Here is a 125,441-nt window from a genome sequence, read left to right on the forward strand (position 1 = left end):
ATGTATTTATAACCGTTACTCTACCCTGTATTGATAAATGTCTCATTTTCCAAAAATTCAATAATTTTGAAATAGATTGCACTTTGCAATCCCAATTTAAACAGTTTTGTCTTTGCCAATCCATATACCTAAAAGCTGAAGAACCCCATCACACTCTTTAATATTCCAAGCATCTATTTCTTGTTTCGATATCTTTCCGGTACCCAATGCCACAATTTCAGATTTATCTTTGTTCAATTGTGCCCCAGATGCTTGTTCATACAAATTTAAAACTCCAAAGGCCTCATTTACTGAATTTTTGTCAGACAATATCAATGTTGTATCATCTGCATGTGAAAATATTTTCTCCTCACCAGATGTATTGGGAATTTGTATACCATGAATTCTATCATTCCTTTTAATCATAATATTCAAGGGTTCAGCACCTAACACATATAACAAGGCTGATATAGGACACCCTTGTTTTACAGAGTTCTTTAATCGAATATACTTGGACAAAAAACCATTGAATTTGACAGTGCTGAAAATGTCAGTATAAAATATCTTTATCCATGAAATGAATTTCTCCCCAAATCCAAATTTCTGCAGTACAGAAAATAAGTAGTCATGTCCAACTCTGTCAAATGCCTTTTCTTGATTAAGTTTCAGCAAATAACATTCCAAATCATCATTTCTACTAATTCTATAATATCTCTGATACTTACTGTAGTATCAGAAATATTTTTACCAATAATACAACAACTCTGATTTGGTGATATAATCTTTGGTAATACAAATTTAAATCTGTTGGCCATTACTCTTGCTAAAATTTTATAATCAACATTTAACGAAGTTATAGGTCTAAAGTTTTTCAAGTCAGACCTGTCACCTCTATTCTTATAAATCAGGTTAATCATTCCATACCTCATAGATCTTGACAAAATTTTATTTTCTCCAATACAGTCATAAATATATTTCAATACAGGTTTCAACTCACTAAAAAAGTATAAATAAAATTCTACAGTAAGCCCATCAGGGCCAGGTGTTTTACCCTTTTTCGTGCCTTTTATAGAGGTTTCAATTTCATCACTAGTAATTTCACAATCACAGTTTTCGATATCACAATTTTCAAGCTAACGTTAACACAGTCTAACATTTCCTCTATTGCCTCATGATCAGTTTGAACAAAAGAAAAAAGTTTCTCATAAAAATTGTGTACAACATCTAACATTGCAGCAGAATCATTGACAATAACACCATCACAATTATTTAAACTACACATCATATTTCTGTTTTGTCTATGTTTCTCTAAACTTAAAAAATAAGCTGTATTCTTATCACTTTCAATTGAATACTGACATTTTGAACTAATAATAGCACCATTACATTTGTGTTTTTCTAAACTTTCTCATTCATCTTTCAATTCTAAATATTTGACATGATCAATTGATATACCACAAGCTGAGTTCACAGACATTTCTTGCAGCTTATTTTGTAACCTAAAATACTCTCTTTTTAATTCTTTTTGTTTCTCTTTTCCATATATTTGGCTGATTTTCTTTACTCTATATTTCAAATTATCGCACCAAATAAGTGGATTTGACAAATAAAAATCAAAACCAATTTCATCGAGTAAAATTTGTCTAATCTTTTCAACATAAACATCATCATTTAATAAGGTTTCATTAAAAAGCCAAACACCAGGTCCTTTTTCAACTTCAGAGAAATCAAGTTTCATATTTACAATGCTATGATCACTAAAGCATGTGTCGCTATAAAAATATTTCTTATACATGATTTTAAATTACTAGATACCAAAATATAATCAATCCTACTTTGTGTTAAAAAAAACCTTGAACCACCTGTTTTCTAGAAAACATTTTGACATTCATATTTCTATTTCTCCATACATCAACTAAACATTTATCATTCATCAAATTAGTTAAACATTTTACAGATTTATCTGCACAAAACGTAGTTTGTCCACTACTATCTAAAGAACAGAACGCAGTATTGAAATCTCCTGCAACTATAATATATTCATCTCCATATATTTTGTCTTTACAATCATTATAAAAGTACATTTATCACTGATACTATTAGGAGCATACACATTGATTATATCAACATTTTTATCTTCAACTTTACCTTGAATATGCAATAATCTTCCACATATACTATCACAAACTTTAAAAACATTTCTCAATCTTTTACTTAAAAGAATAGCCACACCTTTTCTATTACAGTTACTATAAGTAGAAAAAATATCACCACCCAATACACTTTTGTCATTCTGTATTATTTGATATAAATCATCATTCCAGAATGTTTCTTGTAAACATACAACATCATATTTCCTTTCATTACACAATGCAAAAATGCACTCTCTTTTGCTTTTGTCACAAAGACCATTACAATTAAGGCTTATAAAATTAAAAGAAGCCATCGCAAAACAAAAATGTAAAATAGCAAACATATAACACTCCATTGTTCCTTATTTCATCTTTGTATGTATACTCGATAACCTTGCTGCTTTCAGATTAGGCTTTATATTAATCTTACTACGCCTCTTGACACCCAAGGCATTTTTTTTTTCTTAGCTACAAGAGTAAAATCATTTTCACTTGCCTCTTGACTACTATCAGTCATCAGGAAAGTATCCATTTCAAAGTCGTCTAAAGTGTCACATGAACTTTGACTGACTTCCCCCTGTTAATTTGTTCTAGAGGGGAGACAGAAGCTTCTTTATTCAAAATAGAACCTAATTTACAATCATTTTCTGAAACATTTTCTTTTGGCATAACACATTTACTTTTAGATTTAACATATTCAACATTGTTAACATTAAGTTCAATATCAACATTACTTTCTTCTTTTTCTGTCTTGTTTCTTTCTTGGTCACCATAAACCATACTATCATCTTGTCCAACTTCCCCAGACATTTCAACATCACCATCTACCATCTTAGCTTCATAATCATTGTCCAAAACGGCACCATTCACATCACCATTACCATCACCCTCATCACTGCAATGGCTAGCAACGACACTTGGAATAACATCTTAATCAATATTCTCATCATCTTCAGTGATATGACTAGCAACGCCATTATCACTACAAGCCGAAGACTCACCACCACGCTCAACAGTGGAATGACTCGCAACATCATTCTTTCCGCTACCACTGACATCATTTACATCACCAAGATGAGCATTAACAGTTCTATTACTCTCACCATTGGTATGGTCATCATCCATTATTCTGCTACATGGCCATACATTGTCATCTCGTGTAAATGTTCCTTGAAATTCAGCAAAAGAATTGTCTACGTGTGTTTTCTTTACAGTACCACACTTACAGCTAACTTTCTTATGCAAACACTTAGAGCACTTATTCTTAAGGCATTTCTTGCTGACATGACCTTGCTCTCCACATTCAAAACAATTGAATTCAGGACAGTCCTTATACATGTGGTCAGGACTAAAGCAACCATTACAAACTTTTACCTGGTGATTATGAATCACGCGGTAATATGCAGTCTCTTTCTCATTGACTGAAAACTTCATTGAATATCGGATTGACTTCGTATTCGGGGGAAGTTTGGCTTTGAAAATTCTTGTTCTATCATAAATATTATTCGTTCATTTCATCTGATGCTTCGTAATAACAGAAGCAATTTCAACACCAATTTTATTAAATCTATCCACAATTTCCTCATCAGTCATATACATACTCAAATTAAGTATCGAAACTAATCTAAAGCTAGATTCCAATTCACTCACTTTGCATTTTTTTCCATCCATAGTCAGATCACCGAGTACTGGTTCCATCATCTGCCTTTCTCGAAATACAATTTCATAGCCGTAACCAGTTTTTGGCACACATGCAATTACACTTCCTATACCATATTTCGATTCAATGTCATATATCAACAAATCAGGCTCTACTTTTCCAAAACCCTCCAGAGCATAAGCAATTAACACAGTTTTCTCCTTAGAAAATTTGCTATCATAATTAGCCGACTTTCCATTGGACCTGTCTGGTCCACTCCCGTCAAAGTTAGCCATTGGTTTTTAGTAAGATCTCCAAATAAAAATCAAACACACCCTTCCTCCCCCTTTTCCTGCAACGAAATCGCAGGAAAAGGGGCAACCAAACAATTGTTTCTAAGCGAACTGTAGTCACATTTAATCAATAATCAAACAGCAATTTTCAGAAAATGTTTATGAACACAGATAAGACGATGAACTCAGCAAACAAAGAAAAACCTCCGGACGACACAATATTGAAGACACAAAAAAAAAACCCAACCCCGACTGGCGCTCTCACCAACTGAGCTATGGAGCCGTCGACAATAATGAGTAGGAAATTACCGTATTTATAGGTAGTCTTGTTCAGCCAAAAAAAAGGAGAAGTATAGTAATATGAAAATGGAATACAACAAAAACAACCTTTAATCATATACACCAAGTTTCCAATATTACAAGTTCAGATTCACAAAATGAACACACAATACTTTTATGTCTGCCTTTGTGTATAGATCTACACTGTTGTATAGTATTGATGCATTGATTTTAATAGAAAAGGTGATATGTGCATATACATACATGTACTTGTTTTGAAGATATCTACATATCAGAAAGATCACCGAATCATTTCAAAGAAAAAATAGTAGCATATAGATGTTCTTTATACGTCATTGACGTCGCATTTAATAACTTGTTCCACAAGTTGATGATTTCTTATGCTTTATTTGGAACAAATGTAAAGTTTATTTGCTAGAACCTGCTAGTTGTAGCCTATTAAGCGTCAAAATAGAGAAAAAACAGACGTGAACAATGATCTCAACTGTCAAAAAGGCTCCAGTGAGATTCAAACTCGCGACCTCCAGTTTACTAGACTGGCGCTCTTTTTTTTATCTTTATTAAAATAAGTCATCATCATGTTCACAAATAAAAACACCATAACAAATGTCTTTCACAGATACAATACCAGCTAAAATAAAATCCTTGTAAACAATTGCTTCTATTATTCTAGGATTCTAGGATTATCAAAAAGAGTCTGGTCATAAATGTTCTCAATTCTTAAATCAAAATGTATCTTATCTTTTAAAAACTACATAGCTTGAAACATTTCTTGATACACAACAGGAATATGACGCAACTCACAATTAGGTACTTTCATATACAATATATTCATCTCTATTCCCATTTCATACATCTTGGAAGCAAAATATCTAAAAGTATGTTTCCACAACACATTATAATGTTCATCTATTAACCTACCTAAAAACTTTAATCCAAAAGCAAACATTTTACAATTCATATCAGATAATTGTAAACCACCATTATCTTTCGACTCAAGAATACTCTTATATGTGTCTTTTGATTCCAGATAAAATTGACACATAATCTCGTCACCTCTTTTTTAACCCAATCAGGTAAAGGTATCACAAACAAAGCATACCAAAATTTTGACATCATTAATGAATTTACAACAGTAACTTTATCTTGTATTGTTAAAAGTCTTTGTGACCACATGTACAATAAACGCTTCAATTTGTCAATTTTGATTTCCAATTCATTTCTTCACAAAGCTTCTTATCATTAAAATAAAAACACCGAAAAGCTGAATTATATTTTCACAATTTTTTAAACCATACTCAGTTTTATCTACATCAGATAGCAAGTCTATTAATTTTTTGCACCACTTACTCTACCATACAATTCAAATGCATCAAAAGTTGCACATATAGATTTCTTATTACAAACAGACAAGGTACTACTGTAGTATCATCAGCATGTTGATATATTAATCCAGATTTATCACTTTTTGGAATACTTATACCTTGAATATCATTATTCTGTACAATTCTACTATTTAAAGGTTCAGCAGCGAGTACATACAACAGAGCACTAATCGGACATCCTTGTCGTATTCCATTTTTCACATAAAAATATTGTGATAGAAATCCATTACATTTTACAGAAGTACTTATTCCTTTATAAAATACTTCTATCCACTTTACAAACCTATCACCAAAACCAAATTTCTTTAAAACTTGTAATAAATAAAAATGACTAACTCTATCAAAGGCTTTTTCCGGATCAATTTTAACAATGTAACCTTCAAGTTCATCTTGTTCCACAAGTTCAATGATATCTCTCACATTTGCTATATTATTACTAATATCTCGTCCTAAAATACAACATGTTTGATCTTCAGATATAATTTTAGGTAAAATATGCTTAAATCTATTAGCCATCACTCTTGCTAATATCTTATAATCTACCTGCAGTAGAGATATAGGCCTATAATTTTTTATACATTTTTTGTCACCTTTGATTTTGTAAAAAACACTTAGAACACCACATTTCATGGATCTACACAATTCACCTTCTTGTTCAATGGCTTTGTATAACTGTAACAAAATATCTTTCAACTCATCGTAAAAAGTACAATAAAACTCTACAGTCAGTCCATCTGATCCTGGACTTTTATTTTTTGACATTTCTAAAATAGCCTTATGAATTTCGTCAGGAAATATATCAGCATCACAAGACAAACAATCATCATTTTCAACTTTTTTATCTACACATGCTAAAAATTCATCAATTCTATCTATATCAATATTAACAGAAGAGTATAAATTGCTATACAAATCATATTGCAATTGTAAAATGCTATCAGTATCTGACACAATTTTATTGTCAAGAGTTAACAACTCCTTAATTGAACACTTTTCTTGTTTATACTTCTCTAAATTTAAAAAGTATTTAGTATTCTTGTCAGATTCAACTACCCATATAGCTTTAGATCTGAGAATAGCACCTTTACATTTTTCACTCTCATACTCTGATAGTTCAAATTTAATACTCTCAAGTTTTGTTACATCAATAACTTTACCATTGGCAGCCCTATTACATATATTATCTATAATATTTTGTAATCTATAATACTCTCTTTTCTTTTCTCTAGCTAATTTAGATGACAATATCTGAGAAAATTTCTTTATCTTATATTTCAAATTATCCCACCATATTACAATATCTCTAGTATACAATTCATTTTCTTTTTCATTATCAATCATTTCTCTAATTTTTGTAACATATTCATCCTAACATATTCATCATTAAATAACAGAGTATTGTTCAAAATCCATAGTCCAGGACCTCTTTCAACATTATTACAATTTGAATTCATAATTACAAAACTATGATCACTCAGTGATGTAACATTGTAGTAAACATTTTGTACAAAAGAAGACAACCCTCTACTGATTAAAAAAATAATCTATTCTACTTTGTTATAGTTCACCATTTGATACTCTTTTCCAAGAAAACAATCTTGAATACATATTTCGAGCCCTCCATACGTCATATAAATGACTACTTTCTATAATTTGGCAAAATTTTCTACATGGTTCATCAACAAGATGCTTTGTTTTACTGTCTCTATCAGGATTAGAAAGAGGAGTATTAAAATCACCACCAACAATATTATTTTCTAAAGAATCAATGTAAGTTTGCACATACTGAAAAAACTTAACACGTTCTGCATTAATGTTTGGTGCATATACAGAAATTAAATTAAACATAATATTATTTTCTGTATATTTTACATGTATAAATCTACCTTCAATATCTTTATGAACAAATGTTACTCTATTTTTGTAATAATTACTAACAAGTATGGCTACATATTGTCTACTGTTATGCCCATTACTATAATATATATCACCATTAAACAAGTGTTTAACACCATTTATATAATCATCACTGCAAAAAGTTTCTTGTAAAAATACAATACCAAATCTTCTATCATCAATAACACTTACTAGTCTTTCAAAATTATGTATGGATTTCAACCCATTACAATTAAAAGAACATATAAGTACCATTACAAAAGCACATAGTTTATATATAATCTTATCCATCATCTTAAAGTTCAGTTTTTTCATTAGATTTTCTACAATGTTTCCCATTAAGATTGGGAGTCACTTTAATTCTACCCCTTCTTTCTAATTACTTTTCTTTTTTTTTCCCTCTTTTTCTTTAAGTCTTTACTACTCAAAGAAAATTGATCATTAGTATCAGGAGTACTCTGTGATTCCTCATCAGAGCATCCCGAATATAAAATATCAGATGCACTCTCTGCGGTGACTTCTTCGTCACCAACTAAGATGCTTGCTGCCTCAGCACTATCTACAAAATTAGCAATCTGGTCTAAAAAATCTGTCTCACCAGAAAAAATATCTTCATCTTGTATTTTAATTTTTTTACCATCCTTTCCCTCTTTACATAGCCGTGATGCCTTATTCTTAGAACTGTCAGAGTCATCTTCATCATTCACATCCCTTTCCTCACTACTATAATCGTTTTCACTAGATAAAGCATCCAGTTTTCTCTTTCTGTTATCATCACCAACTTCCATTTGTTCATCTTTGTCATCAACACCAGACTCTGAAAAACCTCATTACTCAAATGAGACTCTTCAATCACTGCTTCTTTCACCAGAGTAGTATCCACTTCATCATTAGTGGACACCTCGGGATTAAAGTTTTCAACTTCACCATCTTTTTTGTGAACTCGTACTATCACACAAACAAGGATGACTATTGCAGTCTTGGCAAGGACAAACACAAGGTTCACTTCTACAAAGTGAACACAAATTACTTCTAAAATTGCACTGGCATGGATCAGTTTCACAAACATAACAAGCGCATGTACATGTAATTTGTCCACACACTGAATATTTGCAATTGCAAAAGAATAAACCACAATCGTTGCAGCCACCCGCTGGCGGGGGATACGGATTTCTACGCAAAAAAACCCATTTACACAAACGGACAATTTTGGAACACGCTTACATCTGTCACATTTGTCAGCCTTGCAATCCTTAAGTATATGTCCTCTATTGCCACAGCCATTGCACTCAATGTATGGGCATTCTTTGCGCATATGGTCAGGTGAAAAACACTCTGAATACACTTAAGCTTGATTGTTATGTTTCACTCGGAAATATCGAGTGGTAGAACCTACTCTAAACGGCATTGTCCATGGTAATGCAGAGATTCCCTGTGAAAATTTGCATTTCACAATTCTAGTGCCATCGGCAACTTGTGTTACAAGGACTGTTTTTCTATAAACTGGAGACACTACGGAAGTTCCTTTACTACTTAACTTCATTGTAATGGCATCATCCTCGATAAATGCAGGGAGTTTCATAAATAAAACTATAACAATATCAGAAAATAATAGGTTCACACGGTATCTGCGACCTGCTATATCAATACCATCAGCTAGTTTAAAAGCGTCCTCTTGTGTATTCATCGTAATACCATAGCATTCGGAATCATTTTTCACCACTGCTAATACAGTATTGATTCCAGTAACATTCTCAATAGACTCTATTATAATCCTCTCACCGCGTATATTAGTATCTATTCCTTCAATGCGGAACGTACACTCTTAGAGATATCTCCTATTTTCATGAACATAAGTTCCCTTCCTTCCAAAAGAATTATTCCCATTCTTCCTTCCGGAATTCATTCCAACTCCAGAACTTCCCGGTGCGCTGGTCCGAGAATCGTTCATTTGGCTTTCAGACATATTGTGAAAAACAAATCAAACACACCACAAACCCCCCTTTTTCCTGCGCGTAAAAGTGTTCGTGTACAAATAACAATAAATATGAGTTCTTTTCATCAATAATTACTATCAAAAACAGTTCATCAATTCAAAATTTGGCGTTATACTCACCAAAACATCAAATCATCGGGAGTTCCAGGAATGTAAACAAACATATGGTACATCCAAAGACCGACACCAGGCTCCAGCGAGATTCGAACTCGCAACCTCCAGTTTACTAGACTGGCGCTCTTTTTTTATCTTGATAAAATTTTATTCAAATAAATACATTCATAAAAGAAATATTGGGTTAGTCTCCCATTAATTTATAATCACAGTGTTGGTTAGAATTGTAACAATTGTTAACAATCAGATCTCAGTTAAAACTCAATATGTACTTCATCATTACTTATCTTTAATACAGGATTTTTGTTTAAATAATACTTTTCAAATAAATACATGCACTTCTTCTGTTTATAATACAAGTATGCATAATTCATATGTTTTTGCAGGACATTTTTAAATGATGGCACTATGTCTATCAATTTATCTTCCTTCATAGAGATATTTCTTCTCTTTACAACACAAAATCTAGCACATAAAACTGTATTTACAAAGTATAAGTTTATATTTTTATCCTTCTTGACTAGACCAAAGTAACATATATAATTGAAATCTAGAGTATTGACAAAGCTTGTAGAACTATTACACAGAATGTTATGTAAGAAATCTTTAAAAAAAAAAAAAAGTCAATGAACTGAGTCAAACTTCTACACACAATAATCAAGTGCTCCAAGTCTTCATGTACATCTTTGCAAACTGGACACATAGAATCAACAGTAATATGGCATCTCATCAGTCTCTCCTTAGTGAAGAAAACTCTATGGAGAATTTTGAATGATGACTCAATCTAATCACTTTGTAAAAATGAAAAGTTCAAAACGTTTTGTACTTTTTGAACATCAAAATCTGAAAGTATTTCACACCAGTATTTTAAAGAATTAGTTTCTCTTGTTAATGTCTTTAACAGTATATCATAAAATAATCCTGTTGTATTAGGTAAAGCATACTTTCTACCATTAACACTGTAAATTATATTTAAAACAGTTGCTTTACAAGTGTTTGCATTTTCTTCAACTAAAATTATATAATCTTGTGAAATACATTGCTTAATACATTTCACTACTTTAATAATTTTATTAACGGAAACATCAGGGAACTTTTGAGATACAATATCTTGAATATAAATGTCCTTCATAAAACCTTTCTTGCATTCATAAGCTAAGTCCTTAATCTTGATAATACCTGCTTCTATATATGTTCTCAGATACATGCAGCCCCGTGCAGGTCCGGGTGTTAAAAGAATAGGCCTGCAGCAGCACTAAGCTTGTCGTAAAAGGCGACTAAATAGTGCTCAGAATCCTAGCCGGGGGCTAGGGCGCTCTGCCCACAGAGCAACTGGGATGTGTGCCCCAGGTGGTGGAATGGGGTACCCCTGGCGTGTTACATGCTGGGGTTGTCAGGCTATAATACGGAAGACCTGACCGCAAAGCATAGTGGTGCACCGTGTTGGGAAAGATGCCACGTTCCTCGCACGTTAAAGAACCCTACTGTGGTATTCTCCCGGAGTAGGAACCATAGGGCTCTGCCATAGGAGGCTAAATTGCCCGACCCTACCCATCTCTCCCTATTTCCAGTGGCAATCAAAATTTGTCGACCCCATTGTCCTTTTGTCCCATCCCTTTTTCTTTTCATCATCTTTTCATGTTCATTTTATCGTCAATTTCATGTTCATCGTCTGAATATAGCTGAAATATTGCTGCTCGGACGTTAAACCCCAACAAACAAACAAACAAGCAGATACATGCATAACATACTATCACCATTCACAATCATTGGATTACAGAAGAGGGGACTATCAAAAACGTTAGTCAGATTAATTTCTATTTTCATACAATGACGTATCTTCCCCAATGCATACAAAATACATTTATAAAAATCAGGCAAACATCCTAATTGTCGATGAGTAAAATCACAAAATAATATTTCAACACTTCATTTCTTGTACTTCAGAAAAGAATAAAGACATGTAATTTTCCAAATAGCATTATAATCCAAATCTAATAGCCTACTTAAAAACTTTAGTCTAAAAGCATACATTTTATGAGAGTTCTTTAATTGAAAATACTTGGACAAAAAAAATTGCATTCGACCGTGCTGAAAATGTCATTATAATATATCTTTATCCATGAAATGAATTTCTCCCCAAATTCAAAATTCTGCAACACAGAAAATAAGTAGTCATGTCCAACTCTGTCAAATGCCTTTTCCTGATCAAGTTTCAGCAAATAACATTCCAAATCATCCATTTCTACTAATTCTATAATATCTCTGATACCTACAGTAGTATCAGAAATATCTTTACCAATAATACAACTCTATTGGTTTGGTGATATAATCTTTGGCAATACAAATTTAAATCTGTTGGCCATTACTCTTGCTAAAATTTTATAATCAACATTTAACAAAGTTATAGGTCTTTAAGTTTTTGCAGGTCAGACTTGTCACTTCTATTTTTATAAACCAGGTTAATCATTCAATATCTCATAGATCTTGGCAAAATTTTATTTTTTCCAGTACAGTCATTAATATATTTCAATACAGGTTTCAACTCACTAAAAAAGTATATATAAAATTCTACAGTAAGCCCATCAGGGCCAGGTGTTTTACCCTTTTCCATGCCTTTTATAGAGGTTTCAATTTCATCACTAGTAATTTCACAATCACAGTTTACAATATCGCAATCTTCAACACTAACGTAATAACACAGTCTAACATTTCCTCTATTGCCTCATGATCAGTTTGAACAGAAGAAAAAAGTTTCTAATAAAAATTGTGTACAACATCTAACATTTCAGCAGAATCATTGACAACGATGCCATCACAATTTTTAAAACTACATATAATATTTCTGTTTTGTCTATGTTTCTCATTTGTGTTTTTCTAAACTTTCTAATTCATCTTTCAATTCTAAATATTTTAAATGATCAATTGATGCACCATAAGCTGACATCACAGACATTTCTTGCAGTTTATTTTGTAACCAAAAATACTCTCTATTTAATATGTTTTGCTTCTCTTTTCCATATATTTGGCTTACTTTCTTTACTCTATATTTCAAATTATCCCACCAAATAAGTGGGTTTGACATATAAAAATTAGAACCTATTTTATCATGTAAAATCGGTCTAATTTTTTCGACATTAACATCATCGTTTAATAAGGTTTCAATAAAAAGCCAAACTCCAGGCCCCTTTTCAAGTTTTATATTTACAATGCTATGATCACTAAAGCACGTGTCACTATAAAACTATTTCTTATACATGGTTTTAAATTACTAGATACCAAAATATAATCAATCCTACTTTGTGTTAGAAAACCTTGAACTACCTGTTTTCTGGAAAACATTTTGACATTTATATTTATATTCCTCCATACATCAAATAAAATTTTAGAGATCTATCAGCACAAAAATAGTTTTCCACTTCTATCTAAAGGACAGAACGCAGTATTGAAATCTCCTGCAACTATAATATACTCATCTCCATATATTTTGTTTATACAATCATTAAAAAAGGTACATTTATCACTGGTACTATTAGGAGCGTACACGTTGATTATATCAACATTTTTATCTTGAACTTTACCTTGAATATGCAATAATCTTCCACATATACTATCACAAACGTTAAAAACATTTCTCATTTTTTTGTACTTTTTGTATCGCGCTAAAACTCTGACAAATAGGCTTCTGGAACAGGGTTATGTTGCTACAAGATTGAAGTCATCACTACAGAAGTTTTATGGTCGTCATCATGAACTCGTGAATCGTTATGGTGTATCCATCAGCACCATGAAAACTGATTTATTCAACGGGTCATAGTTTTCCTTTTCTCGTTTGTCTACCCCGGACTTGACTTTTTATGAGCAACTCGGCGGGTGTTTCTAGAAAAGCAGTGGACGCTTACCCTACCGGTGCAACTGGTCCATGCTCCCAGTTTTTAGTGGAGTCCGAGTAGCTCATTTACTTTTGTTACTTTGTATGTATGATTTTAGTTACTTTATGTTCTTTGTTGTGTATGTCTGTTTTCCATGTCTGGTCTTCGTCCCTGGATTACATTCTTTTGATTATCGCTATAACCTTGGTTCCCTTGATTACTCTTTTACTTCAAAGAATAGCCACACCTTGTCTATTACAGTTACTATTACTAACAAAAATATCACCACCCCATACACTTATGTCATTCTGTATATTTTTAAATCATCATTCCAGAATGTTTATCGTAAACATACAACATCATATTACCTTTCATTATACAGTGCTCTTTTGTTTTTGTCACAAAGACCATTACAATTATAGCTTATAAAATGCAAAAAAGCCATCACAAAACAAAAATTTAAAATAACAAACATATAACACTCCATTGTTCCTTATTTCAATTTTTTATGTAAATTCGACAACATCGCTGCTTTCAGATTAGGCTTTATATTCATCTCACTACGCCTCTTGACACCCAAGGCATTTTTTTTCTTAGCTATAAGAGTAAAATCGTCTTCACTTTCCCCACTAACTACTATCAGTCATCAGGAAAATGTCCATTTCAAAGTCGTCTAAAATGTCACATGAACTTTAACTGACTTTCCCCTGGTTGTTAATTTGTTCCAGAGGGGAGACAGAGGTTTCTATATTCAAATTAGAACCTAATTTACAATTACTTTCTGAAACATTTTCTTTTGGCACAACACATTTACTTTTAGATTTAACATAATCAACATTGTTAACGTTAAGTTCAATATCAACATTACTTTCTTCTTTATCTGTTTTGTTTCTTTCTTGGTCACCATTAACCATACCATTATCTTGCCCAGACACTTCATCATCATCACCATTTACCATCTCAGCTTCATAATCATTGTCCAAAACGACACCATTCACATCACTATTACCATCGCCCTCATCACTGCAATGGCTAGCAACACCACTTGGAATAACATCTAAATCAATATTCTCATCATCTTCAGTGATACGACTAGCAACACCAGTATCACTACAAGTCGAAGACTCACCACCACGCTCAACAGTGGAATGACTCGCAACATCATTCTTTCCGCTATTACTGACATAATTTACATCAATAGGATGAGCAGTAACAATTCTATTACTCTCACCATTGGTATGGTCATCATCCATTATTCTGCTACTTTTGGATTAGTTTCATAGCTATTTTAAAGATAGGAAACAACGGGAAATCATAAAGACTTTCTCGTCAGATCTTTTGCAATACGTCGCCCGGAATACCACAAGGCTCAGTATTAGAATCCCTTTTATTCATATCTATTTAAATGACATTGCAGATAGTCTCTTTTTTTTTATTTTGTAGGATTTTTGCTGATGATACATCTTTCGGCTTTTCAAGTAACAACGTAACAGAAATTTTTAAAAAATGTTATTGATCGAGATCTTTTATCGTTGGACAAATGGTCAAAAATGTGGTTAATAGACTTTAACGCAAATAAGACAGAACATATGATGTTTACAAAAGCCGATATTCCAAATATAAATTTCAGTCTGAACGGAAAAAGACATTCCGCTTAACAAAACTCATAAACATTTGGGAATTACTTTTAGTGACGACACAAAGTGGAACGATCACATAGGAAATCTAGTACCTCGATTAGAAAAAAAACATCTTAGTATTCTTTGGAAATTAAAATTTAAACTTTCTCGGAACCACTTAGCAAAATCTGTTCCAAGGTATATCCGACCTTTATTTGAATATGCTTCAGAAGTCTGGGATAACACTCAAAGGCTAGAAGCTTTACATCTCGAAGCTAGTAAAATGACTGATTTACCGATAATCTCCAATTCGGAACAAGTATATCGCAAAACTGGATGGAAAAAACTAGAAGATCCACAAAAATGTAAGAAATTAAATTTATTTTCTGAAATATATAATAAAATGGCTGAAGATTATTTACAAGATCTAAAGCCACCGACGATTTAATCTATTACAGTATATCGGTTTCGGAATAGTGAAGATATCATTGTTCCTTTTTGTAAGTTGTCGATGACTCGTGAATCTTTTTTTTCATCAACAACAGTCGAGTGAAATAAACTAGACAGAGAATTAAGAGAGATTGAGACACCCAAAAAATTTAGATCGCGTTTACTGAACACCAGTGATAAATTAACTGCTCCTGAACATTTTTGCTACGGCCAAAGATATTTAAATATATTGATAACTTCACTTCGTTATTCTTCATCCTTTTTAAACTTTTAATTATATAGAGTTAATATTATACTAAGTTCGTCCTGCCAGTGTGGTCATACCAGGGGCGGATGCAGGATTTCAGATTAGGGGGCGCACAATTACAATGTTTTTGAGGTTAAATTTTTGAAATATTCTTCTAGAGTGGGTGCAAAGTAGATATCTTTTGTGGTAAAATTAGCGAGAAATTAAAGTTTCAACCTAAAACCGCCTAAATCCACCCCTGAGTCTGAATCTGCCCTTGCATACCTACTTGACTACTCACCATTACTTTCATATGCCCTCTTTATAACATTGCAAGAACCAAACTATAGAACGACCTACAGTAAGTTCTTGAATTTTGCAATATAGATCTACATCTTTGTTGGTCTTCCACAAAATCTATCAGAAAAAAAAACAATATCATGTTGTGTGACCGTGTAAATTCCTTCGTTAAATGCACAAAAAGATTCCTTATTTGTTAAGCTGAATCAGTACACATCACATCACATCACATCACCTTATGTTATATTTCTACTGTCTCGTCTTAACTTTGTAAAATATAAATAACACTAGTGAATTCGTATGCCTATACTTTATTGTAATTATTATTACTTCATAAGTATGTCATTTTACTTTTAATTGCAAAATTTCGTTGTTGTATTGCCCCGCTGAATATTTAAACGGGTAGATGTGAAAATAAAAATGTTGATCACAGAATGTGAATTATATGTAGTAATTTAATTAAAGATGAAAAACATGCATTTTTAGGTTACAGACCACCAATTCAACCAATGAGCATTTGGAACGTACGCAAAAATAGTCCTACGCAGAAATTACCCCTGTTCCTCATAGTGCCGTGAAAAAAGTTCTCATCTTATTTAAAAAATTTAAACAGTTTCTGAAAGGAAAAACATTTCTGTACATTTTATAGGTGATTTTGCTTCTTGTGATGTGAAGCCTAATCTCCATAATGATTTTTAAATATACTCCTATCTTGTGAAAACACTGGGATTTCCCATGCTATTTATAGACCCTTCACTTCCGGTGACCAGTACTGCACTGCAAGTCTGCTAACCCCACATGCCATTCTGAGGATTGTGAGCTGACATATGTAGAATCATGCTGATATATAGTCCTCTGCAGGTTAAAGTTAAGGTAAAGTCCAGAGAAGCCATTGAATATTGTGAAATTAGCATAGAAGCCTATGGAAAGTGGAATTAGTGGTTTTTAGCCTATTATGGTGTCCATTCTATGCAGACATACGTTGCAAACTGTTTACTGAAACTTTAAAATATGTTGACAATTTAAATGTTTTATCTGATGCTGAAAAATTTATTATTATATAGATAGCAGTGTTTTATCAAATGTTCCAGGGTAATAAATTTCAATAATTCACTCTGTGAAATAAATTCTGTAATTTCACTCTCTGGCTTTTTCCCGCCAAAACGTTACGACTTTGATATCAATCCGCCAATCATAGAATATAAAATTCATGTTGAAAATATCGGTAAATTAATATGATGAAAATCTACATAATAAATAGGATAATCACCTGGTTTTCGTGAATAACCAAAATTTGATCACTCGTGCCATGAACGCATGAAGATTTAACTCGTGATCGGAACAAGTTCCGCACACTCTGAAAATCTACTAATTAATTTTATATGGCTTATCAAAAATTAACTATCTGATTGAACTGAATATTTACTTTTACATGCCCTACCTCGATAATTATATAATATTGAAAAAAAAAAGATTAATTTTAAAAAAATTTCCCCCGCATAAAAATGGTAGGTGGCTTAGTACTTTAAACCGTATACAAAAGACTATTGTCTGTTGAATAACTAGTTTCGGGTCAGATGAAGTAAAAATGATTTGCTTTTCTCATACGGACTACTCGACATTTTCACTGCATGGAACGCATTTTGCTATATACATGTACTTAGAAATCGACAAAAGAGTATTCATAACTACACGCTGCCAAGATAATTGGCAGTTGCTTTGTATCGCAAATTTCCCGTTCACCTATGCTGCATAATTTGTAACTGTTGATTTTACGTGGACAAACGTCTGTCACAACATTTCCAATATCTTTGTTTTAATGTCCATCAGGCGCGTAGCTGAGGCCAAATTGAAGTGTAGGCAAAATTGCGGCAGGGGGTCTGGGGCCGCTTCAGGCCCCCAGCAGGTCCAGGGGACAAACCCACCCCCCACCCCCCCCCCTCGAAGCTACGCGGAGATAGCGTTTTAGAGCATCACTTATGCCTCTCCTGGATGTATTTTTTCTAAAAAAAAAAACCCAAAAAAATTGGCAAAATTAAGTGCAGGCAACAGCTTTGTTGCCTAACGGCAGGTACGCGCCTGTCCATGGTCAATGTTAAGAACTTTCTGATTATTGTTGTGCATATTTCATAAACGAAATAGGACATATTCAGGTCATTCTTTACAGTTTACCTTTTCTTTACGTGTGTGGATATTCGTAGATTTTGGGGAGGTCAGTTCTCTCTTTTGGTCTTAAATCGTTCCGTCATTAAAGACTGATACAACTCTGAGTTTCGATTCAGACACAGCGTTAGAATAAGACCAGAATCAAAGCGGCCCATTATTCCTAAACGGTTCAATCACAACCCTGAAAATCAATGCCATTCTCCTTTTTATGGTATTTCAGAGATCCATTCATTTGGAATATGCTATTGTCCTGAATTAATGAAAATGCTGATTTCTTTTTCCTTATTTCTAAACGGTTCAGTCTCTAATCCGAAAGTCATACACAAATATTCAAAGGTACTGTCAGGTGGTAGTATTTACCCTGCAGATTTCAGAGCTTATTAATGTTTGCATCATGTTTAGGAGCATATAGAATTCATTTTCCTTGTGTTGATTTTTGTGTTATTTTAGAATTACAAATTATAATTTGTGCTTAATTTTTTCAGGGTTACAAACAAGATAACAACAATATATATATAAACTATGCAGAATAAATAAATATGACAACAATCAGCTTTTTTGCCAGATCTATTCAAAATAATATTAACATTAACAATTCAAAAACAAATCAAAAGTGTGTTAACAACCAAAAGTTAATTTACTGGTGTCAATAGACATTGTGCTACCCGTGATTCATGAAATCTATAATTCATGAACATACAATCAAAATACACACATCATATCCATTCATACTTTTTGAAAACAAAATGTATCAATTTGTCAAAGTCTTCATACCTATATAGACTTTGGGAAGAATGGTATAAAATTGGACTTAACACCAACAGACCTTATAATTTGAATTTTATGTACATCTAAGTACAGTCCCCTATAGAAATCAAACAAATATAAAAAGGATGATGGCACATGATAGTTTCCAAATGGTAATTCAATTGATTAGAATAATAGCAAACAACAATCAGAAATACCACTAGTTAAACTTCTTCATTCCTTGATTTGCACATGGTACAACTTTTTTTGCCTTCTATTTTGATACTTTTGGATTTGGAAACTTTTTGTATACAATTTATTATGGGATTTAGATCTTCCTTTATATTTGGTTTTAATGCTGTTGATGAGATTTTACTCCTTGAAAAACATGTATAGCATATCAAAATTTGCAATTTTATATGATTGGTACCTTTATATTCAAAAACCAATTTAATTTGTAGTGCTTTTTTTGCAAATTCATATTCCCTTTATCTCCCTTTTAAAAATTGTGCTGTAAAAAATATCTAAAAAGAGCTTAAAAGTATTAGACTAAAGAGGACAGCATTCAGTATAACAAAAAAAATAAGCAAATATCTGCAATGATTAATGTGTTTTCTTCATAGGCTCTCTCCATCTACAACAACAAAATTTACAATTTTACTTTCACAAATTTTAAGACCTTTCATAAGTTATTCTCCCTACTCATAATGCATTCTATATAAAAATATATCTGAAAGAAAATCACCAATATCTGAAAACTTCGATTTTCTGAAAAGAAACATTAAAAATAAATACATAAACACATAATAATTGGGAATAAATTCCTACCATGTCCCACACAGTTTTTATTATTTTTTTTATGGAATAGTATTTAAAATTAAAAAGAGTCAGTCGTGAAAAAGATAAATATTTTTGTGGAACTTTTTGTTGTGAGAATATATTCAACATCCATTTAAAACACTCAAAATGGTGTGATGAAAAGAGTAACTTTGGACTGAATAACTAAAACAATTTAAATTGGAGTTTAATAACACCAATTTGAAACATACCTGTATATTTTATTTACCAAATTGCATTTGAAATATAAAGAGTTAAGGTATTATGTCAGGGGTGTATTTAACATGCATTACAGCAATAAAAAGTTCTGTAAAAATAAACCAGCATACCACTGCTTCTGTTGGATCTGCCAAATGTGTTTGTTTGGTAATTGTTCAGTGTGCTACTATAGAGAACTTTAAACTCACAAATACATCTTAAATTACAATGTCTTCAAGCTGTGAATAGATTCCTTTTTTCATGGTTCATTTCAAAAACTTCTGAGACATGACATGGTCTGTTATAGTAAACAGTTTGATAATGCAAAATTCCATGCAAAATTAATGAAATTCACAACCACAAACTAACATAAATATTAAAATATATAACTTTAAATACTGAAAAACAAATTACATCAACTAAAAATAAGGTAGACCATTCTTAAAATATGGCATTTAAATAAACATTTGAATTAAAAAAGTATAAAAATACATGTCCATATTTTATCACAGTTCTGCTAACACTATATTACTTCTTGAGAAAAAAAAACAAAGAACTAACCTCATTTGCTGCCACTTGCAAGTTATAATACTGTTTTTTGTGAATCAAACATCAACCAATTATTCATGTATCATAAGGTCCTGGAGAAACATATCAACTTAAACTATACCATCTTAAAAAAAAATCTCAAATTAAAAAATGACAAGTAATAAGATTATATATAAAGAAAAACAATGTTTCATTGACAGTAGTAAATAATTCTACAGAAAAAACCTAAAGTTTAAAAAGCTTGGGCACCTTGATAATAAATTGCTTGCAAAGCAAGGTTCTATATCTAAATCACATAAATAAATCTTATCTGCAACACACTGATGCAGACTTATCAGTGATAAAAGTTTAATATTCCACTTAACACATACATATTAAAAAACAGTCAAATATAAGCATCTAAAACAATGAACTTTCCATAAAACATCTTGAACACATTAATTAGCCTTCTGTCATATACTTTAACTAAAAAGGAGATGTAAAAAAGTCACCAAATTTCAAATTAAACAAAGGGATGGCAAATTCTAAATCTAGTGTTTCATGTAACAAACAATATGGATGAAGGAATATGTGTAAAGGTGTGTAAAGAGGATCACGGCCAAAAAATATCAATGATGTTGTAATAACATAAAAATTGTTCAAAACAAAACAAAAATATGTAATCTTTTGTGGCTTTAGCTCATTGTAATGACGTCACATTGGTGCCAAAGCTATCAGTCATTTGACAGAAAAAAAAGGCTGAGAATGATCAATTTAAAGTTAATTTGACAGATTTACATCCACACCCAAGAAACAACTTTATATTTTCACATTTGATAAACTGAATAATAATGAATGTACTCAGTAAATATTAAGTTGTTTTTTGAATGTGAACACCATTTCTTTGACAGAAATATAACCAGAGTATGAACAAAAACTTAAAAATAAACAGTTTCTGAATTTCTGTAACTTCAAGCCATTTTTTCATCCTTTCAACATGTCCAAAGGAAGATTTTTCAAAAATCCTTATGTATTTATGTTTTCTATTAATTTGATACTCTGTATTAACAATTGACAATTTCAACACTTGCAGATTAATTTTCTGTTGTGTTTTAGCCTGTAAGAAAGCATAATACCCCATTCTCCTTTCAGATCAGTTAAGTGAAATGATTTAATTGATCCTGGATAATACCACATTCCTTAAAATATGACCCCAAAGTAAAAAAAGAACACACAAATATTAATGAATCCATTTACATATCTAATTTGTCTCACAAGACAGATTAAATTATAAGTATTGTAGTCTTTAGCACATCTGTAATGTGTAAAAAAAACACAATAATTATCTTCATTTGACTGGCTCTAGACAAGTAGGCAGATCATTGACAATTATCATTGTGAATATATGTCTGGTTCTATTTGGACTAGCAGCCAAAACACTAGCAATATCATGGTTATGAATTTATGCTATGGCTTGTCTTGTGCAGTGGTATCAGATCCTTTTGGTTTTTGATTCTTTAAATACCCCCTCCTGAAATAAAACAAGATGCATTTACAAAGCAGTAAAATTGTTGAAACTTACTAGACAAAAAAGTAATTCAGAATCACATCATATCATTAAATATACAGACTCTCAAAATTGCAAAGTCACACTGGGCAAATACCAGTATATCCAGTTCTATTCAATTACATTGTACATAGATTAATAATGTTTTGCAACTCCAGATCGTTTGACACTAGTACAGCTTGATTAGTTCATGATGCTTAGAAACAGACTATTAAAAGATATAGAAAAGATAGATTTCTATTCAATATAAATACATGTATTACAAAAACCCTACAAAACATAGATTGCAAATATTTAAAAAGTTCATGTGGTTGATGAATACACATGTTCTATTGCTTATGTGTTAACTTGTGACAGTATTTAAATTAAGCAATTTATTTATCATTAATTAGAAATACTGTGAGCTAGCTCACAAAGAAAATATCCCTACTTCAAATGCAGTTGAATGTATAACTAGTATATTCCCTTTGCAGTCCCCTGACAGTAACAGTATTCCTTCAAGCACATCTACATATGATGCCAAACATTCCAATAAAAATTAATTCATCAAAATCACTTAAATGGTTTAGGAGTTGTGCTTACAAGGTTTTAACATGTAAAACTATTAAGTTGGATTATCACCCTTTGGAGTCCCTCAACAGTAACTATATTCCTTCATGCACATCTAGATATGTTGCAAAACGATCCTATAAAATTTCACCAAAATCCCTTGAATGGTTTAGGAGGAGTTGTGCTTACAAGGTTTTAAGAGTAATAAAGGGAACTACGATTCTAGCGGAAATCAAAAGAATTTGACCAGGGACAGACATGTAAAACCCTTAACTTGGTTTAGCTCCTCTTGGAGGTCCAAAACAGTAACTATATTCCTTCATGCAAGTCTACATGTTTTAAAACCTTTCTGTAATGTTTCATCAAAATACTTACAGCCATTTAAGAGGAATTGGTCTTACAAGAATTGTAGACAGACATACAGACAGACAGGGTGTTTCCTAAATCCTCCCAAAAACTTTGCACTTTCCTATTAAATTTCATCAAAATCCCTTCAGCTGTTTAGGAGAAGTTGCCCTTACAGGGGTTTAGCATGTAAAACCCTTAATTTGCATTATCTCCCTTTCATGTCCTCTAACAGTAATCATATTACTTCATGCACTTCTCATAAAATTTCATCAAATTCCCTAAAATGGTTTAGGAGGAGTTGTGCTTACAAGGTTTTTCCATGTAAAATATTTAATTTGGATTATCTCCCTTTGGTGTTTAATTGTATTCCTTCATGCACATGTACATATGACATCCAACCTTCCTATGAATTTCATCAAAATCCCTAGAGTGGTTTAGGAGATAGATGGACAGACAAAGGGAGGGACAGACAGACAAACAGATGGGGTGATTCCAATATACCCCCAAACTTTTTTGCAGGGGGTGTAATTTGATCACACATGAAGCAGTCATTTCCAATTTTTATACATGTAAAATTGTAATATTACAATAAATACAATTAATATTAGCAGCTGTATTTCAAGAATGCCTTGTTAATGCATATTATCTCTCCTTTCATTACACTTTAAATCATGATTTATCATGCTGTATAGTACACTATAACTCTGACCCTTATTTAACAACATAAAACATTTCTTTCCAGCATAATTTCTTTGAGCATAGCAAATGCTACACCAAAAAAAAAAATGAGGAATACAAAAAAGAAACTGGTACATAAAACAAGAAGCCTTTAAATCACCTGGAGTCTAGGTGGACCCATATGTCAAGTTAATTGCACAGCCTGGACAGAAAAAATGTTTTCATTTACTTCTTCGTGGAAATTATCAAATAATCGTCAACAAAAATACAGACTTTGAAGCATATCCATAAAAATAATAATACCATCAATTTAAACTTTCATTCTACCTGTTCTTTTAAGATGTAAGCAATAAAGTAGCAAAAACATTCATATTTAGCCTCTGAAGGTCAATAACTCATAAGAGTTTCCAACTTTTGTTGAGCTTTTCAACCTGATGACGTGTTATTTTATTTTTGCTGTTCGATTATGGTTTTGAAAATCCCCTACTTGATTTTGGTAACATTTACCTTGAGTTCTATAAAAGAAGATGGCAACCATGATGTACACTTGTTTATTGTTATTGAAAAAAATATTTTATCCCAGGTGAGCTTCAAAGAATAATTGACAAATATAACTCTGCACATCTACAGCAGCCAGAATCTAACACTGACAATATTGAGTGAACTCTGGAGCTCTGATGAGCTATTTTTGATTTATACAATTCAGTAATACATGTATACTACAAACTCAATGAATGCAATCAAACAAGTGCCTTGATGCTAAAGTTTACAGTTGTGCAATGAAAACAGTGAGATATACCTGGTAAATGATCAGGGTCATCTCCTCTGTTTCTGAGGTAACCTCGTCTGAAAACCCAATTATGTAAGTATGCTACTTATATTATACTACAGCTAAAACTTGTGTATCAATCCATCAACTCAATATCAAGCAATACAGGTTCACTCCAGTACTCAAGCTGACTGGCATGACAGTTGGGCTGATATGAAGTATTCCATATCATAATTTTTTTTATTGTATACTGACAGGTACAGGAATATAATGGAAGTGAATGACAATTTATACAAAATCCCCACTACTATGCAAATGAAGGGCTTTTAAGTTAAGATATAGGTGTGACTTTACAAACTCCTTGGTTAATCTTTATTCTTACAAATCTGATCTTGTAAAAATTCATCATATGTAACAAAAATAAATGTATGGATGCCACACAATGATATAAGTATACTTAACTATGAATGAATGCCCTTATTAAACATTTCTAAAGAAACAATATATATGACATGATTTAAAAACTAAAATCAAAACACTAATGATTCATTATCTGTTAAAGCTGATGACCATATTGAAGAGTTTTTTGTAAATACACCTGTAGACTGCTTTTTAAGAAAAAAAATAAACAGAACTATTTAAGAAAATTGAATAAGGCAGATAACTATACTTACAATAATGCATTAGCCTGCTGAAGCTCTTCTAACTTTTGTTCTGTTTTCTGCATCCATTCTGCATATTTTTCTCCCCAGGACTTTTGTAACTTATAAAAAATAAAGAAAATCATACAGGAGAGATCACATAACAACCTGACATAAAAAAAACAATGCATTCTAAAATGATATCCTTAAAAGGCTTTGAGACCACAAGCACTATGGCTAGGGGTAAAATAATGCAACAGAAATGGTCAGCCTATGGTAAAACAATGATAAATAGTGTTTGTTATACATGTAGTTTCCATTCTTCAAGAGCATATGGTAAAGTGATTATGAACAGACGTTAAATAATATTTTGGAAATATATTCTTGCAACAACACAATACTTGAAAACTAAAACTACCTGAATTTTAAGTTTTTCTTCGTTATCACACCATGTAGCTTCCTTTATACTGAGATCATTGACAAGGGAAGTAACTCTTTCCTTCAGATCATCATTTTCTACTACTAAAGCAGCATTATCTGCCTGCAACTCGGAAATATTCTTCCTTAAACTCTCTATAATAATGTCATGGTCACAAGCATACTCCTGGAAAAAAATATAATAGAGAAGTGTAAGTAATTACATGTTTCAGAGCCTACAATAACATAAAAACAATCTTAGAATAAAAAGAATTGTGGAAACATTGTTTCATATACATGTTTTTTCAAGAAAAACATGGAATGGAAAAGACTGGGACAATAGAACTTACACGACTTTTCAAAAGCACAATAGGTTTAAGATATATATATAGAAGGGTTTGAAAAATTCCCAATGATGTTAGAACTGTCAAATTTGCGAAGCAAATTTTTGTCGTTTCCTCCGCGGGACTCGAACTCATACTACTGTGTATATAGCCTAGCTGGCCAAGTGGTCTAGGGCGCTGGACTTAGTGCAGGCGGTGTTGCCATAGATGTCACAGCGGTACAAGTTCGAGTCCCGCGGAGGAAACGACAAAAATTTGCTTCACAAATTTGACAGTTCTAACATCGTTGGGAATTTTCCAGACCCTTCTATAAGTTTACGTTATCTTCCCTGTATCAATTTGATCCGATGGAGCAGTGTAGAGAATAGAGTTGTCACATTTTGAGACATTGTATATATATATATGTGGGGGTTCAATTAATTTATAAGTAAATTAGTGATTATTGTCATATAAACAAGTAGCCATGGTAACATACTGAAAAAAAATATTACTCAGTTTTAGGGCAAATCAGGGGTGCTAGAGTTCTTCATGAGCTGTTTTAGCATGGTGGGCCACCATGGTTAAAATATTCTCCTCTATGGTTGAAAAATCACTAAATTGTCATATGACCTTCCTGATCAGCCAATCAAAATTCATCAGTCATGATTTTGACAGCAATATGCAAAGAGAAAAAACCTGAGGATCCTAAAAAGGTCACTCAACAAAAAGTAGAATGGAGTGTTGTTGGATCATACATGCAATGACTGAAAGGAAAAATTGTATTAAGATTTTAATTTCTAAAATTCATGCTAAATAAGGTATTTTGAAAATCAGCCAGCTGATGCTAAGGAGAGAACCTAATATGGCAGGGGACTGAAACATTCTGGATACCTTTCTTCATTTAAATTACACTTGTTTACCATCACTCATACACTCCTTGAAACATTTACATTTCCCATTTTAGCATTTGTTCATGATACAAGGGTTCATTTAAACTAACAATACAAGCATTCATTTTAATACACTAGAGAAACATTTGGATTTTTTTGTACATTCATTATTTTCTTTATTCATCTGTTATTTTTATATTTTCTGCTATCATTTTTTTTTTGTATTTCATCAATATTATTTTCTATTTTTTCTTTCTTCATATAATATCATTATTTTTCATTGATGTGAGTGTTTATTATCATGCATTTGGTCAGCGTTGAGCATGAATTTATGTATCATGCATGCGGGAAACCTAAACGTGCCAATGTATAAATGTGAAACTACATTTAATCAATATATGCACCAAATTTCAACTTTTCATTTTGAGATTTACAAAAATAAAGTGGGTAAACTTGGTGTGTGAAACAAAGTGCCTAATTGTAACTGTATAGTACACGCTAAGAATGTTTGGAAAGACATCATGAACTTCACTATATAATCCCTAGTTGCCAAGCAGGGACTTATACAGTCTCCCAAAAAAAGGATATATCAGTGTTACTACTGATCACATGGATTTAAATAAAAAAAAAATTTAAAATACATGTTCATTGAAACCTGTATAATCAGACCACTTTTTTGACTGTAGAGTTTGGTTTTAATAGACAGGTATTTAGTTTTCCTAGGTTAGAAATACTTTTATTCTGATATGAAGAGATTTCAAAAGGTGTCTTGTTAAGACAGGTTTTGGGATAATTCAGTATTTGGTTTAGACAGATGTCACTGTATTTACAGAAACTAAATCTTTCTTCATTTGCTCCATTTCTTCAGCAAATCTTCTTCTTAGTTCTTCTATTTCTTTGTTTTTCTCCTCTAATTCTCTAGACTTTACTCCATTATCAGATTTCTTTGTCTCTGTAATTCTACTGTCCCTTTAAATGATAAACATAAACAGTATTGAACTGGTGATTGGTTTAAGTGTACATTATGCAATTGGAGAAACCCTAACAATACTATAATGTCACCTTTAAAATTTCTTTTACCCAGGTCCTGGACTTTTAATCCTTCTACTTATTTGTAAACTTTGATTTCGGCATGTTTGAAACTTGGAAAAGTCCTGGACCTTTCACTCATGAAAGTAAATTTGAATCACTGAGATATCTGTAAACTCAAGAAAGAAAATTTAAATCCCTGAGATATCTGTAACCTGTAAATACTGTTGAGGGACTTGTGTATGGTCATGTAGACCAATTTCCTTTGTTTTTGTAACTAGATCCAAACATAAAATCTTTCTTTTTTAGCCCACCTGGCCGAAGGCCACGTGAGCTATTGTCATAACTTGGCATTCATCGTCGTCCATTGTCATTGTTGTCTATGTTAACAATTTTTCAAAACTCTTCTCCTTTGACACTACTTAACCAATTGGAACCAAACTTGGTAGGAATGTTCCTTGGGTATCCTGCATAGAACTATTGCAGGGATTTTTGATCCGTTGATAAACATGGCCTCCATTACTAAAAATAGAACATAGGTGACTGACAGTACTTTTTCGCATATATCTCCAAAACCGTTAGGTTTAGCCAAATTCTTACACGGGGTAAAAATGTTCAGCATTATGAGATCTGCATGTATCTGTGGTCAAGTTTTCATTTTTGTTCAACATGATAAGATCTGCATGTATCTGTAGTCAAGATTTCATTTTAATCTGTTATGCCATGTTGGAGTTATTGCCTTTTTAGACGTTTTTTGCTATTTTTAATGTTATTTCTTTAAAAAATCTGCTCCTACAGCAATACTAGACCAATTAGAACCAAATTTATCATGCATGTTCCTTGGGTATCCTGCATAGAACTGATGTGGGGATTTTTGATCCATCAAAAAAAAAAACATGGCCACCATTACTAAAAATAGAACAAAGGGGTCAGACAGTAGTTTTTCACATATCTCCAAAACCGCTTGGTTTAGCCAAATTCTGTCATAGGATAAAAGTGTTTCAGCGTGATGAGATCTATCTGTAGTAAGATTTTCATTTAAATCTGTTAAGCAATGTTGGAGTAATTGCCCTTTTTTGACATTTTATTGCTTTTTTTAATGTTATTACTTTCAAAAATCTTCTCCTCTGACACTACTTGACCAACTGGAATCAAACTTGGTATGAGTGTTACTTGGGGTATCCTGATGTGGGATTTATAAGTCCTACCAAAGTCAAAATTTTTGGACAACTCCTTGTTAAATTTATTGCCCTTAAATGACAAACTTCAACCACGTGAGTGATTCAGGCTCCTGGGAGCCTCTTGTTTACTTGTGGAAAGACCAGGAATTACAAGTTTGATACACATCTTAATGCATACAATGTAGCCTTTTTTTTTCAGAAATTAAATATTTTTTGTTTTAGCAACTTCATATTTTCAAGAGTCTTTGATTTCCACTACATTGAAGAAAACAGCCTTACATGTACATGTATATCCCATTACAAGATTTATCTTTATTATTTTGTGTCAGTAAATTTGCTTGCCTAAATGGATCACTAAAACATTTTTCCTGAAGAAAGTCTCTCAATTTGTCAAAAAGAATCCCCCATTGAATTCAAAGTAACGATAAGGGAGTGTGAAAATTACCCATCTTCTAACAATATGTTTCCAAATCTTGCTTTCCCCTATATGATAAATAATTTTAATTACAAAACGACAGGCTCTACAGAGCCAAAATCACTCACCTGTCTCAATAAGAGACATCCTATTTTTGTAAAAGTGGCCATTTTTTTCTTGGATAAAAGTTCCTAACACTCATACATAAGGAACAATTATATCAATTTTCATTAAAATTCTGTCCAGTAACTTCTGGGGATATTTTTTTTAATCAAAATAGCAAAAAGATGTCAAAAAAGGGCAAAGCTCAAACATGGCTAAACAGATTTACATGAAAATTAGACAACATTTACCCTTCGTCAGAATTTGATAATACGTAGCAGTTTTGGAGGTATATGCGACAAACTTCTGTCTGACCCTTTTGTTCTATTTTTAGTAACCACGGCTATGTTTTTCTATGGATAAAAAACCCCACATCATTTCTATGCAGAACACTTTAAGGAACATTCATACCAAGTTTGGTTCTAATTGGTCAAGTAGTGTCAGTGGAGAAGAGTCTTGAAAAATTGGTAATGATGACAGACAAACACACTGATGACAGACACCAAGTAATGGCAATAGCTCACATGGCTCTATAGGCCAGGCGAGCAAACTAAGCTTACTACTAATATGCTGTAGGTATGCTTATAAAAGAAAGCACTCTGAGGTTCAACCTTTCTTGAATTCTCAATTTAACCTTTTTTATAGCTCCAGCTTCATGTATCCTTTTAAATTTTAGTGGGTTTGATTCATAGTATGTACAAATTCCAAAAATAAAACAGTTCTCCATGGATGGTGGGAATATTCTACACATAACCTTTGACGTAAACATATGCACATCAAGCTGACACAACTATATGCATAAATTCCAAAAATTATTTCCTTTCTTACCTTAAAAAAGCTATGCTTCTGTTTGAATATTACAATCATAGCTAGTATATTTTTATGGAAAAATAGCACCCCTGAATTATTGATAAAATCTGAAGAACTAAAGAACTCAGAATGTGAAAAATTATCAGGAGTCCAAATTGATCAGACACTGAGCTGGTCAAAACAAGTAGACATCGTATGCTAAAAAATTTCAAGTAAACTTTATCTTCTGTCTAGGATTAAAAAGGATCTAGAACTTAGAAACAAGGAAACTGTTTTACTCAGGATATATTCTCCCATTAATTGACTAGTGCTGTTCTATTTGGGGCAATTGTACAAAAGAAAATTTATGTGTACTTAGACTACAAAAGAGGGAAGCTAGGCTTATACTTGATGCAGAATTCTGTGCCCCATCTAATCCCTTCTTTAATTCTTTAGGTTGGCTAACTGTTGAGAATAGAATTATAAATCACGAGTGCCTACTGATGTTTAAATGTTTAAATGGATTAGCTTCATCTCCTTTAGCAGATGAAATAAAATTTGTTCCTGAATTTAATCAATACCATTAAAAAATGTCACAAACAATGCTATTTTTTTATTCATAAACCTAAGACAGAACTATTCAGACATACTTTTGTTTACTCTGACCCATCTCATTGGAATACCCTCCCACATGAAATAAGAAGTATAAAAGGAATAAGTCTTTTTAAGCAGCACTTGTTTTGTGGCATTGAAATTAACCTTGTATTTTTGTTTTTGTGTGAGGGCTTCAGGGACGATTAGTTGTAAACTAACTGTGTTACCCTTTTGAAATGAAATATTGTTATATCATTATTATAATTATTCTTGAACAACCAGTGGAACAGCTGAGAAAGATGTGTAAGTACATGCAACTTTTCCCTTTTTCCATGATTATTGTATGAACCAGGTATGAAGAAGGAAAAAAATGAAAGGAATGCAACAGACACAAGTGTATATTTTCTATTGTAAATATTAGCACTAATCTAATTAAGTTTATTGATCCTGATAAGTGTCAATATCTTATTATCTTGCTGATAACTTTACTATTGAGGCTGATCCTGCCAATGACCGAACCTCATCTGGTTTCACAGAAAAATATCACTGGAATGTTATTTTCACTTACACACATTGCTGTTGAGATCACTTTGTGTTTGCTATTATTCTTAGTTTCCAAAATTTTAAAAATGTATATATTATTTCAACTGAAATAGGATAAGGTTTTATCAAGAAAGACCAAAAATATCACTGGGTGTTGAGTGAATAAAGCAAAAATAGCTCTTTTGTCCGTATGAAAGATGACAGTCTGGATAAAACATCAATAAGTTATTACCAAATGTAATCTATTAAATGTAGTAAATTATATTTTATCTGCTTCTATAAGACGTACAAAGAAATTAATATGCAAAATACTTAAAATTCCCTTCAGAAACATTAGCTAGATACCTGCTATAAAGCTGAGTCTACAAATGGGCATAACATCAGGAAATTATTGGTGTTAATGTCATTCTTGTGACCAAGCCCCCTTCTTGTTTAATAGCCATAAAAGGACCACCATCCTGTTTCCTTGATGATCAAGTTTCACAATATTCCTGAGTTAATGTTGAGACTGTGGGGTCATATGTACCGGTAATGAATGTGTGAATAAATTTGACTGCGATAACTTTTACCTTTTCCCAAATGGAAGGCCAACTTCTAATACTTTCTGTTCCCTTTTAACCATTGTTGTATTTTTGGCTTTCCTCAGTTCGTCAAGTCTCTTTTTTAATCCAGAAACTTCATCTTCTAACTGAAAAGATAAAAAAGTAAAGATTTCATTAGACTAATATATATAACTTGATATCATACCATCAAAATCATAACACATTAAAAACTGCAAGTTTATAATTAAGGAATAAGCCTATTTAGAGTAAAATACTGACCTACCTACACAATATGAAAATATCTGAGAAAATAAAGGCAATATTCAAGTTTAGACTGACAAGGCAACTCATCTAATATCATAATATCATACTTCGAAACATTCTGTCCAAAAGAATATTGTTTTAAAGCATGTAACAATCAAGCTTGGAATTAATTTTGTAATACATATATATACGTGTACATGTATATTCATATATATAAACATGTATATCATATCAACCAATGATGACAATTCAGTTTTTAAATCTAAATTTGTCTATTTTAGATGCCAGTACCAGAACCTAGGCCAACTTAAATCTTTAATCATCAGCATGATCAATGAAAAGGAACACATTTCTCAATTATAAAATATCCACACATATATAATGCTTTTTTGTATGTTTAAAAGGAATTACACTGTGTTAACTTTTATTTAAGAATTAAATTTTTCATTTTCAATGTTTCATCAGCATATAAAAGCTTTGACCATAGCACAATATCAATAAAACAAACTTTTTGATGTTTCAAGAGTGTGCAAAAGCATTGTACATGTATATAACTGAGTACCTCTTTAATCCTAACTTTGTATATAAGTATTAACTCTTAAATCATAACTTTGTACATAATTATCTACCTCTTTAATCCTAACTTTGTATATAACTATCTACCTCTTTAATCCTAACTTTGTATACAATTATCTACCTCTTTAATCCTAACTTTGTATGTAACTGAGTACCTCTTTAATCCTTACTTTGTATATAACAATCTACCTTTTTAATCCAAACTTTGTATACAACTATCTATCTCCTAAATCCTAACTTTGTGTATAACTATATTTGTATCTACCTCTTAAATCCTTAATTTGTATATTACTATCTACCTCTTTTATCCCAACTTTGTATATAACTATCTACCTCTTTACTCCTAACTTTGTATATAACTGAGTACCTCTTTAATCTTAACTTTGTATATAACTATCTACCTCTTTAATCCAAAATTTGTATATAACTATCTACTTCTTAAATCCTAACTTTGTATGTAACTGAGTACCTCTTAAATCCTTACTTTGTATATAACAATCTACCTTTTTAATCCTTACTTTGTAAATAACAATCTACCTTTTTAATCCAAACTTTGTATATAACTATCTACCTCTTAAATCCTAACTTTGTGTACAGCTATCTACCTCTTTAATCCTAACTTTGTATGTAACTGAGTACCTCTTCAATCCTAATTTTGTATATAACTATAAACCTCTTCAATTCTAACTTTGTGTACAACTATCTACCTCTTAAATCCTAACTTTGTATATAACTATCTACCTCTTAAATCCTAACTTTGTATATAACTATCTACCTCTTTAATCCTAACTTTGTATATAACTATCTACCTCTTTAATTCTAACTTTGTATACATCTATCTACCTCTTAAATCCTAACTTTGTATATAACTATCTACCTCTTAAATCCTAACTTTGTATATAACTAATTACCTCTTTAATCCTAAGTTTCATTACCACCTCATTCTGTCTGCTATCTTTGTCATTTGCCTTTTTGGATGACATGTCTGTTACAAAGTGTTTATTCCTAAAACAAACAAGTATTCTGCGAGTATTGCAAAACAATACAGTAGTCCCTTACTGGCTGTTTACATGTGTATATCACCGACCAAAATTCCAACTTGGATCATCACGTATAAATGATAAACTGAGGAAATTACCGTGATTTTGAACCAAAGGGATATGGACAAAGACAAGAAAGATGTTCAAATCCATTTAAAAGATGCAGGTTTGCAATGTTTTATGCAAAGACAATTGGACAGAATAGGTTTCAAATAACGGTTGACTGATTTGTCAAAAAAACAACTCAATATCTTCAGTCTATAGAAAAAAAGCATGTAAAACTGAAATTTTGGTCTAGGGCGTAAAACTGAAAGTTGGCAAATTTGGAAAAAATCAGCAAAGCGTAACGAAATGTAAACTTTATCTGTAACTCATCAAGGTAGACTCACATACCAAAATTCAGCTCAATATCTTCAGGTGTTTAGAAAAAAAGGTGCGGAAAACTTAAATTTTGGTAAATTCAAGGGCCATAACTCGAACAAAATTCAGCAAAGCAGAATGTAACCTACACTTGATCAGTAACTGATCTGAGTAGATTCACATACCAAATATCAGCTCAATTTCTGTAAGCGTTTAGAAAAAAAGTGTGGAAAACTTGAATTTTGGTAAATTTTTCCAAGGTCAAGGGCCATAACTCAAACAAAGTGCTGATAGCACTGGAGGTTTTTGATTCTTGTTAAACTTGTAGCTTGAACACAATTTCAAAGAATAAATGATGTAAACGAAAAACGGTGATATATAATTTAGGACTGTTTTCCCTAACACATGTAACTGAATGTCAATCTATACTCCAGATTTCTGAAGTATGAACTAATCAATACTTAAACAGAATCCAACTTCAGATAATTTACAAATTTTGTTGAATCTCACCTTTTCTCCTAATTTTTAAACCAGTCCAAAAGTCAGTTTATAGCATTTACATTCAATAACTATATTAACAGTGTATTAACCCTACACTGTGATTAATACTTAAATAAAACTTTTTATCAATTTGAATTTTCCCGCCAATTTTACTTGGTTAAAATCACTGCTATTCACTTCATGATTATTAATTGGTAAAATAATAATGATAGAATGGAGATTTTTACTGATTAATGTGTTAAATAGAACATGCTCAACACATTTAATACATCTTGACACTTTACTGCAAGAACCAAATTCCCTAGTGAAAATTTATTACTAAATGCATGTATCTTACATGGCCAAAAAAAGTCCCAAAAATCTTCAGTTGATTTGAAGACTAGATCTTAATTTTATTTGCAGAAATATTTGAATATTATTGAGCTGAATAATGGCCAGAAACACATTTACTGGTTATAAAAAGGTATTGAATGATATTAAAGGAATTATATTTGGACTATATTTTTGAGTAGTGTTCAGAAATAGTAGGGAAGTTCCAGTGATGAACCGGCAACATTGGGTATTTTGATCCTGAAGGATCAAAAACCCAAAAATCAGTGGAATTTATCAAAATGTACACTTGATCTGTAACTCATAAGGGTAGACTCATAAACCAAAAATCAGCTAAATATCAGCAAGCATTTAGAAAAAAAGTGCCGAAAAAAATTAAGTTTCTGTTAATTTTTCAAAGTTCAAGGCCCATAACTAATACAAAAATCAGCTAAGCGGAATGAAACCTAAACTTGATCTGTAACTCATCAAGGTTGACTACATGCCAAAAATCAGCTCAATGTCTGCAAGCTTTTAGAAAAAAAGAGTGGAAAACTACAATTTTTTTCCAAACTGACAGATGGATGGAAAGTAGTTAGGGGATTAATTAAGCATGGGTAAATGAAATAAACGTACCTATGTTTGGGAGGTTTTGTGTTACTTTTTGTTTCAACATATACGACTAAAAAAACCATAAAATCCTGGACAACTTTTATTGTTCTTGCCAAACAACATTTACATTTAATCACTTTGATGGGTCAAAACTGATTTTTATGCAGATTTTAAAAACACTATTACTTGAGTCAAAAGTTACATTGCACATAAAAAAAATACATACAGAGTAAATGTTTAAGTCTGACTTCATGTAAGTCTGATTTAGCATGAGATACATTCTCTCTGTGTCTGCATTACTGACAATATAGCCAGCAAATGTATGCTTATATCCACAAAAAAGAACAACTGTAATTTCTCATAGAATGTCTTTATTTTGCTGCATGGGACCACAATGTTTAAGTTCCACAAGTACATGGGAGGTCCTCTATATGTGAGGTTTGACCTTCCATAATTTCCTTTTGCAAGAAAAGTCTCCTGTTATTTTAGGTGACAAGTGATCATAACTGAGCCATTTCGTAATTTTGAGAACAATATATGAAATAAAAAATATAATTTCCTTCAATTTATTGTATCCATCAATATCATTTTCAAGCATGTTATAGTTGGTACACTTCATGACAATTCTTTAAAAACATGCTTTCATTAATACATTTTTAGCTATATGAATAGAATTCCACTTTCCCGTCACCTGGGGGAAGTGAAATTTTGGTGAGGAAAGTTGTTTATTATACTTGAATTTTTTAAAGGATTTCTTCATTTCGGAAAGCAGGCACTGAAAGTGGGAAGTTTCCTGTGGAAACCCACAAATTTTGAAAAATCCAAGAACACTGATACATGTACATGTATGTGTGAATGGAGAATGTATCACACAAGTACAGGAATGACAACCTGTCCTTTGTCATTTACTCAGATAATAATAGACCAATTATAATTGTCACTAATCCTTTAATCTAATTGTTGAACTCTTTCCAAATGTCAAATATTAATAAATGAGCTTGGCATATTTAAATTTGAAAAAAAATTCAAAATCATAAGTAAGTAATTTTTTTTAGAACACAATAACAGAATAAGACTAATTCCTGACAATATGCAAATATGCATATCTCCATATGGTAATCTAACACTCAATCAAGCTTCAAAATAATCTTGCAAGTTTTTAAGGACGAGTTATGGAAAACACAGAAGACCAAGTTCGCTGAAAAATGCCAACAGTCATCATTTCTACAATATTTGTTCAAACATAAATTCCTGACAATATCAACATTGCAATATAGTAATTTAACACCCATTAAATTTCATAACAATCCTGCAAGTCATTAAGAAGGAGTTGCCAAGTTTTGTTGGAAAAGGCTGAAACCTAACAGCTCTCATTTCTACAATTTTTGTCCAACATAACTTTCTGACAATTATCACATCTAAAACTCTATTGAATTTCATTACAATCCTGCAAGTTTTGAGATGGAGTTGCGGACAACACATGCAACCAAGTTTTGCTAAAAAAACACTTTAGTCCAACAGCCATCATATCTACAGTTTTTGTCTAAACATACATGTAAATTTCTGACAGTATGCACATCCCCATCTGGTTATACTAGTATTGCATCACACAAAATTTCATAACATTACAGCAAGCTGCAGAAAATAGTTTGGACAGATGGACAGACAGACAAACATACAGGTTTTCTTGTTGAAATATAAACTTGCATTTTTGCTAGAATATCCTTGTATAAAGTTATGATTGACATTAGTTACTTATTCTAAATGTAATTGAGTATTACTCTATATCAAACATTACAATGGAGTAAACAATTACAAATAAAATTGATATAAAATACTTATATTGGCTTAATCATGTTAAAAATTTAATAATATCAAACAAAAATCAATAAATATGCTGTATTTTTTCACTCACAATAACTGTTGATTTATCTGGATTCCTCACTTCTGAATTAAACTTTAGGTATTCAAATTAGCATTGATCCAAGGTCAAGGATACTCATTTTTTTTTATCCTGGACCTTTGTAATTTCATTTACCCTAGGTCCTGGACCTACTGTATCATTAACTATTATTTAGGACATTTCACTTTCTAATTGAGGACCTTTCATTCAGGATGGAAATAAGTCCAGGACCTTTCGATCTTGAAAGTAAATTTGAACCCCTGAACTACATGTATGATTGTAATATAAAAAAAAATATTTTCTTCAGAACATGGCTTGTTATGACATTGCAAATGACATTAACTTCATGTTGTGCTGTTAGAGTTATTGGAGTGTATGGTTTATTTCATGATTTAAAAAAAAATATGTTATGAAACCAAAAAATTATCAATTGACTTGTGTACCAAACTTTTCTTTAAATCATAGCCTACAGTTTTCAGCTCATTTTATTTGTTCAATATACGCATTATGAATAATACACGGTAGTTTAAGTATTCGAAATTTACTTGCCATTTCTTTTTCTATTGAAATAAAAAAAAAGAAGGAATCTGGATGACAAAATCCGGGGATAAAGTCCTTGTCATTTAATACAAATATTTCTATTTTTAATAGTTGTTAAGATTTTATCAACATATATTACAATTTCAAAATTAAATATATGACAATAATGGATATGATTGCCATGTCTTACTATCCGAGTTTCATAGCCAGCACTGTGAAGTGTTATGATCTACACGGTTATTACATGTATTTTTCATCTTAATTTACCTTCAGTTTCACCAATATTACAATGAAAAAGAAGTCATGTTCCAAAAGTAATCTAAAACAGTGACTGTCCTTACAGAGAAATTTTAACATTATCTTTAGCCAAACAATTAAAAAAGTTTGATTGAAGATCACGTCAGAGTAACAATAAATTAATCTTTTCAGATAGTCTTGAGACTTTATAAGATTTCTCGTCCAAGTAATCAGGACCGTTCACTGAGCAATATTTCTTATCATTAAAAATGGCCCATTTTCAAAATTTGTATCCCTGTGAGTCTCTAAAATAGACTCCCAAAATGGCATTATTATTTGGACTGTAACTCCTGTGCATAATGAAGGCTATCACTTTTAGTCATGACATTTGCAAGCTTTGAATTGTACATGTATGGTTTTGGGAAAATGAACATGTATATTCTAATTATGCACCTATTGTTCAAGAGTTTTACTGTTGGTGCTTATCAGTAATGAGATGAATATATTTTAGTAGTATTGGTCAGGGAGTGTATATTAGAGGGAGATGCCACTTGTAATCTTCTATATAGAACACTGTTGTTTCTATTTGGCTTTTTATTACCCAATTTTCTCAAATTTATTTGTTGAAAATAGGGGAACATTGCTAAGGGTGTTTGTAAAAAAACACTGGGTGGATTTCATGAGTGATGTACCAAATTAAACATTAAAGATTGTAGAACGGCAACATGTATTTTTTATTTATCTAAAATAAAAGGAATGTAAATATTTTTTAAGTTCAAAATAGGTCCTATTAGACAAATAAGCAATAAATTCACTTTTTTAAAGGCTCATAAAGAATGATTTGTCAATGAATGTTCCTGAAAACTATAATTAATATCAAATGAAAAAGAAAAATCTGCTAAATGGCAATGGTTATTTTTAATAAATGTGTTTTGTACAACAATAAAATGATGATTAAATGAATGTACCTAGATGTATGCCTTGAAAAAGAAATAACAAAATTTTCATTTTCACAAATTATACACCAGTAAACTGTTAATCATTGTATCTTTCTATTTGTTTAAACATATGCAATTCCTACCAATCAAAAGATTCAAGAAACTTATTAAAATGATATAATTTTTATTACATAATGATGAGTTTGAAGTACTTAATTAACAGATACATGTAGAAGTTGACCAAATTTATTAATTTTCCCTGGGGCAATTAATGATTCGGGAGAGTTAATAGCTGTATTATCAACTGGGTTCTGTATACTTAAGGCCAGAAAAAGCGTCAATATCCAAATGTTTACGAAAATGACATAATTTGAATTACATATACCCATAATTCTTAGGTAATTTAAAAATTGTGAATTGATAACTAAACAAAATAAAATGAAAAGAATTGATAATAAGAAAATTGAAACAAAACAAAATGAATCAAAACGAAATAAAATAAAAATAAAAACATGCAAATTGCAACAGAATAAAACAAAATTAAATTAAATTAAAGGAATCATTAAAGACATTTCACAGTTTATTGGTACAATAATGCTAACCTTTGCCGGACAATTCAATCCAAAGACATTTGGACCATGACAACCCATAATTCCTTACAAATGCAGGACATTTCGGCCCATGGACATTTCAGACCATGACAATTAAGATAATGCATTAGGACAATTAAAACTGTATATCATATCAAAATTTACCATACTGGAAGGTTATAAGATTACATGTACATATCAAATCAGAACTGACAAAAATTATCAAAGGAGTTTTTAATTAATGTTTCTTCTATAGTTCTTGGTAAAGATTCCTCATACTTTGTAAAAAACATTCCAAATTATCTTCCAAATATACAGAAGAAGATGTTTTCAAAATGCTGGAATTTTGATCGACAACATATTTGTCCAGTGTGGTGGACGCATTTTTCAACAAATGGTCGGTATTCCAATGGGAACAAATTGTGTTCCTCTACTTGCTGACCTATTCCTATACTCTTATGAAGCTGACTTTATAGCTGATCTGATACAAAAGAAAGAACATTGTTTGGCTAGATCTTTTAATCTCAGTTTCCGCTATATAGAAGATGACGTACATGTACTATCATTAAACAATCCTAGGAACGGGGATTTGATATATCGCATCTACCCCAAAGAACTTGAGATAAAAGATACTTCAGATATTGTGAAGTCAGCCTCTTATCTTGACCTACACTTAGAAATCGATGGTAAAGGAAAACTATTGACCAAACTTTACGACAAACGTGATGACTTTTCATACAAAATTGTCAACTTTCCTTTCATCTGTGGCAACATCCCTTCGGCTCCTGCATATGGAATGTTCATATCACAACTCATATGTTATGCCAGAGCTTGCCGAAACTACGCAGACTTTTTGTATCGCGCTTCTGGAACAGGGTTATGTTGCTACAAGATTGAAGTCATCACTACATAAGTTTTATGGTCGTCATCATGAACTCGTGGATCGTTATGTATCCATCAGCATCATGAAAACTGATTTATTCAACGGGTCATAGTTTACCTTTCCTCATTTGTCTACCCTGGACTTGACTTTTTATGAGCAACTCGGCGGGTGTTTCTAGAAAAGCAGAGGACGCTTACCCTACCGGTGCACCTGGTCCATGTTCCCAGTTTTTAGTGGAGTCTGAGTTGCTCATTTACTTTTGTTACTTTGTATGTATGATTTTAGTTACTTTATGTTCTTTGTTGTGTGTATCTGTTTTCCATGTCTGGTCTTTGTCCCAGGATTATATTCTTTTGATTACCTCTATAACCTTGGTTTCCTTGATTACTCCTCAGCACCTACATATGGAGTTTTCATATCACAACTCATATGTTATGTCAGAGCTTGCTGTAACTACACAGACTTTTTATATCGTGCTAGGACTCTTACAATCAGGCTTCTGGAACAAGGTTATATTGCTACAAGATTGAAATTATTACTACAGAAGTTTATGGTCACCATCATGAACTCGTGGATCGTTATGGTGCATCCATCTGCACCATGAAAACTGATTTTGTTCATCGTGTCATAGTTTTCCTTACCCCTTTCATCTATCCCAGACTTGACTTTTTATAAGCAGCAGTTATTTCTAGAAAAGCAGAGGACACTTACCCTATCGGTACACCTAGTCCATGCTCCCAGTTTTTATGGGAATCGAAGTTGCTCATTTGCTTCTGTTACTTTGTAAGTACTATTTTAGTTACTTAATGTTCTTTGCTGTGTATGTCTGTTTTTGAAGTTTGGTCTTTGTCCATGGATAACTTTCTTCAAATGATTTCTGCTGGGACCTTGGTACCTTTGATTACTCTTTCTGGAGTGTTAAAAGGTTTCACTTCCTCATATTAAGTAATTGTTGATTTTTACCAGTAAATTTTGACTTTTTTATTATACAGTGAAACTTTTCCAAAACGGACCCTCAAGAAACCAGTCTTCCCTCCAAACCGGCCGATATACATTAAAACCTGTGTGTTTTGTCTTCAATAGACCGGCCACCCCCTAAAACCGTACATCGGCTGGTTTTTCACAGTTATAGTTACACATTTCATATAAAAACAACCTCTAAATTTCGGGCGCCCGTTTATTGTTCACCTGAAATAAATGTGTCAACAAAACTGTAAATGATCACGTAATATTACATAATTAATAATTCATTCAATGACCAGTTTGCATTTTTTATCAGTGGACAGATGATAATTGATGGGGACAGTAGTTTTAACAATAAATTTAATCCAGACATTGCATTTGTCACTGGTTGGCTGTTAAATTAGTGTGTACACACGTCAGGCAACTGGGGTCATTTAATAGTACGATCTTTACGATCTTTTAACTGTCAGCTAATGTGACCTGTACCCAAGCCAAAACAACATAGGGGCGAAATTATTAGACTTTGTTTATAAGTAATTTATGAAAACTATACAAATAATTAATTACCATCAATAGCCCTTTGATCTTTAATCAAATCATTTACAAATGATGCAAGATATGAAATGTATTAAAAGGCCAAAAGTTTTGAATTGGCATTAAACATGTCTCGACCAACAAACTGACAAGGTGTAGGGTTTTTGAACACATTAATGGAAACAGCTCTTACCATCCCTATAAATCAGCCATTTTTTCTAGTCCCAGTGGTGGCCGGTTTGGAGAAGTTTCAGGGTATTTTAGTTTTGATGAACGGACACCCTTCCTCAGTATTTTCATTATAATTTTGTTAATCATCAATTTGTCAATAAAATCCTGAATAATTTCTCTTCCCCCCAGTATGATGCATGAGTCAAATGTAAATCTTATAGGCTTTAAGTTTAACCAGTATAAAGACCAGGGAAGCAGAGTTATGTTACTTGAGTATATAGGGTCAACTCTTCACTGTAGCTGTTTATAATGATGTTTTGTGGCCAGCTGCAACTTGCCTGGTGGTATGAGGGTTCCTCTACATTCATTGAAGAACATTTTGTGGCCTTGGGTTGACATTTTCATCCAGGTGGGGTTTTATACACCATACCTATTTTCGTTATAAAACAACATTTATACTTTGATATGAGTTACCAGTCCCTTTTATAGTTTTAAGTGCCTGTATTGGTGTACACCAATAAGCGGAGGGAATTATAGAAAAAAGAATTTATAACAGGTTTTGTCTGAAACATTCTCTGTTGGTTGTTAGATCCAAAGTCTGCTCGTCGCCCATTCAAATATTACTTACAAGTACTGTGTTTGTTTATACTGGTGCAGTCATGTATATTTTAGATTTAAAGTGTTCATTTTAGGAGTACCTACAATTTCAGGGAGTCGGAATAATTTTTTACTAGAAATATATATATTAAATGCAAAAAATCCATTTTACAAATTCAATTGATATGTAAATGAGCGTCAGTTTTTATCTCTTTACGACAGTATAATCTAGGCACGTGCCTGAGATTACATAGGTAATAAAATAATTAAGTTAATTGATATGTAAATGGACGTCAGGTGTACCTAGGCACGAGTCACAATTCACACGTGTATATAAATTGCTAAATAAACATACAAATTAACAAAAATGTTGTAAACCGGCACTACAATGAAAATTTGCATTATACTTAAGTACTGTTATAAAAACAGTGCTGTTACAGAATCGTTAGAGAATAGGAAAAATAGAGATGTATGTTATGTTTTTATTTGATTTTAAATAATATTTTAATATCTTTTCCATTTTTATTAACATGTGAGATATATGTATTTTGTGTCAGAATGCTAACAAGAACTCGCCGTTGTGGACCTGCAGCGTACGTTCAAAGAAGATCAGGTGCCATGCCATTAATTGGTTGTGCAGTTTTACATTTTACTTAGTTTATTTACAGACAAATTGCATAGGTTTACATGCTTTTTCACAAGAGACATAGAATAATTATAGTAAATAAATTCAATGAAAAAAATCAAGAATATTTTTTGATATGGATACTAACATGCATTTTTTTTTTATTAATAAAGCATCTGAGATCGCTAAATCCTTAAATTCACTATTTTATTTTGATATACAAAAATCAGGGCGAAACCACCTAAGGCGAACCGGAATTAGCGCGAAACAACCCGGATTCGTGGGAACCGTATAATTTGACATTCATAGCAGAAATCGGACAAATCCGAAATTGCTTAGATGTCCAACGGCTGATTTGTCAGACAAACTTAAGCTGTGCGACGTCAGAGCTCGTCCCATATCCAAAACACGGGATTTGAATAGAAAGTCGAAATTCTGTAACTTAAATGAAAGACAGTGATTTATTGTTGCATGCATATCAGGCCACACTATCGATATGTTTGGTTTTTTTTTAGTCTGTACGAAATTTGTAAAATGTTACTACAAAGCAAATCTACACTTTACGGCAAAATGGCAAGCGGAAGTTTTTATTTAAAGTTCAAAGGTTATAGTTCACTTTTCGTTTGAACTAGTCATTTTGAATTATTTTGTTTGGTTCGGAGTTTTTGTTGGTAAAAACTTGTTAATTTTGTATTGTTGTGCAGTAAAACATTCGTTTACGGCTTTTACCGCGCTAAGAATCGAGTACGACTTGCAACAAAACAATGTACAACGTCGATTACAACGCCACCTACCGTCAAATCGGCCATTTTGAATGTTTCTGGTAAGATTGAGGGTAGCCAAATGAATCTATTAACATCGGAATTTCTGGTCACTAGAAAATCTTGAAACCCCCAAGACATTTAGAAAGGACATTGAATTTTCTAATTGTGGGTAAAGAATGTCTCAACATTGACTCCGAGACTAATAGCAGTCGCTGTAATTTGCTGTTGTTTACAGATCTAAAAACTGATTCTTGAATTAAAGAGCTGTTACTCTTGTTTTGATATGGTTTTTACTGTTTCAACGAATGAAATTAACGTGAAATATAATTAGTATTCCCCTTTGTAATATGAGGTCTTTCTCCTAGGCTTGAAATGAGATGTTAAACCCGGAGAGGACGATAACCAAAGCAGCTGAATATTTTCACATTTCTTTATGCAGGAACCAGTCTAGTCTGCAACTTAGGCCACAAGTAGATTTGGGCTTGAAATTTTCTTTTGCTCCTGGCCCAGTCTTTCATTTTTTCTATTGTCATCTTTGGAGGACAGACAGTACAGTACACTCCTGAACATTTGGTTCTCTTAACATCCTAGTCGGTGTTTCAAGTCCATGTTAGTTGGTGGAACACCGTGTCAGTTATACTTTTTGGGTGAAATATGACTGTTACACTCACCCAACTAGGACATTGTATATTCTGGTAATTAATTGTGTACGAAGAATCACTGACCTGGGTGTGAAATTCACCTGGCATGGAGAAGTTGATTTCATTGATCTCATTGATTTCTGCCAACAGTAACGCAGTGATTTTGTTAGCCTCAATTTACCTCTGAATGTCAGCTGTTTCCCCCAGAGATAGTTTCCCAATTCTGTGTATTTATTTCCCAAAATTATTAAAATTCCCAACATAAAATGGTAAAAATTTAATTGTTTACTTTGAAAAGCCTTTGTTTCGATTTCAAGCGTCGTGGATCGCCGTAATTTTTGTTTTCTGAAGCGCTCAAGTGATCAGATATAGTTTATTTTTCGTCCAAAGTCGGCGCAGGTATGATTTCCATCCGGAAATTCAATTATACTTCGTTTCACTCCTTTATACGCAATTTTACCCCGGATATTTCTTGAGATGGAATCATGTCTCACAACAGGGAATACTACACCAAAAAGTTAACTAAACGTGACACAGCAGGTTATAGAACCATGAAGGACCTGTTCTGTACAAACCCATCAACAAGTAGTGATAAAAGTGACACAAAGAAGATCGTACAGGAAATTGTTGATGGCATTATTCTAAACGTGTTTACATCTTGCTCCAATCAGTCCCGTGTTGACATTTGTGAATCAGATGACCATATTGAAACTCCTCCATCAAAAATGAAGAAACTTTATGATTTTTCTACTTAATTTTGTTATTCTAGTCAGTCTAGTGAATTAATTGTTGATCAACGCAAGTTGAATCCATCAAAGTATGAATCTCAGTACAACTGGCTATACTATTCACATAGGAAGGGAGGTTTTTTGTGTAAATATTTTGAACTTTTATCAGTATGTAGTCTTGATGGAAAGCCCTTTGTGTCAAAAGGGGTACAGATTCATGCTACAAATGTTGATGTTGCTGGTCAACTAAGAATACAAGATAAAAAATGCAAAGATGAGAATAGGTCCATAAAGAAAAAGATTTTTAGATGTGTTGACATCTTGATAAAACAAAAGTGGGCTGCTACTAAAAACACAGAAACACTTGTCAAATTTGTTGCTAGTTTCGGGGTTAAAGAACTTGAGGAGCATATTTCTACTTCAGAGGTTAAATATTTATCTTCTGATGGTGTCATTGATATGATTAATTGGTTGTCTGTCTTATTGGAAAAAGACTTACTTGAAGATCTGAGAAACCAAGACTTAGCACTTCTAGCTGACGAGTCAATGGATATAGCTCCCAGGAGTCAAATGAGGAGCATTATGGCCAGGTTCGTAAGTGAAAACAGACCAATTCAGACATACTTTTTAGGATTTGCACAGTTAACAAAGATGGATGCAGAAACAATGTGTGTTATTGAAACTTTCCTGGTGTCAAAGGGCATATCTGTTGACCAAATCTGTTTATTGGATTTGATGGCTGTAACATCATGAGTGGAGAAAGAACAGGTAAGGGAGCCCAGACGGAGGGTAAGGAGGGGGCTTGTTTTTTTTTTCCCAAAAATATATTTTGATATGCTGAATTTTTAGAAAAAAAAAATCTACCATGAATATGTTAAATTTTGAAAAAAATAATTTGTTTTGATGCATACAAAAAAAAAATTCTGAACAAAAAGGCCAAAGCCTCCCCTTCAAGTGATATGGTTCATCCTTAAGTCCCTTCTGTAAGTGCATGATTGTACATTCATATACTGTCTGGTCACTTCAAGTCTTGACTAGTCTACTCCTCACAAAGCTGAAGAATTTATTGTTATAACGAAGAAATACTTCTACTGTTTCAAAGGTTAACCTCAGACTCGGCAATGAGTTACTAGAACATACGGTCTGATGAATACTCGTATTGCAAAAATATTGTTAAGTCCATACAAAATAAATTGTTTGGTAATGATTTTATTACTTGAAAAATTAATTACATGTGTGTTAGGCAATTTATTTTTTTTTAATTTACTATTTTTTACATAGACCGTATAAGGCAGATACATATATTTTGACTTCAACAGTGCTTATTGAAAAATGCCATGAAAAAGATTTACACTCAAAATTTGGTAGGGTAGGGAAAGCAGAACCAATCGATATATTTTTCTAGGCCTAAATCAGAGTTTTGTGATACGAATGACATTAATATTTAGTTACTTTGTAGGTCTTCAAAGGAGGATTAGACATATTAGTCCCTTTGCTGTCTACATTAACTGTAGAAACCATAGATGTTGCTTTGCTTGACTCATCTACTTAAGAGGTTTGAAATACTACAGGATGTCGATTCCACTTTATTGGCACTGTGGAAACTACAAATGTTCACCACAAAAGATGGCTGTGTTTAAACAGGTTCAAACTGCTGCAACAAGATGATTGTCACACCTGCATGCCTCCTACAGATTTATATCCAGGTATTTTGAATTCCAATCAATTTTATGGCATAGTATAGATATATAAAGCATAACTGAATGAGGTTGTTGTTAAGTATCATTTTTTTCTCAGCAACTACACATGATCTGAGGCTTGTTTACTTTTAGATTGCAGCTAAGTTACTTCAGGGATACATAGGCTAGTTAACATTTTGGAATAGTTATGTGCTGTCAGTTCTGTGGGAAATCTAATTCTTATTCAAAATAAATCAGATTTTTTTTTATATTTTTGAACCTTGTTCTAAAATAAGAATAATAAAATCATGTACTTTTTAATTTTTGCTTTTAGGTATGAGTGCATTGTTGACTCTCTAGATACCATCTACAAGGAGAAGAGAGAACCAGGGGTTTACGGTATAAGATTGTCTATGACCAACAAGAAAGTAGTTGCCACAATTTTACTGCTGACTGACATCCTTAGACCAATTGATATCCTTATACTTGCAAGAACAACACATCAACTTCACTGTGCTACCAGAACATATGAGAATACTGTTGAGACTCTCACTGGTCTTATTGAAATATACAAAGAAAATTTAGAAGACCTTAAGAGGACAGAGACAGAGTTTTTTAAATGTGAAGATTTGTTTACTGAAATCAATGAGAGAACCGAGTTAGGACAAAGGTTAAGAATGGACCAGGCAGTAGAGATTCTCACTCCAAGACCGTACCTTGAGGAGACAGGTACATTGTACTTAAGAAATTTCCTAAACAATGTTGAACAGAATTTTCTCTGCAATAATTTACTTGAGTCAGAATGAACGGATATTACTTGATGCTTTTGATTGAAAACTTAAAAAAGCCAAAGAATAATAGTAAACAGAACATTGTTATTATCATTGTAAATACAGTATATGTATATTGTGTCACCTGAAATTTATTAGAAAAGACTTAAAGTATTTTTTAAATTAACAGTTTAAAACACTAGAGAACAAATTATCATTAATTTACTGGTGAAAACCTAGGATTGGAGTATTATTACTTAATTTCAATCTGCATATTTTGACATTTATAGCACATGATAAATTTAATTGCGACTTCACAGGTATCCCTCTCATTTATGATCTTCTTGTAGTTCAAGATGCCTTTGTTATTGGTGAATCAGCCCTTACAGCATTCTCTTTTTTCAATCCAGCCAACCTTCCAGAAACTCTTGGAGAACTTGCTGATTACGGCCATAATTTCACCAAAAAAACAGACAAGTGTAAGGGCCATACAGTAAATAAACCACCCTTTATGGATCCTGTGCAATTGGAAGTCCTGTTAAAAAGTTTCAAAATGCAGGTTTTTATGTTGAGGTATACGGTCTACTTGTCAACCATTTGACTTGCAGCATCAGTGAAAAAGATAAAGAATCTCAGTTTACTCATCTGTTTCATTTTATTGTTTTTACTAACTGTGTTCCAGCCAGGGGTACCTGACTACATGTATCAGATACATGTCAAATTCAGTCATTATGACTTTTCCAACCTTTTTCCTCAAAATTTCTAAAGTAAACTGTGTTTGTCTTATAATTGTCATAATGAAAATGTAAATATCATGTTGTCAAATATACCAGGCTGAGGAAGCATTTATTTTCTGTTTGATGTTGATAAATTTTCATTAATTTTACAGGTTAACTTAAACTTGCTTTCTTCATGATCTTATTTAAAAGTGGGTTCAATTCTTAAATTTAAAATATAAATTTAAACTTTTTGATTTAGTTTTATGAAGAAATACATTGTATAATGCATTATTTTAATGCAAAGCAATTAAATATTCATTTGGAAAAAAAAATTCCTTTATTTTAGGCTGTTTTACAATTTGAGGAATAGCATATTAGTAAGTACTAATAATTGGAAATTAAACATTTGATTGTCTTTTTTAGTTAATGAAGTCCTTAACTGATCTAAAAGAGAAAATAAAATGCTCAGTGTCATAATTCATATATTTGCAGGAGAAATGGACACACATCTTTAAGCTCAGTGTATGATAATTCAGGAAGGATGTCATTTTCAGGGAATGCTTTCCCTTACTATATAAACTCTACTACTACTGTAAGATTATCCCATCTTCTACAGCAGTTGTAGAGAGGAGCTTTTCCTTGCTGGGAAACCTTCTAACTGCTAAAAGAAACCGGTTTACACAAACCTTGATGCAATCATGAGACTTTGTCACAGAAATGAAGAGTTAATAAGTAGAGACCTAGACAAACTGGTGGAAATGTTTTAGGGACTTAAAAGACAGAAAAATAAACCTATAGTTAAAATGAAACTGTACTCTAAAATGAATTAAAACAAACATCAAACTTACTTGTTCTCTTTAATGTTTAAAGCAATGAATAAATTTTACATGCAAGTACATTTTATTTGTATGTATATGGCTGTTATTTGTTTTGGCACTGTCATCGTCTGCATATTTCCCAATTTGGTGTAATTTTTCCCAATGAAAAGAGAGGAGGATGCTTTGAAAAAAAAGTAATAAAATCACTGTAAGGATATTGGTTTCAATATTGATTAGCAGGATTCTCAAGGTCCATGTCTTGGGTTCTAGACCTCCAAAATTTTGTTGGGGACTCCTGAAAAATCTACATTAGTACAGGGATAGAATTTTACTGGAAATACTCGCTAAATGCTAGTGGAATTTCAATTTAGCGAGTTGAAGCTACATCATGCTGGCAAATTTTAGCGAGTGTTTCTTTTATTGCCGAGTTTCACTTTTTAGCGTCAGAATCATTAGAACGCTTGATGCAGGACTATTTCTCCTGCCTTAAAGCGTTTCACAGACCGAAGAAAATTAAACGACCTTGGTCAATATTTATTTTTATCCTGCAATGAGGTTATTTGTTAAACATATAAATTTAACGGTTAATTTTTTGCTGTATCCATACATTAGCAGGATATCGACTTTCTGGCTCCTGCCACTCAGGTGATCGGCGGAACTACTTTTTTCTGGTATGCGTAAATTAATCATGGCCACCACCATAGATATAATATAAACAAATTGCGATTGCGTATCCGGTTAATCTGTTTTTTTTTTTTTTTTGCTGTTTTGTTTCGTTTTCACCTGAATGAAATAAAAGATTTTATGTAAACCAAGTAATGATTTTGTTTGTATTTTTTTCACTGTCATATATATGGCAAATCCCAAATCTCGTTCAGATTTGATTCATTATCAGTTTGCTGTATAATGGACAGAAAACAGAGGCCAAATACTGTACCTTATGGCCCTAACCAATAGTTGTTTGTTGTATTTTAGCTGTTTAAATTGTTTAATTACATATTAAAAAAATTACGCAAGTGAAAATTTATTTTAGCAAATAGAAAAAAAATCAATGCAAACAATTATAAAATGACACGTTTGCTTATCAAATTATCAGTTACTTTCCTTACATTTTAATTTTTTTTCTTTAGTATATTTGCCAAAAGTTGTGTTTGTAATAGTTCTGGAAAGTATTATTCCTTTAGATTAGTGATTTTACAGTGTTAGAAACTTAAATTTTGGTCAACATAGACCCATCATAATCTTATGTAGACCTTACTTGTACACTTTAAGGGAAATTGAGCCAAGTTTATCATATGTCCGTTGTTCTACTGCTAATTTCTTTCACTGCCCAAAAGGAGTTTGGTAACAATAGTCTTGATCATTTGTTACATTTCCTTGAATACTATACTCCATGTTAGCATTAAATATAAAGAAACACATGTCCAAGTTTATCTGGTCTCTGGAATAATCAAATAATGTTTTATCTATTATAAGATGTTATATTAAAATATGTTAAAGTAAGTGAAAATATGGAAATTCCGAAAACCACTCTCAAATACGAAATGTTGAAATAAAGACACACCTGGCAAAACTCCATTGCCCTTTTCAATTTCTAGCTGGAGAACTGATAATAATGCAGAATAAGAAGAACTACATGTATATGACAATAAGTTCATTTCAATGAAGAAGTGGGTATAAACATACATTTTACATGTACATGTTGTATTTTTCTGTAAAGCTTTTTAGCTCATCTGAACCAAAGGTTCCGATAAGCTTATGCCATCACTTTGCATCTTTGTCGTCTATAAACATTTCACATGTTCAAATACATGAAAGCCCCCTGACCTATTTTTACCGAACTTGGCAGAAATGATGTTCACAAAGCGCTTTAACAAAAGGTCCACTTTTGGTTCAGCTTGATTTAATGTTTGTAAGAATAGGGCAAAATGGGAAAAATCAGAAACATCCATTGTCAAAACCCAACCGATCTAACAAAATATTCAAGGATGCTCTCTCTATTTAAAAAGACTATTATTTGATCTCTGCATAATTGGATTTGCTTTGAAATTTTTCAATAGAATCTTAGAAAAATGAGGTTTTTGACAGAGTTATCTGCCCTTGAAATGTTCATTTTCTGTATGTTTAATGAAGTTGTAATTCAATGGTCCTGCATGATGTGGAAAATTTTATCTGTTTTCCTTGATTCTGATGATGAAAATAGTCAAATCAAACTATCCAAATGATGGGTTTTTTATACCATGTTTCATGTATATGTATATTCTTCCATCCACTTTATTATCTTTACACCATGTGAATGTGTGCATCAGCAACCAGAATTTCATCTATTTTTCAGATTCAGTTATTGCTGATGTTTTCATAGGTGATCATTTCACTGCGTAACTTTGGAAAGAAAATAATTTTAACATGGCTACTGCCAGAGGTGAACAGAGTATGAATCATGCTGGACCCCAAGGTGTAGATGGAAAAGCATCAACAGGGTAATGACTTTTAAACTCTTATTGCAAAAGTTACACCTACATGTATCCTGTGGCTTTGATGTCAGTATTGTTTCTATGCTGTGCAGTATTTTGTTGAACATTTTATACAAGCTTTATTGATAGGAGCCCATTTCATTTTTTTCTGACCGCATGAATGTTGTACATGTACATCTATGAAAGGGCAAATTCACACAGGTCAGAACTGTGCTGTCCAATTGATTCACAGGCAAAATGGAACAATTTTTATTATTGTGATATTAATGTGACAAATATTTTTGTGCTTGTACACAATGTCTTGTTTTCATATGATTGCAAAACAGTTGTGGTCATATTGCATTTGGTATGGTACTGTCTGGTCTATAGGCATTTGATTTTGTGTGATACATGTTCATGTAGCATGAATATTAATTAGTTGATCTTCATTATATTTTTTAATAAGGTTCGAAACCACAAAAGGAAGTTTGATATTGATTGTGTGGGGTTAAGGTACTAACCTCTTTAGAATTAAGGACCAGAAACAAGTATTTCATAGAATAAAATTTTATTCTCCAGTAAAAGCATGTGGATGTCTATGATATTGCTCCTTAATATTCTATACCACAAAATTCAGGCTGGGATTGATTATGATGGTTTAGACTTGAACTACATGTACATAGAAATGAGATTTAAAAAAAGGGGGGGACAGAAACAAGCATTTGACTGATGTCCGGACAATAAGTTGACTACAAGTAGTTGGATATTATTAAGATTATACCAATTTGAGGCCTGAAACAATAAATTTCTGATTTCTGGATAACTTAAGTAAAGGAGAACTGATTTCTTGGAAATTTTATCACTAAGTACTGTTCCCCCAAAGGGAGGTTGGGATCTATTTTTGAAGTTGTGAGTGAAGGAATTGGAGCCAAAAAGGGTTCTTATCCTTTGTCAAATGTCTAATCATATTAAAAAATCTAAGCTGTAAGGGTTTGAATGGTGTATCCAAACTTGCCCCAACTGGTCAGGGATTGACCTCTGGTATTGACATATCAATCTGTGCTATGCAAAGCATTTTGTTGTTTATTACATTGTATGTTTAAATCAGTGTTATACATGCACATTTGTATACATTGTATGTGCAAGAAGTGACATTTATTCTTGAATTCTACTGTGTTCTTCTAGGCAAGGATTGCGCTGGGCTTCACCATTGTAATTTTTATTTTTTGGTTGATCTGGCAAGAAAATTAACAGTTGGCAATTTTTTGGGGGCCTAAATTTTGTTCATTAAAAGGGAGTTGGGCATTAACAGGTATTCTGTCCAAACAAGCATTTATACATGCATATTGAAATGTGTTGATAATACATATAAAATGTACCTCATCATAGTTACCAGACAAAGTAATTTACCATAACTTGTGTAATTTACAACCGAAGCCATTCATGCCACTTGAAGGTTATTTAACACCAATTTACAATTCATATCAAATTAGTCACCCCTTGTTAGTTCATTGAAAAAATATTATTAAGCCAATCAAAATGCACAAACATGTTCACCATGAAACTTGCTAAATACCTGTATTTACATGCACTTACCTTGGAACTTGATTTAATGGTCTCATGTCACATTGGTTTTTGTTTGTGAATTGTGCATTTGTCAGTGTCTTATCAGAATATAAAGACGGGTCGCGCTGGGCTTCGCCAATGTCGCAATTTGCGATTTTTTATTTGATCTGGCGACAAAAATAAGCAATTGGAGATTTTCTTGGCACCTAAGTTTTGTATAATAAAATTGACAGGAAGGTTATCAGCAAGGGATATTTTCTCTAATTATCAAATTATGTTGGCACCTGGTCAGAGTTAACTGACCATGACCAATTTACGACTGAAGGCAATTAACGGTAATTAGACCAGACGACCGTGACTGACAATATCCTCATGGGAGGTGTCAATCAAATGTAAATATATTATTGAGCCAATCAAAACTCTCATCATCTGGTCAAAGGTAAACACATATGGCCATGTGCACGTGGCAACATACAAGCTTCACAGCCCTGTCTAACCATGTGATACATTCAGAAAAAGACTTACCTAATAACAGAATAAATTAAATCCAATAAAGAATTGATGAAAGAAAATGGATGACATTTGTTTACACTTTTTAACTTTCTGGCGGGAAAATCGGTAAACAAATAGAATGGGGATTCCCAAAATCTAATTAAGGAAATACTATTCCGATACCAAGATAATTAAACACGGACACAATTAATGGTCCATGGTACAAAATGTAGTTTGTTAGAAATTTTATCACGAAAAAGAAAAGAATCTAGTTTGTTAAATTAAAAAGAAATCAAATTATATTGTAAGATAAATTAGACCTTGAAGGACAAAGGTAAAATGCTTTAAAATCAAGGACTATGTGAGAAAAGTAATTAAGTCCTTGATAAAAATAAAATACCTGTTTCTGGAGTAGTACTTTGTTATTTTATGCATATGAAAGTGACAGAATAGAGCTAAAAACCTGTTTCATTCATGCATCAAGAGTGAATCTTGTGTATATCAGTGGTCTTAATACTGTCATATTTAAAAAAAAAAAAAAAAAAGTATAATTTTTTTGCCTCACGAAAACTTTGTGTATCGGAGCTACCAATGAATTTTTAGGCGTGAAAATTATGCATACAGGCAAGTTTTATGAGTGATATCAAAAAAATTATGCATGAAATACAAAAATACACGGCCTTGGCAGAACACAGACTACATGTGTATACAGATGTATATTTGGAATCAAGGGTCCAGAAATTTTATCAAACTTCAACAGATGTTTGTGTCAGTCTTGTACATACTCTTTTGGGTAGTTATTTAAGATAAATATTGGAATTTGTGTTATGTCGTCACATACTCTTTCTTTTATAAAAGGAAATTGTGAATACATTTTTATATTGATTTAAATGGTCTGTTGATTTCTGTGTTAAAAAGATTTAATCGATAAATTGGTTATTACCAACTACAACTGAATCATAGTTTCAGTACCATGTGCTTTCGTTACCTTGTCACTTGTCAGTCTTTTTCTTAATAAATCGAGGATAATGTATGAAAATTCTCTAAATCACTTCAATTAATTTGTATACACAATGGGCTGCATGTGTACCGTTAATTCAATTATGCAATCAACTAATCAGTTATAGGTACATCACAGTCACAGGTGGCTGCACATCGGCTAAAATTGACACACACCCGTCAATTAATTTCCAATAAACAATTAGAAGACAGGTAGACAGTACACTCATAAAACCATGCAGACTGTAATTTATTAGGGTTGACAATATTTATGTCCGATATCGGAAAATGGTCATCAGTCATTTGCAAAATTTGTCAGTCAATGACAGGCATTTTATACTGTTTCTGGACCCTTGATTGGAGTACTAGTAATTAAAAGCCCCAGAATAAAATGAAATACCTCTTGAATTACTGAAAATTTACAGGAGAAAAATTCTGTAGCTGGCAACAGAATTTTGGAAGCCAGAGCAGCTTATGTTATAGGATTTTAAAAGAGAATTAGAATTAAAATTTTCTCATGGATGAAGGTTAACATACAAGTACAAATGTACCTGATTTGCTTCCTGACTTAACTTATCCTTTCAAAATTAAAATTTTCAGTTTTGTACTTGTCAAAGGAAAGTGAAACATTATAAACCACTTTCCACACCAAAATTTAAGTTTTCCCAAGTGACATTAAAGAGGAATCTTGGAAAACTGATTAATCTTATTTCCCATTACCTGCATTTGGGATATGATGATTTGTTGAAGGAAAGATAATTTTACCATTTAATATTTTTTCATGGAAATAAAAAAGGCTTCAGATATTCTAGAACCCTGTATTTACCTTTTAAATTGCATTTGTTATTTCTACATTTAAGTATGCACTTGTATATTTTAGTGAATTTTAAAAGTTATATACTTTCCCTTTATTTTCAGGGACCAAGGTTGGAAATCCAAATTGAAATTGCCTCCCAAAGATAACAGAATAAGGACTACAGTAAGTGTTAAGTTTGGCAACACCACTTAATAAGGTGGGCATGAGAAAACACCTCTTGTTAAAAAAATTGTAGAAATAATCCATTTCTAACATACTATCACAAATTTATACAGTTGACTCCACTTAATCACATATCGCTTTATTGCATATTTCGGTTATTAGCATAATTTTCTCCTGCACAGAACCATTTCCTATTATTCTATTAGGGAAAAAATCGCTTATTTGCATAAGCCTTGCATGTGCATTTCGGTTTATTGCATAGAGAATTTTGCCTCATCCAGGTAAAGACAGGTTTTCCCAAATTCTATTTTAAGCCTTCGGGTCATAAATATGTCAATCATATTTATTGTTGTAAAAACTAGATTATCATCAATCAGGAGGTGTTAATAATGGATTAAAAACATAATGGACATAAAAGACAATTTAAATGATTTCGAATTACATTAAAATAAACAAGCACCTAGGTGAACGATGACTTCTGACGACATGCCAAACATCACCTTATGATGCGGCTTGGGGTATTTTTTGTCCCTATTTAAATTCTTCCGACTACAAATGATTATCAATGTAAATTTAATTTTCTTTAATGAGCTTAACAGCTTTTAGTGAGCTTGGGTTACTAGGCATAAATATCAACCGAAAATTAGAAGTCATCATTCATTCAGTACAATGTCTAATGAAATTCAACTACCCTAAGGTGCCCCATACTATCCACACTTCATAGGAATATATCAAGGTCAATGACACGTATAATACACAACTATCAGTGTACAATGGTGATTGAACAGAGGAATAAAAACGCACAGACCATTTCAAAAGCCCAGAACTGCAAACATTGATGAATATTACACTGAATCCTGGCTGAAATATGAAATATGCGATTTTCTTTCATAGAAAGGTCAGGAAATTACTTGACTATTTATAGATGAGAAACGCGTGGTTTTACTTATAAATACACACATCGTAAAGAAGGTCACTAAACAAGACAAACACAATATATATTATTATTTATTGATAAAAGAACAATACAATGAGAAGGTTTTTAACAATTAAATACCAGATCGGAAATGTTGAACAGTGATATCCCTGGTTGATCCACAGTATCGTCGTCTTACCTGAACTCACACTTCCGGTAAAATCGTAATTTCGGTTATAAGAATAGCCCGGTTATTTGCATAATTTTTACTGGCAAATAGGCTATGCAATTAAGTGGAATCCACTGTATTACTAAATACTGAACTTTTATTGAAATGCATTGATGTTGTAATATATAATTTCTAAACGCTTGCAGATATTGACATGATTTTTGGTGTATAAATTCACCATGATACATGTAAGTAACAGGTCAAGTGTAATTTTTGTTCTGCTCTGATGATTTTGATTGAAATTACGGGCCTTGAACTTTGCAAAATTCACAGAAATAACAGTTTTTTCCGGATTTTTTTTCTATATGCTTGCCGATATTGACATGATTTTTGGTATAGAAATTCACCATGATAAGTTAGAGGACAAGTTAGTAGTTGGTACCGCTCCGATGATTTTTACCTAAATTATAACCTAGAACTTAGCTAAATTCACAGAAATAACCGTTTTTCAGACTTTTTTTTCTAAATGCTTACAGATTATGACATGATTTTTGGTATATAAGTTCACCATGATAAGTTACAGGTCAAGTGTAGGTTTTGTTCCACGACGATATTTACTTTGGATTAACTAAAACTTAAAGAAATTACAGTCTGAAACTACCATTCTGAGTAATAGAATTTAGTTAGAAGATAAAGGTCTAAAGCCTAAAAAACATTCTTATTCCTTTTTTTATCTCGTCCTTCTACATGTATTTTTTTTAGGAACAAATTACTTGAGTATCCAACATTGGGACGTGTGGGGTATGTGAGCATGCTCACTAAGGTTCTTTAATTTACTAATAATAATTTAATGGTATGCACAGCTGTCAGCAGAACAGAGGTTTGAAATTTGACTTATTTAAATGGTTTCCTATATCCTGTCACCAGACATATATATATATATATATATCTTCATGTTTGCATTTATTTAATATAAAACAGAACGTATACAGACAAATGTTGAGCCACAGCTTTGTATGTCCAAGGTCTCCAGCAAATTTTATTTATTGTACTTTTGTGTCTGTAAAATACTTGAAATAACAGTAGTAGACCTAAATTTTGACTTATTTTATGTAAAGTATAACTAGGTTCATTATATAATAGTTTAGGTGAATCCAGAAATTTCTTTAACTTCAAAGTCAAGGCTATTTAGGCATTATAGCTGTTGCAGTTGTAAAGGTAAACATTTAACAAAAAAGTTAAGAAGCTGGTCTTCATCAACCTCCTCCACATATAGACCAGCTTTTCACTAAAATATGTTGCCAACATTAATTGTTGGGCCATGGCCACCTTCAGATGGTCTTCAGCTTATAGTTTATGGACTAATAAAGATTACAATGTTTAAATAAATGATGCCCCTTTTGACACTCAGAATCAGGTCTGGCATTGGGCTGACATGCCATTTTCGACATAGTAATATGTTTTATTTAAGACTATAATTGATATATTAAGATAATCAGAGAATATTCCTTAAATTCATTCAATGAAATCATTATTTGATATACTATTGATGATATTTCATTTTGGACAAGTTTTCATAAAAAAAATATTCAACTTAAGACTACTGTAAACACGTTCTGTTTGTTTTTTTTTTTTCACTACCAAGAATCATAGACAATAGAGGCATCTAATTGGTGGGATAAAAATACACCGCCTAACTGATTAGTCGATATTTACAGAAAAATCTATATTTAGATATGGAAAACAAAAAACAAAAACAAAAATGCCATACTTATTATTTTGATATCAACAATCATAATTTACCCTCTCTTGAAAGATGTACATTTAAATGGAATCATTACTTATTACTTGTTACATGTATTTATTATTCATGGGTACCCTTCATTTATTTTTGGTTGTCCCAAGTACAAGTACAATGTACCACCACTACTAAAAGTCCAGAATTTTACATTTCCAACTTTAAAAATCTTCTCCTCTAAAAATATTGGATGGATTGAAACAAAACTTGGCAAAACTCTTTAACAAGATGCTTTTCCTTCTGACATTTCTTGACCAATTGAAACCAAATTTAATATGAGTGTTTCTTTGGCAAATAAATCTACATATTTGATGCATTTTGCATTTTTTTTTGTGTTAGAAGAGGTCTAAAGGGCCATATCCGGAGAAATTGGCTTAATTATTTTTGGTCCTATTTCAAATTATTTTTAGCTCATCTGGCCATAGGCCAAGTGAGCTATTGCCATCACTTGGTGACTGTTGTTGTCACCATTGTTAACCATTTCTTTGAACATTTTCTCCTCTGAAACTACTGAATGAATTTGGATGATACTTAAAATGGTTGTTCCACAGAGTATCCTGCATAAAATGACAGTTTGGATTTTTTATCTGTTAAAAAATATGGCTTTCATTACTATAAATAGAACAATAAGGGGTCAGACAGCAAGTTTTTACTTATACATTTGTATCTCCAAAACAGTTAAGTTTAACCAAATTCTGACAGAGTAAAAGTATTCAGTATGACAAGATCTATATGTGGTCAAATTTTTGTGAAAATCTGTTAATGCATATTGGAGTTATTGCCCTTTTTGGAGTCTTTTGCTGTTTTTGATGTTATTACTTTCAAAAATCTTCTCCTCAGAAACTACTATACAGAATTCAATGAAAGTTCGTATTTTTGTAAGCTCACCTGGCCAGAGGCCATCACTTGGCGTCCGTCATCGTCATTAACAATTTTGTTCAAAACTCCTTTTTTCTGATACTTCTTGACCAATTAAAAGCAAACTTGGTATGAATGTTCCTTGGGGTATCCTGCGTAGAACTGTTGTTTGATTTTTTTATCCATCAAAAAACATGGCTGCCATTACTAAAAATAGAGCATAGGGTTCAGACAGTAGTGCGCATATAACTCCAAAACTGTTAGGTTCAGCCAAATTTCAATTAGGATTAAAGTGTTCAGCATAATGAGATCTCTTTGGTGAAATTTTTTGTTTTAATCAGTTAAGCCATGTTGGAGTTATTACTCTTTTCAACATGTTTTTGCTATTTTTAATATTATTTCTTTCAAAAATCTTCTCTGACGCTACCAGACCGATTGGAACTAAATTTGATATGAATGTTCTTTAGGGGAATATTTCATAGGGATCAAAGTTGGCAGACGACTCCATGTAAGAGTTATGGCCCTTGAAAGGTAAAGAATGATGGTTTAACTATGATAGATAGAATGAAACTTTCAATTGCTGAAATAATCCTTGTGATAAGGCCTACAAAAGTCTTACCAAAAAGTCGTCTTTGAGTCAAAATTGTCAGACAACTCTTTTGATAGAGTTATTGCCTTTGAAAGGCAAAAATTTAAACTGGCGAGTGATTCAGGCTCCTTGGAGCCTCTTGTTTATTTTTGGTCTGATTTTGAAAAATTTTATCTGAATTTAAAATTTTGTGAATATAGTGATCAAACCAGTTGTTATGTCCATAATGAATTTATGAGTCCCTATGGGAAGGCAGGTCAAAAACTTACACTGTATCCATGCTAGCTCAGGGTTCATCCACTACGGTTGTATCATGCTGCCCTCAGCAAAGCTTTTTATTTGTAAACTGGATTTTAACATTACCATTCTTTATTTTACAATACATTTACTTTCAAATTTGTCAATTTCGGCTTATCAGTTGTTCCTTTTAAAATCATCTCTGCAAATTTGTAGGTCTGGCAAACATACATTTTTTAGAGTCTGACATGATTTTCTTTAGTGTCAGACCTATGTTTGACAGAAAATTTGATAGTTTCACAACATTTGTAAAAATTGTTGAGCTACATAGAATATGTAATAACAATGTTCTATAAGTATAAATTTCATGAACATTGTAACATACATTTGTAAACTTATAATTAAAATACATGTGGATGACATATGCTATTGAAGGGTTTGTTTTTGTTTTTCTGTAGGATGTAACCAACACCAAAGGCAATGAATTTGAAGATTTCTGTTTGAAAAGGGAGCTATTGATGGGAATTTTTGAGAAAGGATGGGAAAGCCCTTCTCCAATTCAGGAAGCAAGTATACCCATTGCCCTAACAGGACGTGACATTTTAGCTAGAGCCAAGAATGGTACAGGAAAAACTGGTGCTTATACAATTCCTATCCTTGAGAAATGTGATCCATCCAAAGATGAAGTCCAAGGTACATTTATCTTTTCTTCCTTTTTTATCCACTCACCAAGTAAGTTAGATGTACAAAAAATACTCCTTTTCTTCAATGGTCAAATTATAAAAAATCATGACTCCAATGACCAGCTGCTCAATATGTAGTTTAGTTCTAGCATTTTCAGAAATCTTTTTACTGTGTCAATAATTTACATGTAAATTGTCTTGTAAATTGAAATTCAGAGATGTATCAAGTTAGAATGTAGTATTCATACTTGCCATATATGTTCATGTAGTCTGAAATTGACTGACAGCCATGGCTTGGTAAAAGTGCTGGCAAGCATGTAGAGTTGGCTAACATGCCAATGATTATTATATAAGTTCATTAAAACTTCTGAGCTCGGGATTGTCAGATATTTATGACTCATTAATTGCTATTCAGGCTCAGAGTGTGACACTGGTCCTAAATTTTCAAATTCTTATTTTGCAGTTTTAAATTGTGCATTTTGTATTCAGTGAAACCTGAATTGTGATGAAAATACAATAAAAACATACTGGCAGTCCTACATATTCTCAAATTTGACTATCCATTACCACTGAAAAACTCATTGAGGTTTGTTTTTCACAAAATTGAAACTGGAGAGTAATTGGACATTTATTGTACTTCATTATTCATAATGATGAATAATAAGCATATCACCAATGGATATATCTATTTATATTCATTATACAACTTCAAATTGAAAGATTCTGTGATATTTACTATTTTTAGCTTACCTGGCCATTGGCATTGTTGTCGTCATTAACAATTCTTCAAACATCTCCTCAAGAACCATTGAATGGATTTGGATGAAATATAAAATAATTGTTCTTACAGTATCCTGCACAAAATGACTGTTTGGATTTTGTTTGGTTTTGTGAAAAATAGCAATGCATTCTAAGAGCTGATTCCATTTATGTGTTCTATAATCCTACACCTTGTCAGTTTGTTGGTCGAAACATGTTTAATGCCTATTCAAAACTTTTGGCCTTTTATTGCATTTCAAAGTTTGCATCAAATTGTAAATGATTTGATTTTACAAACGGTATTGCGGACAAAATAACATTCACAGTTTTGAAAGAATGTGTTTTCAAGATCAAAGGCTATTGATGGTAATTATTTGTTTTGTTTTCGTAAATTACCTCTCAACAAAGTCTAGTAATTTCATCCCTATGTTGTTTTGGCTTGGGTACAGGTCACTTTAAATGACAGTTAAAGGATCGTTAAGATCATACTATTAAATGACCCTGGTTGTCTGAAGTGTGTACACACCAATTAACAGCCAACGAGTGACAATATGTAATGTTTGGATTAAATTTGTTGTTTAAACTACTGTCCCCTTCATTTATCATCTGTCCACTGATGAAATGCAAACCTATCTGTGAATGAATTATTAATTACGTAATATTACGTAATCATTTACAGTTTTGTTGACACATTTAATACAGGTGAACAATAACCAGACGGCCGGAATTGAGAGGTTGTTTTTATTTGAAATATGTAACTAAAACTATGAAAAACAGGCTGATGAACGGTTTTAGGGGGTGGCCAGTCTATTGAAGACAAAACACACAGGTTTTTATCAGCCGGTATTTTGAAAACAGCCAGTTTGAAGGGAAGACCGGTTTTCTGAGAGTCCGGTTTGGAGAAGTTTCACTGTATCTCCTGAACTGTTAGGTTTAGCCAATATCTTTCAATTGCTGAAATGATCCTTATTATAAGGCCTACAATAGTCTTCAAGTGATCAAAGTTGTCAGACGACTCCATGTAAGCGTTATTGCCCTTGTGAGGTGAAAAATGACTCCCTTTTTTACAGTTTTCAGGCAGTGTTTTGAAAACTGTGATCGATAGAATGAAAATTTCAATTGCTGAAATGATTCTATTATATTGCCTACAAAAGTCTCCAGGGACGCTGGTTGTGTCAGAGGGGTGGCCTTTATAAGGGATCAATTTGCACTATGAGTTGTTCATGCAATGGAAATCTCGTCCCATAAGACAAGGGCGTTCCAGAGAAGGAATACTGTATCAAGACAAGTTAACTCACATCTGTAATGTTTTTTATCTTATTGAAGAAATATACAACAAAAACGGAAACATCATAATCTATAAGAAAGTAAATGATTTGCATGATCAGTGATTTAGCTAGCGCTCGCCATTTTCACCATTGACGAATGATTTTCGAAAGTGGCGAATTTTTCTCGTGCACAATTCGTCACTTGATATTTCGCTCCCCCCCAAAAAAAAATATCGGTAAAAAAGCCTCTGATGTTCCCATGACCCCATAATTGACAACTTTATTACCTTTCCCAAGCCAATTAGGGTTTTATAATAAACAATATGACCAATGTTTTGATTGCATCACCTTTGATCACACCTTGCTTGATCACCTGGTTGAGGCTAATTATCCCAAAAAAACAAATTAAATAACGGTAATGATTTGTTTGTTGAGCACTGTGACACGTTCTCAAAGTACTCAGTGTCATCGTATGTATTTAAAATGGAAAGATGTTTGGATTTTTCAATCACAGTTCGAATCCCAACTATGTCCGCCATTACGAACTATTTTAGTTCGTCGTCACATGACAATGTACCTAAAGGTCAAAAGTCTAAAAATAAGTCAACTACTACAAAGTGTCGCAGTGATCGACTATTAAAGTCAAAATTTAAACCAGAGTGGTCAAAGATATTTCCATGCATATACTACAAAGATGGGGCGATGTACTGCCGTGACTGCCAAGATGCTGGACTTACTTTGATTTTAAGAGGGCTTTCACTTTGTGGTGCATGGCTAAGGACAGGAGGCTTATGCATTACTGATCAAGTAAACAGTGCTTTACATTCTTAGACACATGCCAACAATATTAGCTGATGTATATAATTTTTAGATTTTTACACACATGATATGTATGACACAGTAACAAAGTATTTTTTTGCATTTTTTATTCATGAATAGTTGCTAATGTAGAAACTGTATGTTGTTATATATTTTTTATTAATATGAATTATCTGTTATTTATATACCAGTGTTGAAATAGAAATAAACATGTTATTATTTATAATATAGTTGTTATAAGTATATGTATATACATGCATGCTGAAAAATTTGCGACACGAAAGGAAAAAACAGTATTGAGATTTAGTCTTACACAAAAGTGACTAATGGATTGAAAATCCTGGCTAAATCCCTGCATGATACATGTATATACGCAATTTGAATACCATGGTGTTAAGATCATGAATAGCAAATAATACGTCTTATATGGTTACAGCTGTTCAAATTTATCCTTTTGCCATATCAAGCTAAAATGTGTAGAACAATATATATTATATTAAGAAGTTGTTTGTCTTATTATAATAATTGAATTATGTCCATTTTAGAAAAAAAAAGCACATCGATTGAAGTTACCAAGTATGCTCATTATAAGTAAAAACTAGCTAAGATGCTCTTATTGTTAGAAAAGTTGCTGCCAGAATTTTGCTGTCAAAATTGAATATCCTGGATTGCTATTTTTCAGCTTTGGTGATTGTGCCAACAAGGGAACTTGCTCTACAGACTAGTCAGATATGTATAGAGTTAAGTAAACACTTGGGTATCAAGGTTATGGTGACTACTGGAGGAACCAATTTGAAAGATGATATTATGAGATTGTATGATCCAGGTATTAAATGTCATTTATCAAAGTTACAAAGTTAAAGTGCAAACTTAACTAGAGTTCCTGTATCTGGATCTCTTCAAAGTAAATTAAAGTTAAATTGGCTGTAGTATCTGCCCATTGAAGAAAACTTTTTTTGGCAATCCTGTCAGTCATGAAGTTTTGAAGTTACTAATCTCAAAGTTTAAAACACATTGTACTATTTAGGCAAAATCTTAGTGGTCAAGCAATGGGCACTAAAGCTATGCTGAAATGAGATGCTTTATATGTAATTTCAACAAGTTGAAATAGACCAGTTTCAATTTCAATACAACTGAGTAATTTAAATAGCTTTCTAGGTAGTAATCTGCCCTACATTAATTTGTCTTACATCATTATCACTGAACACTTGTGTGATCTTTTGGGCACTGTATTCTAAGTTGGAAGGTTGCCATACTGTATTATCGGTAACTGAAAATATCCATTAGCCAATGTGGCTAATACCTACATAGTTTCATTAGCCATATTAAATCATCCTATTTTTCTTGATACAACCATTGTATATATACATTCCACAGTGGCATTTGCAGTGTGCCCTTTGGTGTGTGGGTTCCCTAATTTATCATTGGAGACTTCAGGTAGTTTGTACATGTTTTAGAGGTGTTGTCTCTTTTGTCACATTTTAGAGTTTACTCTCACTGTTATGTTTTTTTGATTTACAGATATTCTTTGAAAAAATGCATGGAAGGGTTAGACAGCACTTGTTATGCTGTCCCACCACCCACCCACTGAATAAATATCATTTTTAATATACATCACAAAAGGATGCTATTAATTTATGATACCACTTACCCATACAATGTTATATAGTTAGTGCTGTCCAAATGCCCAGCCTATATGCATTTTCCCCTGAGACCATGGCCCTTCGATACAAAGTGAAATGGTCAAATGAGTTTTAATTAACATTTATTTAATAATTGCAAGTTGTAAATATGTTGATTTTCTTTCCATCTTTGCAAATTCAACAGATGAATGATTTGTTCTTCTGTCTCAACACCATTAGTTTCTATTTCAAGGAGCTTCAGCCATTTAAATTGCTGAAACCATTCTGATTTAATTTTCCAGTTATTATCGTGGTCATATTCTGTTTCTGTCGACTTGACCTATTTTTTCTGTTCCTTCTTCGTCAAACCCGAAGTATGATGCAAGCTTTGCCAAAAGCTTTTTTTCAAAGGCTGGAATAAAACTCCAAATGAAGTCAGAAGCAGTTCACATTTTGGGTTTTTGTTACAAATTTTCAAGCAAAAATCATGAATTTTTTAATGTATGATTAGTGTCCATTCCGATATAAAACACGGTTTCTGAGTTAGTAGTTATTTGGGTCTGAGTCCGACTTCCGTTTGATTTCGATTTGATGTTTTTTTCTCTTTTTTTGACTGCAAAAGATCATTTCGCCACACCAACATTATATTAGCATTTGGCGACATGGCAATCATTTACCACTTACACAGCCTTAACCTCTAAATAATTCCACCCTCCACTGTGTAATGCTGGCTAGTACCTTTAGACCATTTATTTTTTATTACAGTCGATTCCACTTAATCGCATATCGCTTTATTGCATATTTCGGTTATTAGCATAATTTTCTCCTGCACAAAACCATTTCCTATTATTCTATTAGGGAAAAAATCGCTTATTTGCATAAGCCTTGCAGGTGCATTTCGGTTTATTGCATAGAGAATTTTGCCTCATCCAGGTAAAGACAGGTTTTCCCAAATTTTATTTTAAGCCTTCAGGTCATAAATATGTCAATCATATTTATTGTTGTAAAAACTAGATTATCATCAATCAGGAGGTGTAAATAATGGATTAAAAACATAATGGACATAAAAGACAATTTAAAAGACAATTTAAATGATTTCATCGTCTGAATATAGCTGAAATATTGCTGCTCGGACGTTAAACCCCAACAAACAAAACAAAGAAATGATTTCTAATTATATTAAAATAAACAAGCACCTAGGTGAACGATGACTTCCGACGACATGCCAAACATCAACTTATGATGCGGCTTGGGGTATTTTTTGTCTTCTTCCGACTTCAAATGATTATCAATGTAAATTTAATTTTCTTCAATGAGCTTAACAGTTTTTAGTGAGCTTGGGTTACTAGGCATAAATATCAACCAAAAATTAAAAGTCATCATTCATTCAGTACAATGTCTAATGAAATTCAACTACCCTAAGGTGCCCCATTCTATCCACACTTCATAGGAATATATCGAGGTCAATGACACGTATAATACACAACTATCAGTGTACAATGGTGATTGAACAGAGGAATAAAAACGCACAGACCATTTCAAAAGCCCACAAACTGCAAACATTGATGAATATTACACTGAATCCTGGCTAAAATATGAAATATGGGATTTTCTTTCATAGAAAGGTCAGGAAATTACTTGACTATTTATAGATGAGAAACATGTGGTTTTACTTATAAATACACACATCGTAAAGAAGGTCACTAAACAAGACAAACACAATATATATTATTATTTATTGATAAAAGAACAATACAATGAGAAGGTCTTTAACAATTAAATACCAGATCAGAAATGTTGAACAGTGATATCCCTGGTTGATCCACAGTATCGTCGTCTTACCTGAACTCACACTTCCGGTAAAATCGTAATTTCGGTTATAAGAATAGCCCGGTTATTTGCATAATTTTTACTGGCAAATAGGCTATGCAAATAAGCGGAATCCACTGTACTTGGTTTACAGATGTTTTTTTTTTATTTTGTTTTTCATAATGTTTGATGGGTGGTGGGTGAAAAAAAATGAATAAAACTATCAGATCTAGTGATAGATATAGTTAGAAATCTGGTGTATCCAGGGGAGTTTTTGTGCTTGTCTCTATTTTTTTTTCTGTTTTGTTAATCCAGATCATTGTGTCTGCCATTGCTTTGGAGAGTAATGTACATTGCCAATGCTGTCACTGGGCTTGCCTCTGAGATACAATGTAGATGTCTACTATTGACCAAACAATACGACAAACACGATGACCTTTCATTCTGTATTGACAACTTTACTTTCTTCTGAGGCAACATCCCTTCAGTGTCAGCATATGGAGTTTTCATATCACAACTCAATGTTATGCCTGAGCTTGCTGTATTTTCACAGACTTTTTGTATTGTGCTAGACTTCTTACAGTTAGGCTTTTGGACTGGGTTATGTTGCTACAAGATTGAAATCATCACTACAGAAGTTTTATGGTCTTCATCATCAACTCGTGGATGGGTACTTTGTATCTTTCTGCACCATGAGAGCTGATTTGTTCAATTTGTCGAAGTTTTCATTTCCTGTTTTGGCTACCCTGAACTTGACTTTTTGATCCTGCAAGATCAAAATACATTATATTGTCAGTTCATCACTGGAACTTCCCTACTATTTTCTGAACACTACACAAAAATATTACCCAAATATAATTCCATTTACATCATTCAATACCTCTGTTATATCCAGTAAATATGTTTCTGGCTATTAAGCTCAATGATATTCTATTATTTCTGCAAATAAAATTCAGATTTAGTAATCAAATCAACTGAAGATTTGAGGGACTCATTTTTGGGCATGAAAGATTTTTAGTAATAAATTTGCATTTAAGGAATTTATTTCTTGCGGTAATGTGTCAAGAAATATTAAATGTGTTGAGCATGTTCCATGTAATACATTAATCAGTAAAATCTCCATTCTATCATTAATATTTACCAATTAGTAAACAGGTAGTGAATAGCAGTGATTTTAACTAAGTAAAAATACTAGAATTGGTGGGAAAATTCAAATTGATAAAAAGTGCCTTATTTTTAAAGATCTATGTTCATCAAGGAAATCATTTTTTTTTTGGCTAAATTTTATTTTGTTTAAGTTTATTTACAGTGTAGGATAAATGCACTATTCATATGGTTATTGAATGTTATAACAAGCTAACTTTTGGACAGACTAATGGTCACGTGTAAAAATTTGAGGAAAAAGTGAAATTATTACAAAATTAGTGAATGTGAGTGAAGTTGAATTCAGTTTAATTACTGATTACAGTTAATACTTCAGAAATATGCAGTATTGATTGACATTCAGATTATATGTATTAGAAAAAAAAATAATATAAAAAATGCAATGTATAATCTGTTTTAATTTACATTATGTATTCTTTGAAATTATGATCATGCTACAATTTCACAAGAATCAAAAACTTGTGCTAACAGAACTTCGATTATGAGCAACTCTGTGGATGTTTCTTTAAAAGCAAGGGACACTTGCATATGTACCCTGCCGATGCACCTGGTCCATGCTCCCAATATTTAGTGGTGTCTGAGTTGCTCATTTACTTTTGTTACTTTGTAAGTATTATTTTGGTTATTTTATGTTCTTTGTTATGTGTGTGTATTTTCCATGTCTGGTTTTAGTCCCTGCATTTCATTCTGGGTTTCAACTAGAATTTTGGTTCCCTTGATTACTCTTTTTATCCTTGGTTGGCAGTCTATCTCCAAAGCAACTGATGCATATTTTAAAGTGTGTTTCGAGGTATGTAATTATTTCTTGTGTATGATAAGTATTAATCCCAATTTTTTTGATATTTTTTAGTGTAATGGAAGTAAACAAATAGTTATCATCAGTGTTCTAGGATTACCATTTCCCGTTACCCATGGAAAGTACTTTTTAGGGTCGGGAAAGTTTTTAAAAAAAAACTGGTATTTTATAATAAAAGTATGTTTGATGGGAAAATTTAAATTATTTGAAATGAACCAGAAGACAAATAAACTTTGAGTATTTATTCAATTTGTTTATGTATTAAATGAAATAAAAAAGACACCATTATGTATCAAAACTATGGTTTACTTCACCTCTTAATACAAGGACTTGACTCTTCTTTGTATTCAAAAGCACTAACCTTAAAAATATCATGGAAAGTTACTATATTGACTGGGAAACTAGATTTTGAGTAATGACTTTCCCTTGGAAAGTTGACCTAACAAAAAATATTGGTTATAATCCATACCAACTGGAAGTCAAATAAAATCAACATTGATATAGGTCTTTTAAAATATGGCTTCTTTACAACAGTTATAAGACCTGGCCAGCATTTTAGGGTTTGTGATGCTTCAGGATCAAAATACCTTTTGTCACCAGTCTATCACTGAAACTTCCCTACTACGAATCTCTGTGTAATATCCTTTCTAAAGGTCCGAAGCACAGTGAACCATGCTCCATAAATTGGAATTATAACTTTAAAGTTCTTATGGATGCTGTCGAGGACTATGCAAGAAAATGGATAGAACAAGAACAAGAAGACACTGATTCTCTGTCAGAGTGGTTAAAGGCTGTGAGGTCTTTAATTTTGAAATGAATGAAAATTTTAAATAGGTCAATGACTGCCAAGGCTACGTCAATTTTCAAAGACTCTGATGTAGCAAAAACATTGTCCACTATACATGAAAAGTATGTTGTCGTACCAACAGACAAAGCCCAAAACAACATTGTTTTTGTCTGCAAAATGTTTTACATCCAATGTTGATTATCAGAGGTAGATGTAGAAAATAATAGCAGTGATAAGCCCTGTACTGCTACCACACTCTCCAAAAAAGAGATTGTGGAAAACCATAAATCTGTGCTATCCTCTTTTAGTCTCTCTACCAAGGATGATGATTGTGATTTACGGTCTATGTACTGGATTCCTACACTCCACAAGAAGCCATACAACAATGTTTCAAAGCTGGATCTGCAAAATGTACCACCAAACCTCCTTCAAAACTTTTAACTTCTATGCTCACAACTGTCAAAGAGGTCTGCAGTCCTATCACAACACTTGTTACTCCCATAGTGGTATTAATTCAATGTGGATCCTGAAAAATTTTAAAGATCTTTTGCAGACAGTCAGTTCAAGACTATTATCTAAATATAATAGCATTAAAACCTACAATTTTTCAATACTGTATACTTCTATTCCTCATACTCAGTTGAAATCTCAACTTAAAAAACATTATACATCATTGTTTTTCCCAAAAAGATGGTACACCTAGATACAGATATATAGTTCTTGCCAGAGTTTCCTCATACTTTGTAAGAAATAATTCCAAATCATCTTCCAAATATACAGACGAAGATGTTTACAAAATACTGAAATTTTTAATTGACAACATATTTGTCCAGTGCGGTGGATGTTTTTTTCAAGAAACGGTCGGCATTCTAATAGGAACAAGTTGTGCTCCTATACTTGCTGACCTATTCCTTCATTCTTATGAGGCTGACTTTATAGCTGATCTGATCCGAAAGAAAAATATCGTTTGGCTAGATCCTTTAATCTCAGTTTCCCCTATATAGACGACGCATTATTTAAACAATCCTGATTTCGGGCATTTGATACATTGCATCTACCCCCCAAAGAACTTGAGATAAAGGATACTTCAGACACTGTGAAGTCAGCCTCATATCTTGACCTACACTTAGAAATCAATGGTAAAGGAAAATTATTGACCAAACTTTATGACAAACATGATGACTTTTCATTCAGAATTGTCAACTTTACTTTCATCAGTGGCAACATCCCTTCAGCACCTGCGTATGGAGTGTTCATATCACAACTCGTACGTTATGCCAGAGCTTGCCAAAACTACACAGACTTTTTGTATTGCCCTAGAACTCGAACAAATAGGCTTTTTTATGAGCAACTTGGCGGATGTTTCTAGAAAAGCAGAGGACGCTTACCCTACCTGTGCACCTGGTCCACACTCCCAGTTATAGTGGAGTCCGAGTTGCTCATTTGCCTTTGTTACTTTGTATGTATGATTTTAGTTATTTTGTGTTCTTTGTTGTGTATGTTTTCCATATCTGGTCTTTGTCCCTGGATTACATTCTTTTGATTAGCGCTATAACCTTGGTTCCCTTGATTACTCTTATAACAAGTAAATATGTTTCTTTCAATTTATCAGCTCAATGATATTCTATTATTTATGCAAATATTTGTTTGTTTGTTTGTTGGGGTTTAACATTCGAGCAGCAATATTTCAGCTATATTCAGACGATGAACATGAAATTGATGATAAATAAACATGAAACGATGATGAAATGAAAAAGGGATGGGACACAAGGACAATAGGGTCGACAATTTTGATTGCCACTGTAAATGGGGAGAGGTGGGTAGGGTCGGGCAATTTAGCCTCCTGTGGCGGAGCCCTATGGTTCCTACTCCGGGAGAATACCACAGTAGGGTTCTTTAAGGTGGGACGACCGTGGCATTTTTTCCAACACTCTGCACCACTATGGTTGGCAGTCAGGTTTTCCGTATTATAGCCTGACAACCCCAGCATGTAACACGCCAGGGGTACCCCATTCCACCACCTGGGGCAAACATCCCAGTTGCTCTGTGGGCAGAGCGCCCTAGCCCCTGGCTAGGGTTCTGAGCACTATTTAGTCGCCTTTTACGACAAGCTTAACGCTGCTGCTGGCCTATTGTTTTGACACCCGGACCTGCACGGGACATTTATGCAAATAAAATTAGTTCTAGTCTTCATATCATCTCCAGATTTGATTGACTCCTTTTTGGCCTTGAAGGATATTTAGTAATAAATTTGCATTTAGCGAATTTATTTCTTGCAGTAATGTGTCTGGAAGGATAAAATGTGCTAAATATTTTCATTTTGACACCTTTATTTTTAATTATCCATCCTATCATAAATATTTTAACATTTATAAACAGGAAGTGAAGAGCAGTGATTTCAACTAAGTAAAATTGACAGGAAAATTCAAATTGATAAAAGTGTCTTGTTTTTGAAAATCTTGTGTGAAGGAAATTATTTCTTAAGCTGATACTGGTTTTATTGAAGTGTAATTGTTATGTATGATAAATACTCTGTCAATATAGCTTTTGAATGTAAATCCACATTAACTTTTGGATAGGTTTAATTATTGTCATCACTATGTGTCCATCATTGTCAGTCAGTAAGTCAGTCACTTTTTCAAACTTTGCTTGAATGTTCCTGAGGGTATCTTTAACAATCCTTGTGTGTGGGTGATTGATCTTACTAAAACCATGGCCACCTTTAGTAAATGTTGTATTGCAAAATAGTGCAAATAACTCAAAAAACAGTTTGGGTTTCAGAAAATTTTCAGAAAGATCCTTTTACAGATATTTGAGTTATGGGTCCAAGAATCTCGTTAATCCATTCATGCTTGTCACAAATTAGATTGCTCAAGGCATTTGGCTACCTTCAGGAAGTCATAGTTATTCCCGTCATTTACCCTTCTTCACTTAGACATTCAGAGCATGGGGCCAAAACCTCATTGCATCAACACCAAGTGAAGGCCATTGCATTGATTTTGTTTTAATAAGATGCTCTCTATTAATTAAATGATTTTTTCGACAGTAGTACAATAGGGTCAAGAATCTAGCTTTAGACTGCAAAAAATAGACTATTTTTGACCAGTTGGTCATTTCAGGTTCTCTAGACCCTTTAGTTTATTTTTGGTAGAAAAACATGGCTGTTGTTACTAGAAATAGAACTATTTCCCTTGAAAGGCGAAAAATTATGTTTTTAGCAGTTTTCAGCCAATATCTTGAAAACTATTAGAAAGAAACTACCACTTGATGATGTTTTTAACAGTTTTCAGTTAATATTTTGAAAACAATAATGGATAGAAAGAAACTTCAATTGAAAATATGATCTTTATGATAAGTCCTACCAAAGTTTTCATTGAGTCAAAATTGTCAAACAACTCCTTTTTAGAGTTATTGCCCTTGAATGGCAAATATTTAACCAGGTGAGTGATTCAGGCTCCTGGGAGTCTCTTAATAATTTTTGGACTGATCATGAAAATTTTTAATTGAATTTAAAATTTTGTGCAGTATAGTGTTCAAACCAATTGTTGTGTCCATAATGAATTCTAAGTTCTTACATTTAAGTCTGGCAAAAATAATATAGTGTCCACACTTGACCAATTGTTCAGGGTTGACCACTGCAGTCACATCATGCTGTGCTTGCCGAAGCTTTTTATTAGAAGTTTTAAACCGTTCAATTAAAAACCTCAGAATAGGCTTTGTTTATCCAATATGAATTTTTAAATTTATCCAATCAGTCACTTGAATTTAGAGTACAAGCTACCTTAACACAAGGGTGGATGGAAAAATTCAGAGGTTAAGAGCATCATGATTGACAGTTTTTTAACATAAAGACAGTGTCCAAAAAAAATCACACAGGTGTCCATTGGTAATTAAGTAAGATGTAACTTGTATCAAATATGGATCACCTTGTGCACATATACATATTGGGAATCAATATCTTCTATGAGCAAATGTAGTTGGATATAATGTAGACTTCATTTCTAAATTATTTTTTAAAGAATACTTTACAGAAAACAATATTGAGGGGAGATTATTAGTGTGAAAATATTTTGTAGTGATGTAATGGAAATGTAAATGATGTTTTTTTTATAATAACAAAAACTTAAGTAACTCATAATATCAAATGTGCATCATATTGCTTACTCTTCCCCGTTTACTTTAGTCTTTTCATTGGTGTCATCTTTTTGTTTTTCAGTGCATGCTATTATTGCAACTCCAGGTAGAATTTTAGATCTGTTGAACAAGAACTTGGTTAAAATAGGAAAGTGTGGAATTATGGTTTTAGATGAGGTAAGTGTCTTGCATTTTGTACCCCGCCACACAGAGTGGCAAGGTGTTATGTGAATAACTGTGAAAAGTTGTGTGTCCATAAGTCTGTCTGTTCCCTGACAGCTTCCAGATGATAATTTGAGAATGGATTGATGATTTTTTACTTAATACATACCCTGCAAACAAAGTTTGGGGGTACACGTATGTAGAAATCACCCTGTCTGTCTATCCGTTTGTCCACATTTCTTGTAAGCACAACTTCTAAACGGCAAAAAGGATTTTGATGAATTTTTCTAAGAAAGTTGGGTATCATGTAGATGTGCATGCAGGAATATAATTACTATTGGCTAGCACCAAAAGGAGATTTACATTCAATTTCATTTGAAGCAGGGTATTCTCTTTGTGAGATTGCCCACAGTATTTCTAGTTTTTTTCTACTTTTGCACAGTTGTTGAGTAAATCTCAGCAAAATCCAAAACGCAGTTTTCGAGTAAGGCCATCTTGAAAATTTTGCTCTCCCCCCTTTTCTTCACCATCACTTACCATTCCATTTATTACCTTTTTTTTTGTTTTTGTTTTTTGTTTTTTCTTTTTTTTGGGGGGGGGTTGTTTTTTGTTTTTTTTTTTTTTTCTGTCAGCTTGGATGATACAAAGTGTGATAAACTGAAGCCCTATTATTAATCAGTAACAATTATTGTAATAACAGGTAATATTTATTTTAGTTATTTTCACCATTTTTTTTTTTAAGTTCATGCAAGAGTATGAAAGTAGGTTGAACAGCAGATGTTACATGGATGACTGTCTCATTGGTAATCATACCACATCTCCTTAAAAATTATGGTGTCCTTCCATCCTAACCATGTTGATGCAACTCCTCAGAGGCTGTTGTGAGGATTATATTCAAACTTTTACATGTTTAAGCCAATATTTAAAACTTGAAAACTAAGATAGATAGAAAGAAACTTTCTGTAATGATTCTTATGACAAGGCTTACAAAAGTCTGCAAGGGACCAAAGTTGTCAGACAACTCCTTCTTAGAAGTATTCCCCCTGAAAGGCAAAAAAAGTTTTCAGCCAATATCTTGAAAACCTTAATGAATAGGAACTTTCAGTTGATGAATTGATCCTAATGATAAATCCTACCAAAGTCTTCATTGGGTCAAAATTGTCAGGACAATTCCTTGTTAGAGTTATTGCACTTGACACTCAAGAATTTAACCAGGTGAGGAATTCAGGCTCATCCAGCCTTTTGTTTATTTTTGGTCTGATCTTTAGAGAGAAAAAAAATTGGTTGGATTTCATTTGAGAATCCCAGCCTTAGTACAAGAACTTAACCCTATCATTTGGTGTTTTTGAGATATACCTTTATACTTTAATTGAATTTCAGAATATTGTGTAATAGTGTGTCCATAATGAACTGAACAAGTCCCTATGTTTAGTGTGTCAAAACTAATATTATGTCTACACTTGCCTCAAGTTAACAAAGTTCTACTGACTGCAGTTGTATCATGCTGCAATCAGGGAAGCTATTATGTTTTCATTAAAACCATAATTTAAATATTTAAATGAAACTTGGTTGCTTTCTTTTTTTTTTTTTTACTTTCTGCACATATGCATCTTCCCGTGCATTAAATGACTGATATCAGTTATGGTTCTACAAATAACAGCAGTCTTCACATTTAAGCTGTAGTCTGAAGCCCAAGGCTTGTCAAAATGGAGGTAGGCCTGTAAAATTAACTACTACAAGCCAACAGTCACTATTTAAAAATTTCTGAAAAATGTATTTTGGGGCTGTGAACTGGAAATTTAGTTGTGAAGACTGCAACGAGAGTTTAAGGACATTTGGGCATCAACTGTTTCTGCGGCATATGGCTACGCGCAGATATCTTAATACCAGGGCTTTTTAACGGTATTCTGATAATTGAAATCCGGATTTTACCATTACGATTCTTTATTCTATTACTGTTTATATGTATTTCTGATTTTACCAATTTCAGCTTTGATTGACAACCTTGTAAAATCAATCCTATAATGCTGAGAAGGCATTATCTATCAGTGAGCACAGCATTTCTTTTTGACCATTACAGTCGACTCCACTTAATCGCATATCGCTTTATTGCATATTTCGGTTATTAGCATAATTTTCTCCTGCACAAAACCATTTCCTTTTATTCTATTAGGGAAAAAATCGCTTATTTGCATAGGCCTTGGAGGTGCATTTCAATTTATTGCATAGAGAATTTTGTCTCATCCAGGTAAAGACAGGTTTTCCCAAATTCTATTTTAAGCCTTCGGGTCATAAATATGTCAATCATATTTATTGTTGTAAAAACTAGATTATCATCAATCAGGAGGTGTTAATAATGGATTAAAAACATAATGGACATAAAAGACAATATAAATGATTTCTAATTACTTTAAAATAAACAAGCACCTAGGTGAACAATGACTTCTGACGACATGCCAAACATCACCTTATAATGCGGCTTGGGGTATTTTTTGTCCCTATTTAAATTCTTCGGACTACAAATGATTATCCATGTAAATTTAATTTTCTTTAATGAGCTGAACAGTTTTGAATGAGCTTGGGTTACTAGGCATAAATATCATACAAAAATTAAAAGTCATTCATTCAGTACAATGACTAATGAAATTCAACTACCCTAAGGTGCCCCATACTATCCACACTTCATAGGAATATATCGAGGTCAATGACACGTATGAAACACAACTATCAGTGTACAATGGTGATTGAACAGAGGAATAAAAACACCCTGACCATTTCAAAAGCCCACAAACTGCAAACATTGATGAATATTACACTGAATCCTGCCTGAAATATGAAATATGGGATTTTCTTTCATAGAAAGGTCAGGAAATTACTTGACTATTTATAGATGAGAAACATGCGGTATTACTTATGAATACACACATCGTAAAGAAGGTCAATAAACAAGACAAACACAATATATATTATTATTTATTGATAAAAGAACAATACAATGAGAAGGTCTATAACAATTAAATACCAGATCAAAAATGTTGAACAGTGATATCCCTGGTTGATTCACAGTATCGTCGTCTTACCAGAATTCGCACTTCCGGTAAAATCGTAATTTCGGTTATAAGAATAGCCCGGTTATTTGCACAATTTTTACTGGCAAATAGGCTATGCAATTAAACGGAATCCACTGTATTAGGTTTTACCGTAAATGACATATAGTAGCAGAGAAAATTGACTATTCATCCGTAATAAAATTATCATTATATTTCTTGATTTATTATTTACCTATCTGTGTTGTGAACCGCATATGTGTTTGTCCATTTACCTAAAATTCTGGCATTTTATGATTGATTGTCTTGGAAACTGAGTTCAGGACGAAAGTAAAGGGGATGACATAAATTGCGATGTGACATTCTTACAATGTAAACATGGTGTATACTTCCAATTCTTATTTTGCTATTTAAGTTCGATTTTTTTACATACAAGAAATCGTTTCAAGTTGTTAAATAATTATTGGGGACCTTTATTGTTTTTTTACAATCTCCTCATGACACTTTACTTCTTGACAATGAATTCTGTTCTCAGCTTTCAGAACCCCACTTTTTTGCGCATTCTATTATACACTGCCGATACATTTTGGTTGCTATAATAGAAAGATTGCAGTATAAAATTAACTTTCTTGAGTTGTTTGGTTTTGAATTTAACTACTGAATGGTTAACATTATTAAATGTTTGTCTTTTCTTTTTAATTACAGGCAGATAAACTGTTATCCCAAGACTTCAAGGGAATGTTGGATAATATCATACACCACCTACCTAATGACAGACAGATATTGTTGTATTCTGCAACATTCCCTTTGACTGTAGAACAATTCATGGTACCTAATTAATCATTCTTAGTATATATAAAATTTGTGTGTACATGGATGTGGAAATATTCCAGTTGTCTTCAGTCAGACAAGAAATTTTAGTTCCTTTAATTTTTGGCAATACTTATGGTTGTTGTTATATAGTGGTATCGCTGTTGTTTTTGTTCATAGACATTTCCCATCTGGAAAATAAATTGAGTATTAGTGTACAGGAAATTTGTTTGGATATTTTTGGAGTGGGTCATTTTGGGGAGATTTTGTGCTAAAACCTGGTCAATCAAAATAAGGAGGTTTAGTTAGTATTTTTGAGAATTTTAAAAACTTGGTATGTAGCAAGAACACCATATGTTGTGCATATTATCAGGAAATTTTGATTCTCAAATTGTTATTGGAATTATGTTCCATATATCGGCCCATAACCCTTTTTTGGTAACATTTTCCTCGGCAACTATAAATCACAGCTGCAGTGCAATACAGGTCCAGACATCGATTAGTCTAACTCACTTGGATACAAATTGGTGCTGCTAGTATTTTAGTGAATGTATGTTAGGGTTATCCTATTGCAGTATAAACAACCTTAAAGGCTAAAGAGAACTCACTCTTGATATTTATCCATAGTTGTATGATATTTCGTAAGCTTGAATGTTGTTGAAAATGGTAGACAATGTATAACTTAATGTAGATCATACCTATTACACAGAGCATTCTTTTCTGTCATCTTGCAAAGTCATACAGACATATGTATTTTATATCAACTTATAGGGTTTTAAGTGATATAACAGTGATTTAAATTTTTTGTAATGATTTTTTCACATAAAAATTAGAATGGTAAAATGAAAAAACAATTTTTTAAAATCCTCTTTCAAGGGGAGATAATTGGAAGGGAAATGTTCTAATTACATGTGTAAGGAATTTTAGTTTTTATTTAATATTGCTAGTAAAGAGTTCAGTGACCCCCAGTTTTTTTTAGGTATAAAAGAATGTCATGTTGAAGGAAACGTGACCCTATTTTTTTTTTTTTTTTTTTGGTTTATTTGATTTATTACACCTAATATATGTAATCAAAATGCCCCTTGCCTGTAGTCAGTTATGTCATTTAATTGAAGATAAATTCATTTTATATTGACGATGACCCAAGCCATTCAAATTTTAATTAGCCATGCAGTCACGTGACCGTGTTACGTCATTGGTTCTCAATTTGTAGATCAAGTGGTTGAAATGCATGGGGCTCCTGCATTTGTTATGTGATTTCTACAACTGAGAGTGAAAATATTGAAAGTTTTGGTTTTCCAGCAAACAAGTTGTATCAATTTAAACCACGTTGAGAAGAAAATGATAAACAATGTCAGAAATATTACGCTATTACAAGTATGAAGACTAGACTATCCACACTGAGATGACACCTCTTGTGTCCGAAGATTACATAGAAATATTTCATTATGTTCTGTCATGCAAGATTGAAATTTTTAACATTAAGTAAGTTAAATTCACATTCTAAGATTCAAGCTGTTTCGATCTCAATCTTCAATGAAAATATTGATTTCACCCCTTTTTTACCAACGTTGCTCCTGACAAGTGTGCCAGTACCAGGGAGTGGAATGAAAAGTCCCAGCAAGTATACAGAAGATAATACAAACATGTTTATTTTTTATTGGTTTTTGATAATTTTATATGATAACCCATAGGGGTTTTTTGCTAAAATTAAATATTTTAACTGACCTATAAAGAAAAAAATATTCTCCGTACCAGAAAAGCTCCCTTAAACTCACCTAGGGTCATCTATTACAGTGTTCTAGGATTTTTTGGCCTCCAAAAAATGACTTACCCAGACTTTAAATGAATTTGCCCACATTGAAAGTAACATTTCAAAGACAAATGAATGATTTCTCTTTTCTTAATCATAAATTTTATCCTTTCCTTTTTATCAAGTTTGGTTTTCTTAAAGGGTGGCTCTACCTCTTTGAGGATGTGAACCCAAAACTGTGGAGATCCATTTTTATTTTGAAATTCCAACCACTCAAACATTTAGTATTGTATTTATAAAAACATTGCTGGGCATAACTATGATAAAAACTAGTACTGGAACTGTTACATTTTTATGGCTTTTTACCCGTTAGTAACTTTTCTAAGACTCAGGTGCCCCCTCTCCTTCGGATCGAAAATTATTGTTTGCGCATCACGATTGTGTTTGACTTCAATGGAAGAAAATAAATTTAATTACAAGCGCCAATAGGATTGTGTGATGAATAAAAAAAAACAAAACAATCACGTTTTCTAAAGAATAGAACTTAAATTCTGCTGAAATAAATTCAGAAATAATTGCCACAGGTTGGGAAAGTAAGGACTCATTTTCAACATACCCAACCTTTAAAAACTGACTTCCCCACAGGTAACCAAAAGCTCCCAAAGGACTTTCCGAACTTGAAAACTTGCTTACCGCGGGTAACGGGTAATGGGAATCATTGAACGCTGTATTATGCAGTGTTCTAGGATTTTTCAGAAATTGGGGTTTTTGGGAAAAATGCATATAAAATAAACTTTGCCACAGTCAATGACTGCTTTCCTAACAAAACAAATCCTTACAGCATATGAAGTTTTCAACTTGCCACGGGAAAGTGTAACTAAATACCTAACTTTCCCTGACCCAAATTTCACTTGCCGCAGGTAACAGGAAATAGGAAACCTAGAACACTGTTATATACTGTGAATTGTGTCAAATTCTCCATGTAAATTGTTTTATTTCAAAATCCACAAGACAAAAGAAATTCAATTATAACTCAATTATCAGTTATACACCTGTGTCACGGGTCGCTGAACCATGTAAAGATAAAAGAAGCCGCCCAAGCTATCTCTTGGTCATAATTATGTCTCTTGGGCTTGTTTATTACTAAAACCCAATGGTAAAGAAAGAATGATACACAGAGTGTCACTGTTTTCGTTGTACCCTCCTGTTTAAGCCCTATGTGCAATGTAGTTGTATATTCACCACGCTGGGATGTATGCCTAACGAAAATGAAAAGCTGACAGAAAACAAGAAATTTAAGTCTTCTTTCTTTCTAAACAAGGTACCCATACACAGGTCAGTGGACCACTCTGCATCATATATACAAGCTATTTTCAAAGATGTATTAATTTTTTCAGGCACATGTATACAAAATCAGTGTACACAAATGGATATTGAAAACCAATGACATAGCACTTCCATAGAAACTCATTAATGCATATTAATTACAAGTAGGTCATCTTGAAAACACCAATAAATCATTCTAACTTTATTTAGTGCTAACCTGATGAGAAAACCTTTGTTGCACTAAACATAATATAATTTCTATAAATATAAATGTTCATAAAACATAAAAAAGTTATAAGAAATTTTATCTACTGTTTTTTTTTTTTGTTTTTTTTTTTTTAGAAGTTTGTGAAATATTGAAAATTTCCTACATAATCCATATAAGATGTAGTAAAATATTGGCTTTTTTAAGGCTCAATTATCTCAAAATCAAGTTTGGTGACCTATGCCTTTTTCATTAAAATTCTTGATTAAGTTCATTCAGGGTCATCTTTGAGAAAAATGTGGAAAATTTATCTACTAGAAATATTGGGTTTGATCTACATTAAGATAACAATATTTTTATTGTAGAGAAAACATTTACAGAATCCCTATGAAATTAACTTGATGGATGAGTTAACATTGAAGGGTGTTACACAGTATTATGCATTTGTACAAGAAAAACAAAAGGTCCACTGTCTCAATACTTTGTTCTCTAAGGTAAGATTACACTAACTCTACTGTATCGTACATTTATTTTGGTAAGTTTCCTTAGGGCTGTTCCAGCAAAACATACATGGGACCTTGGGACGGCATTTAAAAAAAATATATATACTTGGTTGTGGGTTGGTGGAAAATGCATCTATGGCACGGTACTGGGCTTGGAAATTCGCTACTGTTAGTGGTTGTTGGGAAAATGAAAGAACATTCTGTTGAAAGTTGTTTTTTTACTTTCTGGAAATGGTCCAAAATGAATCCCTGTCATTGTATATACCTTTAGTATCGATGAGTTTCGCGCTTTTGTTGCCGGAAGGTCGTGCCATTTTTACAGGTGTTCCGCCCGGAAATCTCCCTGTGTTTGTTTTGACATTATTCTTCCGGTATTCTCGGGGTTTTGGTGTGAAGCAATGGTGCGACCCAAGACACCCGAATATCAGAAAAGATGTCAACTTCCGTCGTTTGTTGATGTGGTTCATAAGTGTTGGTCTCAGTATCGTATTAATTTTCCCATATACTTCTATAGTGAAGTACATATTTTTAGGATTTTTTAAAAAATATGTAAATTGATTCAATAAAACTTTCACTTATGTAGCATTTCTAAGGACATATGAAAAAATAATTTCCCACAAAGAAAATAGGGTGAGTCCATGAAGATTGGACAGAAAAGTAGTCTTGAACTATAAATAGCCATTTTCCCTACTTTCACTTTCATTTTGCACTCACCAAACCAACCTTTCCAGTGGAACATTTTTATGTTATTATGTTAGATTTTCTTTTAAAAAAGTTCTTCATCTTACAGTGTGATGTTTGCTCTATTCTATAAGTCATTGTTCATATCTTTTGACAAAACATTAGTTTGTAGAGAGGCAAAAAGAAAATGCACTATATTTTTATAGCATCCATGTTTTGACGTACACCCTCTCAGGGATATGCAATACGATACTGGTACCTATTACTAATAAAAATTTCAATATTATCATAAAAGTTGTTGTTTTTTTACTAGAGTATTCATTTTCAAACTGAAAATTCAGAATATCATTGCCCTGCTACAAACATGAGTTCTCTATTAAAATTTTTATATAGGTACCCTATTCCAGGCATAAGACTAATATCTCGATGTTTGCCAGAAAATATTACTTTTGATGAAGAAGCTGCTGCATTACTCGAACTAAGCAAATTTGTGGTTTATTCTGACATGGTAGATACATAAGCTGTGCTATGAGTTCCAAATTAATATTTAATCCCCACTTGTGAGTTCCATATATGTAAATATTAATATCTGAACCTATTTTTTTGTCTTTAACACAAGGGAGCCTCTTGTTTTAAGTAAAGTATATGTACCGGTACAACCAACTGTTCTAAACTATAGATATGGTCATTTCAATTATAATAAATCCAGAAAAAATGATACCAATATCATAGTTTTAAAAAAGATATAGCTTTTCATATGCAGAAAATACAGATTTTAAGCCATTTTGGTACCCCAGGCAGATACAAATGGACCTCAATATGACAGGAAAAGGATTTTTTCTTTAAAATCTATGATGTAAGAAAAATAGTTTACTGGTATAAATATTATAATAATATTTGTCTGCTTTAGATACTTTCTGAAAAAATTCAGTTTTTATATGAAAAAAAACACCATTATTTTTCTTGCCGCATTAGAATCTGTCCATTTGAACCATTAAAAAAAGTCCACTAAAAAATTGGCTGTTGACTTTTGTGACATTTCTGTGTTTAAATCAATCACAAAGTTATATGGCAACTCATTTTAGCTATTTATTTGAAAGAAAAACAAAAAATTTAAAAAATATTTATTTTTTCATATATAAGAGGCAATGTATGGAAAATGACTATTTTCAAGTCCTAACCACATACTTAATATGTGTTGTAACTTGAAAACTATCCTTTATGCAGGAGTATTACTTGCTTCAGGTTACCTGAATATAGATATGCTCATCATAAATAGTCAAGATAATAATTTTATTGAACTGATATCCTACAAATTCATGAAAACAAAATGCATTTCCAAATTTGGTAAAGATTGACCATAAATTCAAAAAACCAGAGCTACCATAAAAAATCAGTTTCAGAAGTTGGCTAATTCATCTTAAAAGTGTTACCTGCATTGGGGTACTACTTTTTCAGCCGGTAAAGACCACTTGTTGAATATCCAACTTCACTTGAAAAACTGGCTCACTAGGTCTCAGTATCATATTAATTTTTCATTTTGCACTCACCAAACCAACCTTTCCAGATTAGACCATTGGTTTTCCCGTTTGGATAATTTTACACGAGAAATTTTTGGGGCCCTTTATAGCTTACTTTTCAGTGTGATCCAAGGCTCCGTGTTGAAGATCGTACTTAAGACTTATTATTATGGTTAATATTTTAAATAAATTGTGACTTGGATGGAGAGTTGTCTCATTGGCACTCATACCACATCTTCTTATATTTATTCATTGTGTCTGAATTATCATCAAAGCAACTCTTCCACAATTAAACTTCTTTTGAAACTGAATTTGAACAGTTGTTAAATCACTATGTAGTCATTGCATATTGGGAAACAAGACACTTCGGCACCAGAACAAATCGGCACCTGTTTCAAAAGACAGTTCGGCACCAAGACAAATCAGCATTGGGACATTTCAGCATTAGATTGTTAAACAATTCGGCATTGATATTTTTTTTTAAATAAAACAGTTTAAAAACAAATACGTTTTTTTTAAAGATTATACAGACTCTTTCAAGAAAATTACCTCGATGATTAAGAATTGCAATGTGCATCGACAATAAATATATTCATATTTTAATATAACTTTTTTAAAGTAACCTAAGATTACGTGAATAGTTCGATATATTCTTATCTTTCATGGGAAATAAAATGACCCTAAAATGTTTCATATTATATAAAACAAATACTAAAGCTAATGATTGACCAAAACAAACAATATTCTTATTTTACTTACTATCATCCTATACACATACATTTAGCAAACAACTTGTGTAACTATGTATCTTGCTGTCGAAACAATTGGATTGTGTTCACTTCTCACTTGAATATATACAAATCAAATCAGTTTCATGAAGCTTAAGACAATGCAAGACACATTTACATGGTATTTACTGTGCTGTAGACAACATACTATTTTTTTTCTGCATTGGGTGCCGAATTGTCTTGGTACTGAAATGTCCCAGTGCCAAAGTGTCTAGAATTCTGCATATTGATATCAAGAATAACCCATTCCAAAACTTCAAAATGAAAGGGTATGGGCTATGGAGTGAATTAGTAGGTAACAAAAACGCCAAATTATCAAAGAACAGGGCTTTTACTTCTGTTCTTCATCTTAGAAATTGTCAGAGAGTCTACAACAATGGACAAAATTTCCATACCCTTAAACAAGATAGTCCCCTAGTGTGCAAATGAGCAGAATTTTCGATATTGATAAACATCAATATTACTTTATACTCTCTTGTTCCTCACCTGCACAGAGTGCATGCAAACTTGAGATGCTTAAATAAAGCAGATTTCCCGCTGAAAGTGTTAGGTATACAAGAAGAGAAGTTTTCTTGAAATCATTGATCCCCGGTAAAATAAATGGATTTTAGGAAACTTCACACAACTATCAAGGCAATCATATGGATACGCACAGAAATTTCAACTGGTTAGATGAGATACAAAAAAGTTCATGGTAATACACCAGCTGCTTATACAGTCACTGTTGTACAGTGTGGATCAATAAAACTTCTGCATTATCTTCTATTTCTCTTCCCATACCAAATATCATTGACATGTGATATGAAGTGGTTGTTGAAAATTTGCTATGGACAAATACTCTTACAATTGCGAATACCAGAAAGGTTATCCCTATATTCTGGCCTTCTTCAAATTTGCTCTTAGGCAAGACAAAAATCAAGTTTAGCTATGCATTGAAAAGAGGATATGTGTGCATAAAAATGAATGTTAGTATTTGAAACGATTTTAATGTACTGATACATGAATGCACAAGAGGTAAAAGCATTAGTCTATACATGAATATATGCAACATGCAAGAAATAGGCAAAAAGCAAATATATAAGTTTTTAAATCAGTGTCTTAGCTAGGCAAAATGGAGGGGCGCAGCGCCCTGCCCCTCTGCCATATTACCATCTTAGTGCCCATTGATAATTATCTGAAGATTACACTTTTGTTAATAAATTACACCAAGCCAATTATGAAGTGTCACCTTCATTTACCACATATTGTCGTAATTAACCCTCAGATAAACCTCAGGTAATTATTGGTGATCATTCAGCTGATCAGGGTTGTCAGATGATGATCATTTACAAGTAAAAATTGGATCCCTATTGGATCTAATACCATTTCATGGACAGCCAATCATTGGTTAATAATTAATTTTTTTGTACAATTAATTTTAAAAATAATTTCAAGTTGTCAGGTCTATGTTATGTAAAACCATGGGTGTAAACAATTGTAGTTGCATACGTTTGTTTATTCAATATGTCAGTTATCTCTGTCAGTTCAATTCTTTTTAAAATTTTCTATATCGTCAACAGTACAGGTAATATTTCATAAGTTATAATTACATTAGAGAAAATAATATGATTCTGAAATTGAATTGGAGCAATATTGAATATTTGTTGCATCTCGTGCAACATTTTATCTCATAGTATGTCATAAATGTTAAGAATCACTTGCCCTTAATTTACTTTATGGTGTGATAGTATACTGCTTTAAATTCTACAAAAGTAATGTTAATTTTTGTCTACACATCATTCCTGTATTTTTTAATAAGAATACATACATACAAGAAAAGCAAAAAAATTAATAAAGATATTTCTGACTTAATGAAAACATAAATCTTTGGTTAAAAAAACATGGTACGTGTTAAAGTGCCCTCTTCCCTGCGCACCCTCTATTTTCAAATCCTAGCTAGAACACTGATTATGTGTAAATGGAATGAAGCATTCATGAAATCATGCAATGTCTTGCTATTATCTGTATGAAATACATGTATGTCACATGCAGCTGAAATATATAAAAAATTAAAGAATCACCATGGGAATACTGTTAACAATTATATATGACTTAATATACAAAAAATGAATGCAAGCAGTAAAAGCGCTAGTCTATACATGAATATATGCAACATGCAAGTAATAGGCAAAACTACAGAATATGTATAAATGAAATGAAGCATTCATGAAATGCTATGTCTTGCTATTTGTATGAAATGTCTCACATGCAGCTGAATTATATAAAAAAAGTAATGTATCACCTGGGAATACTGTTAAAGAATATATATAAATTTTAATTTGCTTCTGTTGGTGCCTATAAAGCTTGGGTTTTTACCTCTATGGGTGGGTAGGAGTGGAAAAATATTGCTTCTATGGGAGGTTACCCCAATTTTCAAGTGCCTTCCCCCCGTCCCATGTATGTTTTACTGGAACAGCCCTTAATTAGAAAACTACAAAAGTTATCTTGTTCTTTGGTTATCACCTTATATGTGGACCATACAATTGAACAGCAGTATGTTGAACTTGTGATCAAAATCGCAGATAATTCGAACAGTTCTGACAGTCCCAGTGAAATGCCCTTATTCCCATACAATTTTACATCTGATGGTTTTAATCAAGAGAATTGGAATCTTGGACTAGTCAGTGTTTTTAATCAATCTCCTTAAGGCAAACGTTTTTTAATTTGTTGGTTTACAGATTTTTTACTTGATGAAATCGGGTCATTCAGTCAGAAAAAGAATAAAAAAATAAAATGGGAACCAGAAATATATATTTGATATAAAAACTTTTTTATTTTCAAAGATTCCATTATCTAACCTTACATAGTTTAGAAGTGGGATTCTAATCTACTGCATGTACCTACACACCATTTACAGTATAAACACTCATTCCAAATCTATAGTATTCCTTACAGTATGATGTAGTTAGGTTAAAAAAAGATAGTAAAAAGTGACTAAAAAGTCAAATTAAAATTGAAGTGAAAATTTGAGTTTTAATACAGGGTTGGTCAAAAACATGTACTGTTTAGTTAATTATTGAATATTGTTTTGGTGTAAACAAGTTGTGTTACAAATTGGTTTTTGATATGTCAATATAAAAAAAAACGTACAAAGTACAGGAAGAATTCAGGGTTAGAATTGAGTATGCAGACAGATTTCATTAAAATAAAAAAGGACCACTGTTTTTTCACATTTGTCTTTTATTTTCATATAACAATTACACTGAGAGACGGTATTACCTTTTTAAAAACTTCAAAATTTAATTGACTGATGGTACTAGTACATAAAAAACTAGTAATTTGTCATTAATTGGAAGAGAAGGAAACTTGTATTTTTTCCAATTTTTTCCTTAAAATTATCATATGTTTTAAAAATGGATTAAAATTTCAATAATTTTGGAGGGTAAATTGGTCTTCAAAAAGAAAAAGACAACAAATTATGTTTTAACTGAATTTTCTCAATTGTTTTATATGTTTTATAATTCCATCGAAACATTTAAACATAGGTCTCACAGGTTCCACACAAAACTTCCTAGCTTTCATTTTCCTGCCAATTATCTCCCCTTTATTTATCTACTTCCAGTTGAGAATGATTTAGATTTGGTAAAAATCTTCACTGAATTCTCTCATTCATCCCCATGTTAAATAGACATCAGATTGGTGATTTTCAATGACTACATTGGTACATTCATTCTGTCATTGAAACTGAATTTTATGTTGTGCACATGGCTTGATGATATACATCATCATGACATATTCAAAATTCAGCATTATGTTAATGACATAATATTCAAGAAATCATGAAATAGCAAATGTTTACCAATCAATATATTCTTATGTTATGCTTGACATCTGACAACTTCAACTTAAAGAGTTTTGACTTAAGCTAAAACATATTGTGTTATGCTGCATTACACCTATTTCTTTTCAGTAACTGACTTTTTTTCCATCATTGTAACGCATTGGTAATTCGATAGTCATGTAACAAAACAAAGCACAATTTTTATACCCCTCTTTACGAAGTGGCAGGGTATGATGTGGTACCCTCTGAAAAGAATACGTGCCCATTCTGGGACGGTTTCCAGATGACAACTTGAGAAGAGATCAATGAATTTCTTTTTTGGAAACTGCACAGTTGTTAGGTACCATAAAATATAGATTAAGTTCAATTTTCAGCAAAATCAAAGATGGAATTTTCTAGTCCATTTTGAACATTTTGTGCATTTCTTTTATCCCCATAACTTGGAGAGGTATCAGTTTTTAATTGATACCTATTTTGTATTGCTTTTTTCCATTTTCAGCTCCAAATAAACCAGTCCATTATTTTCTGTAATTCTACAAATCGTGTAGAGTTATTGGCAAAGAAAATTACAGAACTTGGCTACTCCTGTTTCTATATACATGCCAAGATGAACCAACAGCACAGAAACAGGGTTTTCCATGACTTCAGACAGGGTTTGTGCAGAAACTTAGTGTGTTCAGGTTGGTAATCTACCATTCAAGGCATGTTATGTATCCTGGTATCTGCTAACTCCCTCAATTGATCATTTTTTATACTTTTAATTGGCAACTCCTCTGAAACCACCATAAGAATTGAATTCTATGAAACTTTCACCAGAATGCCTTACCTCACTTATGAGGTTCAAGGGAGATGAGTGGGGATATCACCTAGTGAGATTTTCTAGTTTTGTCTGTATTTTAAGCCACATCCTTGCTACAAAGATGAGAATTTCCCATGCATTCATTGTAACAAAATTTGGAATCAATTCAGGGAGGCACAATAAAAATTAATTACAGTCGAACATAATTTGCTTGAACACCTAAGATTTCTCAAACACAATTCAAAGTACCAAAATTTTTCCTTATATAATCAAATTTACCTTGGTTTTCTCGAGTGCTCAAACTGAATAGTCTGTTCTGTAATAAATATTAGAAACTAACTCCGAACTTGTTAGCCATTTTGTCAGCTTGGGTAAGAAAAGTTGTGAAAAACTATAACCCTTTCATTAATTGGGTCATTTTAGTTAATTACAGGTAATATTTAAGTCATCACTAATTAGGTAGTTTTGATCTTAACATAGTACTGATTGAAGTTCAATAATTAATGTTCAGAAGTAGGCATGATCAATGCATAAATGAAAATCAGATGAAAACAAATTATTGATCAAGGAACTTGAACTCTGAACGTTTTTATAAGCAGTTTTTTGAAGAAGTCTAACTCTGACAATCTGGAAATATACAAACTTTGATTTCTCCTGATTAAATAAAACACATTTAAATGGTCCCTTGCAGTTCGAGCTACCGAAGTTTTACTGTATTAGCAAACAGTTTCTACCAATATTTTTATACAACTGAAAAATACTGTAAATGTATTCATTTTTGTTGATTTGTTCAAATAGACATAACTGCAAGTATAAATTTTCACATTTTAAAACAATGTTTAATGTTACTTATTAGTAGAAGTCAATTTCGCAGGTACTGTTTTTTGTGCTTTTCAGTCAATGACAAAAATAGTATATTATACCGTTGTCCGTCTGTCGTCCCCACTTCGGACAATAACTCAGAAACACTTTCATCAACTTTTATGAAACTTTGGTGAATTTTCTATATCGATTGACATAAGCTCCCTTTCAATTTTTATAAATTTCAGATTTATCATGTCCATGTAATCAATTTTTATACATGTACTTATAAAAGGGGGATTTTCATGTTTTTGGACAATAAATCGAAAACACTTTCACCAGCTTTTATGAAACTTTGGTGAACTGTTCATATCTATTGACATAAGCTCCCTTTCGATTTTTATGAATTTCAGATTCGTCGTTTCCATGTTATGTATTTTTATACTTAAAAAAAGGGGGAATTTTCAAGTTTTCTCACAATTACTCAAAAAGACTTTCACTAACTTTCATGAATAGTTCATATCTATTGACAAAAGCTCCCTTCCGATTTGTATAAATGTCAAATTTTACGTTTCCATGTTATGAAGTTTTACTCTTTAAAAAAAAGGTGGAAACGGCCAAGGAAATTTTATTTGGTGAAAAATCATTGAAAATGGACCATTTGTTATGATGATCGACTAATAAATATAAAATGTACTTGGTAACCTTGTCAGAAAAGTGTGTTTTGAACAAGATAGAAATGTATGGGTGAACAATCAAGACAACAAACTTAGTTAAACTGGGTAGCCTTGATAGTGGCAAATTGTGTGTGCATTTTTTGTATTTACTTTTTTTTTAGGGGGGAGAGTAATTGACAAGGCTCACAGTATTTCTATTTAATCATATAAATTCATCAAAAGCATAAGGACAACTTAAAATGGCAACGGGTGTATTATGCACTTAAAGTGCAGCTCTTTTTATTGTAATGCTTTTACCAATTGATTTCATATTTTGTATGTTGTCTTACTATGTAGTTACAGATTAAGTTCCACATTTTCTATGGTTGAATGATTTTTACAGAAGTTAAGGCCCTTGGACTTAGAAGATTTCAGTGAATTAAAAGTTTTCTACACTTTTTTTTCTAATGCTTTTATCAATTGATTATATCTTTTGTATGTAGCCTAACTGTTGAATGATTTTTACAGAAGTTACGAACCTTGGACTGTTAGTGAATTTAAAGTTTTCTGCACTTTTTTTTTACGCGGGGGACATTGGAATGCTGTTCTTTTACACTAATGTATTGTCTAGTGTTTTATCATAGTCCACAGATCCCCCATTAGTTTGATTCTAAGTAGTTAATCACAAATGATAGGTAAGAGCCTATTTCTTCGTTTAGCTACAATCAGATTTTGGAAATTTTTTGGTGAGCTTTAGGACCGGAAAGCATGACACCATCATCATCAGTATTTTCAATAGGGGGATTCATAATCATGTCCAGCTGCAAAGTTAGTTTCTACAACAATTGCAGTTTGATTCTATTTACCATCATTATTATTATTTTTTTTTTATGCTTTAAAAAAGAAAACTTCTTTTGTTTTGGGTCTAGCTTAAAAATGTCTTCAGTGGCATTATCAAATTAAAATGGGACTCCCAGTCCACACTTTTCTAATATTATAAAATTAATTAAATTCTTAAAAACAATGTTCATTATTCTTTCAAATTTGTTAACGATCAAGATCAAGAATATGTAATCTGAACAAATCAACAAAGTGCCATTTCATTCCCAAGTCCTAAAATCTCCACAAAAATTGTGATCAAAATACCGGCCTGCTGCTAATAAAAACATAGTTGAAAGACATATTCATGCCTTTTTAACTGTCACAAGTAGCAGATGACACTCCACCATCAATGATGGAAACTTGATGCCCGCACATGACACAGCACATTAGTCTTTCATTGCCCCATTTTAAGAGGAATTGTGACTTTTGCGCATGGCACTCAGTAATCCCTATCACGGGGCATCTGTAGACAATTTCATCTCCAGAAAATACCTTGATAAAAGTTCATGGATATTTTAAAAATTAAACCACAGGGTGCCATACAACGAAAGGAAGGCTTGGATTATGACTTGAACTGTTAAGGAATTACAGGCAAAAAAATGAGCATTTTCATTATGTCAGGACTGTTACTTGGCAACAGGTAAATGGAACTTTTTGAAATGGTACCACAAAAGGGAAGACTGGCATTGATTTTATGGGTTTTGACTTAATAGCTTAGGAATTAGGGGTCAGAAATATGGATTTCATTATATCTGGGCAAAAACATTTTGTAAAGTGAATGGTTCTCGGAAATTGTGCCACAAAGTGTCAAACCTCTAAAGGAAGTTTGGGATTTATTTTTGGGGTTGTAGCTTGAACCATTTATGATGAAAGGGCCACTTTGTTTCCAAATTCTGAGCTGTTCCAAGCTTGATTGGTGGGTCCAAACTTGTCCCAACTGTTCAGGTTTGTACCTCTGTGGTCTTATCAAACTGTGCCCTGAGAAACATTTTGTTTTTAAAAAAAATGTCACTTTTTCAATGCTTATGAAAACAATATTAGTGTATTGTATAAGTACCTTTTTTTGTACAGATTTATTTACTAGAGGTATTGATATTCAGGCAGTAAATGTGGTAATTAACTTTGACTTCCCTAAACATGCTGAGACATACCTCCACAGAATAGGCAGATCTGGTAGATATGGTCATCTTGGTGTTGCCATCAACCTGATAACTTACGATGACAGGTATAATTACATGTAGATAGCACAACAGAATCATATTAGAAAAAATATAAAAGAAAAAGTAAAAACACATATCCAGAACTTCAGCAGGAAATTTTATCTTAAAGGGTAATCAAGGGAACCAAGATTATAGCGGTAATCAAAATAATGTAATCCAGGGACAAAGACCATACATGGAAAACAGACATACACAACAAAGAACATAAAGTAACTAAAATCATACATACAAAGTAACAGAAGTAAATGAACAACTCGGACTCCACTAAAAACTGGGAGAGTTATTTAGCTGTGTTTTTTTTGTTGTTGTTTTTTTTTTGGGGGGGGGGGGTTTATTAGGGCAAAGAGCCTTTTTTTTTTCAGAATATAAGACTAACAACATCTCGAGCTCATGATTTTAATATTTTCATATTTGGTATACTTGTTTGTTCACTAGGTTCAGTCATACCATCGTTTTCATTTGATGGTATTGGAGTTGATGTAGGCCAATTCTGGCACACATTGTTATATGAACATGCCACAAACCTAAAAGAAAGCCATCAGTACAAGATAAACTAAAGTGTCAAGAGATAATACCACTTTATTTCTGTAGTTGCCATTATCTCGCACAAATTGCAACCTGGGTAGCCACACACACTTGGTTGGGCTGCAATGACTACTGGTATAAGGAATAGTAAAAGGCTAATTCAAAACACATTCAACCTTATGAAAGCAACTTCTTTATTGCTTTGATAAGTAAATTTATTGTTTTTATACACCTGTCATATATATACTTGTCTGTAAGTTTAATGGTTAATCACCTTCTGTTTGTCATCTACACTTTGTACAATGACTCCAAAACTTTTTAAGCTATTTAAATGATACTTTGGTCAATTGTTCATATTGATGGAAGAAGGCTGCATTTTAATTAACATTAATTTTGAACGTTTTTTACATTTAAAAAAAGGCTGGTGTCTTTTCTGTTTTCACGCTCTGACTTTAAAAAAAATGCCATGAAACTGAGGATATCTGTGGTTATAGACTCCCTTTTGTTTTCTGTAGAATTTTGATGTGAATTAATTTTTATTTTTTTTATTATTTTTTTTTTTTTGGTGCTTTTCAATAAAAACCAGGGTAGTTTTTCTGTTATTGTGCTCTAATTGAAAAACACTTTTTGCTAATGCCATGAAACTTTTGAGATATTCTTTTTATCCATTATCATTGGCTCCCTTTTATTTTTTTTATAAAATTTTGGTTTCATGGTTTGGAGTTTTGTTGGCACTTCTTCATAATATATTACAAATTGAAACATGTAAATTTGTCCGTGTGAGGTATTTGCCATTGCTATGTATCAATCATCTATGAATTATAAAAGTATTGAAAAGTTTTTGAGCTCAAAGTATTCAATGGTTTTGTAGGTCTAGCAAATATTGTCCAAAATGAACAAAACAGGGAGTTAGAAACACTTAATGTTTGGTATATCAGCCAATGAGCATATCCCATGCAGTCATTATGCAGCTCTTTGTTACATTGTTCATACTGACATAATACTGAAAAATATTGGCAATTTCCAATGAGTTGCCAAGTTATGTCAAACAACAGTGACCTGGCAGATACTTCCCCAACTGTAAATATTTTTATAACCCACAAATCATAACATAGAATATAGAACTTGAGTCTCAGAAAGTAACTAAATGACATTACATCATGAGTTTCATATTTTTGTCTTTTTAGGTTTTCACTGCACAAGATTGAGAATGAGCTTGGAACAGAAATCAAACCTATACCCAAAGTAATAGATAAGGCATTATATGTAGCTGAATATCACATGAGTGAGGCAGATGAAGAACAATTAAAGGGAAAAGAATCATAAGAAATCTCCCCATTTATCATTCATTGTCCATTATAATATGAAATAGCATGTGAAAAATTGCAGCCATTGTTAATTGAAAACAACATTGCTTTTAAATCATGTTGTTCAGATTTCAACCACTTTATTATTAATGAGAAAACTTTTTGTTGGTCAGTATTTTTGTCTACAAGTCTGCTGTTATGTTAGTCTTTGAATGTTGACAAATAATTTGTTTCCACGAAGTCTTAGTAACTATTATATATGAATGGCATTTGTACTTGCTTTTGTTGGCTCTTTTAAAGAAGAAACATGAAATATATTGAAAATGGAGAATTATTAAATAGAGCTAAATAGAAGAAGAAAATTGATTTTTAATTTTTTGACTGCTTTAAGCATGTTAAAAGATGTAAATTAAATGACAACAAGTGGAAGTGCAGTTACCAATTCATTTATAGCCAAACATTCTGGAAATATAATATTTAATTTGCGGGTGGGTAGTTTTCAGAAGTCGTGGCTGCAACATTGTATGCATTATGTATTGAAAGGGTTCTTCTATAGGGAAATTTGAATTCGAATAATAATTAGACCCACAATTTATCTTACCACCAAGTCATTCACAAAGGTTTTTTTTTGTATAAATATTCAGGATGTGTAGGTCCTGAAATCAAGCTGCACTACAATTTATAATTTCATTCTGATGAACACTAAAAGTGTTTCAAAATCATAGCATGTGATAACTAAATGTATCATAAAAACTTTTTGAGGAGATGTTATTTTTTGCGTTGTAATTTATACTTTATTTTTGTACAAAAAGATAAATTAGTGTAAAAACCAGAACTATGAAGGCACTTGGGAGTGGAGGAAATTATATTTCGTGCCTTTGGAGATATAGACTCTGTGTTCTGATGAAACCTTTTTAGAAAACATTGCACAGGTAGCACAAATAACAAAATGCAGTCAGCAGAAACTCAGGTATTAAATGTGTTTATACACAGCAAACTTTACTTTTCTGCTGTGAAAATAGTGGGCATTTGAGTAGAGTTTGTGGAAAGAACTCAACTTAAAAAGACCATTTGGAGAAAATGTTCATACTTCCAAGGATATGAAGAATTGTACATGGTTCATTTTACTATTAATTCAATAATCATCTGAAAAGACAGATAAAGCTTTGAATCTTTAGTGTGCCATGATTATATACTGCACAGACATGTTCAGGAGTGTGTAATTACCAATTCCTATAGAACGTTAGTGCTATTTAGTTGTGCTACTATATTATGTGCTGTCCAGATAGAGACTGGAGTTACCTTTTAAGGCAGCTTGATAACTGCAGCTCAAACATAGCTGTTAATACCTAGAGATTGGCAGAGAACACAACCCTGTGTAGACATTAAATCTGAACAAGAAATGGCCCAACCAAATGTATAGTGCTTATTCAGATAATGTTTTAATAAATGGTGCATAAAATGAACTAACTTAACACATTATCCAACTACTATGCAACTGTGCTAGCTTTATTAAGTAAAGGAAGATCAGTTTTTGTTTTAGTACAACAAAGGAACTAAAACATTGCACTGATAAGAAGTTCATCTGGTACCTGAAAGTATTCATATGGTAAAGTTCTGAATGGCTTATTCCTTACTCAAAAACTTAAGATACCTAATTATTGAAGTGTTATGGGTTTTGTCATGTCACTTTAGATACCAGTGTAAAACGTCCAAACTTGTAAAATAGCTAATGGTTGTGGCATAAAGTGTTCCAGTACCAAATGGCATCATTTCATCGTTTACATTTTCAATTCTGATTTCTTTGCAGACACCAAATTTTCCATTTTTCAAATGTCTTTCAAACATTCTTGCAATGCTGAATATTCAAAAGTGATCAGATTATTTTGCCAGTATCTGTTGAACACACAATTTGTTGTGGTTAAACAAGATTTGTATTCTGGAAACCTTACATGCCTCTGAACAAAAGGATTAGGTATTAAAATGTACAGTAAAGCTATATCTGTCATTGCCATTTTTTCAGTAAGTAAACCTTTCTTTTCAGAAATTTATTAGAATTCTGTTATGGTATAAATTCTGTAGTATAAGAGTGATGCTTTGCTTGTTCAGAGTGTTGGAGAACTCTGTCATGAAAATTATGAATTGAATGTAATGTGTTAAGTTTGTATTGTTTTTATTTGAAGTGAAGCTAAGACAGGGGTCACAAAATCAGGATGATAGGATTGTAATCAGGGTTAAAAGTTGTCAAATTTGGGGGTTATGTATGGTTACAAGTGGTACATAGATTGAAAAAAAAATAAATGTGAACATTTTGGTGCAAGGTTTTTTTGGTTTTTTTTTTTTTTGGTATAAATGAATTGGTGTTCCATGACATCTATGTATCTATGTGCGAGTTGCAGGCATGAATGTTGAGAAAGATTGTGTTGCCAGATTAAATGTCAGAAGTGTCCTGATCGGTTATGTGAGAAAGATATGTGAATATTTTTTTTTTCCTCCAAATTTTGTTGTAATTTATTAAGTAATAAGATATATGACTAAGTCAGTGCTATTGAAACCTTTCTTGTCTTATAATGGTTTTATATAGAGACAAGGGATTTATAATGAGCTTCAAAAGGTGCGGTACTATCATTATAAACTATCTGGATGTTTCAGAACTACTGCATATAGAGGGTAGAAGAAAATAGTCTTAAGAAAGAGTGAAACGAAATAAAATAAATGAAGAATGAGAGTTAAATATGTTAAATGATAATCAGAATTTCCCTGGATTATTAAAATTCTACCTTGTCTCTCATACATCACTATATAATACAGGTGGGTGCGAAGGCACTGCTTAATATCTATCTTTGATCTCATTTGGTCTTCAATACAGTTCAAGCTTATAAATGACCAATATGATTTTTTAAAGTTGTCTAATGACAAAAATGATACTGAAGCCTGTTAGTTCAGAAATGTGTTCAAATTTTGTAAAATCTCAAATTGATATCAGAAACAAATAGAGCCAATTTTCAGCCTTGTTGTTAGACGACTTTTATGAAAGTGATGTAATTAAACTGGAAAATGTTTCATTCATTAATAAAAAGGGCTTGAAAATTCTACATGCATCTGGACATTTGCACAAATAATGAACGAATCCAGTTTAGTTACATCATTTTACAATATTTTTAAAGCTTTATGACCCGAAAATAATACATTGATGATTCTGTAATGAACAGTTGTATAGTGCAAGTGGAAGGCTAGCTACACAAACATTCCACAGACATTTTCATGTCTGGGTCCATACTCATTTAAGTGAAATAATGATGAACAAGTTATGACAACTGCACATTGTAGGATTAAATCTATTATTTTATGAAAACAGTAGGATATGTATTATCTTCTGGCTAACAGAGGACTGTTTCTCTATCAGTAGACTCGCTGCTTCCTCTTGCTGGTGGAGAACTTTTCACTGCACATAAAGCTTTTATTTGTGGATTATGTACAAGGAATTATGTTACAAACATGTACGAAGTTCACATATTTTTTCTGAAAAAATTGTTGGTTGTGCCTTTATTTAACCACTATTTCTATCATAGGGACTAGTATACTGTTGAATGTATTGATTTTAGTTGGTAGCTGATTATCTATTAATTTGATACAGGCTGTTTTAAATCTTCAAATTCCATGTCAAAGTTTTGTTTTGGGTTTTTTTAAATGGAAAAATTATTTGAAGGGAATACTGATTTGTTCTTTTTAATTATTTTTTAAATCAAGAGGTAAATGTACTCGTATATCCTTGTATGTATGTCTATTGATAGAACTGCCATGTCTAGATTTGTCATCAGTGATGTCTTCAGAAAACTGTACCATTTAGACAATACTGGGTTTCTATTTTTGTATGAGGTTATTGCTAATAAGAAAAAGATGAAGTTGAAATGAACAAAAACGATGTTATTTATCATCACTTGGAAGACATTAATGACTACTCTAAATAAGGCAGTTCTTTATTTACACTGCACTTTTGGAACTTGTTGCAAAAGTGACTGTGTATAATGTTAGTGACCTAAGTCACTATTTTTATCAAACTTGACAGCTTCTATTGAATTTGGTTTGTACTAGAAATAATTAAGTTAGAGAAAGATTAGATAGCTCAAGTTTTATCTATTGTAGAAGATACCAATGTGTTGTGTATGAGGGTTGTGTAGGTATGCTGTCAAGTTTTAAGGAAGTTTGAAGTTTAATTGAACTAACCTTGCATGCCTTCTGAAGTTATGTCATGCTTGTGATGTTACTACAATTAGTCTTTTGACTTGCAAGGATTCTTTCATAGCTGTTGCCAATAATAAGTCTGAAAACCAGTGGATGATTTTAATTTCTGAAAGTTAACATTCATTTAGTAGTGACTTTCTATTGGATAAAGGCTTTGAAGTAAAGTTTAAATGGTAGCTTTAAATCACTTAGTAGTTTGAAATGCAAACTCAAGTGGTCAATCATTAAATTCTTAAGTTTACTCTATGGAAAGCTTGCATGATATGCTAGACTATCTGAACCAACTCTATAAGCGGTCATGTCATGATGAACTTCGCTTTAAACAAATTTTCCTGTGTTTCCGCTAACCCTACCGACCCTAATTTTTATACACTCGCAAACAAAGTTTGGGGGTATATAGGTCTCATCCTGTCTGTCCGTTAGTCCAAAATATTTTCTAAGCAGCTTGCAGGACATCCTCCCAAGTCAGGGTTTTTAGTCCACCCTCGCTCCCTCAAACCCCTGACATCACTCATTCATATTTAGTGGGTATCATCCAGCGCCATCTAGTGAGTTACCTAAATTTTACCCGGATCCAAAATCCAATCAAGTCACTCGTAATAGAAACTCTTCGATATAATTTTAAAAAATGGCTACATACACATAACGTCTTTTTTTTTCGCTAAAGACTCTAAACAGAATCTACAGTTATCATTTTGGTCATATTGAATCATTTGTGACATCTTACAACTATCAGTTACTCATATCAATGTTCACCTTTCCACAGACATTTTATGTCCAATTGATTTTCATTGGTGCTTCGCATCTGGAGAAGCAAGCAATCGGAATTTGCTGGACGATACCCGCAAAATATGAATGAGTGATGTCAGGGGTTTGAGGGAGCGAGGGTGGACTCAAAACCCTGACTTCGGAGGATGCTTGCAGGATTGTTATGAAACTTTGTAATATGACCATATGGAGATGTGAATACTTTAAGGAATTTATATTTAGACGAACATTGGAGAAATGGCTTCTGTTTGGACATTTTTCTACATTGCTTAGCCTTATGCATTGTCTTCAACTCCTCCTCGACGATTTGCAGGATTGTTACAAAACCTATTGGGGTGTTAAACTACCATTGGGATGTGCATATTGTCAGGAACTTGCATTGGAACAAAATTGTAGAAATGATGATGGTTGGAACTTCACATTTTTTTTCAGCAAAACTTTGTCCACAACTCCTTCTAAATAACTTCCATGATTGTTATGAAACTCTATAGTTATAGATTACCATATGGACATGTGCATATTATCAGGAATTAGTCATATTCTGTTATTGTCGTCAACAGAATATTAGTTCTGATTATTGTTTTGAGTTGGGTGTCTTAGAAATGGCAACAAATTGTGTATCAAAATGGCTTAGTCTATCCACCATAAAAATTGTGTCCAATATGAATGGTCCTAAGGGCTGAACCGGCCATCTGGGCATTAGTCCTGTTAGGGTCAGTGTCTAGTTTGTGCCAATTCCATGTTTTGAGATGCACTATCAAAGTCTGAATGTGTACAAGTCAAAAACTAAAAAAAAAAATAAAAGTTTTGCCTACTTACCAACCCTAGCTTTTTAGAGCATATTAGCAGAAACACAGATATTTTTTCCCTCGGCTTAAGATTAGCAAAGAGTAAGCTAAAAGAGATTTTTTTATAAGAGGACAGGCCTGACCATTCATGATTTTGTCTTTAGATAAGTATATAAGAGGTCTACTGTTGTATGGCATACCATTATAGTTGTATTTGGTGTTCGATACATGTAAATGAGATATAGTGCTTTCCATTATTGATCTCAGAATTGGGTTGTAATATCTATAATTTTCAATGGCTTTAAAAGTAATTGCATCTAAACTATTGTGATTTTCAGCTATCATTATTATATGAGGTTTTAGATTACACAGAAGGTTAAATTAACTTTTGGGAATATTTTTAAGGTAATTATAAATGCATGTACCTGGTATGTTTTTGGAATTTTTTGGGGGAAAGTATTTAAGTTGTGATGTTTTTAAATTGGATTTTAATTTTGAACTAATATTGTTTTGGCTTGTGAAGTAAAGATAAGACTTGAAAGAAAAAAAACTTAAAAATTTGGTCATCATATCTAAATTATTTTCTTTTTCTAAAAGGAAATGTTGAAGAAAAAAACAATGTTATATGTCGTGATTTTTACCTTGCAACTTAGGTATTTCCTTTCTTGTACATTGTTGATTTAAAAGACCATCGAAAGAAATTAATATTCTGTATTCAAAACTGATGGATTTTTATGACTAATGGACATATTCTTGTGTCATGTTATTAATATTATCACTATTGAGTTTAAACTGTTTCTGCTCACGAAATTGTTAAAGGCTTTAAATTTTTTGAGTTGCCATACAGTTCAGCAATTGTTTTTTATGAGTATATATTTGGGTAGATTGACAATTTGATGTTGACTACATATGGTTATTGGATAAAGAATAAATAGTGATTTGCACATCATCTAGAAATATATTTTGATAATGAGAATAAAAAATATTGGGTTGCTATATAGGGGAACTTGTTAAAACTTTTTGCTATTCTTAAAAATGTGAATTTTGATATCAGATTGCAATTAAACTCACGATGCATAATGTTGTTTCAGTCAATAAAGATTTTAAAGAACATTTTTTAAGTTAATTTGTGAATAAGCCCTGTGGAAAAGGATCTATAATATTGCAGTCATATTTTGTTTTGATGCTGTCGTTTCTGTGCAATTATTTTAGTTGCATCTTTTTTCTACGGAAAATGCAAATTTTAAGGAAAATATCCCAATTCGGAGACTGTCATTGGTCCGTGTGTTATGATACGCTTTCATGCATGTTACAGGTACGAGATCACAATTAATTCCCCATGACTTTTCGTTGTATACGAATATAGTTCCTTTTTTAGCTTACCTTGCCGAAGCCATGTGAGCTATTGCCATCACTTGGCGTCCATCGTCAACAATTTTTCAAAAATCTTCCTCTGACACTACTTCACCAATTGAAACCAAACTTGGTATGAATGTTCCTTGGGGTATCCTGCATAGAACCGATGTGGGGATTTTTGATCCGTCGAAAAACATGGCCGCCGTTACTAAAAATAGAACATAGGGGTCAGACAGCAGTTTTTCGCATAAAACGGTTAGGTTTAGCCAAATTCTGACTGGGATTGAAGTGTGCAGCATGATAAGATCTATCTGCGGTCAAATTTTCATTTTAATCTATTAAGCCATGTTGGAGTTGTTGCCCTTTTTCAACGTTTCTTTTTTGCTATTTTTTGTTATTTCTTTCAAAAATCTTCTCGGACACTACTGGACCAATTGGAACCAAACGTGGTATGAATGTTCCTTGGGGTATCCTGCATAGAACTGATGTGGGGATGTTTGATCCGTCGAAAAACATGGCTGCCGTTACCAGAAATAGAACATAAGGGTCAGACAATAGTTTTTCGCATGTATCTCCAAAACCGTTAGGTTAAGCCAAATTTAATAGTTGAAATGATCCTTATTTTTGAGACTTCAAAAGTCTTCAGGCATCAAATTTGTTAGACGCTTCCTTATAAGAGTTATTGCCCTTGACAGGGGAAAATGACAGTTTTTTTATTTTTTTATTTTCAGCCAATGTCTATGAGATTTATACTTTCATTTACTGAAATAATCCTTATGATAAGTCCTATCAAAGTTTTCTTGAGTCAAAGTTGTTGGACAACTTCTTGTTTAATTTATTGCCCTTGGATGGCAAAATTCAACAAGGTGAGCGATTCAGGCACCTGGGAGCCTCTTGTTTTTCATTCTGTAACATTATGTGGAAGTTGTGATTTGGTCCTATGGAAGGAGGTCAAAATTGAGGAGATTTGGCAGCAGTCTTTTTTCATGTCTCCGAAGCAAAGGTGCTAAAAATAAATGATGGTGAATTTTTCTGGCACTTATAGAAATCTGCGTTTATACATGTTTCCATATTGTTGAAGTTTTTTCGAGTTTGAAGCGGTGGAATTTGTTTATATATGTCAAAATGGATCTGTTGAAATGCACTACGAAAATAATTGTATTCTCGTACCTACACGAGTATTGTACGTTCATTATTTTACTTGTGAACCGGTCACATAAAATTCAGACACTGCCAATAATAATGTGATTCATGGTGAAGAAAAACCCACCAAACAAACGATTATTCATTTTGTTTTGATTCGTCAAATTAGTACTGTGTACTTCGCTGAATCGACCGCGATTTCGCGGGCATCCTATATGCTAGAAACCACTAATTCCACTTCCCATAGGCTTCTATGCAAATTTCACAATATTCAATGGCTTCTCTGGACTTTACCTTAAATTTAACCTGCAGAGGACTATATATCAGCATGATTCTACATATGTCGGCTCACAATCCTCAGAATGGCATGTGGGGTTTAGCAGACTTGCAGTGCAGTAGTGGTCACTGGAAGTGAAGTGTCTATAAATAGTATGGGAAATCCCAGTGTTTTCACAAGATAGGGGTATATTTAGAAATCATTATGGAGATTAGGCTTCACATCACAAGAAGTTAAATGCACCTATGAAATGTACAGAAATGTTTTTCCTTTCAGAAACTGTTTAATTTTTTTAAATAAGATGAGAACTTTTTTCACAGCACTATGAGGAACAGGGGTAATTTCTGCGTAGGACTATTTTTGCGTACGTTCCAAATGCTCATTGGTTGAATTGGTTGTCTGTAACCTCTAGTAAAATTAATGTAGAGTCACAAGTCCTTACCTCTCTGGAGAAGAGGTAGTTGTCCTTGTAGGGTACTTGCAAACCATGTTTCTGTACGTTCCTCCAGATGCATTGGGTATAGTAAAAGAAGCAGCCTTTGATGTTGATTCCTGAAATAGACAAAAAAACATACATTAAAGTTTATTGCTAGATAAATTTAAAGTCATAATAATTTACATTATTATAACAATTATTAATAATCATATTGGAAAATTCAAATTATGTATATTAATGATTAATTTGTTTTTGCTTCAGTACTCTCTGATACATTAGTTTTTATGAATTCTGAAACATTCTATAAAGATATAACAAACGAGAAATATTATCACAAGTCTGAAGAAGAGGTAGTTGTCCTTGTAGGGTACCTGCAAACCATATTTCTGTGCGTTCCTCAGATGCATTGTGTAAACGGGTTGACCTTTTCCTGGTAGTAGACTGTACACGAGTGGAAACATTACACCGTCAACCATGGCATGGAAAGTGTAGAGCTGGTAAAAGAAGAGTAGGGCAAGCATAAAATGTACCATCACCATAAACTGTGTCTGCTGCGGCAAGATGGGTAATGTTCTGTCGAGTACTGAAGAGTAGTATGCGTCCGTTTGTGTTGTCGTCGGCGAGTAGGGATTGCTGTCCCGTAGTGATCTTTGTCCACTCTCCCTGTAGTTGTAGGTTTGCTAGTGAAGTAGGTAGTGCGGGTAGTGTCTTGTGTCGCTGGTTGTAGAACTGGTCTTTACATGACTGGAAGGTGGGTATCTGTTGAACTAGTTTGAGTGTCGTCATTCCAACTGGTGAGACTAATTTTCAGTCTCTATCTTTTTGCCAATATTTCAACATTTTAAGTCTAACTTTTATTAATTTTTTACCATGAAAAAAAGTTATAAATTTGGCAAAAATAGCCCCACATTTCTCTAAAACACATTATAATTTTGCTGATAAAATGTTTATATCCAATGTTGAATCCCAAATTTACCTGTAAATTTAATTAGTCGATAATTACTAAAACAACAAAACCTACTAAAACCACATCCATTGTTCTCTGCATGTATGAATATCCAGAATATATATTTTTAAAATGTTGGAGTAGCCAGAAGACACCGGTTTATTCACGTTTCTCCAACATTTAATTATTAGACTAAAACAACATCAATTAAAGTTAGGGATTATGGAGTCCTCAAAAGGGTTTGATAGTTTAAATCTACCTGTATTTCACCTTTATTTAATACTTAATCGATTTTTTTGGTTTGTTTGATCACAGTATTGTTTTTATTTTTTGTTTTATTTCTGACTTTCTATTTTTATATATTGACGATGTAACCGAACATTGGATAGAGGGACAAGACAATCTCGTGTATCGCTTATAAACTGATGCTGAATATGTATATGAGGAAAATGCAAACTAAGTGGTTACAGAGTATTAAAAACTTTAGATGAATGTGGGCTATCAAATATTTGGTTAATGCAAAATGTTTTGAATATTGAATAGTTAAAATGCAAGGTAAAGCTATGTCTTACGTTGTGGACAAATTACAAGATCTAGTTTTAATTAGATTGATTGACTTGGCAAAAGGATTAATTCTTTAGCCGAATCGGTTTGTGGCTGGCTTGTCACCGAACGGTCCTGGGTTCGAACCTCGGTGGCGGAGTATAATGTTGTGAGTCAAATCATGCTCTCCCGTTACATTTGGCACCCAACTAAAAACCTACGGGGTTTGGTTAGCTATAGAGCTAGTGTTAGAGTCGTTCGTGGTACGAAGACTCTTATGGTGGGGGGAATGTGGCAGGACGGCCTACACGTGACGACTCTATTCGCTACACTGCTACATCGGATCAAATTGATACAAATTGAAAAAGATAATGTAAAGGTCTGAAAATTCCCAACGATGTTAGAACTGTCAATTATGCGATGCAAATTTTTGGTCGTTCCCTCCGCGGGACTCGAAGTCGTACTGCTGTGGCATCTATGGGAATACCGCCTGCACAAAGTCCAGTGCCCTAGACCACTCGGCCAGCTAGGCTATATAAAAATATAGCTTTCGCCGGCCAGGTCATTCCTCCTCGTAGGATTAATCTAGGACTGTAAGCTATATTTGACATTTTTATTATAATTTAGTGCTTTGAGAACACCCTCTTCTTCAGTATTTTCACCATAATTTTGTCATTATTAATCGATCAACACCGAAGCTTTTATCAATAAAAGAAAATAAAAACTAAGAACGAATTGTACGAATTTGATGGTACGAATTGGAGTTGGATCGAATCATCCACATATCTTTTAGGTCTCACTAACCACTTCTAACATTTCCATTACTTTACATGTTAAAAAAGTAATTTTCAAAGTCTCACTGTGAATTCCCAGGACAAAGGACATCTTAAAGTTGCATACCGTTGCGAAGCTTGGAAAAAAAGGCTTCCAAAATCATTATGCTAATGGTACGATGATAGTAGAAATTCTTCACAAAATTTACTTGAATAAATAATACTGAAAATCCACATTTTTACCTGTTCTGCTAACTGACAGCATGGAGGCAAATTACTCACACGTGTAAACAATATTCATACACTTTTGTAGTTAATTACATATATGATTTTAAAGTACACATTCTCAGCTTCATTTTTGACTACTTTTAATCATAATACACACACATAATGCACTTACAATGCATATGTCTAGGTTCAGTGTGTTTTTGGTACCAGTATCGTATTGCATATCCCTGAGCAGGTGCAAAACATGGATGCTATAAAAATATAGTGCATTTTCTTTTTGCCTCTCTACAAACTAATATTTTGTCAAAAGATATGAACAATGACTTATAAAATAGAGGAAACATCACACTGTAAGATGAAGAACTTTTTTAAAAGAAAATCTAACATAATATCATAAAAATGTTCCACTGAAAAGATTGGTTTGGTGTGTGCAAAACGAAAGTGAAAGTAGGGAAAATGGCTATTTATAGTTCGAGACTACTTTTCTGTCCGATCTTCGTGGACTCACCCTATTTACTTTACGGGAAATTATTTTTTCACATGTCCTTAGAAATGCTACATAAGTGAAAGTTTTATTGAATCAATTTACATATTTTAAAAAAAAATATCCTAAAAATATGCACTTCACTATAGAAGTCTATGGGAAAATTAATACGATACTGAGACCTAGTTTTGGTACTACATAGGGGGTGGCCATTTGACCCGGAAGTGGTTAGTGAGACCTTAGAACAACCAAAATGTTATTGAGTTGTCTCCCTTAGGATCCCCATATAAAGAAGGTCATAATCTCGGATTTTAGCAAATATTTAGTATAAAATGTCACTTATATTTAATAAGGGGATGTGGCAAGCATCACCACGGATTGCAAGAAGTATTTGTACGAGTTCATGTTTGTGCCAACGCCAGAAGAAAAAATCTCACGAACCTTTTGATCCAAGAGTACCGATTACAGCAAAACATGTCCACCAAAACAAGAAGTGGGGAAGCAAGATTATGGCTGAAAAGTTGGCTCTCCATGGTAAAACACTTGATTTTATGAACTGAGTTGTAGATTAGATTATTCAATCACAAAATTAATTTTACATGAAAAAAAAAGGAAAATGTTAATGTAGTCTGAATAAATTCCTCTGCACTGCAGCGCTCCTCTTTTTATTTGAATAGTGATTTTTCAGGTTGTGGTCAGAACAATGTAATGTGGGGTAGGCATTGCCTAAATCAGCGAGCACTGTGAGCTTAAACATACATGTAGTATGATGTACCATCTGTGCCTGACTCGTAAAAATATTGAAAGAGTTTTTTTCAATAAATAACATTTGAACAATTTTTTTCCCAAATTTCCAACCACATTCTCTCTAAATTGGTCAATACCTTTATAGCACTTTGCAATACTTTACATTTCTTATCCATTAAGGGCATCTCAAGCAAAATCCATTTCAGTTTTGGCCTGTCAGATCAATCTACAGATATCGGAAATATTACGGTAGTTCTGCACGAATGATGGGAATATTTTACACATATCGTGTGACATAAACAAAATTCAGACAAAAACTGCATATTCCAAACAAGAAAATGATTGCCTTTCCTATCTTAGTTATGCTTCGATTTTGATAATACAATCGGAGTTATATATTTTTCCAAGGCAGGTTAGGTTCTTGACAACAGCTACAGCGGAGAGACATGTACGTACATTGTACATCCACATGTTTCCCATTTTTAAAAACATAACATTCATTTCTTTGAATAAGTAACAAAAAAAAAAATAGAAAAAGACTTGAAAACTGTCAGAAAAGATTAAATATATTTTTACTGAAACGTAATCTTAACCTATATTTTTTTCATTTGTTTGATTGAAGGAAATGATGAACTTTCTCCATAAGGACAGTCACTTTTTGGTACTTCTGGGACATTACTTTGTTTTTTTGTTAGTGTATTGGGACCCTTAAAGGAACTTCAGAAAGTACACGTAATAACCGTAGAGCTCACACCGCTTCACGACGATGTACTATGCAAAAAGTTAGTAATTAAACGGTACTGCAGAGTATTGCAAAACAAGCCTTATAAGTGCTTCCAAGTTTTTAAGATGCAAATGTGTGAAATTTGTCAATGGTTTGAAAGATAAAAAAGAAAATATGAACAACAGCGATAAAAGCTGGCATTGTATACAATGTGGTATGCCAAACTTCAGCACTACCCAAAACTAAAAAGTGATCTTGATGCAGCAGCAAAATGGGAACAAGACTGTCTAATGGCCTTCCACCCTGATAAGTGCACTGTTTTCTTGGTCTCCAGTAAACAAAAAACCATCCAACATAGTTTTATTCTCCATAACCACAACCTAGAAGTTGTCACATCAGCTAAATATTTAGGTGTAATTATACAATCTAACTTAAAATGGGACAAGTACACTGATGACATCATTTCAAAAGCTAATAAAACACTCAAGATTTCTCAAAAGGAACTTAAAGACAAGCAACCAGCACACCAAAAGTCAAGCATACCAAGCCCTTGTATGCCCAAACTTAAGTATTCCTCCTCAGTTTTGGATCCTTATATCCAAGACGCTATTTCAAAAATAAATAAGGTTCAGAGGAGGGCTGCTAGGTACGCCAGTAATAACTACCACAACACTAGTAATCTGCCATGCTGAACACACTAAACTGGCCACAAGTACAAGAACGCAAGTTGTGTAGTCGCCTTGTAATGATGTTTGAGATCACACATCAATTTGTTGTTATTCCATTCAGCACAACTTTAATTCCATCAGACCCAAGAACCAGAAAACATCACTCTCTCACCTTCAGACATATCTACCCTCCTACCAGTAAGTACTAAGTATTCACCTAAACTTAGGTGGTTAACTGAAAAACTTAAAGAAGAAAAAAATACAATCTATCAAAGAAAGTACCTCCTAATCAGCATTAAAATGTTTGAATCTTACACCATGCCCAAGAGTTGGCACTACAGCAGTGTTAGAAACTGAATTTTTTGTCAACATAGACCCATCATAATTTTACATAGTCAGCACTGTACTCGAGCCAATTTCATCTGACACTTGTTTGATTTTACATAGACACAGTATGTAGGTCTACTTCTGATTTCTTTCACTGCTACAGCCTTATCATGTAAAAAGGATAGAAATTTCAACAACAAAAAAGAAATCTGCCATAGATATGGTATGTACATTGTAGATGCCCTAAAACATGAATGGTTTACAACCATTCTGTTGGAAGTGAGGTAATAATATTGTTAGAAATGATATGTATACAGGTAGGAATTGACACTCAGTGTGTGTTATAGGAATTCCTGTTTGTTCATCAATATGACAACATAGTGGTACATTTTCAACAATGTCAAGTATTATTTGATTCCTCATAGGCGAAGTGTAAAAAACATACATTTATTATATTAATTAATCTGAATTGTAACAATGGAAATGTAGGGGAAATGACCCAAGGTGAAACAACTTAGAAGGTGTCCAAAAAATCAATATCCAAGTAAAAAAAAAGGGAGGGTATTAAAATAAATGTCAGAAGAAATGTGGACTAATCAGTGTTCTGGGATTCATGATGAATCATGATGGGTAACATGGACATTTATTTTTAGTAAGACTGTCAGACTGTTTTATAGTGAATTCTCCTTCAAATGAAAGAATAATTGACATCACAATAAAAAATGTAATGTTTGATGTTAAGAGGTCACTCAAGGACAATTTTGGCCATTTGGAGCTGACTGTCATGTGATCTGTCTTATTCCAGAGCAAAGTTAGATGTAGTTATTTATAAATCAAATATGTTATATGTGTATGTACACAAATTATTATGGTATTTTTTTGTTGTTGTTTAAATTAATACTTTTCATGTCTTGACCTACGAGAATAAACAATCAAAAACTGTGTCAAACACTTGAGGACAAATAGACATCAATTGTATTGTTTAAAAAGTGATTTTTTTTTCTTTTCAGTTGTACAGCCAACTGGTTACATAAGTAAGAAGAATTTCAAGTTTGTAAACAAGAAAGAAATGATTCCAGAATTTATAGTTCCAGATCTCACTGATTGTCAAGTAAGAACTTACTCTTTTATGTTGGGTGTATTAAATGTAATTAATACTTGTGTAGTATGTATATGCTTCACATTAACACATACAGTAGTTAGATAACATAACCTCAACAAACTTTCAAATATTTCCAAGTTTCCTTGGAACAAAAACTCAAGATTGAGCAACACTGTTTATTTCTGTTTGTTCAGGCTCATTAACATGTATACAATTAGATTGATTGATGGATTGTAGTCAGATATGGGTCCGATTACTTTCAATGTAATTGATTTAATTACAAATACTTTGTCAAATGTATGATCAAATTAAATTAATGATTACTGCATTTCTGAAAGTAATTGAATAAAATAATGATTATATTAGAAAGTAATCATGATTACATCTGATTAAGATGAATTTGCAAATAACTATGAATTAATTGAAAGATTTGGGACATTTTGTTTTTGTTAATTGTATTTTTCGTAAGGCCTTAAATTCTTTGAATTAATAACAGGTAATATTATATTTTAAAGTATAGTAGATCATTAATCCTCACAAAATTTATTAAACCACCTAGATTTTTAAAATATATATAAGCTCAATATAATAATTTGTGACTTTCACTTGAATTTTTAAGAACCATTGCACTTGTTTCATATACAGTTACGCCCTTAGGGGTATTTGAATATAAAGGAAAATAGCCATAATACCCTTGGGTTTTATTTTTGTACTTCTTAAAAAAATTATTAAAACAATCGTAAAGGATCTTTTGATAGCTCTTACAAACATTTTTCATTAAAATAATTAGATTTTTTTACTTGTTGGTATAGAATTAACATTTAGTACACAAAAAAAACAAATGAAAAATTTACACAAAGAAGCATTCAATAATTAACAATCATTTTACTAATTTTTTGTTGTTGACATAATGTCTTATCCATAGATACCATTTGAGGCTTTAATATTTCCATTGTAATCATAGTGTAATCATAAAGTAATCAGAATTACAGGGTATTTTGAAAAGTAATTGATTAAATTAAATTACATGTAATCATATTTTTGGCTGATTAATGATTACAATGATTATGTGAAGAAATGTAATCAATTACAACTGATTAATGATTACAATTACACCATCTCTGATTGTAGTTTAACACCCTATGGGAAATATTTCATGCATTTCAGGATATGAACATGTTATCAATTATACAGACCCTACTTGCAATGTAGTAGTATTCAAAGGCACTGAGCTGGATATTTAATGTGCTCACAGAAGCAACAGTCTGCATGTCACCACAATCAGACATAATTTTCTGATTCTGAGCCAATCACCATCAACTTCATGCTGCATGCAAAAGAAGCAAGGCAGTTCTAAAAATGTATAAAGTACACACTTCAACCTCAGACCTGAAGCACTCAGGTTGAACCAAATGGTTCAGGCTCAAACCAAACAGGCCAGCCCAATTATATTCTTAATTCTAATATATTAAAATGGGAGTTACTATGATTGCCCAGACCATTCAGATTTCAAAAACAAATAAAGAACTGCAAGTTTCCTTGCAAACCTACCAATATTTGAATAATTTAGAGCAACTGACTCAATCATATCATAAAACTATGTCTCCCTAAAATTCTTTGTAATCAAGCATGTGAGCCATAAAGTGCTGATGTTTGGTTTTTGTGAACAGAGAGACCTATAACAAATAAAAAGAAAGACAACTCTGCCTTGACAAGAATACAATTGAAAAACTGTGGCAAAATCAAGAACTGGCTTGAACTGATGTTTAGTATAGGTACATGTAATTATATAACTGCTTATTTTAGGGATTGTTTTTAATTTTTGGCCAAGTTAAGCAAAATAACCATAATATATGAATTGTGGACCATTTGATGTCAATGATGTCACAATAGAGATCTTTCGTGGGTGTGCAACAAGCTTTAAACATTTTTGGTATACATTTGGACATTAGACCTTAATAGAATAGTTATGGTAGATTATGAGGAAAATCTTATGTATGTTAAAAACATTATGAAGCAATGGATTAGAAGAAATTTTACTGTAATAGGAAGAATAACACTAGTAAGACCACTTGTTATACCTGTATTGAATTATCTTATTGTCTCTCTGCAAAATCCTTCACAAACCATGATTTTTCAAATCAATGAGCTATTTTGTGATTTTGTTTTGAAACTCACCTACTCATAGAGTTAAGCAAGATGCTTTGATCTAACAAGGGGGAACTCAAGATGTTTGATATTAATTCCTTTATTCCAACATGAAGTCAGCATGTTAGAAGAATTTTCCAGAGAGATAAATAACTGCAAAAAATTTTTCATCCAGTCCAATATGGTTAGATTGGAAACAAATGTATTTTAAATCAGCATTGGTATGACTGTGGTATTCGTTATGTAAATTATATCCAGGTTGATCGAGCTGAAGATTGGCAAAGAAAATGTTTTACTGCAGCTGTCAGAGCTGCAGTAAAATATTATGACAATATCTGAAACAGATTGATTTACCCTTATATTACCATCTCATTTGAAAAAAAATAGAAGTGTTTAAAAGATTCGTATGAAGTATTAATAAAGAAGAACATACATATGTAGTACCAACAGGACAAAATAAATAGTGTAAAATCTTTAAATTTAGAAGGTAATTCATTGTATAATACATGTATATATAACATGTATAATGTCTTAGACTACCATTTTTAGTTACTAGAAATACTAAATTGCAATGGATTACGGTATAGAATAAATTATCATATTTTAACAACAAACAGATTTTTATTTAAAATAAAGATTACTGATAGCTCTTTGTGTGTGTGTTTTTTTTTTGTAAAGAAGATGAAACAAAAGAACATGTAATATGGAATTGTGAACATACTCAAAACTTCAAGACATTGATACTTGTTTTCATCTGGCAGTGTTAGTTTGCCTATAAGTAAAATTGAATTAAGTATTTTGAGATGTCTGAGAACTTTGAAAGGGAAATCCAGTTTATATACCTTCACCCCTTAGAAGAAGAATGGGTATACTGTTTAAGCTCTGTCAGTCATTCCATCCTTAAACAGAATTTTAGTAACATTTTTCTTAGGAACTACTGATCAAAGCCACTTGATATTAGGTATGCAGCCTCAGCTTGTGGTCCTTTAATGCGCTTATGGATTTTGGTCCTGTCAGACAACTACTTCCTGTTCAATTTTTGTTAATTTTGAAGAGTAATCAAGGGAACCAACATTCTAGTGGAAATCAAAAGAATATAATCCAGGGACAAAGACGCTAGACATGGAAAACAGACAAACACAACAAAGAACACTAAATAACCAAAATAATACATACAAAGTAACAAAAGTCAATGAGCAACTCGGACTCCACTAAAAACTGGGAGCTTGGACCAGGGGCACCGGTAGTGTAAGCGTCCTCTGGTTTTCGAACATATTTGATCAAATAAAATTTTTCTTAACATTTTTCTCATGAACTTCTGATCACAGACACTTGATATTTGGTATGCAGCCTCATCTAGTGGTCCTATACTGCCCTTACAGATTTTGGTCCTGTCAAATAACTACTTCCTGTTAATTGACTTGTGGAAGAATACATTTTTGTGGAAAAATGGGGTATACTCAGAGAGTAGTAGCTCACAGATCTCTTGTTTAATTTTATATGCCCGCAAATTTGTTTCGGTCATAAAATGGTATCACCCTGCGGTCTTTGTTGTAGGTATCCGTTGACTTAAATTTATTTACGATAACTTCTTGAAAACCTATCCAATCTTTTTCGAAAATCTAATGTATTGTCTCTACCAACATGACAAAGGGCCCTATCATTTTTGTAGGTTTTTGCCGCACCCCTTTTGGAAAGAATGGGCTTAGGGGTAAAATAAGGGATATCATTAGAATTCATAGAAAAAATTATATGGATTCCACAGAAAATCAATTTGTTATTGTTAATGTTCATACATAAGCTTCTGTGTCTGAAGTACAGCTTGTGTAAAAATCTTTCGAAAAACATCTGCTGTTGTAGATATATTGTTTTATATAAAAAAATAAAAAGCTTTGCTGAGAGCAGCACGATACGACCACAGCATGTGGAACTCTATTCCCTTTGGGCTGGTGTGGAGACACAACAACTGCTTTGGACACAGTATAGCACAAAATTTGAAATTCAATGAAATTTTTTTGAAATCAGACCGAAAATAAAAAAGTTAATTTTTTGGGGTGTGGCCTGTACAGATATCTGAAAATCTACTTGAAATTTTCATAAGGAATCCAATAAAAAAATTCAAAATCAAACCAAAAATTAAAAAGTTAATTTTTGGGGGTATGGCCCAATTTTGTACTCCTTTTATTCCAAACAGCTAAAGATAAGCAATCCTCAGGGAGTGAAGGTGGACTCAAAATCCTGACTTGGGAGGAAGAAGATAAGCCTACCCTGTCAAAAATTTTAAAACAGAATTTCAAAAGCAACACATTGACATCTGTATAAAAAATAATTGAACAACAATATAAAACATTGCTGACAATCATGGTGTAGGTTAAGATATGAAGGATACTGTGATCTGATTTTTTTCTCTCTTTTTTTTCAAATTTTTTTTTATCTCATTTTCTTTCAACTTCTAATATATATAATACTAAAATAAAACAGACACAATGTATTGATATGTGTATGTTGACTGTAATTGAAGTACATGTGTGTTTGTTGGACTTAGTAAAAACAAAGTTTCAAAACACTGACTTGTGTTAAATCTGTTGCTGGAATATATACCATTGACCAGGAAGTTCTATGACATCTACTTTTTTCTTGGTTTTTCTGTAAATTTACTTTTGAATGGTCTTGAATTGGTTGACAGTTGCTGATTTTACCTGTATAAATCTACTGTTAAAATTCCATTCCACTTGTAATTACAGTTGAAACCATATGTACCCTACAATATTGAAGCCAAAGAAGCTGCTGAAACTACACCAGAGATGCTGTTTGATGCTATATATACTGATAAAGTGCACCAGGATTATAAAAGTGGGAAAATATTCCAAAACTCGAGTATTGATGACATTGCCAAATTAGATTCATTGAAGAGAAGATGATCAAGTGATATATGGTTATTTGTAAAAATAAAGTCAAATTTTATATTGTCTTTATAGAGACAACTATGACTGAAATTCAGCATACTGTCGTTTCAAGAGTGACAAAACACAACCCATGTAAAAATTTTAGTTGAATAAGAAGTGGTTTTAATTATCAATTAATGAAAACTGTGTGCAAATTGTAATTTTGAACAAATTATAATTTGTATGAAAATTAATGAACATAATGTCTTAGCTGAAACAAAATTGAGTTCGTAAATGGTGCGGTCATAATGTATCCTTAATTCCATCTCTTCGGGAATTTTTTCCTGGATCTGTTCACACTCTCATTAACTGGTGGGTGCAGTTACTTATTTTGCAAGTATAAAGGTGGATTTTAAACTTCAAAATGCAAGTGCAAAATACCAAATGTCATGATTAATTCTCATTGTGGTGGTTGTTTGATATGCTCAAATAAGTAATTTTCAAAAATGGAATAGACATTTTTTTGTGAAATTGTGTGAATATGTTCTTTTCCATATTATAATAAGTTAGTGTTCATATTGGGGAGAATTTCTTCATTAAAAAAAACAAATGGATGAAAATTTATTACAATATTGTACCTTTTTTTTTGGGGGGGGGCAAAAATTATAAAATAATAATCTGGAACCTCCTTTCCAAAATCTCTGGATCAGTATGTATGATTTTGATTTAATTTCTTGATACATGTATGATTCTTTTATCAGTAGGACAACTTCGTGCAAGTTAATATTTGGCAGTTGTTAAAGGTTGGACATTTTGTGATCGTATTAAGCTTTGCACCAAGGAGCTTTCTGTTGCTCAAGTTCAGTAGACTTTTGGATAATTTGTCATCACCATCATTTGCACCTCTTTATGTAAAATGGCAAAGACAATTTCATAACTGGCATAGTAATTGATGCCTATAATGTAGATAGTTCAGATGATTATAATGTAGGAGATTTTTACGTCCACCCCATTAACCACTAATGAGTTTTGTTACCAACATTTAAAAAATTCACATTAAAAACACTTATAAACGATCTTTTGTGAATACAAAGGGAATATATACATCAGTACCAGATACACTTTTTGTAAGGGAATGACATTTGAAACCCACAAGAAAACCTAAAGATATTTTATTGAGACACATCTAGAAGAAAAAAAGACAGCAAGTGAGCTCATCCAATATTTTGAATTGGGTCATCTGTATAATTTTAAATGGTTAAAATCTTGACATATAAGTAGGACTTGCAAACGTGTCCGATAATAGTCCCACAATTTCCACAAACGTACACTTCATTGTTGTAATAAATATGCTACAAATAAACAACGTCAAATGTTCAAACGGGCGGGAGAGATTGCACAAAATTTAGCGATGTCATGCGTTCTAATGCATACAACAATAAATAAACGCATCAACAATAAGCGCTTAAGTTAATTCTAATTATGGCATACACATTCACGACTATCAGCAAGTATATAAGCGTCTGCATGTTTCAAGTGGAAAAACTTGGGCTTATTAACTCCGATGCTATGGGTAGTCTATGAGATATCCGTTTGCGCCAATTTTACGCCCTTTCTCGCCTATTTGGCGTCGTTTGCAACGCAGCTTTTTTGCGCCAGTGTTACATTTGTACCATTTATACACCTCAACTCGTTTGCGCCATAAATTAAGTATTGGATTGGGCCAGTTTTAATTTTTTTATTAAAAAGGTGAATGAAATAGAATGTCTTGTGAGCATGAAACAAAATATAGTCAACTTTGAACAACGAAGACGGGCGGGTCCAGGACAGTGCATAATGGACGTACGCCCCACACCCCTTCCCCCACACCCCACTTTTGAAAGAAAAAAAAACTAGCGTAATCTGCTAAATATTATATTGAATATGGCAATTTATCATATTCATTCGTTGAACATGTCATAATCTGGTTTCCTTTTATACTGATGCTCGTATTTACGCACCCCCTTCGTAAAATCCTGAACTACAAGAAATACAGTGCCGTTCTTTGTCCATTTTGAACAACTCGGAACATATGAACATTAATGCCAAACCGGATATTATTTCTGTTGCCTTTCTTTCACATTCTAATCTTCGTATTTGCTGCTCTTTTATTTCCTTGCGTTGGTGTCCTGTGTATGTTTTTAAGGTGCTTTAGGTACAACACACCAGTAGATATTGTAACGGGATAGCTATGATTATTTGTTGTTTATCTAACTATATAATCAAGATATTGTTTCTACGGTCCACTACTAACTAGAAATATTTGCCATGCATGAACTCTAGGTATTATTAATTGCTTTAAGTGTACAGGTCATTTTTTGCAAATGATTTCCCTTTCTGGTGCTTTTGAAACTATTTTAAAATGTTAATAGCTCAAATCATACCTTTCAAATATGTTATTGGCGCAAAAGGATATTTCACTGGCGTGTACAATTCCAATGCGCCAGACAAGTCCCTACTAAACAATCTAGGTTTAGTGTCAAACTGATGTACTAAGCAAAGAAAAAATTTTTAAAATTTATATATCAGCCCCTTGTTATGGTTTCTGTTTTCTTAAAACTATTTCGCGAATGATATATATTGGTATTAATGGTATAAAAAGTTGTTTATGTTTGTTGGTTTACGCCCTTAGAACACATTTCAGGTCTAAAGAATGATGAATTTGAAATATATATATATATATATGTACAACGTGTCAGAATTCGCTACACTGCTCCATTGATACAAATTGATACAGGTAAGATAACGTAAACTTATAGAAGGGTCTGAAAAATTCCCAACGATGTTAGAACTGTCAAATTTGTGGTCTAGGGCGCTGGATTAAGTGCAGGCGGTGTTGCCATAGATGTCACAGCGGTACGAGTTCGAATCCCGCGGAGGGAACGACCAAAAGTTTGCATCGCAAATTTGACAGTTCTAACATCGTTGGGAATTTTTCAGACCGACCTCTATATATATGGCAAACCAAAGTGGACAAAAATGAGCGTTTACTAATATTAAAAATTATTTTTTAATATTACAAATTCATTTTCTAATATTGCAAATTATATTTCTTTTATCACAAAACACTTTTTTAAGATTAAAAAAATCATTTTTTTTAATATTAAAAATTCAATTGAATTTCTAATATTAAAAAACGATTTTTTAATATAAGTAATTGATTTTCTAATATTAGAAAATGGATTTGTCGTATTGAGTTGCGATTTTTTAATATTAGAAAATCATTTTGTAATATTAAAAAATGTGACTGATTTTCTAATATTGCAAATTCATTTTCTAATATTATAAATTCAATTTGTAATATTACAAAATGTGTGATATTTTATAATATTACTAAATCAGGAATTTGTAATATTAGAAAATGAATTTCTAATATTAAAAAAATTTTTTCTAATATTAAAAAATCTTTTCTAATATTAAAAAAATGATTTTGTAATATTAAAAATTCATTTTCTAATATTACAAAATATTGATTTTTGTCCACTTTGGCTTGCCATATATATATATGTGTGTGTGTGTGTGTATTGTACTAGTCAGACACGTGCAATGTATATAGTGAAAATGCCAATGATAATATTATGTCGTCTCCACCTATCTCCAAAAAAAAGTCATAAAACGAACATAAACACTTTTGTAAATGGGACATGCTTGACTCATTTGTGAAAGTAACCGCGTCATAATAATATGTAAATTGTTTTGCAATTTGACGTCATCGGACACCTTTGTTTCTATGTCTATTTTAACCAACATTTTCATCTAAGAAAGGAAATAAACAAAAATAATTAATTTATGGACCAGACGATGTTATCATCAACATTTATACCCCCCAAACATAATAACTGTCCAAACTATTTTCTTAGGAGCTTGAAACGGTAGTCAAGGGAACCAAGTAGTCTAGCGGAAATCAAAAGGATGTAATCCAGGGACAAAGACCAGACATGGAAAACAGACAAACACTACAAAGAGCAAAAGTAACTAAAATAATACATACAAAGAATCGAATGAGCAACTCGTCCTCCTCTAAAAACTGGGAGCATGGACTAGGTGCACCGGTAGGGTAAGCGTACTCTGCTTTTCTAGAAACACCCGCCGAGTTGCTCATAAAAAGTCAATCCCGGGGTAGACGAAAGAGGAAATCAAAACTATGACACGTGGAACAAATCAGTTTTCATGGTGCGTGATTGAAGCGTTGTGAAACTGAGGGCTGTAATGTAACCTCATGAAGATGTACATAGTGAAGGGAATTAATATTTAAACAAAAATTGTAAAAATGATGACTGTTAAACTTAGGCAACTGTTTTGCATAACTTTGTCTCGTATGTTGCCCACAACTTCTCCTTAACGACTTGCAGGATTGTTATGAAACTTAATGGAGTGTTAGATTACTATATATAGATGTGCATATTGTCAGAAACTAATAGTTCGGCAAAAAATGTACAAATGACAGTTATTGGATCTCATGCATTTTTTCAGTAAAACTTGGTCTGGTGTCCTGTCCGCAACTCCTCCTTCACGGCTTGCAGGATTGTTATGAAAGTTAATGGGATGCTAGATTGCCATATGGAGATGTGTGCTATACGTATGTCTGCATTTGGTCCCCAAATGTACAGAGTTCAACTGGTTTGGGGGGGGGGTATTAGTCCCATCAGGGACAGTGTCTAATTTAACTTAAGGGTGCAACCAAACACCAGGATCTGCTTTTTTGGAAGAATTTCTACAGTTTTCTTTAAACTGTTACATGGGCCTCCACTCTTTTTTCTGTTCATCGTTTATTCAATGATAAGCAGTAGGTGAATGGAAAAGTTGTGTGTTCGAGACATTTTGAAAGATTCACTGCAGATAATTTAATGTCAGATTGTTTTGAATCAGAACAGGCATTATTTTCTGCAAGCTGAACATTTGTCTGTATCGTCATACAACTAAGCATAGAACCGTATAATGCTGCAATCCAGTGGTAATCAAGATATGTAGTACAGTTTGTTTGAGTTAAAAATAAAAATAATTTCTCCCAGGAACCATAAGATTCTTGGTTAGAAATGTTCGTCAACCAATGCAGTCAACAGAAAACCCGTTCTGAAGGTGATCTTGATGGACACAGGACAGCATCAGAACGGACAAACGTGTGCCAAATTCCACAAGTGGTATTCTGTGAAATGAACACTTGCCCTGCAACCAGATTACCTAAAACTGTAGGCATGACACTATACTGAACAACATAAATGTCACACATATCACTGGATCTGTATTCCCGACATGTGTTGGTATTTCTATATGAGACTTAATGTGTATCTACGGGATACCTTTCTCCATGTCCTTTCTCTTAAAATCGTCTCCCACCCTTTGTTACTATTCTTACATAAAAATAAGCTGATGTAAAGAAAGCTCAGTTTAATAATTATCAATGTAGTGGTTTATATATTCAGCTCGTCCCCATTTTGTTCTTCACAAGATAAAAATGTTGTTTTCTTACGCCTAAAAAAAACTTCAATTACTATATTCTGATAAAGCCACCCCTATGCACTTTATAAAAGGGATCTTTTCTGAGGATGCAACTAGGATGCTCTACACTGTACCTTCGTCTTCAACTTGTACACGTATGTAGTGCCTTGTGTTATAAAGATTTCTAGAGATACTTTTCAGAGTACATCAAAATTAGGGCTTTATCTATGGTAGATTATACTTAACATTTTATCTATATATTCAAATATGATGTTTGGTGAATATACTTTGGAATTGATTTCAAGATCAATGAGCCTTGATATTGGCATTATTTTTCAATTGTACAAAGGAATATTTTACATAGATTATAAAAGAAATTTTCGCTACTTTTGGATTAATAAAAAAAATAATTGTCAATATAATTTCTTAAACAAATGTACTTAAGTGACATTCTTTGGTATTAGAGGTCACCGAACATCTTTTCTTGTTATATAAAAAAAAAAAAAAAAAAAAAAAAAAAAAAATTCCCATTACTTTATATAGAACGTTTTCCCCACCTTTTATCTTCCGTACTTGAAAGTGTTTTTTTAATTGATGTTTGTAAATATTTCGTACAAATTTCAGTGCAATCCGGTCGGAAAGATGCTCCGTGTATCCATTTGTTAAATTTGGAAAGGTATAATACCATTTCCATGATTCAAAAGGCTACCTGTAAAAATCAAAATGAAAATCAATCCATTGTGTTGCACAGAAAGAAAATAACTAACAAGGCGGAAATAATCATCTCGGACTCCACATGTTAATCGTTTAGTACTGTTAGTGTGAGTGCATGAGAGACCAAACCGGCAGATACCCTCTCTCTATCTTTAGTGCATGACAATTGTTTTGAATAATAATCGACTAATACCAAATATGTTATCGACAACAACACAAAAGATTCACCTCATATTTATAGCTACATATAGACCGGTTATAGTTTTGAAGATCTGATTTACGGTTTGAACTTTTATAGATATTTTTCGAAGTTATCAGATAATCTATAAAACAGGTGACACACGGCAACAGAGGCCATGTAATAACATTACTCTGGATTTCGTAGTGATTTTTGCTTTAAAAGTTCTCAAATGAGCGTTTTTCGTCGAATAGGTGAAACGTTTGGTTTATACTATAGATTACTCCTCGAACATTGGTTTATACTATACAATACTTCCCGAGCATTGATTCTCTATAATGAGACACACAGTATGTAGGTAAAAAGATATCTATATATCATAACTTTGTTGACTATAAAAGGGGAACACGCCGGTTGATCTTTCAAGCTCATCTTTTTATAGATCATTTACAGAATTCAACTGTTTTCGGGCATGAGTACATGTATTGTATTGCCTTGTATCATCTGAGCTAGTTGTAATGATGTACACCCTTTTTAGAAAACAGACAGGTGTACAATGCATTGGCCAGATAAATATGTTCCCTGTAAATGCTTTCATATAAATGCTCATAGTAGTTAAATACCTTATGTCCTACGTGTAGCTTTCATGCTACATGTAAGAATAATGTTGTGTGTAAAATGTCCTAAATCAGAGCAACATTGGTGCATATTTCAAACGTTAAATTGATTCAAATGCAACTTAGTGAAACTTTTTGGACGTATTACAAAATTTTGAGTTTTATAATTTTCTGAACAGAATGTTTATGTGGAGCCTCATCCTCATCCTCACTTTAGTGTTTGGATAGCCATTTTCTAACGTTTCTTTCCCCTTACGCTACGACCCATGGATTTGAATTATCGTAACTTTTATGAATAGTTGCTTGGTTTATGTACATTTTGCAGGTCTTATTCGTTAGTTTTTAATTTATTTAAGTAATGGTATATAGGTGTAAAGCAACAAGGGTTAATGTATATAGGGGGTTACAAAGCTATGTAACTGTGAAATGATGATGTTTTAGGCGATAGGAACCTGGTTTATTCAATGGAATTAGCTGTGATATTTCGCTATGGAACACACCTGGCAGAATTGTTTTTGTCTTTGATTAAGAAAGGAAATAACATTTTGTAAGCCTACCGGATGTGTTGAAAATGGTTCTTCCAGTGTGCATTGGGGATGGGAGTGTACAATTTGATATAGAGATTATAGGAACTTTGGGATAGAAGCTATATTTTTTTTTTTTGCTTAAAAGACAGCTGAGCAAGGTTTTGGTGTTAAGTGTGTTGGACTTGGTTGTCGATATGTTAATGTTAAATGGGATAACATTTAGTATGTGTAGTCCATTAATCCTTTGGATTTAGCATTAAATTCCGTGGTTAATTTGAATTGTTCTTTAATTTATACATTTGTAAGTCTGGAATTAAGTGAAATTTTCCTGGGATATGACCGAGTTGAAAAATAGAAACTTTAAGGGAAAAATTGCGTGTACTTGTTTGCATCAATTTACCTTAGTTATTGTGTTGGTTGTGAATGTGTGTAGGTTCTTTAAAAGTTTTAATAACTTCATCACTACATGAATCACAGGGACTTGCTCTCTCTATCAAATATGCAGCACCACTAATGTAATAACGGTGTAGGTTATTATAATAATGGGGCTACATATTTGATAGCGGGAGCAAGCCCCTGTGGTATGGATGATGAGTCATTCTATATAGTGATAGCATTAGTGTGCTGTAATACATTTTCATATTGTAATTTTGCAATCGTGGTGGTGAATTATTATGGTCCATTTAATATAGTGCTATGTATTGTCCTTAGTGCAGTTTGCTAGTTCAATTCGATGAGAGGAAATAGGGTTAATAGACACTTGTCGAAGTGACCATTTGTTAAGTTTAAGTTTTTACCCACCATTTCACTCAAGGATGCTTTCTCTTTTTGGGAAGACCATTTATTTTTTTTATCTCTGCATCTCTGGATTTGCCACAGCATTTTTCAATAGAATGTTAGAAAAATGAGGTTTTTGACAGAGTGATCTACCCTTGAAATATTGAAATATTTTCAGTGCAATTTAATGAAATAGCTCAATTTACAAAAAATAATATGTAAAATCTTTTCTTTTTTCCTTGATTCTGGTGCAACCAGTCAAATTAAACTTTCAAAACGGTGGGTTTTGTAATGCCATGTTTCACCCACTGCCTGATTCTTACAGAGACTGACACGTAAGTGTAAATTGTAAAGCTGTGGTCTGAAATGTTGTTATTGTGTCGAGAATATTTTAGCATCAGGAATCCGATTTATTCGTTATGGATCCATTTACCGTTATTGGCTTAATATTGAGTCCCATTCCTCCAAGTTTCAAGTTGGACGAGAACCCCTGGTAGCGGGAGCGGGGTCATACAGGAGAAATCGCCCGGTACTAAAGTCAAAACGAACATACGATACCAGAGTATTGCTGTCACTGTTCACCATTAAAGCAAATTTTATGCATTTACGGCTGTGACGCAGACTATGTAAATGTGCTTCAGATGTCAGTTTCCACATATTTAAACGGCCCTTTTAAGGGCCATCTAGATATTTCAAAAAGATTTTTAGCTTGATAGTTGAATGAAGATTTAATAATACAAATTAAGAAAAAAAATCCCTGCCCCTCATATTATTACCCACCTATACATGTACATGTAGTCAGAATAGCATATATACTGATTTCTACAAAAAAAAGTCTAGTTCTAAAGTTCTTTGAAAACATGCATACATGTATATAGAAAGTGACAGCTTTCAAAGTGTAACATTGTGTGCTACAAGTATTTCCTACGTTTGTAGTCAAAGCAATTAAAACGCCAGTTGATCTTTTCATTTTCTTTCATGATCCTTTGTTAATACAACAAAAGACATACGCATCTACACGTATAAACAATGAAAGAACGTGTC

General features: G+C 32.5%; 3 protein-coding genes across 4 annotated transcripts; 2 read left to right on the forward strand and 1 right to left on the reverse strand.

The window, feature by feature from the left end:
- Positions 1 to 18,916: 18,916 nt before the first annotated feature.
- On the reverse strand, positions 18,917 to 43,156 carry LOC148617389 (uncharacterized). Of its 2 annotated transcripts, none has more exons than XM_088584975.1 (7): positions 43,104 to 43,156; positions 33,806 to 33,899; positions 32,082 to 32,200; positions 27,690 to 27,828; positions 25,648 to 25,833; positions 25,263 to 25,351; positions 18,917 to 22,208 (listed from the first exon to the last, which is right to left on the reverse strand). In XM_088584975.1, exons 2-7 carry the CDS (start codon positions 33,875 to 33,877, stop codon positions 22,145 to 22,147), a joined length of 669 nt encoding a protein of 222 aa, XP_088441101.1. In that variant the 5' UTR covers positions 33,878 to 33,899; positions 43,104 to 43,156; the 3' UTR covers positions 18,917 to 22,144. The 2 variants fall into 2 exon arrangements, with proteins under 2 accessions (XP_088441101.1, XP_088441102.1); XM_088584976.1 differs by lacking the exon at positions 43,104 to 43,156 and adding an exon at positions 42,498 to 43,065.
- Positions 43,157 to 44,400: 1,244 nt separating this feature from the next.
- Positions 44,401 to 102,432, forward strand: LOC148617390 (ATP-dependent RNA helicase me31b-like). The gene is made up of 12 exons (XM_088584977.1): positions 44,401 to 44,520; positions 52,152 to 52,296; positions 56,245 to 56,305; positions 61,331 to 61,565; positions 65,084 to 65,227; positions 74,796 to 74,890; positions 78,628 to 78,750; positions 82,382 to 82,510; positions 89,828 to 90,008; positions 93,538 to 93,691; positions 95,399 to 100,233; positions 100,650 to 102,432. The coding sequence occupies exons 2-11, from the start codon at positions 52,223 to 52,225 to the stop codon at positions 95,535 to 95,537; spliced, it is 1,335 nt and encodes a 444-aa protein (XP_088441103.1). The 5' UTR covers positions 44,401 to 44,520; positions 52,152 to 52,222; the 3' UTR covers positions 95,538 to 100,233; positions 100,650 to 102,432.
- Positions 102,433 to 107,744: 5,312 nt separating this feature from the next.
- On the forward strand, positions 107,745 to 116,185 carry LOC148617391 (large ribosomal subunit protein mL41-like). Its single transcript, XM_088584979.1, has 3 exons — positions 107,745 to 108,039; positions 110,982 to 111,082; positions 115,966 to 116,185. The coding sequence occupies exons 1-3, from the start codon at positions 107,838 to 107,840 to the stop codon at positions 116,140 to 116,142; spliced, it is 480 nt and encodes a 159-aa protein (XP_088441105.1). The 5' UTR covers positions 107,745 to 107,837; the 3' UTR covers positions 116,143 to 116,185.
- The last annotated feature ends 9,256 nt before the right edge of the window (positions 116,186 to 125,441 follow it).

This window comes from Perna viridis, chromosome 5, assembly GCF_037379345.1.
Source record: "Perna viridis isolate PV_CMFRI_1.1 ecotype Kerala chromosome 5, ASM3737934v1, whole genome shotgun sequence".
Taxonomy (NCBI): Eukaryota; Metazoa; Mollusca; class Bivalvia; order Mytilida; family Mytilidae; genus Perna; species Perna viridis.

Coding starts and splice junctions, on each gene's coding strand:
- LOC148617389 (XM_088584975.1), bottom strand. CDS start 33,877: ATGTCATCCAAAAAGGCAAATGACAAAGATAGCAGACAGAATGAGGTG. Junction 27,829..32,081: donor GGCCTTCCATTTGGGAAAAG/GTAAAAGTTATC, acceptor TATCATTTAAAG/GGACAGTAGAATTACAGAGA. Junction 25,352..25,647: donor AAGAAAAACTTAAAATTCAG/GTAGTTTTAGTT, acceptor ATTTTTTATAAG/TTACAAAAGTCCTGGGGAGA.
- LOC148617390 (XM_088584977.1), top strand. CDS start 52,223: ATGGCTACTGCCAGAGGTGAACAGAGTATGAATCATGCTGGACCCCAA. Junction 61,566..65,083: donor ATCCAAAGATGAAGTCCAAG/GTACATTTATCT, acceptor GCTATTTTTCAG/CTTTGGTGATTGTGCCAACA. Junction 90,009..93,537: donor CAGAAACTTAGTGTGTTCAG/GTTGGTAATCTA, acceptor TTTTTTGTACAG/ATTTATTTACTAGAGGTATT.
- LOC148617391 (XM_088584979.1), top strand. CDS start 107,838: ATGTCACTTATATTTAATAAGGGGATGTGGCAAGCATCACCACGGATT. Junction 108,040..110,981: donor TGAAAAGTTGGCTCTCCATG/GTAAAACACTTG, acceptor TTTTCTTTTCAG/TTGTACAGCCAACTGGTTAC. Junction 111,083..115,965: donor CAGATCTCACTGATTGTCAA/GTAAGAACTTAC, acceptor TTGTAATTACAG/TTGAAACCATATGTACCCTA.